The 134,006-nt window shown below is 38.4% G+C and overlaps 4 protein-coding genes and 1 long non-coding RNA gene across 9 annotated transcripts in view; all 5 read right to left on the bottom strand.

Annotated features, from left to right (window-relative positions):
- Positions 1 to 2,229: 2,229 nt before the first annotated feature.
- Positions 2,230 to 12,722, bottom strand: LOC146322962 (acetylcholine receptor subunit alpha). The gene is made up of 9 exons (XM_084725123.1): positions 12,493 to 12,722; positions 10,949 to 11,091; positions 10,815 to 10,859; positions 9,972 to 10,081; positions 9,349 to 9,544; positions 8,225 to 8,462; positions 3,317 to 3,540; positions 2,896 to 3,132; positions 2,230 to 2,802 (listed from the first exon to the last, which is right to left on the bottom strand). The coding sequence occupies exons 1-9, from the start codon at positions 12,533 to 12,535 to the stop codon at positions 2,674 to 2,676; spliced, it is 1,365 nt and encodes a 454-aa protein (XP_084581249.1). The 5' UTR covers positions 12,536 to 12,722; the 3' UTR covers positions 2,230 to 2,673.
- Positions 12,723 to 20,754: 8,032 nt separating this feature from the next.
- chn1 (chimerin 1) lies at positions 20,755 to 70,466 on the bottom strand. The gene is made up of 8 exons (XM_084725122.1): positions 70,315 to 70,466; positions 35,115 to 35,373; positions 32,707 to 32,791; positions 27,323 to 27,496; positions 25,443 to 25,520; positions 23,655 to 23,786; positions 22,245 to 22,350; positions 20,755 to 21,574 (listed from the first exon to the last, which is right to left on the bottom strand). Exons 1-8 carry the CDS (start codon positions 70,374 to 70,376, stop codon positions 21,403 to 21,405), a joined length of 1,068 nt encoding a protein of 355 aa, XP_084581248.1. The 5' UTR covers positions 70,377 to 70,466; the 3' UTR covers positions 20,755 to 21,402.
- Positions 70,467 to 72,227: 1,761 nt separating this feature from the next.
- atf2 (activating transcription factor 2) lies at positions 72,228 to 97,296 on the bottom strand. 4 transcript variants are annotated; one of them, XM_084725119.1, is made up of 13 exons: positions 97,213 to 97,296; positions 96,448 to 96,520; positions 94,645 to 94,741; positions 94,441 to 94,559; positions 94,205 to 94,330; positions 92,559 to 92,737; positions 91,279 to 91,393; positions 89,037 to 89,165; positions 88,729 to 88,821; positions 83,906 to 84,148; positions 82,312 to 82,518; positions 78,141 to 78,246; positions 72,228 to 74,268 (listed from the first exon to the last, which is right to left on the bottom strand). In XM_084725119.1, the coding sequence occupies exons 2-13, from the start codon at positions 96,493 to 96,495 to the stop codon at positions 74,039 to 74,041; spliced, it is 1,692 nt and encodes a 563-aa protein (XP_084581245.1). In that variant the 5' UTR covers positions 96,496 to 96,520; positions 97,213 to 97,296; the 3' UTR covers positions 72,228 to 74,038. The 4 variants fall into 4 exon arrangements, with proteins under 4 accessions (XP_084581245.1, XP_084581242.1, XP_084581243.1 ...); XM_084725116.1 differs by lacking the exon at positions 89,037 to 89,165 and having other exon boundaries at positions 97,213 to 97,295; XM_084725117.1 differs by lacking the exons at positions 89,037 to 89,165; positions 97,213 to 97,296 and adding an exon at positions 97,126 to 97,177.
- A 1,544-nt stretch (positions 97,297 to 98,840) lies between these two features.
- Positions 98,841 to 101,408, bottom strand: atp5mc3a (ATP synthase membrane subunit c locus 3a). 2 transcript variants are annotated; one of them, XM_084725120.1, is made up of 5 exons: positions 101,350 to 101,408; positions 101,051 to 101,148; positions 99,913 to 99,987; positions 99,268 to 99,458; positions 98,841 to 99,150 (listed from the first exon to the last, which is right to left on the bottom strand). In XM_084725120.1, the coding sequence occupies exons 2-5, from the start codon at positions 101,087 to 101,089 to the stop codon at positions 99,036 to 99,038; spliced, it is 420 nt and encodes a 139-aa protein (XP_084581246.1). In that variant the 5' UTR covers positions 101,090 to 101,148; positions 101,350 to 101,408; the 3' UTR covers positions 98,841 to 99,035. The 2 variants fall into 2 exon arrangements, with proteins under 2 accessions (XP_084581246.1, XP_084581247.1); XM_084725121.1 differs by having other exon boundaries at positions 101,261 to 101,368.
- Positions 101,409 to 133,445: 32,037 nt separating this feature from the next.
- LOC146322958 (uncharacterized) overlaps positions 133,446 to 134,006 on the bottom strand; it is a 22,274-nt gene continuing 21,713 nt past the window's right edge. Inside the window, exon 2 of the long non-coding RNA XR_014771279.1 lies at positions 133,446 to 134,006. This exon is cut by the window's right edge and continues 212 nt beyond it. This is a non-coding gene — a long non-coding RNA (uncharacterized LOC146322958).

Raw genomic sequence — 134,006 nt, 5'->3', positions numbered from 1 at the left:
TAAGTAAAGGTATCCCTGAATTCAGTTTACTTAAAGCAGTTTCATTTTCTTTTTCACTGCCGGGTAGACAGTGACTTGAGGAACTGGGAAATTTGCTGTAAAACCCTGATTTGTTTTGGTTGTCTGATGATTTGTTGTCTTGGCTCTTTAGTGAGGAGACTTTTATCTTAGCAAGATTTATAGAAAACACACGATAATTGAGACATAGAGCTTTATATCCAACATAATAAGATATTTCTGTCATGGAAATTGAATCTTGAAATTTTCTTTCTCTTTTTGAATTTGTGGAATTGTTATTATTGATTTGTCATGTGGCCATCCTAGCTGTTATTCTTGTTTAGTGCAGACAGGCTGGGCACCATATGGGGCAGGATACTTAAATAAACAAAATATCAGTCAATCAATAAAAAAATCTAAAGTTATTACGTTATCAAAAAGAGATCACATAGAATAGCCTAAGTGTGTGTGATTTGTGTAGAGATATAGTTAAGAGATACAGTACTTTTAGTTCTTCCACTTTCCCAGAGTCAGAATCTCATTAGGACAGACTTCTTTCAGTGAAGTTGCGTCAAACAGCAACATCAGGCTATGTTTGCTCTTTTGTTGAGTGTCTATGGGAACAAACAACATCATGATCTCATTCACATCCAGGAATTAAGCGAAATAGTGGTAAGGAAGTATTCAGATCCATCACATAGGCAGGCCTAAAAGTAACAATACCACATTAAACATTAGTTATGAAAAAGTATATGAGTATTATCACTAAACTTTACTTATCTAATCTAAAAGTCATTCTGCAGAAAAATGCTCCAGTATCAGTATTTTACTATTACATTGTGTTTTTGGATTTGTATTACTGCTTCATTCATATATGTTGGATTTTTATCTGCTGTAAGGTAGAGCTAATTTTACCTACTCTTTATAATGTTGGTTAGTTGTTTGTTTGTTGCATCACTGTCCTGTGATAACCATTTACCTAAAAAGCCAACTTTTCATGCATTCAAAAACCCTTGTTTTCAGCTTTGTGGCAAAGCATTTCATTGCTAATCCTGTGGTTCTCAAAGTGTGGGGCAATGAGGAGTTGGCTGACCAGGAGAAAAGAGTTTGCTGATGCTATAAAGCTGACCTTCACATCACTAAAATTCGGCTTGGATCCTTTTTTATTTATTGCTTCCCCTATCATTGTTAATGATTGACAAAATGATGGTTGTGCAGTGTGAACTTTTTCAGCTTCTGAAGAAAGTTTGAGAACCACTGAGCTCATGCAAGCAGAAGTTTAAATTGTTTAATTAGCTTAAGAAGTGAGAAAGTTCTCTCAATCCATTCTTAAATTTGTCAGAAACATTCAAAATCACCAAAGTTTGAGATACATGGAAAGAAAGGATATGAGAATATGTAGTGTGGAAGAAGATATTTTGTTTCTTTCTATTTTATTCTTATGTTTGTATGGTTCCTTCTGAATTTCAGTGTCTCTGCTGAGAGTCAGCCTTTTACATTCATTAACTAATGAACCTTTTGTTGTACTGTGAGGAGAGTCCAGTTGTCCCCTGAAATCACACCTTATCTACCCGCAACTGCTCTCCCCTGTTTAGTCTCAGGCTTTACAGTAAAAGCTGAGTCCTTCTTTATCACAAGAACTCGTTGCTATTTTAATTATAGACATTCATTTTGGGTTTCTCACACACACTCCCACTGGTTTAGCACCTAATTCGCATTTGGGTTCAGGAAGCTTGTTTCATAGTGCTGCATAAAATGAAACTACTTTAAGTGCAAGTACCTCAGAAGTGTACTTCAGCACAGTATTTCAGGAAATGAACCTGGTTACCTTCTGCCACTTATCAGTGAAGCGAGAAACAGTGGTTAACACACATTATTTATGGCACAGTTGTAAGTGCTTCAGAAAGTTCTATTGTCCAACAGAGTATAAAAGTATCTTATGGAAAACATCATGCAAAAGTCAAAACATATACTCAGAGTTTATGTGAGACAGTATTGGACCTATTTCTGCTTTTCCACCTTTAGATTGACAGAATATTTTAAAATGTGCAACAGAACTAGTCAGTTTGTCAAAGTCACAGTTATCATAAAGGCAGTACACGTCACCTTTTATTCAGCTGTCCCCTATAAACATGTCAAAATAAAACTGCACAATATACCAAAATGTTTTCTTCTGAATTAATTCAACATTACAGTTGCACGCATATATTCCCTAAAAAATGAAAAACAACAGTCATAAAATAGCCTGAATATACTGTATACAACATGATCTTGTACAGACACAAATAGCACCATTCTGCAAACCATTGCTGTCCTGTAAAAAACACTTATCTCCAAATTTGATATTGAATTTTTTTTTTTGCTGAAACTGAAGGAGGGAGTGCTACTTTATAGGCTGAGACATTTATTTTATTTCTTAAGCCAGACAAATCATTTACAAGCACTGACACAAAGCTGAAAACTGTTTTTCTTAGCTCCTGAAAAGCTGACATTGTGGAGATACGTGTTTTTCATTGGACAGCAACAAAACACTAAAAAGCAAACAAACAGAATAGGCAGTGAATGCTGGATAGATAGATAGTTCCAGTCACAAACAAAAAAAAAAAAGTTTCACATTGAAAAACAAACTGGTCATCTGAGAAGTTAAACCTGTACAACAGGAGGCGCAGGCCTTTTTTAGAGCATGCTCAGCTCAATGAGACGGCCGGCGAACACGCCTAAAGTGCCAATAAGACACACAGCCATGAACACGCACAGCAGAATATGATCCAACACCATGGCCACAAACTTCCACTCCTCAGCAGCCTGGGAAGAGAAGACGAACAACATGTCAAAAACACAAAAGCAAGACTCATTACATAACCATATTAGAGACACTTTGTGTGTTAGAAAGATTACATTGTTGGATTCCTCATCTGATTTCATGGTCTCCGCAATGTACTTGACTCCTTCAATGGCGCTGCGGACGTCAGGATTCTTGACGATGGGTGACTGATAGGTCACAGAGGTCGTCTGGTTGCCAGAGATGTCTGAGATATCAAAATCACCACCGTAGATACTTTTACTCTGCTTTTCCTTTCCTGGGCGTTTCATTGTTGAGAAGAACATGATGTTGGGAATGGTTTCAATAAAAACCTGTCATTAAAAAGACAAAATATATGCAGTTTGACCAGGAGAATGCAACATCAGAGCAGCTGGATTAAATGAAATAGATAGATATTCTGTCTGCTACCACTAGATGGCAATATAATGCAGAGAAAAAAGATTAATGATCGCTTTCCAAAGCTCACCAAGCTTGGAGGGATTCATTGCAACTCACCTTGCGGACCCAGTCTGGCATCGTGTGAGTGCTTGGGGAGCGGTGGTGGGTGTTGATGACAATGACAGTGATGATGATGGAGGCAATGACAAAGACCATGGTGAAGAGCATGTACTTCCCGATGAGAGGCACGGCGCTTGAGGTAGAGGGGATCAGCTCCACGATGACCAGCAGGAACACAGTCAGAGACAGCAGGACAGAGATGCTGAGAGTCATCTTCTCACCTGGGAGACACAACAAACCGTCTTCACTGCTGCTGCTGACATTTGAACTTATTTAAGAGGCACAGCACTATCATGCAGAATCCAGCTGCTGTATCAGAAATATTTGTGATCAATCACCATCTAAACTAGTGTTTTCCAGTCTGGAGCTCAGGACCCGATTCAATTAGATTGTGGTATGATAAATCTAAAGGGTTCTAACATGAGTGAAAAGGAGAAAAAACATTTGACAAAACAGTCTCATTTCAAGGTTCTTTCCGTAGCACATACGATGAAGGTGTTAAAACGGCTACTGAAGGGGGCCTAAAGGTCAGATCCAAGGTCAAAAATGAACTCATAAACTCAGAAAAAAACAAACTGAGTTTTAAGTCCTGCACCTTTTGGAACCATTTAGGTATGCTATGTTTTAGGCTCAACTATGTTGAAAAGAAAACAAAAAATTGAAGACAGTTAAAAGATGTTGCTGGGGGACCTGTAGACGTGACACATAAGTCATATAGTCACATCTAAAATTAGCTAAACTAACACTAAACTAATCTAATCTACATCAATCGTGAGCTATCTATATCCATCATTAGCTACAGTAGCTTGTTAAATCTGATAGCTAATATTAGCAAAATGCTGGCTAACAGCTAGCATAATCTTTTGTGGATTAGCTAGCTATTTGACTAGCTTTTTGCTAACACTAACTAACTTGAGACGTGATTAGTTCTTCTTACAGGTAGAGTTGCCAACCAACAACATCGTCCCACATTAGAAAATAAAAAGCACTGTCCTTTACTGAATCAATACGGGCATTTTCATGCACATCCCACCACACAACCTTTTTTAATGCTTGGAATGACATGGGAAATAATACAACCGAAAGAGTTTCACTAAACACAGCAAAGACTTATTAAATCAGAATTTGCAGAAGATAATGACAGGGTAGTTGTTTGTCACTCAGCCTTATTGCTGCCCGGGTTACGGAGACTCTGATGCACATTTTATAAAAATGTCAACAAACGCCTCCAGCTCCAGTCAGCCTGTAAAAAAGAAAGAGGCTGTCCAAATACAGATCTGAAGGGCAGACGGACCACCAGTGGATCAGTCCTGTCAGTGGGAATGAGTACAAGGGAAATTGTGCAGAGTATTTTCTGTCACCCATGGTGGACTGTCTGACCTGAAGCAACATTCAGCAGGGGACTGTTTGAGTTGCAGGATGCAGAGTGGAGTTATTTTGACAGACCAAACATTTCATCCATGTGTATGATCTAATGTTAATGTTAATCCTTATTATTATTGATGCAACGGTGCTTTACTTTTATTAACTCCTTTCCTTTGCATTAATCTTGAGAAGGGCACATAAGAAGCACAAAAAAAAACAAATTGGTGCATAAAATTTCACTAGGAGGAAGACCCCTAGACTCCCTGGTTGATTTGTGTCACCCAGGCATGGGGCCACTGGCGAGGCGTCCCTTATTTTTCCACAGTGAAGGTGTCAGGTGCCACATCAACATCTTTAAAGCTTGGTTTTCTTTTCAACTAGACAAGCCTATAGCACAAAGCATAACTCAATACAGGAAACGAGAAAGTTGACCGAGGGTCTCCAGAGCAAAAAGAGACAATCGATTATCATCACAAATCATTAAAAAATGAATAGGGCTTCAATTCAGTAGGTTAGAAATTGTAATTATGGAAACCATAATGGGTCACAGCAGGTCAACAATGTTGCATTTTGAGGGGTTACAAGGCAAAATGATTGTGAACCCCTAAATTTACACCACGTTTGTCCCATTATTCACTAAAGAACTGATGTTTCCAATTAAACATATTTGCAGTTAAAGAGGACAAATGAAATTTCACCATTAAATTACAGGTTTTGAGTTAGACTACAATAACAAAACTGTGGACTACTATCCCTGCAAATATTAGACTGCATTGTTTTTAATCAGTTTAAAACTAATGTTTAAAAAATGGCTGAAAGACAGGCAGTCATGTGGTCATCAAGGTATGGTAATGCCTCTGAATGTATGCTGGTGTGTCTGACAGATGTATTTGTGTGCGTTATATGGACTTCATTTTTATATTTTTATACAGTATGTACATTGTATACATGTCCATGGAGACGAGTGGTGCCAGTGGTAGACCTGGTGCAAGCGATTGTCCCTGTTTTGAATAAACCAATAAATTAAATGAAAAGACACACTGAAATAACCCTGAAACCCACATGAAATTTAGAGGTGCAACATTAAACAGCATGTTGGCTCATAACACCCACAACATGCAATCTTATTACATTGCCACAAGGGAGAGCTATTTCTATGAGTCCAATACCTCCCTTCTCTGGCAATCCAATCAGAGTCTCCCTCTAGCAGCCTATTTACACAACAACACAATAACAGCACTGTTCACCCATACGAGCAAATCACATTTAAAGAGTGAGAGGCATCCTTTTGTCTGCCGTTGTTTCTGAAACCAACAATAGCACAAGTAAACAGATTCTGACACCATTTCACTTGTAAAATGCAAGACGTGTTGTTTCTGTTGCTCAGTAAGAGCCGTTATCCCAGAGAGAGCGTCTCTTTGGCACAAGCTTCTTCTCCACACTATCCTGTCAGCAGTCATATCAGAAACGGGGATCAAGTGATGTATTATACATTAAAGCAAAGGCCTGCTTTCAGACATGACAGCACAGAGGGACCCTGGGTAATGAGGCAGGCCTACACACTGGGAACATGGCCAGATGTGCACACAAGCCGTGCAGATCCTGTAGCAGCTGATGTAGGGACACCTCAGACTGACAAGCAGAATTAGAAACAAGGATTTGTCCAACATTAAGTCAGTTATCACGTCATATACATGTTTTCATATCACATCATTAAAACATAGGTAATGAAGAAATTGTGGCAAGTGGATATGAACTCTTTTTTTTTTGACAATTTGCATGTAACAGCTTCAGAGATTCAAATGAATTAAAGGAACAGATCACAGCAAAATCAAAAATAAATATTTTTCCTCTTACTTATAGCACTATTTATCCATCTACAGTGATTTGGTGTGAGTTGCAGAGGTAGAGATATATTGGAGAGAAGTCTACATTCTCATGTACTGAAACTACTTGTAGACAGCACTCTGGCTTGTGGAGCACCAAAAAATAAATTTGAAAATTTCAACAGCAACATCTCTAGAAATCATGACCTGGTTACTCAAGATAATCTACAGACTTTGCTTTGGGTAGTTCCATGTCGAAAGTTCTGCCAAAACTATTGTCTTTTTACTCGAGAAGAGAAGTTCCTACAGTAAACGGTTCACAACAACCGACATTTCAGGAGTGAATCTGCAGTCTTTGCACTGAGCTAAACTAACCTGCTGCTGGCCGTAACTTTATATTTAAAAGAAGAATCTGCAATATTATTTGTATACACCATTCAAAGTTGGCTCAACCAAGGACAGAGAGGAAGCGCTGTTAGGGAAAACAAAGCGGTGACTTGCAGAAATAAAATGTTATTTTAAAGCACAAATGAACTGGCCAACACCAGGTTTTGTATGAATGCAGATCCTCAATCCACTCTGCCTGTGTGTGTGTGTGTGTGCGTGTGTGTGTGTGTGTGTGTGTGTGTGTGTGTGTGTGTGTGTGTGTGTGTATGTGTGTGTGTGTGTAAAACTCTTTCTGCAGCTCACACACAGACAGAGCAGTGAAAAGAGACAGTAATGCAACTGTTGGTCGCAATGTTTTTTGTTTTGTTTTTGTTGTTGTTGTTGTTTTGAGTTCCGACCTCAAAACCTGAGCGCCGTATTGTCTGGGGGCTACACAACACTGCCAATCAAGCTAAAGCCCAGAGGCCTCTGGAACAGAGCAAAATATGAGATAATAAGGATAAACAGGCAGAACAGGGTCTGTGCAGACAAAGACACCACCACACACTTCCAGTGGGTCATAAATGATAATTTAGAGGGATTATGTCTATATGATACATTACTTTTGATCTTTTTTTTTTTAGGAAAATATCGCATATTATGCCTTTAACCAGCGTGGGGCATCCTTGGTGGGGCATAGAGCCTCTGCTGGTGGGGTGTGAATAACCAGGGGAAAAATATAGAGTGAAAGAAAGTTGAATGACTACAATTTATGTAGGGAAAATGAACAAACAAGAGAACAAGAACCAAAGAAAAACAGTTATGTGAGTGGTCATCTAGATCTTGGCAAGAGAGCGAATAAGCATATTTCCCAAAAATGTTCCTGGAACATAATACAAATGGAGCAACTTGTTCCATTTGCATGTTAGTAAAATAGACAATGAGTATCTCTATGTCTCTGTGAACTGGAAAATACAAAAAGGGGCTGTTATAATAAGGTATATGAACTTATTAGCAATGGAGCAAATGGTCTATGCCCACCGGCAAATTATAATGGTCAAAATGAATAGTGGGTCCATATGAAGACATACTATATATTATGAATCAAGGGTGAGATGAGAAAGAGCTTTGGCAGCCAGCACATAGAGTGCATTATTTATTATAACAGTTATTCTATAGTGTTGAAATATGTCTACATAATATATTCTCTGGAACATGTCATATTTGTGAAAAAGACCTGAACTGTGCACTGAGGTTTCTTTTAAGCCATCATGTCACTATACAACTGGCTGATATTTAGTGCTATATCCCAGTGAAAAGAAACAACGTGGCAGCAGTGTCAACATACCAGAGTCTGTAGGCAGATAGAAGACAAGGCCAGTCAGGAAAGAGAAGAGCATGCAGGGGATGATGACGTTGACGATGAAGTACAGCGGGAGCCGCAGCATGAGGAAGTGGTAGGTGATGTCCAGGTAAGGGGTATCCGGGCAGCAAGCGTAGTACACCCAGTGCTTCCAGCCGCGGAAATCCTTCATCACCCACTCTCCACTTTCCATGAAGTGACTGAGATCAGGGCGGTCACTGTCCTAATGAGGAGAAGCATTAAAGAAGGTCATTAAAGGATCTCTCTTTTTCTATTTTTTATTTTTAACAAAACTAGTTTTTATGAACTACACTACACCACCACCCCTCTAACCAAACATTTAACAATATGACAGTGAAAAAGAATGTTTAGAAACTGAGACAATCAGTTTTGCACTGGAAATAGGTACATAAATATATATATTTTTAAAATTCACAGTTCTATAATATTATACACATATATTAATATTGTAATATTAAAATCAATTACATGTGTCAAAATGTGCTTAGATAAGAGTGAAGTACTCTGAATGTTACTGCATTATATTTATATTATAATAACAAGCAATTTCAGGTAGAAAAAATATGTTTCCATAACATTATTTGTGCTTTCCTGAATAAAATATTTAAATTTGGTTGCACCCGTTCTTATTAAAACATTATATCTCTTTTGTTAAATCTGTACAAAAATGTAAGTTTAAAAACAACCAGGCAGTCACTGCTCTTGGCTAAGAAATAGTCTGGCAAAAAAAACCCTCATAAACCATAATATGTTATTTTTATATTCAGTTTCTTAAAAATTTAAAGGTAGAGTAAGTATGATTTGTCAGTTTCTGTTTGTAAACACACCAGAATGATAGCAGATTGCTGATGTGTATGCAGGCACCAACACACACTTCTGGGGGGTCGTAGGTGATGATTGAGAGGGATTATTTTTATGTCTGTGTCTTTTTTTTGGGAGGAAATCCTGCATAGTTTACCTTTACATAAACAAGCTATAATATACTGATTTATGAGCTCTTTAGAGGTGCTGGTAGACAGATTTACAGAGTCAGGCTAGCTATTTCCCAAAAGTTAGAACCATTCCTTTAACAGTCTGAGTGGAATTACAGGGTTGACGACGACCAGGTTTCCATCGTAGGTCCAGGTACCCAGCTTCATACTGCAGTTCTGGAGGTCAAAGGGGAAATGCAGCACAATAATTTCACAGTAGCTCTTGAAGATGGCAGGCGGGTTCCACGTGATCATTCCTGTGTGCTCCAGCAGCACTTTGGTCTCATGAACGATGGCAAAGTCACCGTCAGCACTGTGGGCACAGATAAACACAGGCAGCATCGACGTGGGGGATAATAAGTTAAATATTAACGCAGGGGGACATCAGCGCCCGAGGACAGGTCAGCGCCGCTGTCGCACAGCCCAGCCAACCAGCGCTCAGCTTGGCACAAGTTGTTGTGGCAGCGGAACTGGTTGTCAGGGAAAAACAGCAGTGTGTCAGACGCAGCATATGGTGGGGGAAGGGGGGGACCAGATTTAGCCTGATGAAATCTGAGCTTTCACATGCAGCATACTGGAGTATAGCAAAGTGTGATTCAAAACACTGACTGGCAGGTGTGTTGATTGTTTCTTCAGGTCTGGAGGCTTTAGGTTGCGTAAAGCTTATCGTAATGAAAAAAAAAAGAAGCTCTGAAAGAAAGGAGGACATGACACGGATCAAATATAGCCTGATAACATACTTGTTGTAGAGAACCAGATCAGGCCGCCAAATGTCAGTGGAGGGAACTCTGATCTTTCTGATGCCGCCGTAATCCTCTGGGTTCCACTGCAAGTTCACATCTTTCCATTGCTGGAAAAAAAAAACCCACAAGGACACACAGAACAATAGAAGGTACTTAAGTCACGACAACCATTATTAAATCATGTTATGAAAACAATATGAGCAGAAAACATCATGAAAGCTGTGGCTATACATTTACAAAGTGGAGGCTCAGCTAGCAAAATTTTGTGTCTGAAACATTCTGGGAATCTTTGTATTTGGTTCTGGGAATGTTGAACGAACGTTCATGTTCCCTAGATATTTTTCTACAGTTACTTGAACATTTTCTGTTGACATCTGGTATATTTCAAAATGACTTTTCTGATGTCAAATCAACCTTACTGAAGGATTATTAGAACATACTTGGAAGGCTAGCTGAATGTTCCAGGAAAGTTACTTGAAAGTTTCCCCTTAAAGCACCCTGGAAGTTAAAATTGCTAAGTTGGCTCTACATAAAAACTAATGTTTAGATCCGGTTGTCAGAGCGCTCTGGAGTTGGTTTAATGTTGAGGAAGAGTTCTTGAACGTTCCCTTTTAATGTTCCGTGGATATGAAAAGGAGAGTTCTTCCACTGGTACGATCCGAAATATTTATATATTTTAATTGCATTTCTTGTTGTCAGGACTCGTTTTCTCACCTTTGATACATGTATGATTAGTAGCTTGAAGCATGATGATGTATTTTTAATCATCCCTTTCTTATTCATTTGTGTCCAAAGTCTAACTGTTATGATATCAAAACTAATAAAATGAATGCATCAAACCTGTTTCAGTCGCACGTTGCTGTTGACAATCTGGTTGACCTCATCCTGTGAATGCAGATAAATGTGTTTGGACAGTTGATGACAGTGATTCTCAGTACAGATGGGGTGACATGGTGCGTGACGTGAGACCTCACCACACTGATGAGCTGGATGAGCTGAAGGCCCACAGTCACAACCACCGGGTCCTTGAAGTGATTGACAGGACGAACGACCTTATTGTAGCCCTTGAAGAGGGTTTTAACCAGGCGTGTTTCGTCAGAGGAGGCCCAGGCAGCACCTAAAGTTTAAATAAAGACACCATACAGGACACAAGCTCATTTTGATCAAAGGATTACTTATATTTAAGTCACAAAGTCACATTTCTCTCCTCCTCAAGGTGTCTCCTCTTGAGTCTTCTGGAAAATTATTCATGTTGTGCTGAAGGAGAATATTACTTTAAGAACATCTGATACTGATGTGGGTTCATTTCATATGAGCTGAAAATAGATGTGACAGGTGTTATACTACAGGTGTAAGATTCTGTGTCTTTAAGTTGATTGACATGGTTTGGTTAATGTGTGTGTGTAAGGAAACTTTCCGTGTGTTAAATACATTTAATTCATTTTTTCTAGAGTCTAGTTTAGTTATTATTATTATTTGTTATTATTTCAGCTTATTTTTATTTCAGTTAAAGGTACAATCAATAGGATTTGCCCAAGCTGTTCATAAACGCACCAGAGCCCAGGTCAAATACTGACAATAACATGTCCTGAGTCCAGCAACATAATGATAAAACAAGGAAATACAGGCAGAGGGCAGAGTCTCTTCAAATACAGATACAGACACCACCACACACTTCTAGTGGGTCACAAGTGATGATTTAGAGTCTGGGTCTTCAGTGGGGGGTCTGTGACTCCTAGGGGTCCTCAGAGTTACTGCAGGACGCCACTGAGGGGGGGGTGATTTTATGCCTTTAACTAAAATATTTTTTTCACACTTTGTTAGTTTAGTTTTAGTTAACTGTAACCTTGAATTGTGAGACAATCATGAAGACTTTGCATTCAAGCACGTCATCTCAAACCTGTGAGCTTCTAGTGTAAATATAATGTTTATATGTGTTTTTGTATACCGAGTTGGATTTGGGGCCTACATTTGGTAATACTGCCTTCACACATGTGATGGCACTGCTGTAAGGTCATTAATAGAGATGTTCGTAAGCTCTTTCCGCTACATATCTGTCACGAGCCAGAGCAGGATCCCCTTTCATTTTTCAGTTGACCTTGAGACGAAGGTCATTTGACAGCAACATGTTGTTTGAATGGTTGAATGATTCTCAAGACGTTCGGCTCAGTCAGCTCGGGAATCCTCCTGAACATAATTATGCAGGCGACTTCATGTGGTGGCAGACGGACAAAGGGTTGAAAAGCAAAATGAAAACAGTACACGTGCCCCTGTCAATCAAACTGCCGGTTTGCACAGAAATTTGCTCATTAGTTTTGTTGTTTGAATAGGATCAGCTGACACTGACCTGAGACAAGTTTAATTAAACATAGTCAAAAGAGGCTCCACTACTTGCTTTTTAAACTTTCTCTAACTTCATTATGCTTCAACACTAAAAGTTATTCAAGCAAAGTGATATAAACAGTTATTTCCACAGGTGCCCAACACACATTTGCTTCAGTTTTAAATAAGTTCTTACCTGCTAGAATGACTAGACGAAAAATGAAAAATCCAGTATTCATTCTTGCCAATAAACCCCGGCATCCAAAAACAAGATCCGACTTCAACACGCTGCCCGTTGACCACTTGAGAATTAAAAAGCTTTGACCCACCTAAAACATTCTTTCAGCACTGGCAAATGACTTTACGGTACAACCTCCAAGCTCCCCACTGGCGGTGTAGTTGTTATTGTCCGACAGCGGATGTGAATGACCGGCTGCCAATGCTTGTCATCTGAGAGGGCCACATACTTTGTCATCTGTTGGAAGATCAACATGCCAGAGTAATCCGCCACTGAAATATCCCATCGTGAACTTGGCCACACACAACCCCGAGAGGTGTGAAGGCACGACACATGTTTACTGCTCTAAGTTTTTCTTGTATCAGTGATTAACTATTAATGCTGCCTTCAAACTTATGGATATATATTCATATGTGCATGTAAAGGACAAGCACAGCCCCATGGAAATAAAAAAAAATTGTTCTTATTGAATAAAATATGTGATGGATCGTTTTAGTTGGGTGACATATGAGATATCTGAATCATTTTAAAGCTTTGGATCTCATCTAGGACTGAACAATGCTCTAAATTTGACCTTGGGATCAGTTGTTGACAAAATGACCTGATCTTCTTATGTCAAGTACAAATTGTTTTACTGTTTACATTTTTATCAGCTTATCATCTGTAAAGTACTTAAAATAGACCCTTTTTACCCTTTTTCAAATTCAGACACTCCAGCACCCAAAACTGAAGATAAAATGTGAGGTATAGACACAACATACCACACTTAACCGTACAATAGCGGTTACTCCGCTTACTGTACGAGCGTGAACGGGCCCCTGACCCCTCTTCCTGGATCACGCTCTGGCCTAGAACACAGAAAGATGCATTAAGGTGGGCAAATGGGAATTAAAAGACACATTTACTACTATTACAAACCAGAAATAAAATACATAATGGTAAAACCTCAACAAAACAACAGTCAGCACAGCCACAAAATGTTTTAAATCAGCTTTTATAAACAGGATTCATGTTTTTACCATCACTCACCAGCAGCCCAAGGAGTATGCCGGCAGGTAGAAGAAAATCTGCCCATACAGATGAGGGGCAGTGTGTTTTTTTTAGCATGTGTGTTTGTGAGGAACATGATTGAGTTTACACCTGGTGCTCATTGGGACCTGATCAGGCTCACTTAACGTGGGCTGAATTTTAATGGGACAGTCCACCCTGAAATCAAAAATGCCCGTATTGTCGTTTATCCATCTAGATTGTTTTGGTGTGAGTTGCCAAGTTTTACTTTGGAGACGTCTGCCTTGTCTGCAATATAAGGACTAGGTGGCATTCACCTTGTATCTCTTTCTCTCTTTCGTTCTTACAATCTAACTCCATTATATTTGATAAAGGGACGTCTCTACAGCTGATATCTCCAAAACAGCAGCTCACAACAAAACGATCTAGAGGAAAAACAGCACTACAGCTAAGAAAAATACGTATTTTTGATTTTGTGATGAACTATTCCTTTACGTTGGACCAGTTAACCCCCCCCCCGACCCTACTATATAATTATAGTTTATTCAAAGTGTATGAATTTTCTGAAAATATGCTGCATGAGATGTATGTGTATGCATATATGATTATCTGTGATATATTCATGTATATTTATAAAAGGCTCCCTTGAACATTAATCTTTAAAGCTTGAAATTAGACTTGAGGCAAGTAGGTTAAATTAAGCAGTTATGAAACCGTCTTAGTTTAATACTGATGCCTCTTTATGACCTACATAAGTAAACGAGACCATCAGAGAGAACACTGGCCATTTCTATATAACTGTTCTTAACGGCTGCTGCCAGGTCAGATTCTCCTTGAAATCGGATCAGACGAGCCTGTGTTTACATTTTTAAGGGATCTACAGTGAGTCAGCTGGTGAGTTAGTCAGCTAAAAAGAAGAAAGAGATTTGAGAGATTATTGCATTTTTGATGTTATGTTTTGTGATTATTACGGTGGAAAAAACAACCACATTTGTCATCCAGGGGGGCCCCAAAATCAACAAAATATGAAAGCTTTAATAAGAGTTTAAGTGAAGGTGAATGGTTGGCTAGACATGTACGAGATAACTGTTATATGTATATTTGTACCTGTTTTAGTGTCTTTTTGAGTGACGCTGTGAAATATATGGTCAGTCTGAAACTGTCATAAAAAAGAATTGAGAATTATTTACAACACTTAAGAATTATTTTTAAGAAAAATACATTACATTTTATTTTAACTCCACACCTTTAGCATTTATAAGCAGGACAGACATAAGTAAATGCTTCATGACGTACTTTAATGTGTTACAAGAACATGTTTAAGTGTTTATTAATGGAGAGCATTTGTCAACGATTATAATCTCTTATATGTGAACATTTTATATTACTACAACTGGGTTTTACTATATTCAAATTTTTTTTATTATGGATGCGAATAAATTAAAAAACACTTAAATCTAACACATTATAACATTATATACATTATAATTTGTTTTTACATGGCTTTGTTAAATACTTAGTTATAATTAATTTAATTCTCGATTGCAGGTCTGTTTTTTCCTGTGTAGCAGGCCATTACTGTGTATAACCGACCGTTGCTATGGACACAGTTCTGATCTCAGAAGGAGCATAAAATCATTTCAGATCCATAAAATCATTTTTAAAATGAACATTTTGTGTCAAATTATTGCTTATTAGTGTAAACTGTTTAGTGATGTAGTTTAAATCTGATCAATAAGCAATGTTGGAACTTTATTTAATTTATTTTGAAGAGGCCTACTGTATTTTTGCAATCACCCACCTTAGAATAAAAATATCAGATGATTCAGATGCTCAAACAGCCTTGTGTTTCCTGGAGGCCAGGTGTTACACCCATGTCTCCCTCTTCTGCTCTGCAATAGCCCACCCTGTCGGGCCTGTGATGGGTCACGCAACTCAATTTCCTCACATCCTCAATCCGTTCAATCAGCCAGTCACTCAACCACTCGCCTCATTCATCTCACTTAAGGACAAATGACCATTTTGGCAACGTCTGAATTAAGAGAGATTTGTCTCAACCCACCCCCCTCTCTGGCTCCAATCACTCAGGCCACCTGAATTTACACCATGTGAGCACCGCTTTGCCTTTCTCCCAGTCTGTCATGTAACACCGGACAAGCCAGCATTGTATCTGCTCAGTGGGCCTGTAGTCTTGTCTAGGCGGACACTTTTGGTGCTCTGTCCAGTGGTAATTACAACACTTTGAAGGCTCACACCGTGACTCCAGTCTGCAGAGGACACAAGCTGTGTGTTTATATCTGCTCTGTAAGTGATTAAATGTTCATTGAATCTGAATAATGGAAATATCTACAGGGGGGGGTGGGTGAAAACTGGACAACATACTGCAGATTTATGCCCCGATGAAGATGAAGAGGATTAGAGTTTTCATACAAGAGATTAGGATGCGCATTGAGTGATATATTTTACTGTACGTGATGTTCCAACATAAATATGTCTATCATTGGACAGAAGAAATGTACTGGTGGCACGATCAGCAGAGATATTATATAAAAGGCTGTTCTCTCAGTTTGCTCAACACAATTATCAAATCCGATATGTAAGAGGAAGATGGTTCATTCTACTTAAAGCAGTATGAAGCAGAAAAGGAAGGATAATTGAATGATGTGTGTGTGTGTAAACTTGGAAATTCCCCCTGCAGAGAATGGAAAATATTTTCAGTACCCCTATTTTCTTGGAATTTATTGTGTGAAAGCAAAGGATGGATACATACGTAATTTAATAAGATCATGCTGATTATGATTTATTTTTAAGGACTATTTATATATCTAATCTCTGACAATGTAACTATAGTCTTTTTTAACATGATATTTATTGGTTTTTGGCAATAAATAAGATCAAATATTCATGAAAATAGAGAAGGAGAGAAGGAGAAGGAGAAGGAAAACAAAAAAGCCAAGTCTACATACATTAATATTTATTTATTCAAGTGCAATACAATATATTAAATATAGATATACATAAGAGTTACAGTACTTTTTAGTGGTGCTGCTGGTTTTATTTATCAGTTAACTAGAATCTAATTATTTATTTTTCTGATGTAATCTGGGGTGACTATAGTCAACTATTTTTTGCAATCTGATTATGTAATCCTGACTACATGTAATCCATTACTAAACAACCCTGGCTGAGTATATTGATTACCTAGTAAATAAAACTCAAGGGAAAAAAACACAAAAATAATAACAATATATTACAAATAATAAACTTTGAAATGTTAGAAGTATTTATGTTTAAATTCATGATTTACTCCTCGGTATGGTTTCTAATGTATCTCCTATGTGAAATATGAAATAGTAGTGATTATATCAAATAGTAGGCAACGTTAAGAGGATGAATATTTCCATTTCACATACTTCACATGGATGGGTTATATATTTCTTTACATTTCAACATCTGAAAATGCATTCAGGTCAGCCGTTTGCAGGGAGGAGAGCATTACCATCGAGTCAACAGAGAAAGGTCAGTTATCTCATGGATCACAGCCTTTCAAATATAGTCTCATTACTGCGAATGAGGCACAGCCACCAGACAATACATCCGCAGACATTACTCCAGCACGGCGTTATCTCAGCATCTGACGGAGAGATAGAGAGCTCGATAGCTTTATTGGCGTGGTTTACCTCCTTTCACAGTCAATGCTTAATGTAGGTATGATATATTTAAAATGGCCGATAATGGCAGGGGAGGCTAAACGGTTGGATGAAAATCCAATTTTGCCACACAATCACCAGAGACAAGTCTGAATTCGGCTTACATTAACTCGATGTGATGTGGTCACAAAACCCAAGTGATTAAATGTCAAGCAGTGATTGCTTCTCAGATGTTTTGTGGGGAAATTTGAAGCACCGAAATCTAAACGCGGGGAAGGGCTGAACATGACGCTCCAGACAACATCAACTCCCAAACACTGCACTGGAAAAAAATCATACAGCAATGAAGGGCAATCAAGTTATCTTTTCTCATTACTGCATGGAGTTTTTAACTGGTCATGAAACATCTGTAGGTCATACAGATGCCTCTGTATGACCTACAGTAAGCAAACAAGACCATAAATGAGAAGGTTGTTTATTTATTTACAGTTTATGTCTGCCACTGAGTTGTATTGTCTGTGAAATCAGACGAAACAAGTCTGTGTTTACATTTTCCCGGCCGAAGTCACAGTAGCATGTTAGAAGCAGGAGGAGATTTTTATTGAGAATTTTGTTTTTGATGTTATATTTTGTGGTTATCAAAATCAACACAATATGAACTTTCTCTGAAGTCGCTTTAATGAAAATATGCAAGTTTTAAATTCGAGTTAATTAAACTTAGAATCTAAAACTTATTTTCAGAACACTTTGGACCTTATAAACATCTTCTAACTTAAAATCTTTGACTTAAAATGATGAGTTGAATGACTGTACTGCACAGTTCAATCAACTCAGTTTCTAAAGAAAGATGATCAGCACACGTTTAGCTGTTAATACCTGAAGCTTATTGAACGTGTTTTCTTGAGTACAACTGAATTTATATCAAGTTTGTTTGACCAGAAAAGTTTATTTGTCTTGAATCATTACAAAACCTCTACTTGTCTATTCAAATTTAGTCAATTTAAAATAAAAATAAAACGTTAGAGCCACAGACAGTATATTAAATAGATTGAAATCTTTAATGCAGTCTGAGGTGAGCTGTTTCTCCAACTTGGCACGTCTCCTTAAATTCTGATGACTGTATCATGGTCATTTTATGATTTATTACTGTAAATAAATATTACAGATTTCTCCTTTAAGGCATCTCAGCCTTCTTTTAGTTAAAAGAAATGGTTTATTTTTACAGTGTGTTGTTTCATGAAATCTTATGTCTGTCAACCCTAGAGCTCACACAAACTTATTTAACAGGAAATGTGGAATGAAGACAATATCCAGACAACTCTTACTGGTTCCCTGAGCCTGAACAGTGTGAAGCAGTGATCGTATAATGAGCCACTGATGGCTGTGCATGGCTGGTTCTAAGAAATTGCTTGGAAAGACATAACCTGTGGGTAATTAAACCTAAAATGCATAAATTTAAAGTGACATTGTTTGCACATATACCCAGTAATTAACAGTTTCACGGATACAAGGGTGGTGTTGCCTTAGGTGATGCATGTTTGTTTTTAATCTCACAGCGAATCGGTGTGACTGGTGTGTTGTTAGAGGGGTTTTTTATAAAGTCACGTGACGTGTGGCTTTTAGGCACAACTGTCATTTTGAATATGAAGAACAGAGGACCATCAGTCCAATCTGTCAGGGTCATCCTGCAGCCATAAACAAATACGATGTTCATATTATTTTTTTTAAGCAGAATTAAATATATATTCTGAGGTGTTCATTCTGAGGATACAGATGCTCATTACTTCCTACTGAAGACAAAAAACTTGTAAAAATGGGCCACAAATATTTACTTTTATTTGTGAAAAAGAGCAGAATAATTTCTTAATTTCTGTCGTAGCATAATGTTACTTACAAGAAGAAATACAGCAGCTGTCAGCTGAGGTGGGAAGCAAGTACAAACAGTCTGTTACCATATTTAAGTAGAGTTTTTAGGTATCTGTATTTTCCTAGAGCATTATCTTTTTGGACTTTTTTATGTTTACTCCCTATATTTTAACACTAATACTTCCCTACATTTTCAAAACAGGGTCATTACTTAATTTTTAATTTTTAATCGTTTGTTTTTTTGTCCTTTCATGTTTTTGCATTTTGCATTATGTCCATATTGTCTATGTGTGTATGCAATAATTGGTGAATAAAGGGAAAATAATCTACATTGTTTGTGTTCGTGGTAATGATGGAACATGTCACCCATAACATGAGGGTGTTTTTGGTTGACAATGGAGGCCGATGGCACAGAGTAATTAACTATAGCTTTGGCAGCAGTTGATATTTGTCAGTGAGATAAATTAATTGTTGGTTTTGGTCTTTTCATGAGATTTGTTGACATTTTGATGCGTATAAAAAACTGCCAGCTTTATCCTTTTGGGGCAAAGAACAATTAAATTCACAATATTCCCATGTGACTTCAGAGGCAGCATTACATCTGCATCAGATGTTAGATGTTAACATCTGGGCAGAGCCTACATATATAACTGGTGTTTATGACACATTTGGTCTATAAAACTTTTACACTCAAAAGCTAAAGTAAAGCTGCTATAATAAATAGTTTTATATCAACAGTGGATTAAATGACTATCTGAAATGTGAAAGGATTACTTGTGTTGATAAATCCTTCTATGCGGTTCCTGTCAGTGCTACAGAGCTTTTTAGTATCTTTCAGCTTGTTTTGTTTGTCTGGTTCACACTGCTACTTTGGTTCACTCTCACTGCTCTCATTGTGTTGCTTCCAGACGCAGCAGGAAGCTGTTTACAGGGAAAAAAGCTCTGATATAACCACAACCTCCCCCACAAAAAAACGGCTGACAGACACACTTTGAGACTAGCTGGTGAAAATGGAGCACGGAGCCCAAAAACTCAGCTAAAAGAGAGAATAAAGTCACTGCTGGACTCAGAATTGCCAGGTGCCTGGAGACATTATTTCAAGTGAATGATAAAGTTTCCAATTGTGAACCAGCCGTGAAGTCACCCATTGGTTTGTGGACCACTGTATTGAAGTTTGGCATTATGGGGTTGGCATCTTGGTTTTTTGCAAACAGAGCGAGCACAGTACTAATGAGAACCAGGAAGTGGAGGGTGACCCACTGAGACTTGGACGGTGTTTGATTTTGGCTCATACAGTCAGCAGGAAATAACGGTGGCCTGCCTGCCCATGATCTCATATTACGACTAAAAAGTACATTAAAATAGTTTGATCTGAGTTTTAGGAGGCTCAATTGGAAACTGGAAGGTACTGGAGTATGTACCTGAAAATATTTTAGAGGAGTTATAGACCATGTAATAACAAAATCTTGATTCATATTTGATCAGCACTGTCTAATTTGACAGTTGACTCTGTTGTGCTGGACAGTCTCTCTGAGAATAACTTGGCAATCACTTGTCAAAACTTGAAACTAGCAACTGAGACCATGAATTCATTATAAAACTGCTAACTGAGATGATATATCAAGTGAGAAATAGGCACATTTTGCTGTAAGAGTCCAGAGTTTATTATGGGAATTCATGATGACTCATTAAGCACTTAAGTTCTCAGAGTAAGGTTTAATAAATTAAACTGATCATGCACAAGTTTTGTACAAAAACATGACAATAAAAAAATTAAACTCACAAATAATGCTGTTTATAACAGAATGAAAATGTTAAGGTCAGGCAAATGCACCAGTGTGTACACATGAACAGGAAAGGCTCATTCAACTACTTCAGGTTACATAAAAACGGTCGAGAAGATAAAAAAATACAGCATCATAAAAATTACCCCAGAAAATTCAGTAGCTTATTTTTACATCCAGCTATACAGTGTTTCACAGAAATAAACTGCGCAGCAGGCAGCTGGGAATGTGGACTATAACTACCACAGAACGGACAAAAGCAAAAATCACAGCGCTACACCATCTTAACACATGCTGAGCTACGACTACAAAGCAACAAAGACCTCGCACCATGCATGCTGGTCTGTCAGCTTCTGAAAATGCCCCGACAAAAATGGGGAGACATGGAGTAAAGTTCATCGTCCACGCCCAAAACAGGCGAGGACGGAGGTTAGGTCAGTACTAGTCCATACGCAGGGCATGTTTAAAAAATGTATCAATCAATGTAATACAAACAGTCATTCAAGTCTTTACACAAAAGAATGATTAGATAGCTGTTCTATAAAAGTCCTGATCTGCGTTCAGAAGAGCGCATCTTCATTTTTAATGAGCGCCTCCACCACCTGTCTCTGGTAGCGGATGTCATTGAGTGCTGTGATGGCGTCCAGGTTTGGCGCTCGCATGAGGGTGGGTCCGAAAACGATGGCGAGGTTCTCTGCATTCATCAGGTTGAATTTCTCATTCTGTGTCACCCTGCGAATATACGTTAAAGTTAGAAACACGGAAATAAACAGGGGCTGTATGAGAATTTCTGTGGTGGCAGGATGAAGATTTTTTCTGGTGTTACTAACATTTTCCTTCCCCTTTAGAAACAGAAGAACGGTCTCAAATTAACAATATCTCAGAGTAATGTCACAACATTGACTGGCACAGCTCATTTAGACATCAACAACTTAAAGGGACAGTTCAGATTGTGTTACCTACATTAGATGCCAAACATTTTCTACCAAAAAGCACCACAAACAAATCTGCTTCAATTAATCCAAACCATCCCCTTAAGGTGAGCACAGAATTTGACATGGTCTACTCTAATTTAAACCACAATATGTCAACTTAATAATGATTTTCACATTAGCAAGTGCCAAAATGATGGAATCGACATAAACAAGTGATGCCTCCTGTTTACTTTTTCCTTTATTTGTGTTTTTTGACACATTATATTTGACTATATGTCTGCTGCAGAGTAAAGTGAAGGTGGGAGCTGCAATGTGACAAATCACACGCTCTCTGGAGAGAAAACACTGAATCATTAAGAGCTCACCCCCACACTCGAAAAATAAACTACACTTCCTTGAGGAAAAAAACAAACCATAATCATCTCCCTCTTCTAAAACCCTTCTCTCCGTTAAGTTTAGCTCTTCACCTTTTTAAGTGCGCCATGAGGTACTTCAAAGTTTCTCTGTGTGATGTCGGCAGCAGAGTCAGAGCCTCGCGAAAAGCTTCCAGCTTCTTCTCGGGGTCTTCGAGCTCTGAACAGAGACAGAAAGCAGCGCTGCTGTTAAGAGTGACCAGAATATACTCCCTAACCACAGAGCACACCAGCAGGAATCGATGTAGTTATTTCCTGCGGGGTAATAAAAGCCATTAGTCATTGAGAGGAGGTCTGAGCGGCTTGAAATGGCTAATGAAAATGAATATTGCAAATGTGTTCTTGAATGTGTGGTTGTGTTTTTCAAATCTGGAGTGCAATTGGGCGTGAATTCATATTCAGGACACAGGGTCAGAGTTGAGTTTTGAAAGTCATTCGCTGATTCGGAGAAGTCAGGTGTATGAGCAGTTCAGTTTCACCTGTAACTGAGGAAAATTAACAATGAATGTTTCCCTTTTCCCAATAACAAACACGGTATCTGTTTAATAGAGGTTTAAACTTACAGCAATAATTGGGTATATGTTGTCTGATGTTTCTTAAAGAACATAATGCAGATTATTTTAATGTATTTACGATACTAATGAGTAAAAAGATTCTGATATCGATGTATCAAGGGATATTTCAGTCTCTCAAATGTGCTTATCAAACACTTGTGACAAAGACATGTAATGTAGCCGGGATATTTTACAGTTCAGGAATAAACTTTCATATCAGACATCATATAATATATAACTGATACAGCTGTGATAGACAAATACTGAGCTCATAATATTGGACCGATAATATCAGCAAAGTGGTATATTGTTCTGGCTTACTAAAATAATTAATATATCATATATATAATATATATGATTTTTTTTACATGCAAGAACATGCAGCAAAGTGTAGTCCAAAACAACAACCCCACAAACTACAGCCTCAAGGATGTACACAATATATGTTTTAATATTTATGAGGTAATTGAATTGGATTCCCTCAAATATAGGTGTTTCTGTTTTTTTGTCCACCCTCGTTAGGTCAGTATACTGCAGCTGACGTCTGTCATGTGCCCTCAGCAAAGCATTTTCAATCTGAACGAAAATGACCACGTGACATCAAGCTTAATAGACCTTTTTACCATATTGATATGGAATAGTATAGTAAGACTAATGATACTAATTCAGGTCTCGTTCCATTTAGTGTGGCAGATATTATTCAGTGAGCCAAGATGCACAATAGCAGCACCCTGAGTCTGCTTGACCTGAATGGAATGAAACCTTAATCAGTATCTTTGGTAACACCTGTGTTTACTCTACTATTTCATACCAAATGGCTGCTGTGGATAAGGTTATGGCGGATGTTAAATGCAGCAAAATGCAGCCGAGACAGGTGTGTTTCCGACTAATTTGTCTACTTGTGACTTACTTGCAGCCTCGATGAACCTTGGGTAAGCATCGTACGAGATGACGGGAACAGGCAAATCCCTCAGGTACAGTTTCAGTGCACCCGTAATGATATTGATGTCTTCATAGGCAGAGATGTCTGTCTTCTCGCCATCTGCGAGGAGGTGTGATGGAATAAAGGAGACAAGGAGAAGAAGAGAAGGAGGATTTTTCACACTGCACAACTGGCTGACATCAGCACTTCCACATCACCGTGTGAACTGAAGAATAAAGAGATCGTGTGTGGATCGTGGTCGGGGGTTGGAAAAAAAAAAAAATCTTCTCTCGCTCTGTATTTTGCAAAGTAGCTGCTATCATCCGCCTGGCCTGTTTTATTCTGACTTTCCCTCAGTTATGCATGCTTTCCAGAGAGGCCATGGCCTACTTGTGCAGGCAGACTGAACATCACAGTGCTGTGAGCTGGAATGACACTCTGTCATGGATGATCTCCCACATGCCGATCTAGCTAAGAGTTTAGCCCACTGCTGCAGGGTTTTTCTTAGAGTTAAAATTCACACTGCACTGGGCCAAGACAGGCTCATTCTCACTAAGTCTACTACTGAATCCCAACGCAGCGGAAAAGTTTTTTATTTATTTTTTTTCACAGCTATGTTTAAGGCAGTGAGAGTACATCCATGGTTCGTATCCCCTGAGGTCCCCCCCTCTGTCTGTCCGCTCTGTGAAACCCTGCGTGAGAGGGACATGTCAGGATGAGATCTGCGCTCCCAGATGGACAGTAATCCTTCACAAATGTGTCACTTTCTCATTAAAGGGACAGTTCGGATTATTTGAAGCAGGGTTGTATGAGGCACTCAACAATTGATAGTCAGTGCGTAAGCTGCTGAAGATGCCCGTCAGCACGCCGCCAGTTTGGAGAAGCAGAGAGGAACAGCAGCAGGGAGGCGAAGCAATGAACTGCTGTGAACAAAGTCATGGCTTATAAGCAACCAAATCAGTCACCGTTAACTGATGCCTTCATCGTTTGGCACGTGTGTGCCTACATAAATCTTGTATTGCTCCTTTATTTTATTACATCATTTTTATGTCTTACTCCGCAAAGTTCTATTTTATTTTTACCTTGATGAACTGCAATTTGCTCTGCCTTTATTCTTGCCTGTGCTCTGTTTATATCTGTCCGTGTTTGGCTTTTGCTGTAATTAACATGGCTTTGCATCATGATTAGTGCTATAACTTATTGCTTTATTCTTAATTCTATATTGATTTTAGGTTGCAAACTTTACATCTGACCAGGGACTACAGATGAAAACTATTCTTTTGGCAAATTCTAGCATATTTACAGTGATATTTATTAATATGCACTGTCCCTGAGGAATAAATAAGTGGGCAAATAAGAAACAAAAGGTATTTTAGCCACTTAAATAAAGGAGTTTGGCTGGTTTGGAGAGAGAAATATTTGGCTTACATAATAGTGGTTTCACGCAAGAAGAGGCTGTCAGCAAAATATTTAAAAATAAATGAGAAAAAATAAAATAAATACTTTACGACTGATCCTGTCCACAGCAGTTCGTTGTTTAGCTTCCACACTGGTACTCCTTTCTGCTTCTCCTAATTAAGGGCGTGCTGACCGCCATCTATTATAATACGCTGACTGTCCGCAAGTACCTCAGGCAACCCCACTTCAAATAATCTGAACCATCTCTTTACTCTGAAATGTTGTCTGTGTGTCGCACGTAAACGTGTGAAAGCATGTGCTGTCAATCGTCGTGTCGTGAGCTGACGGAAATCTACGAAACAGTTACCACACGCATACCTTTGTCAAACGCCATCTTGACTTCTTCCACCGAATCACTGAATCCGGATATTCTGTAGAGGCCCTCAGACTTCAGTCCTTGAGGAACAAACATGAAACAAACAACCTCTCAGACATTGTCAGGGCTGTCACGAGTAATGCAGAAAAATTCACCTGCACGTATCGCCCAGGGTAATTTAGGAAAATTCCATTAAACACTCTTAAATATGCATAAGAAACCAAGGATAAAATGTCTACAGTGTCACACAACGGAACAACATGGGCAGATGCAAACAGTTTTCTGCATCACCGGGCAAAATAATAAAGACATAAATCAAACTTAGCTTTAGACATGTATTAGAGGGCAGACAATGAGGTTCCTACATAGTTGAATGATTTAACTGAAATGCAATCAAATAAGGCAGCAGGAAACAGACTAATGTTTTCCTCATTACATGTTTACAATTACCAGCACACTCATCACTCCTCTCAGTCACACCCCGCCCAAAAAACATTAACTCAGTTAGTAATGTAATCAGACTTTTAACACCTCAAACTAAGCAGGATATGTTGGAGATCACTTACTATTAAATTAGGTGAAAGCTGTTTTACAACACGCATCATAAATACAGAAAACAGGATCCATGGACTTCATTTCAAATGGCTTTTCAAAGGATAATTTTGAACTGCTCCTGCATATCAGCTATACATGTTAAAAATAATTTTGTTCAAGTAATTAAATTTTAGATTTTTGCATTCTCTAAATGATGTTTATCTTTAGTGTTTCCTAATGATTGGCTGTACAAGAATAATTACTAAATATCTCAATGAAAGCAAAGACAGGTGGTGAGGGTCTGGACCGAGTAATGAAATGTAATCACTACTGAATAATTAATATTGAAATTTGAATACTACTTAATATTCATCAGTTTGAAACACTTAGGCCTGCTATGAAAATCGTATGCCTGAATGTGGGTTGTATTTCTGTTATTGACATTTCCAGAGGGTCATTTATTCTATTTTGGAAACTTGACAGTAATAAACATTCTTCAGGTTTCTATGACAGAAGATTTAAGTGTCCAATATCCAAATTGCTCAGACATAATTGGTATTTTTTTTTTGTATTTTTTTTATAGTTGAATAAGTTACCAAAACAAAAGTGTTTAAAAAAAGATCAATCAAGGTCCTCAAATTTGATTGGTTAAATTCAGGCACCAAGTTTAAGATGATAAATTAAAACTGGAACATTCAGACCTCCATGGATAATAATCTGAGCCTGAGGAGAGCGGGACAGACATCTGTCCTGTCAGAAAAAGATGTTTAAAAGAAAGACTTTACAACTTTACAATGTAAGGGACCAGGGGGGGAAACAACTCGCTTCAACCATAAATTATATATTTAATAAGGATTCAGCCTATTTACCACACCATCTATGGCTCCAACTCACTATTTGGACTATAGCACTAATCTTTGGGTGAACAATTGCTACAAACTGCCCCTTTAAGTATTCAGCAGCGGCTAAATGTCACAATTAGCTTTTCAGCTGCTTATTTATTTTTATTGTTTATTTTTGTTTTATTGTTTATTTTTACAGGGATACTGCACAATTAAAAGTAATTGCACCAGAGTTAGCTAACAGCTTCTTTACAGCTTCTTCTGTTATCCCTGGGCAAAAAGCAATCACAGACCAGCAAATAACACCACATAAAAAACAGCACAATACATAAAAGTCCAAAGACTTTAACCAAAGCCTGAGGCTGGTTTTAAACACTGAAAAGCTTCCTGAATCTCAGTTGATTTTCAGACAAACCTGCATGTTTCACATTTGCAATTTGGGGGGGGGGTCGTCTTACATTGAGCTTTACATTTAAAATAAACACAAACACACATCCTGAACTGACCTCTTGACTCGATCTCTCGTATGCACATGTCCACCACCATGGGTCGCGCCGTGTTATAAGCGTTCACCAGGGTCGTGAGGTCGCAGCTGTAGATTTTACGGATGTGTTTCAAGTCCGGCTTGCAGTCGTTGGGAACCAGAGACGAGCACTGCTTGTGGACATTCAAACCACAATCTGCAGACAAAGAGACAGACACAAACAGCAGGTTTAGTTCATGAATATCTGCCACTTAAAAAAAAAAAAAAGGGAATTATTTCTTGTATTTCAGTGATTCTGTCTCTGTACTGAGGTTCATTATGTAAATTCACATTCGACATCGGGTTCATTTTGATTTGGTTGGCTGGTTTCATGTGTGTGTTTTGGCTTGCAGAACGGCGTTAATTCCCTTGATCAATATTTGCCCCCTTAATGTCACAACACCACTAGAGAGCTCCTCTCTCCACCACACATAGCACTGGGGTCACCTTGAGCCCTGGATAGAGCCAAAGTCACCTCTACATGCCCATTTATTTAATTAAAAACAAAGGCTGGGTGATGCAGATTGTAAATAATATCTCAACATTTTTAAGCTGTTCAGCCATATATGATCTATATGTCAATAAACACAATCTCTATAAGATAACATACTGTTCACTTTCAAATAGTGCAAATATTTTTAACCAAATACCTCAATATCTGTACTGCAACAACACAACTATTAGTGCTTTCAAAAAAAAAATGTAACATAATGAGTATTTTGATAAATAATCATCAGTAATGTGGAAATAAGGACTAAGTAGGGAAATGCAAATAACCTGGTCAATTCCATCATTTTATGTTGAAGCCTTTCAAACCAGGAAAAAATGCCATATCATGATCTAACGATATCCAAAATCAGAGACCATATCTAGTCTTATATCACAATATCAGTATAATATCGATTTATTGCCCAGCCCTACTAAAAATATCAAAATAAAACAATAATAAACCATTAATCTATGATATAGTTGTATTTTAATGACTATTTCTTTCTGATTTGTTTGAAAACATTTCTTAGTACAGGCAAAATGCTTTTGATAATGATTAAACATGGGGAAATTCTCTTTTTGGTGTTTTTTTCTGTCCTGTATGATGTTTTCAGATGTAGACTGGATCACACTGGGTGTTCAAATGGCACATTAGTCATGATGTCAGTGTAAGTATCCCACATTGCGTTCGGTCTTCAGTCACAGCGGACGGGGGCCTGAGGCACAGCTGTTTGAGGGCAGGATTCACCTTGTCGGGGACAGAGGAGCCCGTGGAGAGCAGATGCAGAGGGAGAGACTGCAGCTCTGCTTTGTAACAGAGATGCATGGAGGGAATTAGAGGAACAGTGGAAACGCTGTGGCCTGGAGGAGGGATAGTCAGCGCTGCTGCTGTGTGCTCTATTCTCTTCCAAATCCAAGCTCACACACAATGGCTGTGGAAGCAGCAATTGAGGCGCTGCGGGCTACACTAGACCTAGTTTCCCAGACTGAAATGGGTCGGCTCTTCAAGCTCTTAGATCTTTTGAGCCGTCTCCAAGTCCTGAAAGGGTTTTTTTTTTTTTTTGACAAATTCTGTATGCTTTTTAATTCCAAAAACATAAAAAAAATAGCATTTTGATCCCTCAGAAGAACTGTTACTTTTTAAAGGGACAATTCACTTTAAAATCAAAATGACATAGTTTTTCTCTTAAATGTGATTTATCCATCTAGATTTTTTTTGGCGTGAGTTTTGGAGATATCAGTCGTCTGCCTTCTCTACAAAGAAAGTAGTTCCTTCATGAAACTGCTCACAACAAGGTCTGTGGATTATCTTGAATAACCAGGTCATAGTTTCTGTAAAGAGACATTACTGTTGAGTTTTTCAAATGTATTTTTTAGTCCTTTGAGAACCACAAGCTGAATGTCATTTAGCTCCATTATATTCAAAACATCTGCTGCATTATTACCTTGTAAACATGCAACAGTAGGCTCACTAGAGCAGCTGATAAAAAAACATTATAAAACTCTGTTACTTGTATTTTTCTAAAGGCATTTTGCCATTATGTGCTCCACAGTGTGAGACCATTTAAAAAGAATATTCACCTACAATCTACAATTATTTTCCGTCCTTTATGAATATTTCTTTACTTTGTGTGATAGCTCTAACATTCAGACTACAGCTACAATAATAAGTTGGTTAATTGATTAGTTGCCAATTAATTGTTTTTTTAAGAAAGTTCAGCTTCTGAATATTTACTTGTTTGTTTACGTCTGTATGACACTAAACTAAATATCTTTGGGCTGTGGACAAAACAAGACATTTGGGAACGTCATCTTAGGCTTTGGGACCAAACAACTTATCAACAGATTAATTGATAATAAAAATAATTGCTAGTTTCAGTCTTAATTCAGGCCCGTTATTGTGAGGTAAATGGTTTCTTTGTAGAGTAAAGAAAGTAGTTCCGATACTGAAGAGACTGTAGAAAGAAAATAGTTCCTATATGGGTGGATTATCTTGAGTAACCGGATCATGATTTCTGTAAAGAGACACTGGTGTTTTTTAATGTATTATTTGGGCGTTTTGAGCACCACAAGCTGCATGCCATTTAGTCCCATTTTATTTGACAGAAGGCAAACATCTCTTATATCTCCAAATTTCAGCACCAAAACAATCTAGATGGATAAATAACACTACATGAGAGAGGAAAATATATATAGTTTAGATTTTGAGGTGAACTGTCCCTTTATCTTTAAATAAGAAAATACCCCCCGAAAGCCAAGAATCTGTGCTTCTGGAGGACCTCACACAATATTTAGATTAATATGGGTCCCTGGAGAAATTCACGCAGCCTGCTTTTATATGCATTGATGCAGAAATGTAATTACCTTAAGAGATGATTCTCTTAAGGATATGAGACAGGCAGTATAATAGAGGAGGCCCTGTCATCAGACGCAGCTCCTGTTGTCCACACTGATGGCCCCTGGGTCCCAGGTGGGGCGGCTGAGGGTGAGGCCCGGGGCCTGAGGGATGCGGGGAGCCAGGAGACAGGGGGTGCTGCTTTACTGCACCGTCAGCTCTGTCTCTGTTGCTATGGAAGGGAGGCTGCAGCTCAGTTATGGCTAAAGGGCTGTGAGAGGAGGTTTAATGGTGGCTGGGTGCTAATTTCTAATCAGCATATTATCACCGTGTCTGCCAGCAGAGTTCCCAGCAAAACTACTCCCTTTCTGACTGGAACTGGAAACAAAAAACCAGCTCTTGTATTTGTTAGATAGTTTGAGTTTTTTTCTACCAAGTATTTAAGTTAAATAGGGGTTGAGCTGCTTGACCCAGCTCTTTGGTTGAAGCCGCTGAATTTTAATGTGTGTGGAAACGGAGCTCCTTCCCCACGCTCCGAGCTCTGCTCCTCATTAAAGAGACATGCCAGCTTTGTTTTCCTTCATGGGCATGATGGGATGAGGCTGGGGGGCGTACTCTGATGAGGAAATGTGGCACAACAAGCACAAGCAGAGGCTGGCTCCCTGGCACGCAGCCAAAACCAGTTCACACATACAAAAAGAAAAGGGGGTGGGAGAACATTTTTTTTGGTATGCAAATCAGAGCATCATGTGAGACTTTGGTGCCCTAGATTCTGGTAGCCGTGGTCGAGTCTGAAGGAATGGCGATATATAGCCTGGCTCCAAACATACGTGCCTTCCTTCAGATTGTCGTCAGCTTTTTAAAATCGAGACATTAATAATTAACATCCGAGCTCCCACAGATTTGTGTGACATACTTTGTTTCATCAATAAAACATCAAAGAATCACATCAGACTGTATTATGGCACTATTCTGGGATGTGAAACGAATTCTAACAACAGCAGCGCTGAAATAGAAATCTAATCTTTGACAAGCAAAGGAGGAAAATAACAAAACCATTTGCCTCGCAATAACAGGTCTGAATTAGGGCTGCAACTAGCGATTACTTATCAATTAATCTGTCAGTCGTTTCCTTGATTATTGATTAGTTGTTTAGTCCATAAAATGTCAGAAAATGGTGAAGAATTCGATCACTCTTTCCCAGAGTCCAAGATGACGTCCTCAAATGTCTTGATTTGGCCTCAACTCAGTGACATTTATGGCTGCAGCTAACAAATATTTTCATTATTGATTAATCTGTTGATTATTTTTTTTGATTAATCAATTAGTTGTTTGGTCTACAAAATGTCAGAAAATGGTGAAAAATGTTGTTCTGTCCAGAAACAAGAAGAAACCAGAAAATATTCATATTTAAGAAGCTGAAATAAGACAATTTAGGAAATTTTATGACAAAAAAAGACTCAAAACTATTACTTGACTATCAAAACAGTTGCTGATTAATTTAATAATTGATTAATAATCGGTTAATCATTGCAGCTCTAATGATATTCAGCTTACTGTTATAGAGAACTGGACAAACTGGAAAATATTCACATTTTAGGAGCTAAAACAAGAGAATTTGGATGTTTTTTCTTAAATATAACTCAAAATGATCAATGGATTGTCAAAATAACTGGTGATAATGTTATAGTTGACAACCAACTGATTAACTGACTAATCACTGTAGCTCTAGTCTGAATGTGTGTATGTTCCAGTTATCACACAAAGTAAAGAAGTATCCATGAAGAGCTGAAAATGATTACCGATTATAGGTGAATGTTTTTTAAAATATGTTGTGGAGCAGGTGATGACAAAATACACACAACAGAGGTTTACACATGTTTTTTTTTTTATCAGCTGCTGTAGTCAGCCCACTGTTGCGTGTTTACTAGGTTATAATGCAGCAAATGTTTATCCATTAAAATCATCGGAGTGGAAACACAGATAGCCTTTGTTACTGTAATAATGTCAACTAGATGTGAAAAACAACCAAGCCCAGTGCTAAAAATAATCTAGTCAGTCAGTCTAGTTTTTAAATGTATTTATTTATTTTTTATAGTATTTGATTTTACTTGCTTTATAAATGTATTTTTATTTACATTATTTCATTATTTTTTTTGTATTTCTTTTTATTTTATTTTATTTTGTTTTTAATATATGATCACAGATTGTGCTGAAATTCATTCTTTTGCTTGCTTGAAGTAATAATCTCATTCATAAACCCAGTGAGGGAAAAAGTGGGTCATTAATAAGGTTTTAACATAGTGTAAAGTATCTGTTACATCATTGCTATAGAAGCCCCATTTCAATCTATTACACAACCCTTAATCCATAAACTACTGTTAGGATTTTAGATTAAAACTCGATAATCCACCTCCAGATGCACTAAAAACCAAGTAACCCATATAGTGTAATGCTCACTTTGTATACCATGAACGTAACGGGAGGATGCTGTGGAGTGATTAAGATGTTTATGTAAGACAGCCTGAGAGAACAAGATGTACCTGCACATTTGACCCCCTGAGCCATCAGTCCCCACATGAAGCTGGCACAGTGTTCGCACCAGTGAGGCCCCCGAAAGGTGTGGACCTACGACAGAGAGGAAGACAGTGACAGACATCAGTGATGAAGTGCAGTCATTTACTCCGCAGACGCCCCATCTCCTTCTTCAGGAGACCTGTGGGTGCTGCCATCCTGAATTTGAAAGCAGAGGAGGAGGATGATCTGTGGGTGGAGGAGGACCGTTGTTCAAACAGACCCTCAAAATGACAGTACTGAGGTGGGTGCAGTGATGGTGGAGGCTTTGCTATCAAGGCACTGCAGCATTTTGACACTTCACCAGAGTGAAGTTGCAAGTTGTCAGGGAATTTTGCCATGGAAACAGTGGCAGGCCACCTTGCTCGTGCAGGGAAGGGAGCCCCCACGCTCCCACCAGGTAACAACAGCACAGCCAATCAGAGAGGCCCCTGGGAGCAGGAGCAAGCCACAACTCTCTCTGGTTTGCTCACATGGAGTCAGGAGCGGATACAGCAGGGAGGCAGTTTAAGTTTCTGGTGGGCAGGTGATCACTGTGTTAAAAAATGTATTACATGGCTCTGTTGAATATTCAATTCTGAACGGTATATTACAGTATTCTATGGCCTATTGATTCTGAATAGCAGACTGTTGCAGGAGGACTTAAATCAATAAAATCATTTTTAATCAACATTTAGTATTGGACTTTTGATTTCTTAGTAGCTAGGTAATGAGCAGGATAATGTACAGTGAGCAGGTCATTGTTGCAGAATAAACCCTGACAGGGTGATGCAGGACCCCTTACATGAACTCACAGTCACTTAAAAGTTTTTTGACAGCCAGCACTGTCTAATGACGTCTTTTCATGTTTACAGAATCACAGGAATACATTTTAACTTGGATATAAGAATTTGTGCTGTTATTGATCTGATCATATGATTATTCTTTCTTTATTAGATCATACATACTGATCATGCCACTTTATAGGCAAGAAAATGTTTAAATGCAGGGGATGAATGCATCTACTTGGACAACTTATTCATGTACAAAATGTTTTATTTATTAGCGGCTATCTAATAACATCAAAGACTAAAGCCAGTTGCCATGTTTAAGCGACGGCTGCAATGCCTAAAAAATGTCAGAAAAGAGTGAATATTATCCCAGTTCAGGTTCAGTTAAGGTGATGTATTTACATGTCTTGTCTGTGATGAAATCTCCATATTTGAGAGGTTGAAAGCAGCATTTTTGTCATTTTTGCATGAAAAATTACTTAAACAATTAATCAGTTCTCAAAATAGTTCAATTCTTTTTACCATTACCTGTCAGACAAGTGAGTGGCTAAATTTACTAGCCCAACATGGCACTTTACTCGCCCCAGGCAAGTGGGCAGTCCTTATTGTTGACAGGGCTGGGTATCGGTACTCAATACCTTTGAGGTATCGATTGAAATAACCCAGTACCAAGTAGTACCACACCTTCTGCAGTCAAATGATACCTACGTTCAATTGTTTTGGTTCCCAGATCTAGAAAAAAACAACTGCTTATATGGTTTTGCTTGCGGCCAATCACCAAAGCATTCTTCATAAAGAAGACCCTTTGAAAAAAGGTATCGAATGAAGTATCAGTATCAGTATCACTTTAAGGGCACTGGCACTGGTATCTTAATTTTTTAAATGACAGCAAGTTATCCAGGCATGACGTAGTGACGGTAAATTTGCAGGAATATATGTAAACATAAGAAGAGAGAACTATATGTCAATTTAAAAATAACAAACTGTAGATTCACTTGATAAATGTGGTGTTTAACTTTCAGAGTGATGAATTTTTAAAGCCTGAAACTTAACAGCTTAATGTTGTTTTATATTTTGAAATACTTAATCATGAATTCACTCCAGTTAGACATTATACTTTAGTAGTTGTGCTTTCAGCAGAGGAACTTTACACTAACATGTTGAAATGCAACATTCAGCAATACACGAGAAAAAAGCAGCAGAAAGAGATCGGTAAGCATCAGCAGTTTGAAAGCCTTGAAGGTAATATTTCACCTGCTGCTCTCCATCCCATTAACCAGCTAACATAGAGGAGACTGAGGCTGAGCCAAACAGGGAAACACTCCTCCACTGTTTCCCCTCTCCATCGGCCTAATCTCTCCATCTGCTGCTCAAACTAACAGCAGTTCTCCACAGACCACCCAACAGATTTTCTTTTGATAAAGGCTCACTGGACAGACCAAAACAGCTCTGTTTTTCATCCCCTCTGCTCCCCCCTCTCCTCCTCCTCCTCCTCCTCACATCATCTCACCACAGCGGAAGCATGAAGCAGCCCTCTGGCCACACATGATGATATTACATTTTGGAGGTGAAACAGCTGAGAAGAGTTCGTTAAAGTTGATTCTCACCTTGAAGTTGTGGACTTTCTCGGATCTGGCTGTCCGGTCGACCTCCTTCAGTGTGGCTCTGCGCACCAGTGAGGTGAGCTGTGAATAGGCAAATAGTTTAAGTGGCTGCCAGAAAGTGGCTGGAGGTTTCTGTGGCCCCATCCTCATCCCCAGAGCCGCCGCCAAAATATCCTCCTGATTGGCCTCTCGCTTGGCCTTTTGCACCAGGGACTTCTCCTCCTTGTGAACCTCGTAGGACTCTCTAGATGGCATTCTGGTGCTGCAGATGAGAGAAGGAACAAACCCAGTGGAAAAAAAAAAAGTCCCAAAAATGAACGTAAACTCTGTGATGCTCAGAGCAAGTCTATATCAAATGATATAACTTGCATTGTCCCAGTTAAATATAGAGACATCACAGTCCAAAAAAAGGGGAGAAAAACAAACTGTGGTCCTTATGAAATCCTCTCACAGCAGTGACAGTAGATCAAGTGGAGCCTCTGTGATAGGAGTGCCAGGTTTTATACAAAAGAGCTGCAGCCCCGGGTGCTCATGTGCTTCTCTGGGAACGTGTATGCAGATGAGCTGAGTGGCTGAGCTAATCCTCTCCTCCCTGTGCAGAGCTGATATTCTCCCTGGAACAGAGACAGCACACTGTTGTGTATGGACGCTGTCGGGGCGGGCAGAGCGAGGGGGAGGAGTAGCGGGGCGGACCCTGTAGTAGAGCACAGCAGATTAAATGGATCCCACCAGCCAATCACAGCATGGATACACGGGCTTTATAGTAGCCACCACCCCGCCCCCACACCAACCATCTCCATCAGATATCCAGGCAGGGGGAGCCTGGGTAGGATGAAATGAGTGTGGGATGATAATGAGCAATGAATGAGTCATGCATCAAGAGTGGGCTGCTGCAGAACTTGCGACAGCAGTGGGCCGTTAGAGAGGAGCTATTTTCAAAATCATGTTGCCACAGAAACTGGTCATGACCACAAAAGGGGAAAAAAACACAAAAGCACAATGCAAACACGCAAAATATGAGATCACTGATGTTAATGCACACTGTAACACAAAGTGATGCTCTGGCTTTCAAACAAATAACAGAAATTTCACATTTAACACTTGGACTAAAAATGAAGATTGCAACAAAACATAGACACAAACTAATGCGCAGCTGTCTTGTATAATAAAAACGTAAGGTATGATAATATCACAGTAACAAAATCAAGAAAAATTACAACTTTACATGGAGGTGTACAGAATTTTTGTTTGAATAAAAAATTTGCTTTTCCTTTTAGGTTAAAGTGTCAATAACAGTTAATGCTTGAATTGCAAAACAAAACCTATACAGCTGTCAGTAGCAGTCCTTTCATAAAATAGAATAAAAATACCAAAATGAAATAATTAAACATGTCATATCACGGTAGTTCACTGCACTGATAACTTGTTTATTTTTGCATACGACATACAAGTGTTTGAATCATTTGAATCCTAATAAAAAACAAAAACAAGTTCAGTTTACTGTCATAGAGGACTAAGGAAAATTTGAAAATATTAACATTAACTGAAATCTGAAAAATTTGACTTTTTTCTTAAAATAAAAGACTCAAAACAATTAATCACTTTTCAAAAGACTTGGAATTAGCTGACAAGAAAACAGCTAATCATTGCAGCTCAAAAAGCAACTTGTGAAAGAACAATCCTGTTTTTCTTCTCATCGTATATAACAACTCAACAATCCATCCACACTCTGATGAAACAGCTTTGAAATTTCCAATTTGACGTATTTCTACATGAAAAACATCACATGTCCGTGCTGTGCCTCGAGAAGACTCACATATTTAGTGTTTTTAATGCCACCGAATGTTATATTTCATGTCTGTTTACGCACACTGAACTGCATTTGGATATGCAATATATTGTATAGGGCTGCAAAGTTTTTTGATATAGGAAAAATATGTGACAAAACAGCATTAAGTGCAGAGATGCCCTGGTCTACAGCTTTTGTTCTCCAGACGTAAGAAAACATGTTTGCTTCATACAGACACCAACAAATGTTACAACATCATGATTTTAATAGTTTTTTTGAATGAAAATGAAAATTCTGATATTTATATTTCTAAAATTATCATTTCCACTAATGTTGAATCATACTGCATCTGTCAAATATGATTTTTCCTAGTATATCATGCAGCCTAATGCTCTGAAGAACAAATAAAGAATGTAAACTAAATGAATCCTAAAATAAATTTTAAAATGTATAAAATGTGATCCAGTTTAATAATTTGTGTCGTAAATCAATATTCACTGTTACATCTGTGTACGTTACGATAAAAAATGCAATAAAGAATTAAACAACATGTCTGGAAGCTGCAGGCTTTGTCTGAACGTGCATTTCCTTGAGGTTTACACTGATGCAAGCGTCGTGTTGTGTGTATGCAAATGAAGCATCGAATATAGCATCAAGAGAGCGTTGTGGGAGAAAGAACCTGCTTCTGTAATTCACACTGCAAGTCAAATGTGATTATGCTCCCACGTCTGAGGGTCTAAGTCAGAAACTGTTAAAGTGCAACACTCTCACCTCCAACAGAGGACAGCTGGAGAGGAAGTGACTGTATGGACTCCCTTTCACAAATCAATGAGGACCGTTATAGCTCTCGCTGCCCCCGCCTCAGCAGACAGAAGTATCAAAATGAGAGTAGGAACAGCGGAGCGGTGCTTTGAAGATCAGTGTACTTATGTAGAATGGCATCCCAAACTGTGGTGTCTGGCGGGGTACGGATCACAACATGAAAGACGTGAAACAGAGGGCTTCCAGTGCAGCTCTCCCCTCTCATGCTCGGGGAAGAGTCTCTGCTCAGGAGGGTACCTGAGAGTGGTTCAGATAAAAGACAGTAAGAGCCTTTTATATGCACCGGTTCATCCTCTCAGACCCTCAGCACTTTAGAGGCTTTTGCAGCGTAATTGCGTTGCCTGCTGTTAAGTGCAGAACGAGTGTCTGACTCCCAGGATGTGGCTTACTTTGAACGCAGCTCTAATTGACACTGATTTATTTGCTTGTTTCCCAAACATGTCCAGAGATGGGACTCCTGAGGACGGATGTATACAGTACAGTATCTTTTACGAGTCTGTGATGTCCATCTGTGTCCAGCCTCGACATGTGAGCTTACTGATGTACATGCACAGTCTTTACTCAAGCAGAAGTACAGTTACTTGTGTAAAAAAGACTCTGGTAAAAGTAAATGTACTTATTCAACTTATTTACTCAAGTACAAGTGAAAAAGTAGAGGCTCTAGTAGCCCTGTGAAGGACATTTCTACCGCTGTGTCTGTGCAAAGCTAACTGCACCTCACGCCATTTTAATATAATTCAAAGATACCCCCTACACTGGCTTTATAATAGTGTGGGAGAGACTGGCAGTTGGGAACGGCTTGAGGAGCAAATTTTGGAAAACCGTAACAAAGGCTTATCTCTACCAACCTTATGGCATATCCTGAGAGTCATTCCCAAAATGGACAGCTCACTGCTATAACTCTTGTGCGCATACTAAAAATGCTACAGAAAAATCAGGCTTTTAATGGAATATCTTTACCATTATGTCCATTATGGAACGATTATTCCGTTACTGCATTTGGTAAAACTAACAGCAACCACCATTCCAGTTACAACAGGAAAAAGAAATGGGCGTACCCATGGGATGAAGCACTTAACAACAGGGGATCAGTAGACATAGTCAACGAAAATCGATGACAAAATTAGTTGCCAACAAATTTAATTGGTTTTCACTGGTTTGTTTGAGGTCGTTGCATGTTTTTAATGTTGTGGAGCTGAATAACACAGTGTTTATCTGGAGCTGATTGAGGTAACGAGTGAGCCATTTTTCCGCTGCTGAGCGCTGCACATGCACAATAGTTCAGTTATTAGACCCTGTTTTGAGAAAACTTAAATAGATTGTGCATTGGATCTTTGCTCTATTCTGTACCTCTTTGGGTTTGGGTTCTTTTGTCCTTTTTTGTCATTTATTATTATTGTGGTAAAATGGTAAATTTTTGCAGCGCTACAAAGCCTCTCACATGCAGCTGTCAGATTCACCAGATGCCTTTTCTCCACCGTCGAGTCTCCTTCTCTGTCTGTTTCATCTTCTTATGTTGTTTTCCTCTTATGTCTGTTGTGCTCATGCGTGCTCTGCACTGGATACACCAAGGAATTGTCTTTTCTGTGTGTTATTAGGTGCAATGTGTCCCATCCATTTAGGTTAAAAATCAGTCTTGATGTTGGTGCAATGATGCAAAAGAAAAATAATCCCCTCAAATGCATTAAAACTAAAGTAACAAGCCTGTTTTAAAAATGTAAAGACTAGAAAACACAGATATTTGTTAAGCTATGATTCAGTCTTATTACACAACATTTTTTTTTCTAATCTGACCCAGAAACCAGCACAGAACTTTCTCATTTGTTGTTTGAACTTTATTTCCTCACTCCCTCCCACCCTCTTTTGAGCCATTAAGCTGGTGAAGAATTGCTGACGATTTCTGCGGGCTAGGAGGGTTGTTACATAAGGAAATGTTCCTCTAATGCACTGCTGACCCAGCGTCGACATATAAAGATCCATTAAGAGGATGGCGGCGTTTGCTCTCATGATCTGATTGTGAACTTTCGCTGCTGTGATGTCTATCCCACTCTCTCACCTAACACTCTTTGTCTGTGATAAATGAATTATAAATAAAGTGTGATGAGCCAAATCTATACTTCATAATTCATAGCCAAAGTAAACGCCAAAATATAGAGATCCTGTTTTGACACTTAAAGGCTTCGAATGAATATAAGTCTGCTGAAGCTCATCTTTGAGCAAAGCTGCAAATCATGAAGTTACATAACGTTATATAACCGGAAACTACAGCAGGATGACGAGAGTGAGAAGCAGTTTGTTATTATAGAGTCTAAGAATATAGAGGACTGATGTCAGAACGAGGCTGTCTGCACACTGAGAGCTCTCAGTAGAACTGCATGTTGCTAAACCTGTGAAATAACACAATGGATTAAAATCTTGTCACGCTTTAGGCCTTCACACTGTAGTGACCAGGGATGGGTATTATTCAGATTTAACTGATACTGATACTTAATGGGTATTGTTTGATTCTTCGCGATTCTTGATTCTGATTCTTTGAGTGTTCTCCTGCATTCTTCACAGCAGAGTTGAAATGCTAATTAAAACAGATTAATGGTACCAGCAGAAACACTGAGCTAAGCTAACATTAGCTAGATAGCTGCAATGATGATGGTCTCTTCTCTGGTATCTAGGCTACTTGACATAACAGCAGAGGAGTATCCCGTCCTTGTAAAGTGTTTTGTAGCCTAGCATTTGCCAGTTGAGGTGATCTTTACCAGACTCACACAGTTAGTGCTATTCACCTGCTAGTGAAGCATCTCAATAGCAGCTGAACAGGTTTACTGAACATAATGCTAGACTCAAGATTTAATAAGACAAATGCATTAGGACACAGGAAGACGTGCATGCATTCAACTCATATGTCTATAGGCGCAGACAAATAGGCAAGTTAATATATAATAGATTTTTGGTTTAATTTGAATTTAGCAAGAGTAAAATCAATGCAGGAATCAATGCAGGAATAAATTTCTTAATGATTCCTTTGGAAATGTAATTTTGGAATCGATTCTTATGATGCCAAACCCTACTGAGACTGCCTACGGATACTGATACTAGTATTCATACTACTCACCGTAATTTGATGCAAAAAAATAAACATAACACAACATGAAAAGATGTGAAAAGATTCAGCAGTTAATAATAACTTTTTCTGCAGAATTAACAAGTAAGATTGTTTCCAGATCATTTAGCTGCATTTTCACCAAACTGAGTAAGGTGAGCGCACACTTTTTGAACATTTTTACCTGTCAGCTGTTTATGTAATGTTACATGAACTATTTGCAAAGGAGCTTATTGATATTTTGCTGACTGAATACTGACAGTAGCATAATTTGTCCAGGAGCTGATTGATATTTATACTTAAGGTTGTCAAAATTAGTGAGATTTCAATACTTTTACAGTACCACGTTTGAAAACAATTAGGGGTGTCGCAATTTCAAAATTAAATCGAAAACCGTTCGAATTGATACCTATCTTTTGGAGTGACTTTACATTAACATTCTGTTGCCATTTAAAATGAAGCAAATAACACCTAAAGTCATGCCTCATTCATTATACAATCATTCAGTTTTGGAGCAGTAGGGAACAATGGGACAATCACAGACACAGAAAAGCCACACGCTTCCAGCCACCACCACCAGAAAATACCACATATGCATAAGATGCAGCTCAAATGGTTGCGTTTTTTTCTGCTGGGCTTGCAAGAAACCTGGAACAAATTACACCATATTTTACCGGGACAAATAGATTACCTGGATGTGGCCAGAGCAGTCTGTGCTTTGACAGTGATGTATGGCAGGCTGCTATCACGGTTTGCTATTCACACACAGCAAGGTCAGAACATACGTGGGACACACTTCCCACAATGCACAGGCACAATGCAGTGTGAGGTTATACTCACAGCTGCATTTTAAACTGTGGATTTAGTCAGTGATGTATATAAATATGTTGCAATGGTTAAATCTGAGCCACCTGTCTGTTTCTAAGAAAAAAAACGTTTAAATAGAGGAATCTTTGCGCAGTGAACCAGTCCTGATAGATGCAGGCGTTGTATAACAGTAACAGCAGAGTGTGAAAATGTCAGAAACACAGAGATGAACACAACAGTGAGTCAGTGCCTCAATGACGTGGAAGCAAATCAGTGATCACATTACTGCTGTCACGCTTCAACAGAGCAACTCAACCTCAACGCAAAACCTTTAAAGTGTGTCCCTTCTCTCTTTACACGTACACTCTTCAAAATAAAGGGGATAACTAGAACCATAAAAGGGTTGTTCCCATAGGAGAACCCTTTTTGGTTCATGGACGCCTTTCGGAGACTCCTACCAAGAACCCAACATAATGGGTTATAACTGGAACCGTCAGTAAACCCCTGATGGCATGTTCTACATGTTAAAGTGTTTCACCTTGAACCCACCCAGGGGAACCCTTTTATATCTCAAGGGTCTTATATAGAAATGCACCCGGGGGTTCTACCAAGAACCAGTTTATATTTCAAGGGTTTTATCTAGAACGCATTTATATGGGAACGGTTTTGCCTATAACCCACTCTGGGGGTTCTGCTGAGAACCTGTTTATATGTCAAGGGTTTTATCTAGAACCCATCCAGGTGATTTCTACTGAGAACACTTATATTCTAAGGGATTTATCTAGAACCCGTTAATATTTTAAGGGTTTTATCTGTAAGCCACCCGGGGGGTTATAACAAGAACCTGTTTATATTTCAAGGATTTTATCTAGAATCCACCCAGGACGTTCTAACAAGAACCTGTTTATACTTCAAGGATTTTATCTAGAATGTGTTTAAACTGGAAGGGTTTTGCCTAGAACCCATCCAGGAGGTTCTGCTGGAAATCCATTTAAATTTCAAGGGTTTTATCTAGATCCAACCCTGGAGGTTCTACCAAAAACATTTTTTATTCCAAGGACTTTACCTAGAACCCATCCAGGGGCTTCCATCAGGAATCCTTTTATATTACGGCTTCAGAAGCAAATGGTTCTGTTAAAGTGTATCTTGTATTCTTTAATATAAAAGTAACTTTTCATACTTTTGTTATGAATTAGTCCCACAGACAAGACTAACCTCACACCCGCAGGCAGTCAAGAACAAATGCTGCCATTAATCCTGCCTTGAGAAACAATTTGGTTACCTCAAAGCCGTCTGCGTTGGGATCACCTACTTTTATAAAGAACGACTGTATTATGTTGAATGACAAATGGTTGTGAAGAATAATTAAAAAGCTTGAGTGGCCCTTTATCTCTGTGTGGCTCTCAGAGAGCAGTTTTCCCCCCAACAGCAGTGTGAATGGCGTGTTTGGAGCTTGATGAATGACTCATTGTGCATCAGATATTTTGGCAACAGGGTGATGATAACAGGATAGGCTGATTTAGTTAATGCCTCCTGTGTTTAATCAGTCTTTGGGTGTTTTAACAGAATAACAGAGGAATGTAGTAGAAGACACCGGGTTCATTTGCTTTTCCAGCAGCAAAGCATTTCACGAATTTCATAAAGGAGTAGTTCGACATTTTAAATAAGAGTAAATCTATCTCAAATTAACGTCTGGTTTCTAAAAATCATATTGACAGGAGAGAGGCAGAGGAGAAAACAGTAAGATCAGTTAGGGTCAGTGTGGGCAGGTCATCATGGCTGCTGCGTTGTATAATTTTCTGAGGGGCATAAGGACAAACTGAGGGGGCACATCAGCCGTGGAGGGCAATGGCAAACATAACCTGCAAACATCCTGGTCATACGGATGGTAGAGATGTCTACAACTTCCAAGCGCTCACATCATAGACCAACTCATGTATAAGTTATGGAGTCATTGTTTGGGTTTCAGGCACTACTGTATACTACCTAGGTCAACTTTATGGTCACATAACAACTGCACAACATACAGTCTGTTCAGTTTCTGCATCTAACCCATCGTAGTAGGAGCAGGGAGCAGTTGCTGTCCAGTGCCTGGGAATCAACTCTCAATTTCTTTATAAATTCTAAGAACAAAGAAGAGAGGATACTGTAGTATACTGGACACTATAATCTACTGCCTTAGATTATACCAGTGATCTGGCCAAATCTGGCCCCCGATAGGGTGCAGGGTGACCCTCTGACCATTTTCTAATTTACAGTGAAAACAAACTGATTCACAGGAAGGAGGGACAGATACGTCTTTGTGATGAGATAAAATGAGGCTGTTAGTGACAGAGGAAGCTGATCTTCGTGCGATGAGCTTTCAGGCTGTGCAAAGTGCAGTAGGATCAGATGTTGAGCTCAGCAGGGAAGACAAATATTAACTGAAATGGAGCAAAAGTTACTCAGAAATGAGGATAATTCTGATCCCATAAATGTGTATTTCACACCAAAAGAAACACGCCGCTCATTCTGTCCCTGCTAGGAGCAGTTTATATTTATGGTTCACGTTTATGAATCATTCAAACATTTCAGTGATTGCATGATGGAAGAGGCTCCTGCTGTTTAATGACGTAAAAACTCTTTCAAATGTTTCCAAAGCATTTACAACTAAAATATGGTTGCAGTTATTAAGTACAGAAAGAAATCTGTTTTATCTTTCAATCCTTTCATCAAGTCGATTTAGTTAAGTCACTTAATTTGGAAATAAAGAGTTTCAAATAAAGATGAGTGGTGGGGCTTTTATTATATATCAGTTTAATCTGACAAATGATGTAAATATTAATATTTGCTTATTAACTGGGCCCCTGGACTGCCATTTCATGAAAGTGGCCCCCATGCACTATTGTAACCTACACCGAGAGGATGATTTTTTTCCTGAGGTATTCTGATAGACAATATCTGCATAACAATTGATAGAACAATATAATATTCTTAGGATGAAAATTATTTTCTTTATCGCTGAATGAATATTGAGTCTCAAAATGCTGAACCATCTCTTAAACACTTGACATTTTTTTCCTGGGCTCAAATTCAGCTTATATCCTCCCCACATGCAGATTTTCCCTAAATATTGCCAATAAATACCAATATCGATAACACAGCCTCTGAGTAACATAAAATAAAGACTTACATGTTATTTATTGCTTCATGTTCTGTTCTAAACAAATCAAAATATCTGCAACTAAGTCTGTAAATGTATTAAGGCTTCATAAAAGCTTGAAAAGCTCCCTGTGTGTGGACCCAGCATGTAATATCTGAGTGCAGAACATCACACGCTGGTTTCATAATCATCATGGATCATGGAAGGAGCAGCCATATCAGCCAGCCCGATGTATTTTTTTTCACTCTTATGTAACTGTACCTTACTCCTCCGCATCCCGGGAGAGAACAAGGCCAGACGTCCCCGCAGCTTCCTGAAGGACAGCGAGGTTTCGTGATCGCCTCTTACACAATCAATTTTGGTCTCAATAACCAGGTCAGAGGTCCATGATGCTCAAAGGAGCATTTACACGTTGTATAAAACCTCCAGATAAGCAGGTTGGTGTGCAGCAGAGATCTTGTCCACATGTACTTTTGCTTTGCTAGTGCTTTATTGAATGTATCTGTTAATTTCCTAAGTCGTTTCCTGGAAATATTCATATCATATTTAGCACTATACATTTAATGTGCATAAAACAGAGACCAAGTAATTCCAATTAATTACAAAGCTAGTGTGACCAGAAGTTTTCAGTTTCAACATATACTAAGAATGAAGCTTCCAATAATGATGAATAATTATTTACTTGGGCGGTTTTTAAAGGAAATTCTTCTTCTAACACAACCAAAATAATAGTCTCAGACTTTGTCTCTAGTTGCTCTACATTTAGGAAACCAAATGTCTTTCTGGGAAACTACCAAGAAACCATCAGACCATTATAAGGAAATAAACCACTGATAAAATAAAGCATTAGCTGAATAAAATGACATTTTAAACAATAATTTTATTTCAGTTTTGCAGTTTGGGAAAGACCCGTTCCTGCATTGACTTGACACTGCCTCCAAACCATGGTCCATAGAGAAACGGCCTTCCAGGTTTGATGTGGAAGAATCTGACTAGCCTGCAGAGAGTCCTGACTTCAACCTCAACCTTGTGATGAATCACAACCATGACTGTGAGGTTAGACCTTATCACCCAACATCAGGGCTCAGCTTCACTAATTCTCTTGTGGGAGCAAATCCCTGCAGAAAGCTTCTAGAAGAGTGGAGGCTGTTGTAACACCATATTACTTCACAGCGGTTTTAGAATGACGTGCGCTGTGTTTGGGTGTCTACATACTTTTGGCCATAAAGTGTATTAATAAACACTTGGTAGTGGAGGATGCAGAGAACAAATTGGTAGCTTTAAATAGCAGTGCAATGGCTCAGCTGCCATGGTGTGTGAATTAGAGTGTGAGTGGGCGAACGAGAGGCAAAATTGTAAAGAACTTTGTACGTTACAACTCCTTTGTGAAAGATTTATGGGAAACTATAGGCATTAGTATATAATCACCTTAAAATAAGAATTGTTGTGTTGTTGTTATCTTAGAATGAGCCGTTTATATCTACTTTCACGGTGGCCGGCATGTTGAACCACCATGTTTCTACAGCAGTCCAGAACCTTCTTCTAACCCCAAACACTGTCTTATCCTAAATCTACCCAAGAAGCTTTTTGTGCTGAAACATAATCAAGTATTTTTTCATTCTAAACCTAACCAAGAAGTTTTTGTTCTTAAACCAAACCAAGAAGTTTTTGTGTCTAAACCTAACAAGGAATTTTTTGTGCCTTAACCTAAAATATGCAGTTTTTGTGCCTTAACCTAACCAAACTGTGAGTGTTTCACAGCGTTAGTCATGTGTTAAAAGAGGCGTTCTGGTCATGTCCTATACAGCTGCTGAAGGGTATCTTGTTCTTCAGTATAAGACGCCGAGGAGGTGTGACAGATTGTCGGTATCTGATGAGTTGGGACAGGAACAGGCTGACAGCACTTTTATCCAGGAGACTGACTGTGTGAAATCAAAATTTAAAGTTTAAATTTAAATTTCATTACATATGTAATTTCTGATATGTGACGTACTTATTTTAACCCAGTGTGATCTTTTCCTAAACCTAACCAAGTAATTTAGCACGTCTAAAGCTCACCATTTTACATTTACCATGTGTTTAACATCATGTGCCTTATGCTGCCTCTTATTATGTCAACTGTGTTCACAGAATCAAAGTTGGCATGCATGGGAGTGCAAATATGTGCTTAATACACATAAAATGAATATAATGTAATTTTTGTGTCATAGTGTCATAAATATATTTTTTATACTAGCTGGTGCGCTAGTTGGTTTCACCTCTTGTTGTTCATGTGTCATTGCACACAGAGCAATTCAACCACATGGCAGGCTGTAAACTTTACAAACTGAGTCTCAAAATCACCAAAAAACCACAAAACTAACTGTGACGGGAAAGAAAAAGAGGGATTGAAACACAAAAAGCCTGACATGCTGTTCAGCAAGTCATCCATGCAGGCACACCCAAGGTGTGTGCAGAGTAGGTGACACTTACCTACATCCCAACAATCACCGACTCTGGTTCGGTCCAAAATAAATCCTTAATTCATGGCACAAAGGAGCACAGAGCGCACAGCACAAGTGATACTGGACAGCAGCTGCAGCCTCGGGAGAGAAGCTCTGCAGGTCCACTGATTTTATAACTGGACTATAGGAAGACACACTTTAATTAACATTTTCACATTACAGATGATGAAGGAGGACATTAAAATGCAAGTCTACTGGTAAAACATAGTCACGTAGGCTCACACTGGAAGCGGTGGTCGAGGACAGCCCTAATGTTTCAGTACAAAAATGTGCTGCTCCTGTATCTTATTTTCCAGTGTTTGCGGACAGGTGGCTCCGAGACACATTCTGGCAGCAGGGCTCGACTTTGTGATCAGTAATCTGCTCGGTGTCTGCTCTGGCTGAAGAGGACATAAACCTGTGGAGCGCTGACCATATTGTATCTCATCATGTTTCACTCGCTGTAGAAGAACAGCATCTGTTTAGAGTGCCAGGTTCCCATGAGAACAATGTTTCTGAGCCGGTGTATTTCTTTTATACACTGCTGGTTATCATACCCACTGAAATTAGATGACTGGTCCCATGAGGAGGCAATGTTAATAGATAGTTTAGAGGTGCTGATGTATGAATAATTTGATTACTGTGCTTTATACACACTACGCAACAGTGAAAACATATTGCATTCTGAGCATCAGTGTGTTATTTGTGATAAAAGAAAAATGAACCTATGTGTAAATAACAACAGGAGGAAAGAATAAAAGACGTCATTGAGAGAGCAGAGTTAGACATAATAATGTAAGTGCATTGTAGCCCGCAGCTCAAATCATCCCTGGAAATATTCTGGGCTCAGCTCATGAAAATGCCTGACAGTTTTAGAAACAGCAGCGTGAACACCTCTGCAGGGAATGACAGAGTAAGTTAAGCACAGAGGCAGACAGTTAAAAATAACCCCCCGTTCTCGTCATATGAATTCACCACATACGCCCTCAAAAATCTTTCGAGTGGGCGCACTAATGACTCACAGCCTGTCTGCCTAAAGGGGGCTAAAATCTGGTAGTTTTGTTCCAAAGCAGCGGCTGTGGTCAGCTTGAAGTCATTACAGTGAATGTCAGCAGTGAAGAGTTATTGTCCAAAGAAACTTCTCCACTCACTTTTGCAGCATATTTCATTTTTCTATGTTTAATGTTTAATACAATAATCATTTTGCCTGACCATGACTATACACACCACCTTTGTGTTGCCCTTTTGACCTCCTCAAGCTTAAACCATCACCATAGCGAATAGAAAAATATGAAAAATTGCTGTTAGATTGCTAATAGAGATTGATGGAATAAATGGGCGAATGAGTTAACTGGTTGAGACTAAAAATTCTCCAAATATCTGACAGTTTTCAGTTTCTTTCTGTTGTCAAACTAAATAAGGATGTAGTAACGAGGGTATATCGCCAGGCTGGCTGGGCAACGATGGTGCTTTAAAGGGATAGTTCAGATTATGTGAGGTGGGTTGTATGATCAATAGTCAGTGTATTAGCTACAGTAGATGTCAGTCAGCACGCTCCCAGTTTGTGGAGGCAGAGAAGAGCTGCGGACTGGGTCAGCAATAAAATATATTTTAGCCACTCAAAAATGGTCCACCTAAAATCGTGCCATCAGCCCTTTGTCACAGGAAACCGTACTTATGTAAGCAAAGTATTGCTCTCCCCAAAGCAACCAGACTCCTTTGGCAAAAAAATGTAATTTTACCTCAGAGAACACGGGAGATGCTTGCTCACCGCTGCCCTGATCAGTTCGTTTGTTTGTGTTATTGTGTGACTTCTGTGTTTTAAAAGGTTAGTTCAGATTCACAAAATAACACAGAATAATACGCATACCTATCAATCAAGGCAGTGGCAGACAGCAACTCCTGTGTTCTATGAGGCAAAATCAGTGTTTTTGCCAAAGGAGTCTGGTGCCTTTGGAGATCGCGATGATAAAAGACAGGGGATTACCAAATCTAATATTAATTCTGAGGGTAACATGAATGTCTGTACAAGATTTCAATCCTTATATTAATAGATGAGGCATTTCAACTTACGAGCCCCCAAACTAATGAGGATAAATCATCTAGGAACTACAAAATGTCTGTCATCATAAAACGTCTTCACTGTGCCATTGACTCTTTTCTGCTGAACACAGAACACTTTCATACTTTCATCCTTTAAAACGCAGACAGCTACGTTGTGTTTCACACACCAGATCAGTCACCTTTCTTCCTCATAATCAGCTGTAAAATGAAGCCTCTATGTGTGATTCTTGTTATCAGTTGTCAGATTCTGGTTTTCACACTTTTCAAATAAGCACAGACTGGAAAAGTTGTGAAACTCTTTTAATTAAAGGATTTTTATAGCAAATACAAAATGTGTGTTTTCACACACGGTGAATGGTGAGTTGTAAAATAAAGAAAATCAGATTTGTCCTGCTACTCAATGTGAGTTCAGCTTTCAATAAATAAAAAAAACGGCACTTGTTGAAGTTTACTGAAGCTTGGATCTTATTTTTGAGTACGGTGTTACTATCACAGAGAGAAACAACTGCCACGACTGCACACTTATTTGAGTTCTGACTTCACACAAAATATATCAGATAGGTCAACAAACACAAGCAGTTAGAGAATCACCCTCCAAGTCAAACTCGTTTCTTACTCCATCAAAAGTCACAGAGTGCGAGTATATACATGTAAAACCATATTCTCTATATCTTCCATTTGCAGTATTGTGGACTCATGGCAGCTGGCAACGGCAAAATGATTGGCAGTGATTGTTGCATAAACAACAAACCAGCAGTTAGGAATGAATGTATATGTATTTCTATCTGTCCAATCCGATGCATTTGGCTTGAGGCAGTTTTCAAATCAGCAGGCCATGAATATCAAATCATTCAAAATTACCCAGAAGAGAGCGACTGGTGGACATCTGGTCCACCGGTGTCTGTGGATGATGCTCTCCCCATGCAGCCTGCTTGTTAGCATATCAAAGACAGAACTGTATTTGTCAGACAGAAAGAGACGGGGAAAACAGGAATAATCATCTGAACTGCAGAATTATAGTTAGTACTGTTTTGTCTGGACACTTTAGTCCTCACAAAAACACCTTCACTTTACATAATATCCTGAATAAGACATTACACAAGTGGTGGGCTAATGAACGTAATCTGCCAAGGTTTTCAAACAGAGTTGCTCTTTGTTTTTAACCGCTGAGGTTGAACTCCCCCCCCCCCACCACCACCATTATCCAACCTCATTTATGAGTCCCTTGCACTGTGAGAATACATAACACAGGGTAGAAGAAAGGGGAAGTTTGCTGCAGAGGTAATTCAGCTGCAAAGAATGCCCTGAACCATTTTCCACGGTCCGAATTTATTTCAAAGCAATGTGAGACTGTCAGTTTCTACGTAATCTCTTCCTGCGCCGTTAAGCAAGGACAATCTCACTCATTGTCGACACGCTGCCTAACTTGCCTCTGGCTGGTTGTCCGTTTTCAGAGAGCTGCATCTTCCTCCAGAGCCCCGTCTCTGTGAGCGTCAGAGATCATTTGCCATCCTTTGCGTGAACAACTTGAGCTCAAACTCATGATGGATCAGTGTTAAAGTTCAATGTAAATAATCAAAGGTCGGACTTTGATCTCAGCTATCTGTAACATCGAAACTCTGTACAATAAGCCCTCAGGCTAATAAATGGATAGCCATATGCCATCATTACATAAGTTCCTAAAATAACTTCATTTGTACCTCAAGAGCACTTCTGTAGTGACCTCATGACAACTTCTTTTCACATGCAAAAACAGTTCACACACAAGGACAAAAACACCATAGTTAACATTTCTGTGTGAACACTTGTTATGCAAACCACAAACAGAAACACTTTATTTTGCGAACTGCCTTATGAATGAGTCAACTCCAGCCATCAACTTCTACAGCAGTGATGTGGAAACCATTTCTCAGTTTGATTATCACAGCCTCCTCTTTCTGAATGCCGTGGCACTACCATAACATTTGGTTTCAATCTGATATCAAGTAATACCAGAGCCAGGATCAATAGCGATGGCCACTGTGCCTCCTCTGTTTGGCCTCACGGCCTTCAAAAAATGATATGCCCTGCAGCCACGGTGGCCTTGATGCCCCGCTCGCAGTGCACAGTCATGTGTGTAGCGCACAGTTGGTCAACATCAAGTGAAACGCTGCACACATGACCATTGTGTGTTAGATTTCAACCCTGGTATGAACAGCTGGAAAACCAGGCTATTTCAGTGTGATGTAGACCCGCAGCAGAGACAAAACACTCTTTCTTCAATCATGAAGCCTGATGTTACTCTACAATTCTGTGGTTCACACTGCAGAGCGCAGTCTCTGTTAACACTGACAAACAGCTAGATCTGTTATATAAACTTGTCTCTTCTTCAGTGTGCTGCTTGATGCACAGTCCTAATCTTAAGAAGGTTAATACTGCAAATGTGATGAAACAAAAAAGGATCCTGTAAGTCATTATAATGACAGACTTTCTCAAAATAATGACTTATTGTCTCAAATTGAGTTAAGTATTGGAAAATAAGGACTTTTCTCAAAAAAATATTCTATAATTAATCATTATTTTAAGATAGCAACTCATTATATATGAGACACTATATAGTATGACATCATTATATAGGTTGGGGAAGAACATTTACAGTACATTTTACTGCTGACATCTGGCCTTTGTGCCCTCAAATAATGACAACACCAAAGTGGCCTTGCCCCTAAAATGACAAAATTCCAGCCAATGTCCCATCAAGAAGCAAATTATGTCATAATCTACTTCTGTTCTACTTCTGAATGTATTACCACCAAATAATTTACCAAACATGAGGCATTCATTTTTACCGTTAATCACTTACTTACTTGCATGTTTAAACAGAAGACAGTTTTTAAATGGTAAATAAAGAAATGTTCTTTAGGTGAATCACATCACGGCAAACATTCACACAACAGCAGTGATGTGCCCATGATGTCATCAATGTAACCTCTTTTTTGGTATCAATGCTATAGGTCACTAGTATTGATCCTAAAAGACTTTGTATCAGTAGTATCAATACTTTGGGAATCAATCTGCCCACCCCTATCAGGGAGGCCTCTTCTCATGATGAACAGAACAGACAACAGTGATTAATTACCAGTCAGCCAGTCAGAAAGAAAAAACTCAGAGATGAACTGAGTATTGATGGATCAAAAACAATGCATGCAAAATAAAAGACACAGCTTTGTCTTTTTTAAAAAAACATTTTACAAACATATATACTGTTCAGGCCATACTCTACCACGTAACAGCCAGGAGAGCTGTGGCGTACAATGCACAGCTGACTGAACAGGTACTATTTACAAAGCTCGGCTGGGGAGTTGGACAGAGCAATTGTGGATAAAGTCGCCCTAATACCCCATTATTGCTTCCCAGACCAGGAGCTGCGGTTTTTGATTTGCCCCACTATAGAAAGGTATTAGGCTTGTTTGGACAGAGACATAAATCTAATAAAGGGTGAAAATATCACCACATGGAGCGATCAATATCTGTCATGGCTTACATGATGTACCAGAGCTGCATGTTTACACACAGACAGTCCAGGCTATGTCAGAACAACAGGAGCAGCTGCTAACAGACATTATATAAATGGTAAAACATTGTTATAAAAACACAATCATAATAAGCCTAACAGTTTGATTTGTTGCTTTTACTACAACAAATCAAACTTTTTATAGTAAAAAGTAATAATTTGACCGTTGAATGATCAAAAATCTTTAAAGGTCCAGTGTGTAAAATTTACAGTGATTACTGCAAGAATACATCTGAAATTTAATGTTATTCATAAGTTTTCATTAGTGTATAATCACCTGAAAATAAGAATTTTTGTGTATTTGCTAACTTGGAATGAGTCAGTAATATCGACAGGGGGTGTGGGTCTTGATACAGGCCTTTTGCATTTTGCACCACCATATAGTTTCTCCACAATTGTTTTAAAGATCATTTTACAGACATTATTTTAAAAACATATTTACCTCAGGTGCTATATTCCCACGTAGAGAGTTTTGTGTTGGTCTGCTCTTATTTGAACATATTTGTCTGTGTCTTTGTCTATTCTGCCTCCACACCAATTCCAATGGAGGCGAATGGGACTTCATTTGTGGTTCTCTGTTCTCTCAAAAATGATAATAAAGTCCACATGAAGTGGAAAGCGGAGAATGAATCTGACTGTACTTTGGTTGCGTATGTAACAATGAAGTTGACCTTTACCTTTACCAAATCGCAGAAGCTGCAATTTTTTTGCTGTATCATGTAGCCCTATACTACCAGCGTGTCTGCAGACAAACATTTTAGACAAAACTTAAATGACCACGAACCACTGGAGCTAAGTAGGAAAATGTTTTATTGTAATTTGGGTGAACTAATCCTTTAATGTTCCAAATACAAATACTCCAAATGCCAAACACATACACAGTCACGGGAGAATTTTCAGTATACACACCACATACAGAGATTTTGTATCTCTGTGCATGTAGACAGGAAAAAGATGCTCCCATCAGTGTAAGGTTATAGAAAAAGAGATCTTTTAGAAATCAATCAGAGACGATATCTGACTTCAAAGCAATTTAAAAATTCCTGAAAGCCTGTCTTAAAGCACAAACAGTAATTAGCCATCACTTCATTTAATGGGCGAATGTTAAAACAGTGATTAGCTTGTCTTTGTTGTCTTGATTAATTCATTTGCTGCAGTGAAAGCAAGCAGCTGCAAGTCTGCTAATCAGTGGCAACAATCACCACGACACGGCGGCAATCTTCACCACTGTCTGGCGTGAGGGAAAGATGTTGAAATGCAAGTTAAAAATCCAAACCATCGATCATGATTCCAGGACAACAACATGTCTGACAAACCGACAGATCTTGGCATTTTTTAATGGGCTTATTATAAATAAAACTGTGATTTAATCTATTTTCCACATGGCAGCAATTGTGTCTTTGTTGCATTCAAATTTTAATCTTGTGCTCTGTGCCAAGAATTGAATTGCGCTTTACATACACTGCATGTCGAACACAGATGGACAGCGGATCAAATATTCAAAACTCGCATCCTAATGAAAACTAAATGTTTACATGAAAGAAGGGAGTGAAAATGGAAGATGAGGAAGGAGTAAAAATAAGGCACAAGATGACTCGTGCTACATCTCATTAACTTTTCTGGATATTTTTCTCAGAATCAAATTTTTCTCCAAAATCACTTCAAACAGTTTCAAAGACATGTCATCTTTTGAAATAAGGATGCATTTGTATCACAGGTTTGAGAACAATCTGAGGAACCTAGACATGCAACTGCAGGGTTTCTGTGACTGTCTACAAGAACATTTTCAATTATTATTTCTAAAATGTGGCTCCTTGAAGGTTATTTTGCATGTAGTGTTATTCGTCAACAGATGTAAATTGTGCATGATCACCAATTAATGTCTGTGGATGACAAGGTCTTCCCCCTCTTTATACTGGATGATCTAATTAACAAAGCTGAGACAATACACACAGTCGTTCTCATCAGTGTGACAATGCTGTGACAGCGGATCAATAAAGGAAATCTCCACACTCCCCGTGTCCAAAATAACACCAACCAGATCCCTACATGATTCATTTAAGATCAGAAATAAATTGTAAATTGTTCTCAGCTTTTCATAAAGCAAGATTTTATTCCTCCACAGAGCTTTTCTCTTAATTTTGACACGTCATTGCAAAACCACAAGTGTAAATAATTTTCCTAGTCTATTCCCTGGTCTCTGAAGGTGAAGGTGTTTTGGTACCAGTCTGTCTGGGATGACTCAGGTAATAGGCCCACTCCTTCATAAATCCATCGACCACTTTGGGTGAACGGCAGGGGGGTAAACGCCAGTCAATGTCCATGAGAATTCCCTTTTAGCTGCCTGTTTTCCAGGAAACACATTACTACTAAGCACTCGACCAGCTGTTTTATGGGAATTTTAACACTGGGAGAATTTAGTGTTTCATCCTATGAACACCATGGGATGGTGACTGTAACACACAAGCTGCAGGAAGTACACTGTCCCTCCGAATGTACTGATATCACATAAGTGATCATCTCAAATCCAGCAGAGCTTATTATTTGTCTGCAAAACTTTTAGCATTGATTTGGGGACAATGACATGGATAGCTAGCTGTTGTTAAACATGCTGTCAAATTATATGTTATATACAGTTTACCGTGTACTGTATGCTCTGTTTCTGACTTTGAATCTCGCAAGCACAACATTAACTTTCAGGCTAATAGCTGAGCCAAACGCTTCTATGAGCAGAGTGGACTAGAACTGATCTTCCGTTGCCAAGTGGTATTTAAGGTTTGTCCTATTTACTGGAGTGCTGACCAACATTTAGACTGAATAAGAACCTTGGCTAACGTATGCCACTGTTCCAGGTATTAGTCAAACCCTCAGGTGTTACCAGGGAAACTGAGTTGTGCCTTGTGAAAAACTTAAGATTTTGAACTGCATGAAAATGTTTATGGTCTTGGGGTTTTTTTTTTCTTCCTTTGGCAAGTGACCATGGTACGGGTGGAATACATTGTTCAGGTAATAAACCATCTGATTATTAATTAATTAATACTTCACTGGGCATTATCCCTCACTTAAAAAAAACATTATTTGAGTGTGTGACTTTTAGTATGAAATGTATGCACTATATATTGCCCTCAAAGATGCCCACAATGAAACAAAGAAAATGGTCCATAGCACGTATGTCATTTAGGCTGCTGAAGCAAAAGAGTGTAACGATCTGCAAAAAATACTAAAAGTTGTTGCAATAACCATAGTTTTAAACTTTGCATTAAAAAATTATACTCTATATCTCTCAATTTCACAGCAAAAAGAAGGGGAAACAGTCCTAGGTGCACAAAAAGAAAAAGACCCTGAACACTGTCTGGTTTTGCTGCAAGACGAATTTCAGGCAGGACAGTAAAGACTGAACTGGACGGAGGTCTTAGAAGTGAGGACTTTTCTTTTTTTTCTTCTGTACTATAATTAATATATGATTATAATTAAAGGCACTATAATTAACTGATACTGAATTGTTTTAAACACGTTGATGTCAGATACTTTTGACAACCTTACCACTAAAACTGATTAAATTCATCCCCGAGCCATCTTTCACTGACTCAGGACGTGTTCTCGTTCTCTTGCTGCTGCTGTTTTTGCTTTGCCTGTTTGTCTTTCTGCTTGTTTATTCCCTAACCTCGTTCTGTTGCCTGACGCTGTTGTCTGTTCTGCCTGAAGCTTATGTGCTACACTGCATGTAATTTATGTAATGCTTGTTGTCACATGTAGTGCTTGTTGTGCTTGTATGTAAGCAGTGAGTGTGTTGAACTGTTTTTGGATGCGTGCTGCCGTCTTTTTAACTTGTGATATTTCTTTTTGTCTATGCCCCTTCTCTGAAGAGGCTTTGCTGGCTGCTGTTGTAAAAGACAATTTGTTTGTTTCTAGTTTAATAAACTTACTGCTAACAATCCCACAATGCAATGTGTTGCACATTAGAGATAAGCAAATAAATGTCCAAAATCTCAATGTACTGTTCATTATAGAGTGGTTCTTCAAGTAACAATTATTTTCATTAATGATCAATTTCTTTCTGTTTTTTTCATGATTAACTAATGGCATGTTTAGCCTGTAAAATGTATTACAATTGTGAAGAATGCTTATAATTTTCCATGAATTAAGTTATATTAGACTTCGGCTTCAGAAAGAACCTTTGGATCAATTAGTTGTTGGTTTCAATCTTTTCATGTTTTGTTGACAATGATTAAAATAACAATAGTAAACATCACCAGACTTTAGTAGGGACATAATGATACCAAAACTCTAGTTACAATAATACCACAATAAAATGTCCACTACACAATATATATTATGATGTTAAACAAATAAAGAAAAGAAAAAGACAAGAGAAATGTCCTTTTGTAAATAATAAATCTGATTTGTGCAGCATTTTTGTTGGTATAAAAGTCTTTTTTTCTTCTACTTAAAGTGCTTCTGCTTTCCTTTTTCATGAAACAAAATAAAAGTATCCGGCCACGACCACAGCATGTGAAAAAAATGAGCACGAACTGTCTTTGACAATGAATGTGTGAGCTTTGATTTATTGTTAACATCCCTAGTGAACAATGGATGCTCATCGTATGACGACTCAGGAAAATATATCTCCTGAAATCACGGCTGTCCCTCGCACAGCTTGCTGTGTTTGGACTCGCAGGTCTGTCAACAGCTGGCACAGCAGAGCTGAGGCGTTTATGCTGTTGTCTCTGTAGGCCTGTCAGACAGACACGGTCCTCGTTTCGCCTCTCTAATACTCTTTATGAGCATGAGAATCATAAGACAGACTTTAATACTGCCAATAAAGCGGTGACCTCACAGTCTCTGGTGTCATCTGATAAACCACAGTAATCCCGCTCCCCTTCATGTGTGATGAGAAGTGCCCTCATTAGCTCGGCGCTGCTCTTAAACATTTGATAGTTAAATCGGGGGGTTAGCGGCCTCTTCTGTAATCCCATTAATTTCATCAAGCTCAGCCCAGACTTAAGTGTTGGGGCTGAGTCTCGCTGAGACAGAACTAATTCTGTCAAATTGTGTGCATCTTGAACATATTTCCAGAGTCCACATAAGGATTTTTGAAATCCACATCAGGGCAAGGCTGTTTTTAAACCCATTTAGCAGATTTATGGAAATCCCATTAAAGGGTGACTGACTTGAGTTAGTGCTGAAGAAATTGGAAGATACAGCTGTTGTGACAAAAATGGACTTGGCTCATTTTTTATGGCTCGTGATGAATATAAAAATGCAGCAGCACAATCAGAGACAGTGGAGGATAGATGCCTGTTCATTTGACTCATTATAGTTATTGATGGAAAGACAAAGATGTATTAACATCGTAAAGTACAATTTAGAGGAAAATAAAACAGCAGAGAGTGTTTTGATTGATTTAATTCAGAGTGACAGTAGAAAATGGGCGCTTTGCATATTGTATTTCTTTGGCTCACGTGTGAAATTCTCACCTATATCCTATAGACAAGGTCATTTCAGCTGCACTATTCAAGCATAACGGTGAGTCAAACCTGAGACAACCGCCTCATACATTTAGAGAAAATGGAGCCAAGCATCATTTAGAAGTCAATGAGTTTCTTTTAGAAATCTGCAGTAAATCAGTAGCTGAAACATGCAAAGCAGAGAGGAAAACAGTATTTAACCTTGAGTTTGTTGGACAGTGTGTTGATGCTTTGATAATGAATGAACAGCAGCAGCAGCAGGGTTATTTGCAGATGTTTTTAAAGCTGCTTACTTTGTTCATCACATTAAATTAGAAACTAAAACCTTCCCCCTCGCTTCATATGATGTCCAGACGATTAGTTGAATGAAATGAATATTGAGCAGGACTTATTTAACAGTGTAGTATGAGGGGTTTGTTAATTTGTCAGTAGAGATTTTGAAAGAATGAAACCTTTGTTGAAAGAAATTCAGTATTCAAGATAAAAATAAACTTAAATGATCACAGGCAAATTGGAGAAATTGGAAATCTAAAGTACAAAGGTTTTGATTAAAATTAATTTGAAATATAGTCAGTTACTGAATGCATAGCAATTTTTGTTAAAAACGGCAACAAAACAAGTAATCTGAATATCTTTTACCTTTGGATTACTTCAACATCAAAATTTGAAAATATTATTCTAAAAATAGATGCAGCCACAAAAATTTGATTTATACAAATATTCTTCTTTGTCTTTAAACATCTCAAAACTTTTTCAACAAGAATAAAAGACATTTTTGCACAGGGTTATATTTTTTCTCCCACCAGGTCCGCCACACAGTGGAGAAACCTGCTCTGTCAGACGCTCTTTTCACGAGATAATGGGCTGAAGAATTTTGAAATAATATCTTACCGTGATTATTTTTGACTGATTTTGCGATTGCAATATGGTATTAGAGGGAATGATCATTCTTAAATCATTATTCTGATTTTCATGGCAAAACATTTTAAAATGATTTTGCTGTTGATTAAACTGAAATTTTAATTTAGGCTAGTCGACTAGTCTAAAGGTAAGAAAATACTCAGAAAACAGTTAAAACTGAGCACAGCTTATTAATTGATAATGTCTGAAAAAATACTGTGTGTATTAAGAGACATTTGGAGCCGACACTCACATTCTTCAATAACCAAACTGCATTCAGATCCTCACAGCTTTAGTGCGGCCAACATTAGCAGCGGCAGCAGCAGTCTCACTTTGCTGATTACTGCATCCAGGCCAGTGAGAGGGGCTGCGTAACGTCTTAGTGGCAATAGTTAACTAGTGTTGTACATTAATAAAATGTTAATGAATAGTTTAAATGACTAGTATATGTGGTATCGACTAGCACACATCACTAATAGCAACCAGAGGCTAGTAGGAAATACTACATTCGATTTGACCATTGTTCGAAACATTTGTGATAACGTAAGAGCACAACTCAACAAAATATAATACATAGCTCTTTTAGACATTTTAATGCAGAAATGTTACATATTATAGCTTTAAACTAACTTAAAGAAATAAATATCCCATAATGTGAAAGGAGGACAATCCTCTGAACTGTTTTTTACTTATTACTGACAACAAAGTGAATAAAAACCTGAAGCTCGAATGTGAGAAATGCGAAATCTATCATGATAACCGCCGACCATAAGAAGTGTTCTCGGAGCCAGCTCAATAAAACTCAGTGTACAATATGGCCCACCATGAAATGATCGACGGCGTAATGAAGGAGCTAATGAGGGGGATCAAGATCGCTGCCGAGCCAATAAATCAACACAACTGTGCCTACAATGATACAGGAGCAATAAGTAACACTGGTCAGTGCGCAGGGAGACGACGGGGGGGAGGGGTGGCGGTGATGGGGGAGGGGGGAGAGGGGGGCGGACATGGGGATCGACACTGCGAGTCAATGTCAAGAACACACTGATGATGTTTTATGGCTCCTGAAAGAGCACAGCTTCATTTTACATGCAGAATATGAAGCGAGGATTTATTCTTGAACATAATCATGAAATAATTCAGAAAAAAATTAAGGATTAATATTAATATGGTAATATTATAATTAATAAGAATTCCTGCTGACACCTCTGTAGATGAAATCAATCGTCGGATCTGCGCCGAAGTGTCCGACGATCAATAAGGCTTTGCGCCGATCAGCAGTTAGTGAAGAAGATTCCCTCGTGTAAGCACGCTGAAGCGAAAGGTCAATCAGCACTTCGGTTAAGAGACACCTCAGGAGGCACCTTCGACAGCACATTTTCAAATCATTTAAAAATAAATTGTCCTCACGCTGAGATCAGAAGACAATTTCATGTCTTTTTGTCGCCAGTGAATCGATGTTTATGAATTATGAAACAGAAACAAACATCTAGACAGTTCTGCCTTCAAACGGTGTCACTGACACAAAGAAAGTGACAAGCCAGTGGAGACGAAAGCAGATTTTGGTGATTCATCTTGAAAAAAAAAAGAAGAGAACGTGTGAAGTTTAAAGGGAGAATTCACCCCAAAATTAAAGATACATTTCAATACATTTTTATTGTCTGTAATGCTGTTTACCCATCTAGATTGTTTTGATGGAATTAGACAGCTTGTGGTGCTCAAAGCACCAAAAAGAAACATCTGAAAATCTCAAAAGCTTTGTTTCTTTACAGATCTCTGACCCAGTTAATCAAGATAAACCACAGATCTTGTTGTGAACAGTTTTATGCAAGAACTACTTTCTTTCTACTGTTGAAAAAAGTAGTTCCTACATGAAACAGCTTACAATAAGGTCTGTGTATTATCTTGAGTAACCAGGTCATGATTTCTGGAAACTCACACCCAAATTATCTAAATGGATAGACAGCACTACACGTCAGAGGAAAAAATATGTCTTTGTACGATTTTTAGGCGAACTGTCCCTTTAATGATGGCTGACTGATGAAAAACTTCTTAGGTGACTATAAGTGCACATTTCTTAACACCACGATCAACCAACCCTGTTTGTGGCCCTCAGCTTTAAGTCCATTTGTTTCTAAATCCTAATTTCCTAAAACAGCTCTGTAGTTTTTAGAAAATGTTACTCAAATGGGAGTAAATTTGTCGGGGACTATTTTCAGCTTGCTGAACATTTAGTAGTAGTGTAGCAGTGGTTTTCTACTTGACAATGAAGGGGATACAAAAACACTGAAGGACCAGGATGTAAGATTTAGCGGCATCTAATGGTGAGCTCGCAGATTGCAAATACTTCACTTTATCGGCCACGAAAACATGTGAAAGACCCTCTCAACAGCCCGTGTTTGGTTTGTCCGTTCTAGGCTACTGCAGAAACATGGCAGTGCAACATGGTGGAGGATCTGTGCCCTCTGTGGATACAAACATTGAACACATGATTCTTATTTTCAGGTTATTATACACTTTTGAATGTCATGTTCCCTTTCTGCCATATTCTGCCGACAGATTACTGTAAATCTTAAACACAGTCTTATTGAAATTGCAGTATGGTGCAATATCCAAACTGCAGAACCTTTATTTTTTTCTTTAAAGGAGAAATGTGTGACGAAACACTGTAATAATGAAGTACTGTATTGTTCTCCAGACGTTGGTACAGAGCCCAACAGATATCACATCATCGTGATTTTTAGGGATTTATTTTCGCTGAAAATGAAAATTATGACATAAAAATGATTATTCTCACTAAATCATACTGCAATTAAAATTTTAGTCAATATGACCACCATATGGTGCAGCCCTAATCCTCAGTTTAACTGCTCAAAACTTATAGTCCTGCATCTTGGTCAACGGTCTGCAAGTGGGCATTACCTCATATTAGGATGTCACGAGCGAAGGAGGTTGAGATCTAATATATATACAGCAGCACAGCAGTGTACGTGGCTCAAAATAAACTACTGCTTATGATCATTAAAATAAAAGAACATGTCTCACTGATGCATTTTTTACAGTTGTCGAATAATGGAGCCCTGTTTCACAGAGGAATAAGATATATCAGACTTTTACTATACAAGTAGGATAATTTCATTGTTGGGTTTGATCTTTCCATGGGGTTTGTTGACAGTAATCTATCATCTAAGCCATAACTGTGTTTACTCACTACAATAACATCCCTCAAACTTGTATTCCTAATAAAAAAAAAAAACACAGTGAAAAGTTCCAAACAGCTCATTAAGAGAGATAACAGAGCAGCAGGCAGACATGGATCCTTCCTCCAGTATCTGATATAAGACACGGCACATAAAGGAAGAACATAACATCTCTGAAATGTCAGCGGGGGTCAGAACATGTTGTGTTCTGGAAGTTGTCAATCATTTTTAAAGTCACTTACCCAGAGGCCACTGGAAGGATGGAAGGGACGGACAAACATGATCCCATTTTAGCTGTAGTAAAAAAAATAAAAAATAAAAAATGCATCTTGATGACAGACAGTAGGTTCATGGTGGCCAGCTGGGACAAAAAGCATCAAAAGCTGTTTTAACAGTATTCCAGCACCATTTGATTTACAGAAGATGTTTTACAAAGGCTGGAAATAACAAATTCTGGGACGTGGGATTTTGAATGCAGAACTAAACGACAAGTAAAGGAATATTTCCATACCGTAATCTTTTATAGAAATATTTAGGCCCTTTACTTCTATCACAGATCTGAGTATGTCTTCCATCACCACCACAGCAAACAGTGAATGTCTGCTTAACAAAATGACTTCCAGCCCTTCTTCCTGTTTTTATCAGAAAGTACAACCTTGTATCATCGCATACACAGATGGGTCAGGTGCCCCCTGGGCTGCAAAAATATCACAGAGAAAGACACAAAAATCACCAGAAAAATGTAAAATGATGACAGAGAAGCTAACCTCTACAAAGAGATATCTACATTTGAATGTAGAATCTGTAGGCAAGGGACAGGATTGTGGGCTGGACGATATGGATCATAAAAAATATCAATATTTTCAGGCTATGCCACTATATATATCTTATATATACCATTTTAAATTCAGTATGTCCTGTGCTACATATCATATTTTACATTTTACTGTGCTTGCTACAGATCCCTGCAAAAATCACACCAAAATTTTAATGTTTTTCAATGAAACTGAGAATAATGATATAACATGATCATTCCCTATTATACTGCAAATCATACTACATTTGCAATATCAGTCAAAATAATTGCAATTAGATTAGAGCTGCAATGATTAATGGATGTTTAAACAACTATTAGATTAATTTCTAATCATTTTGATATATATCTTCATGTTCACATATTCTCTTAAATAACATACCATAAATTCTACATTAGTGCAAACATACAATGATCTTATAAAATATGATGCATTGTTGTAGATTTAACTACCCAACAGTATATTAAGTAGAGCTGGGTGATACAGACTAAATCCAGGAATGACTGTTGAATATTGGTGGTTCCAAAAAATATTAGCTCTATGAGATTTTTGATGAATAATCATCAGTAATGTTGATATAATGACTAAGTGGGTAAAGACAAATAACAGAACAGTGAGAATAGTCTAGTAAATTCAAAGAATTCACATCACTATACTGCAGTACAGAATTCTGTACTTCTTCCATATCATAAGAATATCTAAAACCTAAGATAATATCTAGTTTCATATCATTATATCATTATAATATCAATATATTGCCCAGCCTTAGGTTGCATGTAGGTGTCAGTCTGTGTAGAGAACAGGAGGCAGAATGCATTGGCCAAAATGCAATCTAAGAACCTATAAGCTATTCTTTGGCAACGAGTTAGCTTTTTTAAAAATTCATCTGCATTCATATGCAGACATCTGTTTATAGGGATTAGCCTCCAACTCCATTCTTGCATCTCAAGTTGCTAATCGGGCTGTAAACAATGAACAGTGCAGGGAAGAGGAAGTCTTGGCTTGGATATATCCATTATATCCATTATCCGGATATCTGCTGGCTACACCGGAAGCTCTGAAACACTGGACTTTGCCCACGGAGGCTAAATCGTCTTCAGACGATAGCTGATGGTTTCCAAGATTTAAACAACCACAAAAACATGCAAAAAATTACCACAGAAAAGTTTCAAAATGACCACAAAAAGATACTAAACTACTGGTATGTCCCAAAATAATGCAAAAACCATACAAACAATACAAAACAACAATCTCAGACTGGGTGTCTTCTGTATATACGTTGCATATAAGAGGGGCAGGGGTGCTTTTAGCTGTCTGTGTCTAAGTGCCAATTAAAGAATCTGTCTGATAGCAGTATTGGAAAATGGCTCAGATAATGTAAAATATTCTGCTACTGGAGACTATGTGGGTCTATGTGCTGATCCGATACCACATGATTTATTAGTCCTCAGACAGGACTCTGCTGCTTTCCAACAGTGTCCCATATGTCAATCTTCAGTCATGTTCTATGACATTCATTCACTGTGTTCATGTTTCACAGCAGGTTTAACCTGAGTCAGCAATTATATCACATCCATAAAGGGTCAGGATTATACAGCAGTTTAAAAAAATGCAATTTTTAATGCACTTGTATCCGTTTGGTGCACAGTATCGGCTGAAGCACAAAGTTCAGAAGTAAGAATCAGTATCAGGAAGGAAAGAAATGGTGTCTGAACATTTCACATGACAGCATAGACAGTGGAGAGGACCTCCATAGAATATTGATAAGAAAATAATCAAATCCACATGGCAGAGATTTAAGTACTAGACTAAGACCTGCTCATACAGTAGCAGACCTCCTGCCATGAGTAGACCTTCATGCATGCTAATAACAGCAGAGGCTGGTGGAGGAGACGTCTTGGTGCCTCCAGACGCACCACAGAGAGTCGGTGCCCAGGGGAGGGATTGGAGTCGAGCTCGCTCAGTGCACGTGCACATACCCACTGGGGATTTGCCTCCACCCGTGCAGTGCAGTGTGCGATAGCTGAGCTGATACACCCCTATAATACTATTAAATAGATGCACATCCTTGGTGGCTGAGCCAGATGCCATGCCCAGTCGCCCTCCAATCAAGAGCACAAGCAAACAGCCTCAGTATGACAGTATGTGGAGGTTGCCAACTGAAAATAATGAGTGCTTATCAGTATTTGTAGAGAGAACATATTATATCTCATCAAGAGTTCAATTAAATGCCCTGACCATGTATGAAAGAAATATTTTATTCCTTTAATTTGAATAACAATAGAGGCCATCTTTGCTGCATGGTGCTGCAGGCAGCTTGCATTGTGTCCCATGTTTGGTTTGGGACACAACCAGTATATTTACATAATCTGAATTAAATGTAAATCAAGCTGTTTCATCTCCGTCTCCCTGGATTCAAGGGGTTAAAGCGTGTGCTCAAAAACGGCACCTCTCAGCAGGGGGAAGGAGGCTTCATTGTTGAGAAATCTGGAGTTTCAGGCCCGGAGCATCATCTTTTCAGCAGACCTCGGCATTTTTACAACTTACCCCTGATGCCCCCTGAAGGAAAAGGCTAGCCAGTTTGTATTTATGATACAATTCACGTAAATGAGGCTGTTTGGCCTTAATCCTTGCCTAATTAAGTGCCAGTCTGCTGAGGCAGACTGCTGAGGGCCAAAGCGTAATACCTGTCGAATTATGGGAACAGCTGGAGCAGTCTGCCTGTCAGCAGATCAGCTCCACATTATTATCCCGCTCATTTATCGAGAGGGTAAAACAGAGAGACTCCCAACCACTACGCTGGCCATCTTTATTTCTGTCGCCATTCTTTCCCAATTAGGCTCCGCCGTATGTGACGGCTCCACGTCCACATGTGTGGCTCCTAATTCTGTGAAACATGCAGACTGTTGCTGTGTGTTGGGAGTGGGGGAAAAAGCAAGTTAATTGAATATGTTGGCCTGGGAAATATATAAATATTATATTATACTGTGATGTGAGACTAGACGTTGCCTTCGATTTTGGATATCATTATATTGTGATACAGCACGAGTGTTGTCTTTTCCTGGTTTTAAAGGCAGCATTACAATGAAGTGATGTAATTGTTCTATATTACCTACTCCACATGTTTGGACCTACTCTGTAACAATTATTTTCATTATTGATCAATCAAATTTTCTCCACTAATCAATTGGCTGTTGGCCAATAAAATGGTGAAAAATATAAACCATGTTTCTCAAAGTCCAACATGACGTCCTCAAATGTCTTATCAAAGGTCTTTCTCCACAACTCCAAGTATACAGTTTACTTTTCAGAGAGGAGTAAAGAAACCATAAAATATTCACATTTACTGATTAATCCAGTGGTTACCAAACTGGGGGGCAGGCCTCCCTGGGGGGGGGGGGGGGGTCGAGCCACTACAGGGGGGGCGCAGAGGACCAGGGGAGAAATAAAGAGTGAAACAGTTGAATGAATATAATTTATATAGGGAAAATAAACAAATTGATGCTATTTGCTGACCTTTATTTCATTAAGATTTAACTTTTTAATCTTTTTTTTTAATCAGTTGCTGCTTCAGTTATAGTTAATGATTGATAAGAATTGTGGGGTTCGGGGGCTGAACTTTTTTCGGCACGGCAGAAACAGTTTGGGAACCACTAGATTAATTGCTGCCGGTTTAACCTACTTAGTCATTATATCCATATTACAGATAATTATTTATCAAAGTAAAGATCTCATTGTTTTTGAAAACACTAATAGCCATCCCTAGAATATTGCTGCAATACTGATATTGGTCAAAAATATTGTGATATTTGATTTTGTCCATATCACCCAGCACTAATACAACATACTTTTTTCATCATCTTAGCCACTTCCACCCGTTGGAATACATAATATGTCATCAGTCACAACCTACATGATCACTAATTATAGATATCAGCCAAAATGAAACTTCTCTATTGTGACAGGTTTTTCAGCTGTATTTCCCAGGCCTATGATGATCAGTAAACAATGTGTGGATCATGTTCAGCACAAAGGACGCTGCTGTCTGTCTGAGAGCCAGAAAACGGTGAAACCTCTAAACGCCGTGCATTCATTAATGAAACCCTCATCAAATTAACATTGAAATCATTATGGAGTGAATAATGAATAACGCAGAGCTGTTTGCCAGGGGGAATTTAATTAATCAAACAATCAAAATTAATAGTCTGCGAGTGGAGGTGAGAAAGAACAGAGAAATATCAGTGATGCTCCGTTTCTTCTCTCCCCCTTTGATTTAACTTCAAAGATGCAAAGAGCCCCGCTGCAGCATCATTCGGTTCCAGCTTTGTAAATATGCAGCATAAAGCCAAAAGTGTTGTTATTCGCCAATGCTGTGACCTACATAGTAACATTTACTATTCTCCCCTCTGTGATCAGCAGCTAATCAAGGCTGCCCTAGTTAAACACTGGGAGGCAGCGTCACTGTGTTTCCAGGCAAAACTCAGTCTCATATAAAACATAAGTGAATGAGGGAAAACAGATTATTTTCTAATTATCATGTGAGGATGAAGATTTTATAGAAAGCAGATCGTCTCAGATTTAAATTAATTAAGTTGAATTAGTAAAAATCCACTTGGTGTTTTTTGTTGAGTAAGTCTTCAATTTGAGCATCGTGTGTGTTTATTTGTTTTTGTCAATTAACAAAGAAGCGCTTCATCTCTGTGAGCCCTCTTAACAATAATATGGATGATGTTACATGAAAAGCAGATTCATTGAGTCAGATGCCTGAAGCATTGTTTTGGATGTGATGCCACCTGCTGGACAGTCAGAGCTGGTGCAGGTGGATTCATCAGAGAAGTTCAGTTGTTAGATCGTCCCTTTGTTAAGTCAACAAATAATCCAAATTCTGTCTAAATCACAACATGGCTGCACTTTTTAAAAACACATAAGGTGCAATATTTGTTAAAAGCAAAATGTGTGTCAAAATACCATTTTAAATTCAGTATGTTCTGTCCCATATATCATATTTTGCAGACTTAAGAAAACATCTGTGCTTGCTACAGATCCCTGCAAGAGTCACACCAAATAATTTTAATGTTTTTCAATGAAACTGAGAATAATTATATAAAATTATATTGCAAATCATACTACATTTGCAATATTAGTCAAAATAATTGCAACTAGATTAGAGCTGCAATGATTAATCAATTTTTAAACAACTATTAGATTAATTTCTAACCATTCTGATAACCGAATAATTGTTTTGAGTCACTTCTCAATAAAAATCTCAGAATTCTCTAATTTAAGCTTCTCACATGAATATTTTTCTGGTTTCTTTATTTTGCTAGAAGTGTGTGTGGGACACTTTTCCAACCCAAAATGTCAGTTTTTGATGTTTTGGGAACAAGATGCAACAATAAAGTATCTCTCTGGTGCATTTTCAAACGGCTCACACAAATCCTATTGATTCTGCCCTTTAGAAGTCTTTCATTCTGTTGCTGCACTTTAATTACTGTCAAAGGGAGATTTTGAAACAGCAGAATCACTTGGGATGGATTCACATGGGACTCTAAGTTGAGAATAATGTACAATGGCTGCATGTGCAGCTTAAGTCAACAAGTCGATTTTTAGCAGCGACAACTGGCATTTAATGTGACCCTTCATCATGCATACTGCACTCCTTTGAGTCTTTTAGAAACTTTTGCCAGTTTAGCAGTCTGTGTGTTGCCTCCCTGTTAACTAATGCAGCAGTAAGAGGAGCGTGTTTACATTCTAGCTACATCAGCATCACCTGGGTTACCCAATTTTCAGCTGTGTTTTGTGTACACTGTGCTGAAAGGCAAATGGCAGCTCAATGTTGACTCAGTAAGGCAAGTTTATTTGTATAATGCCTCTCAACAGCAAGGCATTTACATAAGTGCTTTGCATAATGGATAAAAAACCTGTAGCCAAGATGCAAAGGGAAGGTAATATGAAAGGACACAGATATATATGATTTTAAATAGGTATATATAAAATATAAAGTAGAAACTAGAAATGCATATCCTAAAGTTGATGTAATAAAGGCAGGATCAAACCAAAAAGCTGTAAGCTTTAAGCCTTAATCCTTAAAAAGAGAAGAAAGAAAAATCAGAAAAGCAGCCCAGTAGCTATCTTTCACAGCTTTGTGTGCTGTAACAAAAAGCATTATACTTTATCAGTTGATGGTTTATTTTCCATCTTAAATATTCAAGTGATGTCCAAGTGCACCTTGTGTTACTTTTCATTGGCTGGTCCAGATAATTGCATTTGTAGCAACCAACAATCTACCTAGCAACAGTGGTGGAAAGTAACTAAATACATTTACTCAACTGCAATTGTGAAGTACTTTTATTTTAATATTTACATTTTGTGATACATTTCAGAGAGAAATGTTGTACTTTTTACTGACAGCTATATTATTTTGAAACAACAAATAAGATAAGATGCAATATTTTAGATTAAACTGCCCAGCAAACATGAACAGAGTAAATTAAAAGTAAATTTAAATTCAACCCTGATTCCAAACAGTTGGAATGCTGTGTAAAATAGTGTAAATACAACAGAACATGCTCATTTGTTATTTCTAATCCTTTTTGACTAATACTCAATTGATTATTGTGTTTCCATCGGTGCCAACTATTTCTATGTGTACACAATCAGAACAGCAGGATCAATCTGAGCCACAAAAACACAATTACAAAATTTGTGTAACTTACATCTGACGATTCACAGTAACCCACGGATCAAAAATATTCAGACAGAAACAGTCTTGTTACAGTGGTAAAGTACCAGTCGATCAAATCCAGTAACATACTTGGTACAAAACACAGTACTTCCATCAACAAATACCCACAAACTGCACGAACCAGTCAGCAGATGTTTACTCTCTCACTCAATCAAAATATACAACTACTGTGTAAACCTGTATACTCATGCGACATACCGTTAGAGAGCTGAGATTCTTGTGTTTCCACCGATGCCAAACATTTTGAGGTGCAGTCACAACAGCAGTTACAATCAGCGTTGCAAACCAGCAAACAATTACAAAACTGAGGCAACTCACCATTGAAGCTCCATAGTAATCCAGCGGTTGACAGTATTCTGACAGAAATGATCCTGTTCCATCGGTCCAGTCAGTCCAATCCAGCAACATTTTTAGTCCAACACACAATTTTTATCGATTAATACCCGTAAACTGTAATGACGAGCGGAGTTCAGTTGTTATTGCCGCTTATGTGTGGCTGTGTCTTGAGTTTCCCACATGTGACAGAATATCTTTTTTTCAAGATGGCCGCCGCTCTTGATTGAGACCTCACTTGAGCCAATAGCAAATGAGATTTCGAGTTGAAAGGAAGACCCTCCCTCTTTTCTTTCTTTAACTACAAAACCAACCGAAATAGAGTGTGCTGTTTTCCACAAAAAAATAGCAAAATGCTGTTTTTATGTGTAATATGAAACTAGAATAGGGAAATTCTGAAAATTTAGATAGTTTACACCACCAAAGCACTTGTATTAATGCTTTAATATGCACAAAGTAGTTTTAACAATGGAGGACTGAGGGAAAACTGTGTGTTAGCTTTCAAAAAACCATGCATGTACTCCAAATGCTTCAAGAACAGCTTTCAGTTTGCTTTGGCTAGGGCTTGAATAGGCATTTTAGGCAATTTTTTCCTGCTCAACTTCATTGAATTTCATAAATATAGCCTACACTTATTCTGCATTTTAACCCCGCAACGCCTTTCAAATAAGACAGTGGTGACAAAAGACTGTGAACATTGTGGAACACTCAAAAACACCTGTTGGGAACATTCCACAGGTAAATAGGTTGAACAGGTGAGAGCATGACTGGGTTTCACCACTCGGTGAAACATGATTGTTCAAAGAATATTGTAACATGGTTTTGGGAACATTTCATGAAAAAACTTAAACATAGTTTGTTTGCAAATGATTGCATTCTGTTTTTATTTTTTTTTTACACATAATAACTTTTTTGGAATTTGGGTTTTGTGTTAATAATATTTCTGTACTTCTGTTTAAGTAAATATCAGATTTTTCCTGTTTTTCTCACTGGGTACATGCAACATGGAATAAGATGCAGAACAATCTAAAACTTATCTCATTTTTATCCTTGGGGCAATTTAAATCTTTACCAGTATCATTGATGATGATTCATTCACTTCAAATTTGAACTGTTTTCATTTATTCTTAAGGTTTTATTGTGACTTTTATGTTTTTACTTTTTATTGTCACCTTTATCTAAGTTCCATATTGGTGTTCCTTGGTCTATAGGAGCTTCTCTTTTTACTCTTCACCTGAGACCTCTACCTCAGTGTATTTCTGAATTAAAATAAAAGTTGAATGAATGTAGATATAAAAGTTGAATGAATCAGGAATCTGACTTTAAATGTGTTGTTTTTACATTGTGGTAGTATTACCTATGTAAAAGATATGAGTACTTGAACCAATGCCAATGCCAGCATTCTCAATTATAGAGAGGGTGAGGATAAGGCCCCAGATGACTAAATCCAGTCCTGGAAACACCCTTAGGTGAACTCTATAGCAGAAAAAGTTCACTGTGGTCGTTGTAAAATATATGATAAAGTATTGTTGTGGAATGATTATCATGAAATACAGAAACAGTCCCTGCACAGACTATTTCATCAAAGATGTTGTCAACTCCAGATCTTCCACAGGGTGGCAGGATACACCACAAGAAAATATTTTTGTGTAGCAGCTTTTCAGGTCTGCAGCACCTCTGTGTAAATCATTATACAGGGGTTTTATGTGAGAGCTACAATGAGACACTGTCCTGTTGAGCCGGTGCAGCATGTGTTGATGACAGGGTTTGTCAACTACTCGCATTATCATCTTGTTGTTAGAAACACACTGAGCAGCAATTTATTTATTAGACAATTTGAGCATTTCTTTCCATCTTCATCCATGAAATTACACTGGAGAATTAAACTGAAGCAAAGCTGGACTTTAAAGAGATATTAAAAGGTTTATTACAACAACTTATCAATTCAAATTTTATACAGAACTTTCACAAGTTACAAGTACACTTTCAACACAGTATCACACCCCCCTTTTTTTAGCAGTTAAGCTAAATAAGTTAAGTTAAACAAATAACCAAAACTTCCATAAACTTAGAACCACAACTCAAGTTGAAACAACTTGTTTAATGATATTTATCTGACTGAGACATTATCGAATAAACAGTTAAATTCTCGCAGAGAATTATTATCTCATGCAGATAGCACATAACAGTTAAATAAAATTTAAAAATCAAACTTTAAGAAAACAATGTGTTAGCTTCTCGTAAAACTACACAGTAGTAAGCCAGTACAGACTAAGAGAAAAGGCAAATTGACTTCATGGTGTGATTTGCTTTCTACTATTATTTCAATGATGAAATTCTCACAATTCTTACAAGCAGTAGTAGTGTTACTCTAAATATATATGATGTGATTCCAGTTCACATCAGAGAGATAATTTCATTTTACATGACAATGTACCGAGACCTATCCTAATGATTGAGACATTGTTAAGATCAGTTTTCAACTGCTAACAGAGTTAATGTGATCAACAGGGCTCAGCTACTGAATCCAGACTATTCTATAAAAAAAAAACAAAGTACATAACACCTAGAAAGATCACATACAATGTATCATTGATGTTATTTACAATGTTTTCTAAAAATGTCATCTAGAATTGCAATCATGAAAAGAGCATAATGTCTTTAAGTGTTCTGCATCAGACACTGAAGCCATAAACAGTCACTTGTAATGCAAAGACAGTATACAAAGCAAGATATTTTCTTACTCAGAAACTATGTTCATGATGAGACCCTTAATCTGAGAGAAGAGCTATCAACTCAAGCTAATCGGCATTAAAAATGTACAGAAGTCATTTATACAAAAAACATTAATGGCACTGAGTCAACGTCACCATGATTGAGTAATGGAGAAGGTACTGCAATCCTACAATCACTGCTTCAGAAACAATCAGACTACAGATGGAATGTTAATGAGATAACACACATTTCTAATCAGCTCGCCTCCTTAAGACTAGTTTTTCTTTTTCTTTTTTTTTTTTACAAACATTCAAACTGCACAATGCGACTACAGCTGATCTCACAGAAAAGTTGTCAAATTTTAAATCTGTTTCAGCCATTTACATTTGTGTAATGTGACAGTATTCAAATCTACTTCTAAAAAGCTGCCAGTACTTAACATGTGGACTGTCAAAACTCTAAAAAGGTAAACCCGTCATCTCTCAAAATGTGCAAAATGGATAAAGCAAATATATTAAAAAAAAAAAAAAAAGTGAGTGCTTTTTATGTAACTTCATCGTGAAGATAGTGCTTATAAAAGACATGAAAACAAACAAGCAAACTAATTAGAAATGAGCCACAACACACTTTGGTATGGTCTCTAACAATTCACTGATCAACCTTCAGGCTGATCACTTTCAATTAAAAAAATATACAAGATTAATAAATAAGTCACAAATACAAAAACATTTTCAGAACCACGTGTTTTACATCTTACACCTAAAGTGCCTGTTCTTTTGTCTTCATCAATTCCAGAGAAAACATTGCATTTTCAAAAAGCATTGCCTACGGAGGACAAAAATGGACCAAACATAAACAAACCAATCAAGAATAAATTAAAAACAGTGCGGTCCAAACTGAAGCGGAGAGAGAATCCCTTTCCTCTGCGTGTCAGAGAGATTGAAGAGGCAACAACAGCGCTCCAGTGTTGACGCTCGGGCACAGTTTGGGACGATCAACTCCCCGCCTGAGACTGGGCGGCGCCCCTCCGCGGCTGCTGGCTCTCCTCTGTGCTCTGGTTTGATGTGGTGGTGGTGGTGGACGGGGCGGAGGCGGCCGGGGTCGCGGAGGAGGAGGAGGAGGAGCTGACTCCGTTGGAGGTGCTGACGGAGCTGTGCTGGATGGCCTCGTTCTGGGGGCTGCCGGGGACGGACATCTCCTCGCAGCTCTCGTCTTTGTCGGAGACTGTAAAGATGAGAAAACAACCGCTGAAGGAGTTTCTTACACCGCCGTTTTAATTGTCAGCCTTTACCTGATTCAATCCAGAAAGGCTCGGAAAAGCTTTGTCACGTAGGCCTAATCAGATGTAAAACAGCTATTTGCATGTGGTGTATGCAAACTGTTTCATTAATCCCCATAATGCTACTTCTGCACCCCTTCCTTTAATTAAAGCTCCAATGTCAATTTAAACCCACATCATAAGGGTACATTACATTCTGGGGCATGTGGCAGTGTTTCCCACCCCTAACTGCATTCTCATTTGTTTTTTGTTACCTTGCCAACTACTGCAGCGACAGATGATTACAGCACCTGATTTTAATGATGCTCACACTGGAGAGTAGGGAAGACTTGGAGTCGAAATGCCACCAGCTGTTAGGCAGTTGCATTGAATTAATTGGATCCTGATGGAAAAAAAAACACCCTACTCTCATGCTCTGTTTCGTAAAGGAATAAGGAGCACAGCGATAATTAATATTGTTAATGATATGAAGTCACTTGTTATGGCACTTTGTAATTAATGACTGGGTTTCGTATTTGAGAATGTAAAATACAGATTCCATAGCAAGAAGGAGCAATTAAAGCGCAACACAAATGTCTTCACATTAGAGGCTTCATCCGCCTTCTTGACTGGACTTTGACCGCGTGATTTAATGCAAGTGAATGTCAAAGCGCTATAAACTCCCTTGCTGTTTTACTATGCAGAAGGTCAACCTCAGAATAAATCAGCTTGGTGGTTTTGTTCCATGTTCAAGTGAACATTATTACTCCTAACGACATTACGGGGTGGCGAGCTGATATATCATAATACTCGGAGATTCTGGTTCCCTGGGCAGCCAGAGCTTCTTTCTGCTCTCTTGATTTCTGAAGTGGGCTTCGCTGTAAGCAGATGGACAGCTCGGTGTGCCAAGTGAAAGCGTGTCCTGGCTTGTTTGCGGGCTAGTCTGGGTAATTTCCCCCCACCTGCCACGGCTACGCCTGGGCAGGACGATGAAGGGTATTACCAGGTCTGGAGGGCAGCGTAGCCTTACGGGATGTGTAACTCTCAGAAAATGGAGGGCTTGATGAGGACTTTACATGAGTGAAGGGCCACAGATCAGTCACAATTAAATAATGTGCTTTACTAATTAGGCAAGATAGATTATTTCAGTGATTCCCAACCAGGGGTACTCATGCTCCAGGGCGTATTTATTCAGTTGCCAGGGGGTGTGGAGTACCTCAACTAGTTTGTAAAAACAGAAATTATGATTTCAATTAAAAAATATTGAGTACTAGAGCTGTGTATTGTTAAGAATCTGGTGTTATGATATGTATCCACATACAAGGGTTACATATATTGCGATATATTGCTGTACTGTAGCCAGATGCTATTTTTTTTAACAAATTTTAAGAAAACTAAGTATAAAGAACACAACACCATTTGCATAAAATCTGGGTTAAAAGTACTTTTTTATGCAGTTAGAAAATTGAAAATAGCAAACAACACTGTTATTTAGCAGTCGGGGGTTTAAACACAACACAAAATGAACTACTGCCACAAGTCTTTGGATGTATTGGAACACATGTACCAGGAGTTTTTGAAGGGGGTCAGAAATCTTGCATGTTTTGCCTTTAGCCTTTTTCCAAAAAAAATTTTCACTCCTGTATTCACTGTTTCTGTTGCTGTGTCACATGTCGATGATGCAACTGAACAACACACCCGTTGAATGACTGGCTGATTGTGTGTCACTTGTGGCACACTCCATTATCAAGGGATATGTGACAGGCTTTATGGGCCAGAGAGAGAATGGGCCTCATAGATGATCTTAGATGTGTACTTGAACTCAGTCTTAAATGTATGATCTGCCACATTTCTTAAAGACAACAATATATAGACTCATGTGACGTAAACCCTTTCCATCATCACTTATGACCCACTAGAAGTGTGTGGTGGCGGCAGTATCTGCAGACACCCTTCCTGCCAGTATTTTTAAATTGTTTTGCTGTGCTTGGGACATTTCAGCAACCCAAAATATTGATATTTGACGTGTTAATTCATTATTCTTATCAAATTGTTCGTAAAGCTAATGCAAAGTTCACCACAGGCTGGAGCATATGTGTCTCAAACTGCACTGTACCTTTAAAGTATGGTTTTTATAAATAACTACTTATACGTGGTTTTCTGCTTAAATCATACTTAAGATCAAAATTGATCAAGTCCATTTCATAAAAGAGGCCCCTGCCTACTTGAAATAGTGAAAAAAGCTCAAAAGTAGAGGATGAAACTTGAAATGTATACTGTAGCTAGAAGTAATGGATTAAAAGTTTAAATGGCTTAAAGTATTGGATAAATAGTTGAAAAGTTCAGCTTCCACCACCCAAAGTGGCAACAGTCTGAATGACAGTAACAGTATGAAATAAATATTGTAATAATATCCACTTCTCTATAAGCAATACAGTTAACCAATACTGAGTTTACAATCAATTCAAAAGAACACATTTGGAGCATGATGGGTGGTCTTCATGAAGGGACACTTGAGCGTAACGGATAGGGCTGTGGGGAGACATCAGACAAAGAGGGCTGGGAACCAAAGGATTATTTCACTCTGCCATTCTACCAGACATTTATTTCCACTCTCACTTTAGTTGGGTTTCCTTTTTGGCTTGTCTCAGATCTACCCCACCTGTCATCATGAGCCAAACTGATGAACTGGGGTATTTGGATGAGGTTATACTTTCCCAAACAGGCTAAAAAGTGCTCCAAATGTCATTCTTCAGAAAGGTCTAGAAACATCCTCAGCAAACACATGAGAAAGATGACCCAATTCATCTGCAGATCTTGCTAAAAAAAAAAAAAAAAGAAGAAGAAGAAGAAAAAAAAAAACACCAATCCAGACGATACCAAATGAGACCTGGCTCTGACAGCCCACTCTAGCCTGGAAACCATCAGTCCCATAATACACACGACGTGTGTCAGTGGGATGGTTAGCAATAAGGGATGCATAATGAACAGCCAGGCTTGCTGGACACCCCACAACGAGAATGCTCTGCAGTCTTGTCAAGCTTGCTGCTTTAATGGACTCATTTCAGAGGCAATCATTGTCAATACAAGTCAGCGGAGGCGTTTAGAGCACAGTGGAGAAGTGGCTCGCAGCACACTTGTTCTCGTTGCATACTGGCTCATCTGTGAGGGAAGGTGAGTTATGACCAGAAAGTCAGAATGACGGTGCCCCAGTCTGGGGAAACGAAGAAATATTGGTGATATAATTCTAAATGAGACCACGCGATGAACAAGAACTGGCATGGAGACGCCACTGTACAGGCTGACAGCAGGAAATTTAAATGAAGAGGCTGCAAACGGCAGAATCTTCTCATATATTCAAATACCCGTGCATATAATCATTGTATGTGAGCTGAAGACATTAAAAGTTACATTTTAGTTAACATATGTAGGTGTTACAAAAAGAGAGATCATACTTTTTCATCCATCTCTTGACAACCTAAGCATTAGATTTCTGAGCATCCTTCCTGCAGACATTTAGCTTCATTCTTCTCCAGACAAATGTTTGTTTAGGTGTCAAATGAGGAGAAAACACTTTTCTTGTGGATACCACCTGTGGCCTCCTGAAAGGACTCGGACAATGCCACCTGGGAGAATTCGTCTGAAACAACACTGGCCATTAATATCTAAACTTTTCAAAGTTTTTTTTTTTTTTTTTTCAAAAACAAGGGATGTGATATGTCAATAGCTCTTTCTGTTTGGCCTTAAGTAAGACATGTCCTTCTAGTGGTTAGCTGGAGCTCGTTTTAGAAGCGTTTCACTGGAAGCCTCGGGCTGAGAATAATGGAGCATTACTCACTGTGATAGCCAGATTTCTTCTGCATGGCGGTTACAGGGCAATCTTTATGAGCCAGAAGAAGCTGCTTCAGCTGAGCCACTTCGTTTCGCAGCAGGGTGACTTCACTCTTTGGGAGAGAGGACACAACAGCACTCAATAACGTGGTCACCCTGGAGCATACAGTATATCACATTATAACATGAAGACAAACAGATGACATATGGTTCTTATCTGTAAAAATCATTTTCCAAAACTAGACAGAGATCAAGTTTCAATTAACTGAAATAAGAACCTTTCTTCCAAAGCCCAATCAATACTGGATTTTTGGGACCAATGTCGATACCAATGTTAGGGAGTAAAAAATAGACATAAAATGCTGCATATAAAACTAAAACTAAACATAAATAAATAAATAAACAAACAACCTGCACCATGTTCTGTAAAAAAATATCAGACCACACATACATGATAGAGATGCAGACTGATCTAGCTGTGCCAGGGACTTTCTTCATTTAATTAGTGCTCTCTGATGGACAAACTGCACTGCACTGTTTCTTACATTACATTATCTTTAGCATGTCAGTACTGTTCTCATTACTTTCTGGCCCATATTTATATTTAACATTATTTCCTTTTAATTTAGGTTGAATTAACTCATTTTGACCATTGCATGTCAGTCACAATATTTAATTGAAGGTTTTTTTTATGCATGCCTGTGCGTGCCAGACCCTTTGTATTTTGATTTTTAAAAAACTGGATCTTGTCTGACTCAAACAACCAATCAGAGTTAGCTTCTGCGTAACTAGCCAATCACAGCAACTCTTTACAAACAAAGGTCACTCGGGTTGTTGGTGTCTTTCTTACCGCTGACACCGCTTCCTAACATACAGTGAGCAAGCGACTCTAGCAGCTGGAGCGTGAAAAGTTGGCCAGATATAACATGAGCGATGCCGCAGTGCCACCACTCATGATTCCTCCCTCTGCAGACGAGTAATTGATGTGTCTAAATTATTTGTTAGGGGTGTCACAATTTCAATATTAAATTGAAAAATGATCAGAATAAGGCTTCAATTTCAATTATCAAAATCAAAAGCAGGAAGAAGAATTTGTAAAAGACAGTTGTCAGGCCATAAAATCACTTAAAATCATTTACTTACATGTAACTCTAATAGCTCCCCATTTTCCTTCCAAATCTTGCAGTTTTTTTTAAAGGATACTCTTATAAAGAGGATCTGTGGATGCTGTGGATCATATAAGATCTGCTGCTTCTCAAACTTGTAATAAAAAGAAGTCTATCTTTATCCCTGTTGACTGTTTTGTTGAGGGGAAACGTCTAAGACATCAGTGTCGAGCAAGCGTTTTTTCAAACGTGTGACACGTTGCTTGATCTGTTTGCTGACACATGAAGCAGGTTAGAACATCTTTACTGGGAAAAACTGAAACATCCTGATGTTTGCATTGCTTTCACGTTCTGTGTCAAGCCCAGAAAAATGCATGTGCATTTTTGGTGCGTCATTAGGTGGGGGGGGGGGGCTTAGCAAAACAATATGACACAGCAGAGAGGGAGGTGGAGGGTTTTGCGTTGTGTATGTTCAAACTGCCTTCTGTAGCTGTAAGCACATTCTAATATATCTTCAATAAGATTTTTTGGGATATGGGAATATGGAATTTTGAAATAGGGGGGTTTGGAAGCCACTGACTTTAGAAATATTAAAATATAATGATATCCAAAATTTAAGACAATATCTAGTCTCATATCACGGTATCTATAATGCCCAGCCCTACTTCTCTGCATGAATAGCTGTACCTTTTATCCACTGTGGGATTTTAATGCCAATTATTAACAGGATGACAGGGTTTAATTCTCAAGACCTCCTTTGTACAGTAAGCACATGACCGTTACATTACAGCACATGAACCTATATTTTCCTCCAGGAGAAACAGTAAACACAGGAAAAGGTAACAACATAATGAATGAATTCAGAATAAAGTATGATGCACTTTTTCATTTATGTTTTTCTTGCTCAATAATTATGGGCCTTGACTGGATACCGACCAGAACATTTGTCAGAGGTGAGCTGTTCAGATTGTCAGCGCAACTTCGTAGATGCGGCCGAGATTTACACTCTCATGTCGTTACAGCTCCCAGGGGAGCTGAGGATTTCTGCATGTCGTAAAAAGGAGCCACATTACGCTGAAGGTGACTTTAACTGGATTTAGAGCGGCCGGGGGCCCGTGGAACACCCAATGGCAGATTTAAGCTCCTTCTCTTCTCCTTTAAAGGACTATGGGCGGCTTAATCTATTAGTCTAAAAGCAGCCAATTTATTTGATTCCATCTGTTTAGTCTTGCTGCTGCTGGCAGGGCTGAGCTATTGTACGACAGATTTAAACACAGCTGGAAGGAGCGTATGTATCACATGTAGCCAACGCCATATTCACTGTGCTTCCACCATGACTGCTGCCAGTTGCAGCCAATATAAACACCAGTGGCCCTTTAAAATTCCCCCTCCACTCCACCATAGGGAAGCATACACGATAGACTTGTAGTCTAACGTGAGAAATGTCAATATACAGTACAAAAGCAGGGGTGGGCAGTATGGCTCATGTATACTTGTATAACAAATCTTCAAATTTATGATTCAGTTCAATTTTTGATTTTAAGGTCAAGGTTTGGTTTTTCAATTAAAACATTTTTTTTAGCATTAATGACTATGCCATTTTTGGACTACTGAGCCTTGATTTGTAAAGAATCAACAGAAAAATGTCAAAATTCTTCTGCTTCTTGAATGAGAATATTTTCTGGTTTCTTTTTTAATAGAAAAGCAAGTACCTTTGGCTTGTGGACAAAACAAGAGACTTCAGTATGCTGTCTTGAGCTTTGAGTTGACACTGGGCAACATTTTTTACCATTTTATCTGATAATTTATGGACCAAATCATTAGCTTTAGTTAAGACACCTGGTCTCATATCACAACATTGATATAATATCAATATATTACCCAGCTCCATACAAAAGCCATACTTCTTTTACATCTTAGCAATGAAAATGTAAAGTGTTTTCTTGATTTGCAGTGAAAACCATGACAGAAACACTGCCACTGACGTCCTGGCTACAGTGACGTCAAATTGCCTCACACCTGGAATTTCAAAACGACTAAACTGGACTTTTGGGAGTTAAACTTGTTTCTAACTTTGTGAATTAATCGAAATTGAGCAAATGGGCCTTGGGTGATGCTGGGAGCCCTGTGAGCTGCCTGGTCTGACACCTCATTAAAAAGCCAGTTAAGGATGATGTTAAAATAATTGTGCATCATTAGAGGCAGTTTCACTGATCAGCTGGGCCATGTCAGCATGGGGGTTTTAACAAAAACTGCACTGCTGATTAATGCCTTCATATAAAGCGCCCTTTTATTCTCCACCACATGTTGTTCCCTTCTTTGTAGTTAACAGCGATGTGATCTGTTTATAACCCCATCCACACACCTATCCTCCCCACTTCCATCTACATATATTAAAATAAAATCTAAGCAAGTGCATCCATGACAAGTGGTGATAACTTGTTTTTGAACCAAATATTAGCGACATGAACCCATTTCTTTTCACTGCTGTCTGTCCCCTCCTCCACCCTCCACATCTTACTCTGCTTTCATAGGAAAATAAGACAGTGAGCAAATAAACACCACATCTCATTTAATTGTCTGGAACACCGATGTGCTGCACCCCCGGCTCACACTTATCAACAGAGACAGCAGATACATGAACTGTTTCGAACTTGTCAGCATCAGATCCTAATTGCTTCCAGCAAAATGAAGGTTCAAAAAGACACCTTTCCCTCGGAGATTTTTGAGGCCATTCAGTAAACTGCTGAGACAGAAGCGAAGACACGCTTGTGCGCGGCTGACATCTGGAGGATACATCTTTATTGACAGGGACATATCGATGTAAAGGGCTCACACACCGCTGCTGTCACACAGCAGCTCTTCTTAATCGGCTTTAATGACTTCATCACCACAGAAGGGAAAAGTCTGAGTACACATGCTTACACCAACAGCACGCGATGATAAACAGACACAGGCGTGCATACATACACACACAGACTGACACACTGATGCAGAGGAGCACAGAAACAAAGACAGACAAAATAGCTGTTGTTACATGCAGTAGCTCAGGGGGGAAGACGTAAAGAGCACCTGTAGTTGTCCATTCATGGAGCTGAGGTCCTCCGCCTTCTTCTCCAGAGACTGGACCCACACTTTCCTCTTCTGCCTACAGCGAGAGGCTGCAGCTCTGTTACGCTCCAAGAACTTGCGCCGCTTCTCATCGGGGTCTTCACTCGTGGTCCTGCGCCGCCGGCCCCCTGTGCTCGGAGGGTTCTGCGCAGGGGGCACTGGGGAAGCCTGAACAATAATGATAATAATAAAAAGATGAATACAAAACAATATCTAGCAGAACAAAATCACCACATGTGTAATGTACTGCTGTGCAACACTGAATTTTCAACTAAATGCAGCACTAATAAACGGGCGTGGTTATTTGCATAAATTACTGAAGATACAGTCACCAAACTATGTACTTAGTATAGTTGCCTTTTCATCAACTCTAATTGGCTTGGGGCCACTGATAGTATTGTCTTCTCATAGGGAGTCCACCTAAATGTTCAACTACTGCAAGAAAGCACAATAGTTTTAAGATTTCCTTTTTTGTTTCCATTACTAACATATTTTTGTTATACTTAACAAAAAAAATGCAAATACCAGTTTCTATACATTTTTTTATATTTAGTTAACTGTGCATTGGATACAAACTCAGAAACTCTTCTGTCACTTTGAATTGGTCATTAAAGCCTGTGATGAAAATGACTAGCTGAGCATTGCAGGTTTTCTCAGTGCTTTTATCAAATACCGGAGTATGCACTGAAAACTAACTTTGTTTCATAACGAATCATAAATGTCACTTGATAACTTGCTAATCTGCTCCGCAATAGTGTTTGCCGATAGAACCTAGAACATTAGCAAATTCTACAAATCCTTCAGGAATACATATTATATACTTTTAAAAGAATTGTGTTTTTTCCAGTTGTATTCAATTGAAGGGTAGCTTAAAATGATGTAAAACCAATTGGAAAAAAAAAAAACAATTTAAGGACCAATATATAGCAACGGAATGTGCAAGAATAAGAACAGCCGACCAAATAGTGAGTTGTAGCCAGAGACAGTATATTAAATAGGTTGAAATCCTATTTAATACACAATCTATGGTTGAAGCGAGTTGTTTCCCCCCCATCCCCTTTTCCCCAGGGAAACTCTGCAAGCTGTAGAAGCTCCACAGGAACACAGGACACACGCAACATCATAATTTGACAAAAACAAGCAACAAGTTCTACACTTTAAGTTGATCAGTTGTTTATAACTGTCAATTGTCAATGTAAAGTTAAGCTCCTTATCCTTAAAACAAAAGCACACTGCCCTGAAATTACACACTCTGGAGGTGGAGTTAAGGGACTGTCTGACAGACTCCATTAACATATTCAGAAAACAATCAGCATTCATTTTAACTGAGAGAAGAAAGTATTTGGTCAGTACGACACAAGCAGCTCTACTATGCATACTGTCTGCACTCCAGAAACACATTTAAACTAAATGACAAGCCAGTAAATGTATTCTCTGACCTTCATAACACTGTCTGTGGATGTGTCCAGAATAATCCAAACAAGTCTCTTCACTGGAGGAACTATATTTAAACACTCCGTGCAGTGAGGAGACGTTCGGAGTTGGGAGTACTTACAGGTGTCTCTGTGGTGGAGGTGGCTGGCTGCTGAAGGGAATGGGGAGACGGTTCCTCAGTCGTGGGCAGGGGAGGAGCTGGAGCGGGAGTTAGGACCGCAGCTGGGGCTGGAGTTGGGGTTGGGGTCGGGGTTGGAGCAGGAGACGCTGGAGCAGCGGTGTGGGTTACAGCACTGCTCTGGACTTCACTACCGTCTCCATTGGTTACCTGAGGAAGCTGCTGGCTTAACGTGGCTTTCAGTTTCTAGGAAGAGAATTTCACACAAGGAAAAACGGTTATGAAATGTTTATGCAAAAACCCTATAAACTATAAAACTATAATTTTTACTTGTGAATATCTTTCTTTTTAGCAATTAACCTAGTTATATTACACAGCTTTGTTGAATACTGTATTCTGATTGATCACGGTCTGTTGTTGCTTGAACATCAGGCTGCTGCCACGAATAACAGATGAGAGAATCTGAAGGCCTTAACAGAAGCAACTAAAAAACTGCAAATAAGATTAAGAAACCCCAACTGAAAGTATGTAAATGAAAGTTAAACCTTAGAACTACAAATTACTGTGAAATCCAAATCAGGTCATTCAAATCAAACTGTTAGATTTTAATTAGACTCATAACAGTTATTTTTTTATTTACAAGTAGCATGATCAACAGATACAGACCAGTGCGATAGACCTACAAACAATCTGAGCTAAGAAATGTGTGACATAGGGCTGAGCAACACATGCAAGGTAGAGCAGTTAGATTTTATCACTGCTTTGCCTAACTACATATTGATCAACACTGCCTAGTTTGATAGTTTTATCCAAGTTTTGTGAGCCTGGTGCTCCACTGTCAATCATCACATCAAAAACCACCCCTTACTAAAGAAACAGAGGCGATCCAGGACAGGTGGAAATTTGTCTGAATGGGATGCATCTGCCCAAGCAAATGTAACATGAGGTCAAATATTTGTCTGGTTGCCAAGCTAGTTTCTAGAAGAACAAATGAAAATCCACAAGGTGAACTCAATGCACAGGTCTACTCAACCAACATGTGACACATTCAGAAGTCTGTAAGGCCTGTTGTGACTAGTTGAAAAGCACATACATTTGAGATCAATTACTAGTTGCAAATGAGCGAGCGGTGCGTGAGATCATTCTGACCACAAGTGATACTACTGACAGTGATGTTCCAGAAGTGGGAAACCCAAAGAAATTTCAAAAAAATACCTTAACGGCTAATGAAAATGTCAATGTCACAAGGAAGTTGAGGGAAGTGGTCCCTAAAGATGGCTAAAAACTCCAGAGCTAGCATAAGTATTCAGCAGTTAGTGAACAGACTGCAAAATCTGGCTTCAATAAAGTTGCTGAGGTTAGAGGAGTCAGCAAAGAACAAGAGAGAGAGAGGTGTCACTGCTGACATTATTATCAAGGATGGTTACTATGAGGGGTGTTAAAATCCTCCACATCCACAATAAGATTTTTCAATTTAGATATATATTTTTTAGCACTGATGACTCTGCTGTTGTTAAACTATTGAGTTTAGATCAACAGATAATTGGTTTTATGCCCTGACAACTGTTATTTACATTTTAAAATTTTTTACAAAGACAGTGGGACAGACAACATTTTGTAAAAGCAGGGCCATCTAGCAGTTTTCTGTAGCATATTGATCTAGAAAATGAAATTAACCGTAACTGCATTCGGTACAGGCATGCAGACGTTAACTTGCAAGGAGAGCAGGCTGCTGACACTAGCGATGCTAATGTTAGTCACACTGAATGGAAGCTAGCGCTGTGATCTTTCTTGGTCGGAAAAGAAAAACACATTTATTGAGTTGTTGTCGTGTACAATGTACAATGTTCATAATACACAGTGCAAAATTTTGAATACGATTTAGTTATTTTAGAATGTGATTTTAACCGTTTTCTCAGCGTTTTCTTACTTTTAGACTATTTGACTAGTCTAAATTAAAATTTCTGTTTAATTGACAGGGAAATTAGTCACCAGGAAACATCCCTAAAATGTACCCTTTTAGAAGACTGACTGGAACTGCACAAACACAGCCCATTCACAGAAACCATTTCTCCGCAGACTGGTGTCCATGATTCACAGGCCAATTCCTCTCGTATCAAACACTGAGCAAACAAGGTGAAAGTGAATGAGCCTTTCGAAGCAATAACAAAGTGAGAGGGAATACATTTACATGAGAAAACAGAGGACCACATTATTCTAACAACTACCTTTGCCAGACCAATCTATCTACCAAATTAGTTTATCGTGTAATACCCTTCCAGAAGCTCTTCTGGCAGAAACAAGATATTATTCTCTTGGAATGGCCCATAGAAAGAGGGAAAAGCCAGTCAGATTCATATTTCATCTCTGCCATGGAAACCTCATCAGTGTAATAACCCTCCATCTCATGGGTGTTATTCAACCATCTGCTACTATATTACTTATCTTTATTTTGCAACTAATTAACAGCATAATCTTCTAAATTCAGCAAGTTAATTATCATTATTGTGGTCTTTGCAGCATCATCAGTCCTTGTAAAGTGCCGTCTCTGCGCCCCCTGAGAGCCTGGTGGGGGCGGGGAGCGGGCAGGTTGAGCGGGGGTCTGTTTTCTTGACGCGGGCTCATTAGGTGTTTGCTGATGAGCCGAGTGCAGTGGGAGGTGCCGAGAGTAAGAGGGGGGGGATGCAGGTCAGGCAGGATTCTGCTGAACAAAAGGTTCCATGCAGGGTGAGGCCGACTTAATGTGCCTCGCTGAGCGTGTGCCAGGATGCCCCCAGCTGGCTTTCGCTGGTAGCCCCCCTCTGGTTGGCCCCGGTGACGGCGTGCTGAGCACAACGCTGTCTCCGCGTTTGTCATCTCCGTACCCCATGATCCCCAACAACCTCCTCCCCTCCCCCCTCGTCCTCCTCCTCGCCAGTCAGGATCAATCCTTCCCTCCCAACACACACACACACACACACACACACACACACACACACACACACACACACACACACACACACACACACACACACACACACACACACACACACACACACACCTACACCTCCTTGCCACAGTTTATCTGTTAATTTCCACAGGCGGAGCATGCTGTGAACACTTACAGGTTCTGTGATCCGTGCTTCATCACATTGCCACTGATCTCCCACACAACACTTCATATCCCTGCCCTTCAACTATCACTGTTAATACAGGACCACTGCTATGACTGTCCGCTCCACACTGAGAGACACTTAGAATAGTTCTCGTTGTTATTATTCTGAATTAGCAAGGCTGTAACGATTATTTTCATTACCAATGCATCACACGATTATTTTCTAAATTAGCTGATATATCATTTTGTCTATAAAATATAATTTCACAATCTATAAGGGGCATCTTTAGATGTCTTGTTTTGTCCAACCAACAAATGCAAAACACAAAGATATTAATGTCTCTACATACATTTACTAGCATGTATGACAAAGAAACACAGCAAATGCTTACATTCGCTTACTGATATTGTTATCAACCATTTTATTTCTTGTAACGGTTTACATTATACTGTATTTTTGCATGAAAGATCCTATACAAATACTGTTGTTATCATTATTATTATTATTATTATAATTATTATTATTATCATTATTAATGGGTGTCACAACTCTCCAAATGACTTTCAATTTTAAGGTCACAATTCAATTAGATTTTTCAATTTAAACATTTTTTTAAATTTTGCACTGATGGTTATGCCATTGTTAGACTTTCAAGTCTTGCATAAAGATCAACAGGTCATTGGTCAACTGTCATGTGCATTTTCTATATGGTATCAAGTGTAATGTAATGGTCAGTAAGTTATGCTGTGCTGTCTTCTAAATGTTGTTTTTTTCCTTGTTCATACGCTGGATGCCTCAAGTAGGTGGGGGTGGAGTAAAGAAAAAAAACAAACTTGGTGATACATAAAACCAGCACATGTGGGTACTTTGCCCAAAACGTCAGGCTGCGCCCCCTTCTGGGGGATAGAAAACTGGGTATCCCAACAACAACAACAATACAATTTAAAGTGTTTTTGATTTACATTTTTGACAGGTTTGTATTAATTCATGTCAACTTAAACAAACTATTGTTTTATAGATTTGTCTAATAATTATTCTCTGACCTTACCTGAATGTGAGCCTTAACAATATCTTAATTAATTAAGGTTAATCAGTCTGCTGTCATGCTTCTTCCCTTCCATGTGGTTCACAAAGCCAACACAGTGACAAGACACTACTAATATTGAATTATCAGGTATCGTTAGGTTAAATGTTGTCTCTAAACCTGTTAATAACCTGTTAAAAGACAACTGTTGGTTGAAACTAGGCTGAGATTTAGTCAGAGCTGCTCTACTGTAATGTTATGACTGACCTCCAGCAGCCTCACGCTCAAGCTAACATTAGCTCTCCATCAGTAGTAACATTTACTGTTCTCTGGAGGCTCATGAATTTTTCTGCTCTCTTTTTAAAATATTTTCTGACAAAAATATTAAAGAAAAAGACTGAGAAATCAGTGTGTACACAGTGCTGATACAGCTGTTTGGTAACAACTGCATTAGATGGCAAAATCCAGCTGCAAAGTCTATGGATGAAAGAGAGACACTAATTATTAAAGATCTGAATCTATTAACACAGTGTCTGGAATACTTCACACCCTGCTTTTCACTAGCGCCCTCATCTGGTCCAAGAAAGCAACTGCTCGCTGATTGTCAAGCTCACTCATTACTTTGGTTGTTATTATCTCTCTCAGATGGGAAATAACAGACTCAACATGGAAATAACATTTGATGTAAAAGAAGATATAATTAATACCAGCTTTGCTTCTGATTGGACGGGCTGTGGCTGTGGCGAGGGAGGTCCTGGGATCCCGGGGACATTAGGCACTACGGTGACAGGTCTGACAAGCTGACGGCAGAGACACACAGACAGATCAGCACAGAGAAAATTAGTCTTCGGCAGTAAAAAGGCAGGCAGCCCTCCCCCTTTCCCCAACACAAACACACACATGCACAGCCACGGCAGGCTCTGAGTTTCCTCATATCTCAGCCTCATTACGTTGGATGGCCTGTTATTTTGTGGAGGCAGCGCCACATGGAGATGCAGCGCGCGCGCTAATGAACCTCTGCCTGCCTGCGTGAGAGCATATGGACAGGGAAGCTGAAGAGAGGATGGAGAGACACGAGTCGGAAGGCCAGAGCCAGGCCTCCTCTCATAGCCGCTGACAATGAGACAGTGGGAGATGGGGAGAGCTAGAGAGGGGGAGAAGGAAAGACGAGGAGGAGGAGGTGATGGAGTGAAAGGGAGGCCCACTGGTGGCTCATGTTCTCCATCTAGTTTTGCCCTCCTTTACTTGTCAGCGGCTTTCCCGGTCCCTGCAGACTGGGAAGATAGAAGTTTTTTCCCTGCTGTGCCGCTATCAGGAGATAATCATCTGCTGCTCAGTGTTCCACGCAGACAATCAGGACTACACAGTGAACAACAAAACAAGCCTCCACATGGGGGAGTTCAAAAATATACCAGCAAGACCTTCATTTACAACATGCTTCCTATATGAGACACTGTCATGGGTTGCAGTTATAATTGGTTTGCAAAACACATTAGTAGTATCACCCATTTGCTCAGCCAGAAATCAAGAGCGCTGATTCTAATTGTACAAGGACAAATAGCAGTGAAGTATCCTGGACCGGGGCCTGCTGTGCCTCGGCCAAATCCCTTGTCTTTGCCATAGTGACACTCTCTAAAGTCCATTATTTCACTCAACCTCTACAGCTCTGCACCGACTGCCAAATCTGAGGCGCCAAAGCTGTAAATAGTCCCTCTGTCCGAGTAGAGTAAGAAAATATGTGGCATTAATATATCTGAATGTCAGTTTAGAAGGACTTCAGTTTTACTGATGTGAACAACTGTCCACATGACATTTCAAATTCAAGGGATAGTTAACATTATTTGATGTCAGTATAATACCTACACTAGATGCTGGTCGGCAACAAAACATATTTTAGCCACTTTAAAAAGGTCACATAAAAGAAAAAAATCATCATCAGTTGAAGTGTACACTATACGAAGTTGCAGGTCAACCACTGCCTCGATCTCCAGCTTTGTTTGTGTTATTGTGTGACTTCTGTGTTTTAAAAGGATTCATGAAAGTCACACAATAACACAAACAAAAAAAGAAATCAAAGAAGCGGTAGACCAGCAACTCCCGTGTTCTGCAATCTAAAATGACTCATTTTGCCCATGGAGTTTAGATTGTTTGGAGATTAAAATGAAACATGAATCTGACAGTGAACCAGAGTATTTATAAAATGTTGGACTATTCCTTTAAAAGGAGGTGACCTCTGAGCTTCTTCCAGAATTTCCTCTGATATTTGGCTTATATAACGGTAGATTCCAGTCAGAAAAGTCTGTCTCATGGCAATGTGAAGCAGTGAAGATGTTCTAAATATAGTGCACACTTAAAATGAGCTTGTGTCCCTCTCTGCTTCTCCTTACCAGGGGAGGCAGCCATCTACTGTAGGTAATACACTGACTATACAAGTCCACATCAAATAAGCAGAACTATCCCTTTAAAATGTGAGAAACTGTAAACTTGTGCTTAACAAAGCATGCAATAATTTGACCCAGTCCAGTGATTTTGTTATTCTGCACACTAGACTGAAATAGTAACCTGAAATTACTCGGCTTAAGAAAAATAATTGCTTTGGTGGCTGTTCTGGAAATTTGAGGCATGACCGAAAGTTGCAGTGGACCTTGTGGGGAGACTGTTTTGTCAACTGTTGTTTTCAAGGTCAAGAATGACCTCTGAAGCTCAACTTTTAAGCCAACACGAATGAAGAACATTTAAAACCTTTTCTCACTGCTGCACAGTAACTCGCCGGTTCTGTCACAATGAGGGAAAGGTGGCAGAGGAGAAGCAGTTTCAATCATGGTGCTAGGGGTAAGAAGCGGTTGCTGCCCACATGAAAATGCACAGATTTTGCTCTGACACTCTGAGTTCACCGTGCTGAATTGCCTGGTGTTGGCCAATCAAATAGAAGGGGGTGAGCAATGCAGAAATAGCTGGCATTGTGGGTCAGAAAGATGCAAACATGGAGCTGATAATGCAGGTGTCTGAGTATCTGCAGCTGTCAAACACTGCGCTAGACACATTCAATGAAAAAACAATACATTGTACTTGAACATCAAATTGAGGAACCAGTGAGTGAAACCTATTTTCTTGGATTATTTACATGTTTTTCCCAAACTTTGTACACGTGTTCACATACAGAGATTGGCAAGCTAGTATACATTTTGTAGATTTGAGTTCTGTTTTAGCTCCGCCATACTCAAACACACCATGAACATAACCAGCAGAACACTCACAGGGATTGTAGTTGGAATATGTACACTTGAGCTTGTAATAGATGCAGGTATAGCGACTGGCATGGTCTGGCCGTTAGGCAGCTGTAAGAGCACAGGGAAGGTGCCAGACACCGGGCTGAAAGTGGAGAGAAAACAAATCCAGGTGAGGAAAACAACAAAGAACTCTGTGATTAGCATAAAAAAAAAAGAATCTAAAGTCACAAATTAAAGACATGGATGGCTAATAATATACCAACACTATGTCATAATCAGGCAACTACATATGGAACTAAAACAAAGAAAAACTCAAAATACACCTGTTGCAAAACAGGTTCAAGCAATATTATTAGGAGAACACATATTTTGTTGTCACATTAAACCCCATAAGTGACATCAGTCTTGCCCAGATATGGACTTGAGATTTCCAAACATTAATTAAACCTGTTTTGTTGCACTTTTTATAATTGCTTTCAGTGCAGTTATTTTATGACCAAAAAGCTTAACGAAATTATATTTCCTGCAACTTTGACCATTTTTTGATCATTGCTTTGTCAGATATTTCAGTTGGTCTGGATTTAAATAATAATAAAAAAAATCACTTAAAGGACCAATTCGTAGGATTTAGGGGCCTCTTATCTAGAGCCAGCGCTTTGGGCTTCTGTAGATATTCTAAAGAAACGAAAACCCAACAACTGTTATTTTCAGGTGATTATACACTAATGAAAACATACTTAGTAATGTTATAATCCACTTCTGCGATGTTTTGCCTATTAATCTCTGTAAATTTTACACACTGGACCTTTAAGCAGCTGAATCGCTGAGACAGGGGCCCAGAGAGACTCTGCTAAGATGAAATGAAAGATGTAGATGTACAATAAAGCAATAATTGCATCTTAAAGTATCTTTGTCAAACTAACAAGAGGCTCAATATGCTATACAATACTGTATAAAGGCCTAATAAAGGATGGAGGGTTTAAAAGCACTGAACACACACTGTGACTGAGATTATTATGCGATGACCCCTTTCATCATTTCACTTTCTTCACCACTCAGAATTTGAACTGGAGCTATAGGTCCATATTTGAGCAATGCTGATGTTGTTCTTGAAGACTTCTGAGGTCTACAGCAAAAAATAAAAAATCCTGCTGAGTGCAAATAAATCCAAAACAAAACAAGCACATGCCTCATGAAATATGAGCTCACCAAGACAAAACTGCACAAATATGAATAAAAAGACAAACAAAAAAAGGATGACTTAATAAAACTATGATTTTTGAAAATGGACGTTTTGAGTTACTTACACTATAGGCCTATTAGTGGATGGGACTTGGGTAATAACAGAGCTAGATGTTGGTGATGGGAGAGCTTGCTGTATTACAACATTAGCCTCTGAGGTTGCTAGAAGTACATTGGGAACTTGGAGGGATGCAGGATGGACTATAGTGGATGTTGGCAGTGAGGCTGGCTGCAAGGATAAGTCCTGAAAACATCATAGAAGACCTTAGCTTTAATGAACACCAGATTCTTGAGTAAATTACAACGCCTATTCAAAAAAAGCTGGGACATTGAGTAAAATGTAAATATAAACAGAATGCAATAATTTGCAAAAACATTTTGATCACTGTTCAATTGAATTCACAGCAAAGATATTTAACGTTCATACTGATAAACTTTGTTTTTTGTAAATATACACTTATTCTGAATTTGATGCCTGCAACACATTCAAAAAATGTTGGGACAGGGACATGTTTACTACTGTGATATATAACCTTTTCTTTTAAAAACACTCAGTCAGTGTTTGGGAACTGAGAGCACTAATTGTTGACGTTTTGAAAGTTAAATTCTTTCTCGTTTTTACTTGATATATGACTTCAGGTGCTCAACAGCCCTGTGTCTCTGTTGTCTTATTCCGTGCTTCATAATGCATCGCACATTGCATGTTCACTCTTTTACTATGAAGCCACTCTGTTGTAACATGAGCAGAATGTGTCTTTGCATTGTCTTGCTGAAATAAGCAAGGACGTCTCTGAAAAAGACTTCTAGATGGCAGCATATGTTGCTCCAAAACCTGTATGTACCTTCACAGATTTGAGAGTTAGCCATGATGCCATGGTCACTAACGTGCCTCCATACCATCACAGATGCCGCCTTTTGAAGTTAGCACTGGTAACAATCTGGATGATCCTCTTGCTCTTTAGCCCAGAAGACATCCATGAAAAACAATTTGAAACGTGAACTTGTCAGACCACAACACACCTTTCCACTTTGAATGAGTCCATTTCAGATAAGCTCTGTGGCGTTTCTGGATGTTGCCGATATTTGGCTTTTGCTTTGCACTGTATAGAGTCTGAACTTGCATTTGTAGATGCAGTGATAAATTCTGTTTACTGACAACTGACAAGTGTACTCGAGCCCATGTAGTATCCTTCATACAATTACGTGGGTTTTAATGCAGTGCCACCTGCAGGATCAAAGGTCACAATCATTCAAAAAGTATTTGCAAATCATTGCATTCTATTTTCATATACATTTCACACAGTGTCCTAACTTTTGTGGAATTGGGGTTGAACTTCTTATGATAAAAATGATGTCTTAATCTCAGATTGTTCTTCCAATATTACAAATAAAAGAGCTACACAAATGTTCAAAAAATGTATTACTGTAAGTCATCTAATATGTTCCCTGAATTTCACTAGAAAATCATTTTGTGCAGTACTGTTAGTACCTTTTCACATAATGAGACACTAGGAATACTACCTTTAAAAGCAGAGTCAAAGTCAGATTGAAACGAGCAAATAATCTCACTTATTAAATTAATATTCACACCAGTGGATCCAGAGTAAATTATCAGTTACAGAATCAGAAGAACACCTTTCATTCAGTCTTCATGACAGCTTTGTGATCTTATTAGCACATGTACCAGAAATAGCTCATTCAAAGGCATTACCTTGTCATCATTCGTTGTAGATTCGGGATGAGGCAGAGGGCTGTCTCGATGTGCCTCCATAGGTGTGGGTTCCTCAATTTTGTTGCGTATGATTGGCGTTGCAAGAGGTGACAAATCCAATGGTAACTACAAACAATAAATAAATAAGAATAAATCATCTCATTAAAAACATCTCAATAAAACAGACTGGAGGTAGAAATACTAACTTTGTGACAAACAGAAGTTAGAAGACCAACCTTTTTAATGTCATCTTCAGTTGCTTTTTTGAAGTCGTGATCAAACGGACTTGCAAGTTCATTGAAGAGTCCAACCTCTTCACAGTTCTTCAAAAAGCGGGTGGGTGTGGGGGTTTGGTCTGTGGTGGAGGAAAACCTTCAGTACACAAACTGTCAGGTAAAGTACTGATCACATCCAAATATCTCAACTTCAAAAGCGCTTACCAGCAATGATGACGCTGTCATTCCGTGCTGGGCCAAACTTCAGGGTCATCTCATGTTTGTGTTTGTGGACAGCCAAGTGATCCTCATTTGTAAACCTCTACATAAGGAAAAAAAAAAGCATCTGTTTATAGTTTAAGCTTTTAATAAGGCAAAGCAACTAATGTGTCAACAAACATCATGTCTTCTGTGAAACATCTTTTCTGTCATTACTCAGATTAAGACAAAACATTCATACATTAGTCGCTGCACCTTATCAAAATGTTTTCAACATAAACGTGTGTTCCAAACATTTCTAAATTTTCACACACATTTTACACATCACATATTATTCACTTAGGATTTTATTTGCACGTCTAGAGTTGTCATGATACCAGAATTTTAAGGTTTGATATAATAGCAGTATAAAAAATGATAATCAATATGTCTTTCGAAACCACAGCAAAATGAAAAAAAAAACTGCACACGGTGCTGGTTAAGAAAAAGTCACTGAACTGGTTTTGCTGCAGTGTTATGCAGGTCTGTTGTTAAGATTGAAAATAGAGAGGTCTTATACTCAAGGCATTTTTTCTTGACTTTTAGGGACCTGAATTCAGCTTATACGTTTAAGTCAGACTCAAAATATGTATAGCACCTTTTCCAAAAGGAAGATACAAGCACTGTTAAGACGTACTACCTCTGAATCTGGTGCCGTTTTAGGCCAGGAAGTTGAAATACATGACAATATACAACAATAACCCTCCTGAATTTAATTTCTGACAGTGTGGAGAAAACTCTTTTTCAGATCATCATGGAAGGAAACTTGGGCACAAGAAACTGTTTTGAAATTAAGTGAAAAAACATATGAAAGCAGTTGAAGTAAAATGGTAAATCATCCAAATTATTTCTAGATCAAACAAATTATTTCTAGAATTCTTGGTAACACTAACATAAAAACATTATTAATAAATGATAAATTGACACTTAATTAAACTTATTTAATAGTTATTTCACTGTTAACAAACAATGACATTGATCATAATGTTTATTAAGTACTAGTAATGCTATAATTTGTCATTTTATTATTAGTTTGTGTAATATAAAATAATTACGTTTTGTATCATAGATGATAGGAGATGAGAACAATTACATTGTGATTACATTAGTAAACAATTTTATTGTTGCACAAATAACAAAAACATCTCAAATAATGTCAACAAGAAAACATTATCATTTTGTTTTTGTTAACTATTACTAAGGTTTAATAAACTATCAATGTACTGTTTATTAATGATGGTTACTATAAAGTGTTTCCAATTTCTGTCATTATTTCCTCAATTATCTTGGAAGACTGAATGATAGGGTGCTTAAACATCAATATATTGAAAATACTGACTATGGTATTGTCCAGGTTGGATGGCCATACTGGACAATTTCATGTTCCCAAAAACTCCAGGTTTCCTGTATGTCATTTGCTTTTTGGTCATTTGATTACTTGCAAATTTGTTTGGGAAGCTGAACCACTACCGTACAAAACCAAATAGATCTGGCATTGTTACATAAACTTGTAGTCCTATACCTTTATTATTTTATATGGTTTTGTGCCTATATGTTTCAGTTTCTTAAATTAAATTGTGTTTTATCCATTCAGCAACTACCATAAATTAAGTGAAACACATAATATCTGCCAAGTAATACACCAATATAACAGTACTGACTGGCCTATGCACAAAACATAAGTTGCACAATGTGCACTGTAATTGTTGGGAACGTGGAGATCTACATATAGGACAAATTAAAAGAGAGTGACATTTTTTGTTAACTTACCTGTCCACACCCAGGAGCAGTACATTGGAAAGGTTTATCATCACTCATATTAAGGAATTCCTGTTCTGTCACCCTGAAATATAACAGGAAAAGGTACATGCAGGAGTTAAATATAAGAACTAAAGATGTGCATAAATGTCTGTACCATGGTTTAATAATTTGTAAATAAACCCATGGGTCCTCAGGATGTAAAGTAAACATTGTAGCTGTAGCTAAAATTAATACCAGCAAATGTTCAGGTCAGGTTTCGGGTAATGTGCGACTAAAAGCCGGCTGGAGTGTCACAGTAAAAGTGAAAGTCCTAAGAAGGGACAGCTAGGTATTTGGACAAAGCATATCGATGATGGGCGGTTGCTTTGGTTGTTTACACCTCAGTGTCATCATAAAACACGCCAGATGCTCGGTCAATATACTTTGGTCCAAACGCGCGACTGAAGAGGACATTTTTAGCTATCCTCTGCTGACATTTTCATCGCTTTACGTGTAGAAAATATTCCAGTTCACAGTGAAAAGTCATCACACAATAACCTATAACGTTATTACACAGTGCGATTATCTGTTCCAGTCGCTTCCATGCAATAGCCTGAGCCCCGATACCAACCGTCGCCATATTTGGAGCTAAATATCACTGTAAACAGAGGAGATGTCAACGTTTATTTCGCGGCCGTTTCGTTGTACCGGAGCACAAGTCCCTCGCGGCGTCAGAAATAATGTCTTTGACCATCGCTTTGAAACCATACGCTATCAGTTTATGTGGTCACTTACCCCTCAGCCACAACCCTTGATTTCCAAAATCCCACGTCTGTACGAAAGTCTCGCGAGAACGGCTTGTGTTCTTCCGTAAACGTCACACTCAGGCAGAGCTGTTACTTTTTCTATCCTCCAGAATGTTTTGGATCTGTCTCGAAAAACGGGTCAAATTGGTTGTGATGTTTTAATTTACTTGGGGAAAAAAATTAAATGGACAAATATGTTATCCTTTTAATCCAACTGTATTTAATTTTTGGCCACTTCCAATGAAATGGCCCAACAGAAAACCAAATTTCACCTTACTTCTAACTGATATTAGGCTACATTAGAATTATATTACATTTGCCAAACTGAAAAATAAAAAAGACCAAACAATATTTAAAACATGAAATTCTACTGATGCCCGCCCTTAATTTATTTTACTTGTATAATTATACGGAAATACTTTACGTTATTTTTTTAAATTTACCTTTTTATGTCATAAGTGAATTCCCTGGCACTTTGTTTCCTCTTTTTGTTCCTTAAAATTGTTTAAATGGTTCCAAGTTGAGGGGAAAAGTTATACATTTGAACTCCTCCTCGAGTATTTTTTTTAACCAAATGTACAGAGATTTAATCATAAGTCCCCTCCAGACAGGTATTATGACATATATAAATGCTTTGATGTCAATAATAATTTGAGTAGCACTTTATGTATGCACAGTTTGAGTAGTTACCAAGTTTGTGTCTGATCTAATTTCTTTCCCAGAAAAAATTCAAAATTAAGAAATAAATATTTAAATTTTTAAGGTTAAATTACTGAAGTTTCCTACTTCAAATAATCATCTATGGTGGAGTCTTCAAGTTTCCACATCACATAATTTAAGTGCACATATCACGTAGCTGCTGATACATTTTATCTAAAAAAAAAATACTTTGTGCAATCCTGTATTAACTTTTCATGTTACTATCCTTACATTTAATGCTACAGTTACAGTTATGAATAGAATTATGTTTTCTATTTTCAGAAGGCTACTACATAGTTTACCATTTTTCATTTATTAGTTTGTTAATTTCTTTTTGAAAATAATTCAGTCTATGAAAATATAAAGGCCTTCACCAGTTCCCAAAGCCCAAGGTGAGATGTTCAGATTTATTTTGTCTGACATTTGAAACAAGCACATCCTCACTCTGAAGACACTGGAACCAGCAAATGTTGGGCATTTTTGCTTCACACCAACCAATTACTGAAACTGACATTTTTTAACTGTGACTTTACCAGATTCAGCTCTAACTAAATTCGGTCCAACCCAAGCAGCCTACATTACAGAATGGTCCAGTGACTACGAACCCCAAGGACTTTCATTCATGATATTCAAAAAAGTCAAAGTCCCTTTTATAGCTCAATTAAATCTAGATTTATTTGTTGCCATTTACAAAAGCGAGCACTCACTTGCTGGCTAATTACAGTACTATTTAACTGCAGCTGAACCAAAAAAAAAACAGTAAGATGGACCCCAAAAAGGTTGCATGTGATATTCTAAGAAGACAAGGCTGATTCATGGTAAGTCTAAGCAGCTGCTTCACAGAGAAGATGACATTCATAAAAGCTGACCGCTTTCTGTTGTGTTAGCAGGATATTCCAGACATAAAAGTTGCTGCCATTCTTAAATAGTCAAATACATGTATTTTAATCACGTAATTTCTTACATTTGTACAATACATGTTTTTCGTATTTCGACAGTGTCTGAAAGACTTGAAAATGTACATTTCCATGACACCAACACGGAACAATTTTGGTAGCCACAATAAAATATGTAGTCACATCTGTAATGAAAGTGTTGTATGACAGCAGAGTTTTACATAGCAAACAGGATAAGGAAAGCAACCATCAAACAGAACAGTCCCATGGCTTCAGACAGGGCAAATCCCAGGATGGCATATGAGAACAGCTGCTGCTTCAGAGATGGGTTCCTACAAACAAGAACAAACTGTCAACACACCTATGAAGAAAAACAAAGCATGCACCAGAAATCTATTAATTCAAAAGAAATGTCAATATTTTCAGGATGCATTCCTGTAAAAACAAACCTAGCATAGCCAATGATGAGACTGCCGAACACTGTCCCAATTCCAGCTCCGGATCCAGCGACTCCGACTGTGGCAGCGCCAGCTCCGATGAACTTGGCAGCAGTGTCAATGTCCCTGCTGATAGCACTGGTCTGGAAGCCCCTCAGTGTGACCTGGGTGAGAGGGCTCTGTGGCATCACAGCAACACTACTCTGGATCAAGAAAAGAGAGAAAAAAAAGGTAAGCTTTCACCTTTCAAACCAATGCCATGAGATATGACAATGCAGTGGGCTGGCATACAAAATGGTGCAGAAAGAAATAGTATGAGTGATTAAACAATTAGGACTAATTTCCATGATCATTTCTGATCAACTGTCTACTATTTTCCATGATGACCTTTATGATGCCAAGAGTTTGATGTTTTTCTTTATTTCAAAGTCAAAGTTAATTTAACAGTCAGAAGATCTTTTGGTACTGTGAGGTCTTTTAGACCATTGGTCAGACATGTTAGAAATTGTCACACTGGGATCTAAACATTTGTGATGGACATTTGGACCTTTTATAGCATAAATGACATGAAACAATTCTCCAATGTAATTCTAGATGACTAATTATGCAGTAAAATGAGAATTACAGTCCCAGCAGGATGCCTGCACTTCTTCTTACCTCTGTTTTGGTCTCAGGCCTGGACAGCACAGAGGCAGAGATGGGTCTGTAAAGAGCCCGGGAACCAGCACGGACCTGCAGCCAATGGCACAGTACAAATTTAGTTACACAACTCACACATCCATAAAGTCAAAGCATATTGTTGGTAGCTATTCCTAGTGCACACAGGGCACACGAGGAGGTGGGAGGCACCTTGAATATCGTTTTGTCAATCACAGGGTCATTCACTGTAGTGTACACACTCTATGACCTGTGGCATTAAATAGTCTGTGAGTACAGTCTGTCCTGTCAAAGTCATAGTTGGGTTTAGTTAATCTGTGGTGCTGCTGTATCTTAGATGTCTTAATAGCTGTCACTACTGCTCCAATGTATTTTTATGAGTCTCTGTAGCAGTAATTATTGCTTTTAATGTTGTTTTGCCTGTCTTTGTAGCGCTCATTACTGTTCATATGTACTTTGTGTCTTTGAAGCTGTCAGTATTAGAAGTATTACATCTACCCTGAGACTACACAATTATCCAAAGGTGGCTAAACTGGAACATTAACAGAACAGTTCATTAATGTGCACCAATCCTATAACTTTAAACTGCATAAATAAATAACAAAGACAATGTTAATAGTCCTAAACTATAGTTTAAACTGGTTAGCCTGCTAGAGCTACCAAAAACAGAAATGTGACCTTGATGAATAACTGTCGACTCAGACCACATCTATTTGTGGCCAACAATACCCAATTGATCAAAGTGATCATTTGTGTTATAATTGCACAGCCCTGTGTGTGGGCTTTGAAATGAACTCTGCACTAAATTCGTCTAACAGAGGCTAGAAATGACCTTAGCTAACGGCCATTATGGAATATGTCCGCTATGAGTTACAGCAAAGGCACAGTGGCTTTCTTATTGAATTGCTTGTATGAAACTTATTCAGTAACGTTACAGCTACACTGCCATTGTATAAAATGTCAGCCTGTCATTCAGTGCTTTAGCATTAGCTTGCTAGCTTGCTGGCCTAGCTTGCAGATACCCTTGCCAGTCTGCTGCAGTCAAGTTCAACCAGAGGCCCACCGGATTTAATGGTGATATCAAGGAAGCAGGACTCAAATTCACGGCACGGAAACACACAGAAGAAATCAAACTCACCAGAGCCGGCGTGGAGACGAACTTTGCACAGGCGTACATTTTCTACTTTAGGTAGTTTTTAACCGGTTCGGTCAAATCTGGTTGAAGCCCGGGTCTCTCTGAGGAGGGAAGACCGGAGAGAAGTAAGGTCAAACGAGTGTAAAAATGCTCCACAGAGAAAATAAAGGCATTCATCTGCACATTCACATCCATTCTGCATGCTGTCCTCACTTGTGCGCTGCAATGCGAAGTTAAGAGAGAGGATGAAAAGGGATTTGTAAAGGTAACGTTTCTCATTCAAACTGCCATTACACACTTACCGACTGCAGAGGTCGAACCACAGTGGAAGAGTGCGCATGCGCGCTGTGATCTATGTAGAGGCCCGGATGATGACAAGGGAAGGTCATTTCACAAAAACTTTATTTAACACTATCTCAGTAACAAAAGTGTTATTTCTCTAAACACACTGTTTTGTTTTGTTTACACACATGATTGCACTTTCATTGTGTGAATACCACAGAACAGTATTGGTGCCAAGCATAAGGACAAAAAAAAAGAGAGGAGAAAGTGTTTTTTTTTTACATTTTGAGAACAAAGTCAAAATTAGAAATAAAGAAATATTAACTTTCAACTTTATTCTGGACATGACTCTTACCTTTATTCTCTTTATTTTCCTTTATTAACTTAATCTCAACATTTCAACTTTATTCTCAGCATTTCACCTTAATTCTCATAATGTAAAATTTAAAAAGAAATCTTCCTGTTCTTATTTATTTTTCTTATGCCTGGTACTAATACTAAGAGTTCAATTTCATTCTCAACAATTGAACTTTATTTTTGAAAAAAAAATTAAAAATTAAAAAAAAAAATCTTTTTCTCATCTTTTTTTCCTCTAAGGGTAGAATATGCAAGATTATTTATAAATGCACCATTCATAGTTGCCCCCCTCCTCCCCGGCTCAATGAATGAGAGAGGCAGAAAGTGAATGAAGTGAGGAGACCAGTGTTAGCAAAAAACTAAGTAGTATATCAGAGAAGTAAAATGCACAAATAAAACACAGCCACTGCAGCGCACAATGTCAGATTTAGTTTGAACACAAAGTAATTCCTCATCCTATTGCTGTGTCTTTGCAGTCTGCTCTGCCTTTTTGTGTTTATGTGCGTGTCTCTTTCTGCAGCCCTCACAGACAGAGAGCAGAGGAGAGAGATGGAGACAATGATGTGACCGTTGGTCGTCCCAACCTGGCAACCTGTGCGCTGTTGTTGGCTGAGGGCTACACACCACTGCTAAACAAGTTGAAGCAAAGAAATGTCCAGCATTAAGCAAAATATGAGAAAGTAAGAAAGTCATGCTATACATGTACATTATTCCTTTGTGTCACTGACAAAAACCTCATACAATTTAAAACATCTGATTGACCACAGTCACTATAGTTTATTTTAAGTCTTACTAAAGCTCAGCATTCAACAGAATATCCCACATGAAGCTGATTGGCAAACTAAACACTCTGGGCTTGAGCACCACAGTCTGCAACTGCAGAGTGGTGCACAGAAAACAACCTAGCGCTTAACAGCATCAAAACCACGGAGCTGATTGTTGATTTTCAGAAAAAGGTGGCAGAGATGCACACCCGTGTCTTCATCAGTGGAGCTGAGGTGGAGCAGGTGAACAGTTTTAGGTTCCTGGTGATCAAAACCACGGAGAACATGGACATCACACATCTCCACCCTGATAAAGAGGGTTCAGAAGCAGCTGTAGTTCTTATGAAAACTTTAGAGAGCAAAATTCTTGTGCCATGTCCTTGTTAACTTCTATAGACATGCAAATAAAAGCATCCTGACTAGAAACATCACAGGATGGCAAAATTCTACAGCGGGTCATTAAAACAGCCCAGAACATCACTGGTACTTATCTACCAAGCAGCAGTGATATCAGGGAGGCAAGATGCCTGCCCAGAGCCCAAAGGATACTAAAAGACAGTACCCACTGCAGTGACAGCCTGTTCACCCTGCCGTTGTCTGGAAAGAGATACAGAAGTATCCACGAACTGACGAGCAGCTTCTTCCCTTTTGTAGAAACAAATGGCCTCGAGGCTGAGTGCCACAGACAGCGTAAGGAATTGGGAAAGAATTGTCAGATGACACATTGCTGATTTCGGTCTTTTAACGGAATTTGCTGACAGTAACAAAAATATAGAATATTGGCATGCTTATAGTTTATAGCAATGATCATTTCGATTATTGTCGTGCTTTATTGGTGGATGTTTCTAACCAAATGTGGATGAGCAAGATGTCCACTTTGGATCCACAAGGGTGGAAATTCTTGGCTGTAGCATTGCTGAGAGTCAAGCCAGGAAATAGTGGCAGTTTAGATGAGGTTAGCATGATCCTAACTAGTTTACAAAAGACCATGTGCTTCCCTTTCCTGTATGTTTGTGTATAGGGACAGTCAAGAGCACAGTGGCATCTTTTTCAGTGGATGAACATGTACCTGGTAAAAGCAGAAATCCCTGAATCCCTGAATTTCAATGATACCATTTTTTATTTTTTTGTTATTTTGTCTACATTCCATGGCCGCAAGAGAAGCAGGATTTCAGCTAGTGTGTTTCAAAATGAGTTTTTACCTCATAACAAAACGTGCCTGCCGCTGTCCAGTACTATCACCTGTTGTGGTGCGAATTTAACACTCTGTCCAGAGGGACCGATGGCTCGGGGCCCTGTCTGTGCATCTCGCAGGCTGTTGGTGGAGCTGTAGGCTACCAACACCGGGCGGATTTGTAATCGTGATGAATGACTCCACAGCAGCTGGTCTGTGATGGAAAGGTAATGAGCACAGGGAGTCTGCCTTTGCTGCACGCCGGCTTTAAGGGAGGAAGGTCCCAGTGACTCCTCAGGTATGATCTCCTCAGTTTTACAGCGAACATGAAGCCACAGATTGCTGACCTCACCGAGCAGAAACAGTCAGTACGTCATACGTGTTCCAGACACACTGAAAAGGACAGTGAAGGATCCTGATTTTTATCTTGATGATTTATTCTGCTCTCTACTGTTTTCTATTATGTTACATCCCAATCTATTCTGCTCGATTCTATGCTATTCAGTTCTGTTCTACAATATTATATCCTATTTTATTCTGCTCCATTCTATTCTGTTCTGTTCTATCCTATTCTGGACTATTCTTTTCTGTATGGTTCTATTCTATTATGTTGTGTTCTATTGTATATCCTACTGTAGATGGCTCTGCCCTCTTCTTTTTATTATGTTACATTCTATTCTGTTCCATCCTATTCTTTTCTATCCTGTTCTGTTATATTCCATTTTGTTCTATTTAATTCTGTTCTATCATGCTCTGTTCTATCCTATTCTGGTCTGTTGTATTGTTCTACATGGTATTTTGTTCTATCTCGTTCTGTTTTTCATGATCCTATTCTATTGTTCTGTTTTTTATTTTTTGTGTTCTGTTAGCAGAGTTTGTTCTATTCTATTCTAATCTTATCTATCCTCTTCTATTATGATAAGTTCTGCTCTATAATGTAATATCATATTTCATTCTGCTCTATTGTTTTCTATGATGTTACATCCCATCTTCTGTTCTATTCTATTGTATTCTGGTTTATTGTAAATACAATACAATGCAGTATGCATTGTATTGTATTTTGTTCTATCTCATTCTCTTCTTCTTTAACCTATTCTATCATTCGGTTGTGTTTCGTTTTGTTTTATTGAGTTTTGTTAGCAGTTTGTTCCATCTGTGTACTTTGAGTTTCTTCATTTTGCTGTTGTTGTAGCGTGTCAAGAAGTTCCTTTTCAAAGGTTTATTTCACATTATTGCATTTGCTATCACCTGTTAGAAATAACCTATGAAGTATTCTGACTGAACGTTTGTATCATGACACTAGAAAAAAACTCAACATAATCTGGTAAAACTATGTCCAATGTCTGGTAACACTAGTCACATCATAAAGTCACCTATGATGTGACTCTTACTGCATCATTATATGTGAAGTCCAGCTTCAGACTGATATCGGTTTGAACATTACTCGTGGCAAACCAAGAACAAGGTCATTTCCATAAAGGTCCAGCAGAGGGTGCAATAGGGTCTAATGTGATCATAGCCTTTGTTGCCGGGGTCATGGTATCTGCACAAAAGAGATGAGCCTCTGCACAAAATCATTGTTTTAAAATCCACTGGCAGATGAACCAAAGTAGAATATTGTTCTTGATTTACCTGAATAACTATCCCACAAATACAATATTTATGCCACTGTTTTGATTCTGTACCTGGTTTAGTCTAAACCTCTTCATCTATTAATCTGAGTGCAGACAGAGAGAGCTTTGAAAGCAAAACTATCATATGACATTTTTTTTTAGATTCCTCACTGCTGATATTGTATTTCTGTTAATGCAAATGTAAAATGTAAGAATGTATTGTAGGCCCAAGTGTAATGCAACCACTTATAGGTCAGAGCTAACCGTATGATAAAACATGAAGATTTACAATATATTAATTGCAAGACGGCACATATCAAAGTGGCCGTTAACTACCTGAGGTCAATGTCATACTGTCTAATTAACCGGGCAGCGGCTGTGTGGTCCTACATGGCTGTGGAAGGTGGAGAGAGCAGCCGATCTCACGCACCCCCCACCACCCTTTACCCACCTTTTACTTCCTCCCATTCAGAGGCACGCACGCACTCGCTGTCTGAGTTGCATAGAACACTGAGACATTCCATTTGCATGCCCGCCCCATCAAGCTGGATGCACTCAGACTGGTAATAAAAGGCATTGACCCCCTTAACCTTTATGAATTACAATTTGTGCCTGCAGCACGTCCTGTCAGAGGCCTCAGAAAAGCAGGCACCTCAGCCAGGGTGTGTGCGTGTTGTTTTGCAGTTGTTAAGGAGAGGGGAAAAGGTTTTTACAGCTCCTCGTCGGAGCTCCTGACAAGCAGGGAGGAGGCGGTCTGACAGGAGAAGCAGGGTAGGGAGGGACTGCAGCGCTGCTGATGGCTCCATGCTAATCTCCATTTCTGGATGCTGCACGGAACTACTGAGGCTCCTTTCTTTGTCAAGACCAAGGATACACAGCCAGTAGGGCAACAGTTCATCTGCGCTCTACCTCTGATTTCTTACTTTTCTGTACTTATTTCGAATCACTTAGGGCAGTTTCCTCTCTTAAAAGTATCAACTAAAGCCGAAAATGGAAAATCAGATGTCTGACTGGGCTTTCACTGCAAGTTGTCTGTATTAAATCTAATTGAGGGAACAAAAGAACTCAAGAAAAGAAATCCAACTCCAACACTTGTTGACTGTTTTGATGATATAAATGAAAAGAAAATATCATCCACATAATTTTCTTTCACACAGCCATTCTCCAAAAAATTACGTTTGTTTATTTTTGTTAATCAATAATAATTGTTGCTAATTGTTTTCAGAATTACATTATGGTGAGAACCAGTGTTATAGGTGTACAAAGTACAGGACTTTAACAACACAGTTCAGAGTTTGTGTCCAGACTCCTGCAACAAATGGGAAACTGTGATTTTGCTTAGGTTCAGGAAATATAAACACTTTGGTTAGGGTTTGGGAAACATCTTTATTTCAGTAAAATCTATCTAATAAAATAATCTCATGTGTAAACTCACTGTTCACTTTTGAACAATAAATACTGCATAGTGTACTGCCTGTTTTAGTGGAAAAATTAAATAAGCTACACTGTCAGTGAATATTTTACTAGAATGTCAACAATTAATCAATTAATCATATTTTCTGGTTTCTTCACAGTAAACTGTATATCTTATATCTATAACAAGACATTTGAGGACATCATCTTGGGCTTTGAGAACCACTGATCAATATTTTCACTGTTTTCTGACATTTTAAAGACCAAACACCTCGTCCATTGATCAAGTAAATAATCAACAGATTAATTAAGAAATAAAACTAGGACAGTCTGACCCAGTGGCAGGCATTAAGAATAACTATAGAAAACTAGCCAATCTTCTCGCAGATGGTCTTGTTTGCTTATAGAGGTCATATAGAAGCTTCAGTGATATGCTGAGACTGTTTCGTAAAAAAATCCTTGTAGTAGCTTTAATTAACAACATTACCTCATTGTGTTTAAACAAAACATATTAAGTTTCCCTCAAAATATATTTGCTGTTGCAAATTAGTTATTAGTTATATAGACGTAATCTCTAGACAGGGTTGCACAATAACTTAGTATAGAAGAATTATCTGTATATACATCTGCATGACAGACTAATGATCCAACTTTCCACTTATTTTATTTCTGTTAGTTTATTTACGTCTCATTGAGATCACAATTTGAAAATATAAAACATCACAGCAGCGACACACATATTATTACACTAACTTCAGTTTATTTTTCACAGATAAAAAATGTTTTCCCTGTTCAGAAAAGTATAGCAATTAGTTTGAAACAATGTTTTCTGTATCTCCAGTGGCTTCAGTTGCATTTTGCTTCATGAATTCTTAACAAGATTTAAAGTTACCAAAAACAATATTAAATAAAAAAAAAGAAGAAAAATGATTACTTGAAAAAATGTTTTTTTTTATTAAATAATAAATCTGTTTACAGCATTTTTTTTCTCATATGAAATTAGTTTTTTCTTTTAACTTCAAGTGATTCTTGATCATCTTTAATAAAATAAAATAAAAGTAGCGAGGCATGACCTCAGCATGTGTAAAAAATTGGCATGAAATGTCTTGAGCAATGAATGTCTGCATACATACAACTGCAAAACAAAAACAATGCAGCAATCAGTAGCAGTCTTTCCATGAAATAAAATAAAGACAATAAAATAACTATCTACACTACAATAACATCAGGAAAAAGAGAAAAGAAAGGGAAATAAAAACAAAAATAAAGGTAGCTTTACCAAGTCTATCTTCGGGAAAACTGTATTTTTTTTTAAAGTTATCTCTGATTATAAAGGTTAATTCTCTAGTTTCAGAGGTTCATTTAAGTCAAAGATATACTTTAAGGTTTTCTTAAACTCTTACCAAAAGAGTATCAATACTGGACACATAACATGTGTACTGTTTACCTACTTCTTTCCCCACATGTTCTCCCATGACTGGTCCCTACTAGTAGGTAACATTTCCCATAGGCCATAATAAAATACCTAATGCTTACTTTCCAGTATGATCCACACTCTCTTGAAAAACCTGTTGTATGCAACGTGGGACATGTCTTCTGTCCTCTGGTGGTTTATCAGTGCACTGCAGGCAGCACCCACCCTGTGAATGCAAAATCCAACACGGCTTGGCTTTTCACTAAAACAATTCCTTGGCTATCATAATCTGTATGTTTTATCGATCAGTTCAGATTTTATTAACCAAGTTGTTTTTGCCAATAACAAGGCGGAATAAAAAAATCGACGTGGTCCAAATTTTTCCAAAAGCAATGAACAATATTTGCTTTTATTTCTAAAATAAAAACTATTGTGGTCATTGGATTTTTATAAATAAAATAAAAAAAAATGTCTAATAAATGCTGTCCAACAAACACTTCAATTAAAGAAAAAAAAATATTTTTTTTGGCAACTGTTTGATGTGTCAGGCTTTACAGGTTTAAAGTTTCCACATACCGAGTCTTTGCAGTCTTCTGCTGATACATTAATTTAAAATTCTTTTCCCCATTTCTCTTATAGTTTATTTTCTACAATAGTGAACTTTAAACATCATGCAGCAGAAACAGCTGACCTAGATTTTAATTAAACGATCATGAGGAAGCTTTTCTAAATAGCCTGTGAATCTAAAAAATATGATGGTGCCATTTCTCCTGGGTGGCACAGTTAATAATTACAACAGCGATTATCATACACCATGATAGCACTTGCAGTGTTATTCCCTGAGCAAACTGGAGAACAGGTGGAAAATCAGGTGAAAACTGAATCCAGGTCACTCGTTTTTAAAACCTGCGCACAAACCAAGGCTCTGCAAAGACTCAGCTTGTGAAATCTTTGCAGAGAAATGAGATTCTTTAACCCGTGCGGGTCATGCGGAGAACCTGAGAACCCTTTTTCACTGAGAGTGTAGACAGCCTTCAGGCAGCTGCTCCAGTAATCCACAGCAGGAGCAGACGGGCAGATCTCTGATACGGCTGGAAATCATCCCACAGAAATGCACCAGGCGTTCTTTATCTCTGAAAGATTTAAAGGACATTAGCATTCGCAAAATTGATTTTTCAACAAATCCATAATAACGCTGATCTTTGTGCTGCTGGTGAGCAGAGCAGTTGGAAGTGGTCTAAGAAATGCTGAGGCTCGCAGTATCATCAGTCTTTTTCCTGACTTTTTAGCTAAGTCTGTAACACCTCTATATCCACTGTTCAACTCAACAGAGCGATTTTGTGAAATAATTCCTCAACAGCAGCACCATGATGCTAATACTGGCTGTATTTTAAATCAAGTTTCAAACTGACATTGAGTTCTCACAAACACTGGCGTGAACTGAGCTTTATTCCTCCTTCCTTCCTCTGTTTAACATCAGGAAATTCAGGCAGTGACTGTGTGAACAGGAGCGTGGCTGACAGGGGCAGCCGTGCGATGATTGGTTTACGGATCCGTGCCTTTTCTTGTGACTTCAAGGTCACCGAGATTTACAATCAAATGGCTTATGACACTTTAGTAAAAAGCCGCCCAAAGCTGATGACAGGAAACGAAAGCGAGCCGGCCACTTCCGAGGGACGTGCTTGACCTCATACTGTGGTCCATTACTGGGATGGTACTGTTGTCTGTTTTTATTATAACACCTAACAAAGACATGCACGTTAGTTTTAGCAGACAGAAGGTTGTTAAGGACGGCATATGGAGGGTGGATTTGATAGACAGACAGTATATGGTGTAAAGTAGATTAGAAGAACGGTGCGTTTCAAGCTCCAGTCAAACTGCGGTTACAGACTACTACACAAAAGAGCAATTAAATATGATTTAAAGGCCAATCTGTAATGGCAGTGTGCTGCCCCCTGTTGAAATATTATTGCCCTACTACTTACTGCTTTAGATGGTGATTTAGTGCGGTGTTCCTCTGTCTAGGTTGGTTTATTTCGGTCGTAGCTCCAGATTTAAATGCTTTTGATTTACCTGAATTAGGAGGCTGTCAAAGCTTTGTTCTTTTATTAAATAAAATAATGATGGGTTCATAATATTCAACCTCTAAGTTTTTTTTCCCACCAAAATGTCACTCTTTAACTAATGTGAATACGCCCCAAATAAACACAGGGTTCGTTTCAATCATTAACAAAAATTACATTACCAACATAGCTGCAGAATATAATGCTTTTGATTTAAATACACGTACACCTGAATTTGGATGCTGTCAAATCTCTGTTCTTCTGTTAAACAAAATAATGATGGGTCCATAATATTCAACCTCTAAGCTTATTTCCTTCAACATGTCACTCTTTAATGCACATGAATACCCCTCAAATAAACACAGGCTTTGTTTCAATCATTAACAAAATTGCATTACCAGTACTGAGACTTGTTACACATAAGCTGATATTCAAGGCGTGTTTACTTAGCACTCATATGGAACGCTGTTGATTTTTATGGGACGCATATGGCTGCATTTTATTGTGCTCAATTAAATTGCTTTAAACTAGGATTAACTTTTTGGGAGCGGCAATCCATTATATAACGTCTCCTTACTCGGAGCCGCGCGGCTGCTGCAAACGTCTCCTAAGCGCTGCTCACAGATTGGGGTGTCAAATATGAGGCTGTCACAACAATGTTTAGTGAAAGAGCCCTTCCTGCATTTAATGGCCTGACCTACATCCCAGTTCAGAGAGCTAATAAAGGCAGTCTGGTGGAGGTCCTGGAGCTGCACAATGTCACTCACAGATCCCCAACTCAGCAAGATCCGGAATGCTCAATTAGTTGCTTTTATAGGCCCCATTAATATGCATTAACTCTCCTTCCAAGTACGAGTGCAGACAAACAGTCGCTGCTGGCAACATTTCAGCCAGGTAACAGATTTTTCTTAACCCTTTCTGAAACACAATGAAATTTGGCGTCATAAAAACCTAATGTTGGAAGAAAGAGGGAGCAGAACTGAAGCAGAATTAAGTTTAGGTCAAAACACAGTGCTGGGATGTAATTATTAAGTTCTTAGTATATTTGCTGCTTTATACATCTGCTAAACTGCATTTCAGAGGGAAATGTTGAAGACAATTAGTAAATTAGTGGATTGACAGAAAGTTAACTGCTAACTATTTTGCCATTTTCCCACCAAACATGTATGTCATACATTTGTATGTCATACATGACGATAGACTGATGATAGCCTAATAGGCAAACACAGGAACAATCGAATAATCTGCCAACAAATGTGAAATGAATTACTTCACAGAGCACACTGAACGTGACTTTAAAGAAAAGGTTGCAAAGCACAATGTGGCATACATCGTTTTAATTCTTAGCTTATAATGACCAAGAACTCAAGAGCACACGAACATAGCTAACCCTAACTCTGCTGTCTTCACTTGCTATCTTGTGTTGTTTTTGTTTATCTTTGTTAAACCCTCTGGCTTCATTGTGTTTTCAACCTCTGTGGTTTTTAATATATGGAGTGCAGTGTTATATATGCTTATCATCAAATTCATTCATTCGTTCAAGGTTTTACACACAAAACACGTTAATTAAATATTAAATATGTATAATAAAAAATATCCATCCCAGTCTTAGATCATGTCTTTAAATATCTTGTTTTGTCAGTCTGCAACTCAAAGATATTCAGTTTAAAATTATGATAATTGAAGAAAAGTGGGAAATATCCATATTTTAAAGGCTGAAAACAGCATTTTCTGCCATCTTGCATGACAAATTACTTAAAAAATGTACTGATGATCAAAATATTTTAATAGTTTAATTCTTTTTTGCCAATTGCCAAGTAAAAAGTGTATGTGAGTTGCAAGATTTACTCGCCCAATGTGGAATTTCACTTCCCCTGCATGCGTGAACAATCCTATTGTTGAGCAGTGCTCTGAGTACATTTTTCAAATAAAACTTGTGTACTTTTACTTCAGTAACATTTTCAACATGGTGTTGCTGTTTTTACTTGAAGCTACTACAAGGAACCTACATATTTTGTTGATTCTGGAGGCCCCTGTGGACAAAATTGGTAGAGTTTCCACATACATAGCCCCAAAATATAAAATTATCTTATGAAAACTCTCCTCCTGCATCTTTTTAACTGGCTAACATACTACTCAGTGTAATGTTACCTGGGAAAATGTAAACACAGGCTTGTTTCATCAGATTTAATGGAGAATTCAACCCAGCGGCAGGAATTAAAAATAATTACACAGAAATAGCCAATACTATTTCTGACGGTCTCATTTACTTATGTTGGTCATACAGAGTATCAGAAATAAACTGAGACTGTTTCATAACTCATTAAAACTCCTTGTAGTGTTGTTAAGTCAAACGATCTGCATAATTCTGGTCACAATATATGTTTTTCAAAATATAAAATGAATATAAAGACTCATAGAGCTGGTGAAAAAAAAAACAGTATGATTAGAGTTAAATGAAACCATAACATTTACATACAATCACTCAGCCTGCCTCAGCTCCACTCTTCATTCAAGTCAACAGACTATCTCACCGCAGAAACCTACACAATCTGGTACCACTCCTCCCACACAATAAACCGATCTGGCACACAGCAAGCTGAATCAATCATGGCACTTTATTATCCTGTCACTAGTCTGCTTCCTGCAAGTGTGTTTACCCTGTCCATGGCCCTGCGATTGTGGCTGTTCAGTGTACATTAAGACAGACATAATTGAGATTGTGGGCGGCCGAAAGTGCAGGGCTCAACCTGTTGTCGTTAATCTGTCATATTGTCGAGAGTCACAGCAGCGGTGACCTATAGGAGGCTCCACCTTGGAGGCACGGCTGATGGCGCTTTGTTGTTCATGGCAGAGGGCCTCACCTATTTTAACTTTATTGGTTTGCCACCAACGGAGAACCCAAAGAAAGCGTAATCTATTGCCCAACCTCTGACTTCAATTTCTCCGCTCTGCTCCTAATCCATGTTAGGCACTTTATGATTAGGAGTGACTCTCTTAAAACTCATCACCTCCACATTACACGCTGGTGTTCATGATTTGAGTGATTAAGGATCAGACTAGGTTTTTTTATTCTAAAGTGTTATGATGAAAAATAAGTTGAGGAACTCAATGGAGCGAGCAGCCATGCCGAGCATAATGAAAGCTTAATACTGCTCTTTGTAATATACTAAATTATACAGGCAATCAATTTGAATTAATTGGTAACCCTTCAGATAGCAGCAGATTCTTTTTAAATTAGATTACTGATGGCTGTGCTGAAAATTTGCCTTCACTTTGTATAAATTAAAGCTCTGGAAAAGCATTTACAAAATAACAAGATATAAATGAATGCAATCGTACTGTTGGAAAAGGTGCTTTTTACAATCACACAACATATTAGAAATAATAGCTAAATCTTGCCTCAGCGGTCTGTTATTAATTACCTGGCAAATAGGACCTGTCTGTTTTCAGACTGAGTTATAGCGGTGGTGAGAGATCACCAAAGGAAATTAAACCGCAATCAAAGTGCATTTCTATCATCATAATTCTGATTGTCAGGATCACCTTTCCCAAGAGCAGCGCAACAAATCCTACTTTTTATTAAGTGGCTCAATTTGCTGCCGTTCATATTTTATATTTATGTCGTATTACAACAGCGTCATACATGTAGCCTGCATTCTTGTTATTTCTGCTACGCAACATGATTTATGAGACGCGGAAATATGAGAATGCTGCCATGAAACTGAATTTAATTGATAGTTAGAGAAGATGTAGCTGTAATCTGTGGCATCCGATATGTTTACGCCACACTAACACAGAAACAGCAGCAGTAACACCGAGCCTCTGCCAGGTTTTTTTTTATAACATCATGCATGCCTTTTATCCAGCCTTGATTTTGCGCCTCAAACAAGCACAGAGCAACCGCTTAAATCTCAAAGAGGATGTAAGTATCTGGCTCTGCGTCTTCAGAATGTGGCTTCTTTTATAGCGGCGGGTTATATCAGCCCGGAGACCCATAAGTTATGAAATGTCAGGATCCTATGCATTCTAATTGAGTGTGGAACAGTTAATGGCTGTGGAAATTCAGCCACTTGACGTCTTATTCCCCTGTGTGCCGTTTCACAGCCAAGCCCATGAGCCTCAATTAAATGACAAAATGGGCCCATTCTTGAAAATAACAACAATAAAAACACAAGCCTGTATGGCAATAATATCAGGTCTCACCTTGAATCAACAATGGTCACAGCTTGCAAATGGATAAACAGAGACACTGTGATTAGAGCAAAGACGAGGGGGGGCGATGTGAGATATTTCTTAGCAGCTTAACAGGGAAACATACTGTAGTAGGACTGCAACTAACGATTATTTTCATTATCGATTAATCGTTTAGGCCATAAAATTTCATAGAATTGTTTAAATAATGCCTATAACAATGTCCCAAAGCCCAAGTTGACACCTTCAAATTACTGCCTCTTTCTATTCAACACTCCAGACCCCCAAATATTCAGTTGCATATAAAAGAAGAAAAGAAAACTTGCAAATATTAAAAACTGAAAAGTTGTCTGGGTTTAAGAATAAGGACTGCCTTCTTGCCCAGGGTACGTAAAATGCCCAGTCTGGCAAATAAATCCGGCAAATCTGAATTAAACTATTAAACAATTTTGACAATCAATTCATCATTTAAGTTTTCAAGCAAAAAAAGCAGAAACTGTTCTTTTCAGCCTCTCAAATATGGAGATTTCCAGCTCATTAGCATACAGTTTATTATCCTATTAAACTGAAGGTCTTTGGGTTTTAGACAAACAAGACATTTAAAGACATCACCTTGGACTGTGAGAAGCTGGAATGGACATGTTTCACTATTTTCTGACATTTTAAAAATATTGCAGATTAAATATGTCAATTAACTTTAGTCTCTGTTGTTATGTGATAATCTAAAATGAAAGGATTTTTTTTTTTTTCTGATTCGATAACTGATAACTTTTTCTCATGGTTGATACCAATAAGATAACTGATAAATTAACATTTTTGTATATATAAGGGATGATTTAATATTAGTAATTATTTAATATTATAACAGTTCTGACTCTTATTTTCCTTGTGTAAATACATAAAAAAATCACAAATATACTTTGCCTTAGAATTAAAATTGAATGTTTTGACATAATCTGTCAAATCAGATATTATTGGCTATACTGGAATAATATAAATTTCCCATAATTAGCTGATAATTTAGCATGCACCCCTATCAAAAACCTAGGAATTATTGCCATTCTGGCGTCAGAAATAACTTAAGAGAGTAACTGATTACAAAAATAGTTTCTGTCAATCATTTCAGCTCTATACCATTGGGCGATGTCTGTCAAGTTAACGTATGATGATGTCCACAGTAAAACATTTCGATGGACGATGATATCATTTCTAGGTTTAAAATGGTCTTTGCCTCTGCATCACATGTCCTTAACTAAGTTGTATTACGTAAGAAAATAATAATTTACTCTGCCACATGTTAAGAACAACAACAACTCTATGGCAACTCTGAGGGGACACACTATCTCAAATATAGAGGGCTTTTAAATCACAGTGTTACAGTGGTAACATTGGAGGACTCGAAGACTGTCAACTACGAATCCAATAATCCCTGTTAAGAATTTAACCATTTAAAAATGTATTAACCAGTAAGGTACATTTTGTGTTTCATTTTTCTGGAGCTGACATGTTTTCTAACGGTTTGGCGTGGTTTGCCTGGTTAGTCTAGAAATAGAAGTCATTTAACTCCATTTGACACTGTTTTGAGCCATTTGTTGATTAAAGACAGACGGACAAGAGCAGCTGTTTCAAGAGACAGCCTTGTTTTATTATTCTGTTTGTTTTAACCCTTTGTGCTTCTTAAATTAATGTTTCACACAACTAAACTGAGAAAAAGATGCAGACTTTGCATCTTATTAATCATTAATGATTAACTGATTATTGATTGTTAACTTGTTCAGTATCAGTTAAAGGAAATGCACAAAACTTGCACTAGTATCCAAAAAAACTGTGTTAAAATATGTTTTAGAATGAATGAGGAAATGATCTAATTACTTAAACTTCAAGCTGACATCTAGCAGGTAAAACTCGGCCTGTCCACTGCACCCACAGGACTAACTGAAGTTTCTCTCAGACTCAGGCCTACTTTTCTGCCAAACTAGATCATGTCCCAAAATATATCCCCTCCCCCAAAACTTAAAGTTACCTGTGTGTTACTGAGTAAAACTTTTAAAATCCAGAATCAATAACGCCTAAACCTTTTCCCATTTTCAGCAGATGTCTGCAATCTATAAATACACATGGAGCATGTCCTATTAAATCCTGTGATATGGTGAGGGGCTAAATATTGACCCAATCCTGATTGGAGTAGATTTTTTTCACGCCCTTGCTTATTGTTTTTATGACTCTCTGACTTTAACCCCTTTACTGCTTCACTGATTTCATGCAACAAACAATAGCTTTTCAATAATTCAATTTATAGCTCGCCATAAATGGAATACAAAGGACAATGCTGTTGCAAATGAACACGGACGATGCTTTTGGCTCCAGCAGCACCACGTTTGCCAGAGGAAAGAGAATATTTATTTTACGGTTGCCTCACATTCCCATTAAAACGAGGAAGCTACATTTCCAAGCCGCGTGGTATAAATGTAATATACAGAGTTAAAAGAGACAGATGGTGGAGTGAAACTCTCATGTGGCAACACTGTGCGATGGTACCACTGCAACCAGTGCCAATGAAGAGATTCTCCCAACACCATCCAAGGCCAGATTACATCTATTAATACATGTTCATGTGCCTCACATACATGTTCATCCTGATACACATGTGGCCACATCTCGTTCATCATTTATTGTTAATGTTGAGGAGTGATGTGTGGGAATGGATCTAAGACACAAGCTCGGAAATGAATTACCCCCCTATTTATTTATCCAGGCCTTTCTGTCAATCACAGCAATAATCAGAACTAACTCATTCAAATTTTGAGAAAATGAAGGATGCATTCCTTCCAATTTTCAATTTGGAAGTGGCAACTATGGCCATGATGAATGTCTGAATAGTCCATCTTCTTCCTCTCATTTCTCCTAACCTTTCCTGACAGCTTAGATATTGCCTACCTGGTAATTTGCTCTACAATAATTGTTACTGTGAGATTTCCCCCCAGCTTTTAACAAGGATTCTTAACACCCTCTGTAGGTGACAAAATGCAATTACAAACACAAGTGCCCCATCGTGACTGGTCATCAGCAGCTGCCACCTCCATTCCCCAGCCCCAACTGGTTCCATTAATGAAAAAAAAAAACACAAAAGCCATGCAGACAGCTTCAGCGAACATTTGCTGCGAATAAAACTTTAATTAAGAGATATGAAGCTGTTTTATTGATTAACAACATCAGTGATTAAAGTGTACGGCTGACATTTTTTTCCAGGCTTGCTGTTATGTTCCCTCTCAGAGATCATTTATTTGTAGCGCGGCCCTGTTTATTGATAAGTGTGTTTGATGAATGCAGATGCGGCTGTTTGGAGAGCCGGCTCGCTGATGGAGCGATCATATTGTGCGAAACACCAGGCTCAGGCAAGAACAGCTGTTGCGGCTCCATCCACTGGGACGCCATGTTTCACCACCACCCCGAGTGCACATGCAGGCACGCTGCTGTAAAGCAGCAACCAACATATTCACGGCGTCCTAACTAACAACTCTATGAATTTTATGACACATCACCAGAGCTCTCTCATCTCTGTCCAGCACTAAAACCTTAATTATCGGAATAATTGCTATGGCTATATTCATCTCTCTGCTAATCCTTTGGTGATTGCATTTTGTGTTCAATACCAGGCTTATCCTTTAATTAAAAGGATTATTAACCTTTAAAATAGAGCCATGTGGGATTAAACCCTCAAATGTTAGTGTCAAAAGCTTTTTCTTGTACAAAACAAGCTGAGAATGAGGTGCATAATTTCCAATCATAATCAGGAGACCGTGGGCTGGTCAGATGGCTCATATCTGCACATGTTAGCCTTTTTAAGGAGTGGACTTAGAACAGCATAAGCCATCATCCATATCTCCTTCCAATTAAACCCTACAGAATGCTGATGCATTGCATCGGGTGGGCAAACAATCAGTGCAAAGAGATGGATAATGATACAGTCCTGACCAGAGTGCATCTAAACACGGTGAGAACAAGGTGAGAGGGTGAGTGAGTGAGTGGTAAAAAACTAAATATAATACAGACAATCAGATTATTGCCATGGCAAGTCTTCAAGGCCTCATTCTTCTGCAGCAGGTGAGTTCAAGGTTCAAAGTCAGCCTAAGTGGAGCGTGATTGAAGATCAGTGGAGATGTTGAAAACTGAGCAATCATTTTCAGACAATGAGGGGCTGGATTGATGTGACTTGAGGACAAATCAATGATCTAAATCCCAATTTAAAAAAAATGATGATTTGCAAATAGCTTTAACTTGTACTCAGTTGAATACAGTACAAAGACAAGATATTTCATGTTCAACCAGATAAACTTTACTGCTTTTTGCAAATATACACTCTGAATTTGATGCTGGCAACATATCTCAAAATTTGGGACAAGGGCAACAAAAGACTAGTAAAGTTGTAGAATGCTAAAAAAAAAAACACCAGTTGAACATTCGACAGGTAAACAGGTTAACTGGTGACAGTTGATAGTGTCATGATGGGGTATTAAAGAAGGATCCTCAAAAGGCTCTGCTACACACATCCATGGTTGGAGGAGGTTCAATACTTTGTGAAAAACTGCATGGAAAAAACAGTCCAACTGTTTAAGAATATTTTTTGCAACACAAAACTGTAAGGAAATGAGGGATTTCACCATCTACAGTCCATAGTATCTTTGAAAGAATCAGAGAATCTGGAGAAATCTCTGCATGTAAGGGGCAAGGCTGAAAACCAACATTAATGGCCTGTGACTTCTGGACCCTCAGGCAGCAGCACTGCATTAAAAACTCCATTAAAAACCCACATCATTTTATAAAGAATACTACATGGGCTCAGGAACACTTTGGAAAACTGTCGTCCATAAACACAGTTTGCTGTTGCATCTACAAATGCAAGTTAAGTCTCAGCAAAGTGAAACTCATATATCAACAATATCCAGAAATGCTGCTGACTTGTTTTCAGAAATCATGGACATTGCGTCCTCTGGGTTAAAGAGGAAAAGGAACATCCAGATTGTTACCCGTGCTTCAAAAGCCGGTATCTGTGATGGTACAGGGGTGTGTTAGTGCCCAAGGCATCATGGGTACCTGTCACATCTGATAAGGACCCATTCATGCTGAAAAATACAACAGGTTTTGAAGCAACATATGCTGCCATCCAGACAACATCTTTTTCAGAGACTTCCCAGCAAGACAATGCCAAGACACATTCTGCGTGCATTACAACAGTGTGGCTTCACAGTACAAGAGTTCAGGTACTAGACTGATCTGCCTGCAGTTCAGACCTGTCTCCCACTGAAAATGTGCAATACAAAGCGTAAAATACAACATAAGAGACCCCGTACTGTTGAGAACCTAAAGTCAGGTATCCAGCAAGAAGCAAGCTTTTATCCGAGGCAACGTATATCTGAGAGCTAATAAAACACATGCAAGGAGAGAACAACATGAGTTGGTGCAATAAAGCATAGATCATACTTCCTAGCCTTTCATTGGCAGTAGTTGCTGCTTTGTAGGCAATTGCCAGGGTTTTGAATTTGATGTGGCAGCAACTGGAGGCTAGTGGAACAATCTGAACAGCGAGGTGACATGCTGTTTTGGGCTAGCTGAAAACCAGAGGCGCTGTTGTGTTCTGGATCATCTGCAGAGGTTATTTTTGCAGGAATCAAAATTCAGAATGAGTGTATATTTACAGAAAACAACAAAGATAATCACTTTGAACATTAAATATCTTGTCTTTGTGCTGTATTCAGTTGAGCAAAGGTTGAAAACTTTTTGCAAATCATTGGATTCTGTGTTTATTTACATTTTACACGGCGTCCCAACTATTTTGGAATGGAGGTCGTTGCCTCCTCATGTACACCTGTGTGAGAAACTGTAAGCAGAAACACAGGCTCTGATTAGTATGAAAACATGAATATGTATGAAGATGTTAAACTGACACTGTTGGTATCACTGGTGGTGCTGCGGTCGTCCAATGCGGCACTATTTTGTCTGATCAATATCTGCCCTCATCAATAATGTAACAGAACTATTTGGCACCAATGAGGCGAACATGAACCACAAGCGAGAGACCATGATGCTGAACCTCCCCGAAGCTGAGTCAAGCAGTTAGAATCAAGAGCTGTTTGCCCATGCCAGAGCCACGCTGCATTATCCAGAGCAAGTCTTCATTTGAATGTCCTAATTAGTTAATTAGTTGGTGGTTAAGGATGATATGAGCATCTCATCAATCTCTCTATCTCTAAAAATAAACACCCTGGGACGGCAGTGGTGAGTCATTAGAATACTGATGACTGTGGGAAGTGTCTGTGAGGATTAGAGGTCTGCTTCTGACACTCCATATTTCCACAAACCACCCGGCACCATAAAGAAGACTAAAGAGCCATTGCTGTGAGCATTGTATGGATGACAAACCAAGCATGACATAATGAGTTTACAGAAAGTCTGAGGAGCTCAATTAATGTTTTTTCATGCGTGGCGTTTGGGATCCATTTACTTGTTTATCACTGATGGAGGGAAAATGAGAATTAGACATGAAAATAAAAGTTGTTTTCATACTTACAAATGCTTAAAAAGTAGTTTATTTTAAGAAAGTGTGGATTATGACTTCAAATTTTAAAAGGGCTTTTTATTAAACAGATGGCTCGGATTAACTGAAGTGGGGTTATATGAGGTCTTGATAGTCAGCAAATAGGTTGAAGCAGCAGTAGCCCCGCAACTCCTGTATTTTTACAAGGTAAAAATACTGATTTCACCAGTGGAGTCTGGTTGAGCAAGAGAGAGCGTGGTATTTGACTTCTATAACAGTGGTTTCCTGTTAGAAATGATTGTCTGATGGCAAGGTAAAGCTATGACAAAGGCTGCACGTGTAAATGCAGTGGCCGGTAGCTCCTTCAAACTTTTCTGCTTCTCTATTTTTTACTGTTTATTTTGGGGCTTTATTGCTGAAATATACATCATCTATGAAAGAAATACACTCATATGCATTGGAAAATTAAACTCCAGGTCTGGATTAAAGAGCAGTGGACTCTGACAGGATCAGCAATGCAGTTGGCATCTTCCAATCATGCAGCCTGTTCAGCTGAATGCAGGTGGAGGTGAGCGGGGATAAGAGCCATTCACTCTGTGTTTTTACATCGGTGATGCTTCATGCTCAAACAGAGTCAAACATGATGGATGTTTCCCAGATGTTGAACTTTTAATGTAAAGATGTCGACCATATTATCACCAACACTGTATTGTTTCTGTTTACATTCAACCTGATGCAAACTCAAAACTGCACTACAGAATTATTTCCTGCATGTATATGTGTATATGCAAATAACTATATATTTGTTTTATTTTTGTGTTATATTTTTTATTATTATTTCTATGTAGTTTGTTTTGTGTACAGTAGTATGATGGAGCTACAATTCTAATTCCATTGTACAACATTGTGTTGTGCAATGATAATAAATGACCTTGATTCCTTGAAAATATTCTAAATATAGTGTACACATGAAGTGATATTGATTTTTTTTTTAAATCAGGAACTTTTACAGGCAGCTAAAATATCTTTTGTTTTTGATGCTGTCCATAGCCGTACATTGCTAGCTTCTGTGCTGGTAGCCCTGTCTGCTTCTCCAAACTGGAGGTGTTCCAATCCAAACATTTAATAATCTGAACTATCCCTTTAACTCTAATGTCAGACCAACTCTATTGTCATGTCAGACTACCCTTTCTGATGTTGACCTTCAAGGGTTATTGACACCTGTCTACGGAAGGTGGAGCGTGTTCTTTTCCACACATACTGACCGCCATCTCCTGCAGGTAATACACTGACTATCTATAAGTACCTCATACAATCCCACTTCAAATACTCCAAACTATCCCTTTAACGTGGCTGCTCTTGCCCCACCAACCTCATTAGTCGTCGTGTAGACTTTTAGCAATTACTTTAGGCAAAGTAAGAGCAGTGCAGACAGAGACTTTGTTCTTCATTTCTACAGTGGAATACAGAATTGGAGAAAGAGGAGGAGAGAGGGGAGAAGAGGAGGAAAGAATAGGTTAAAAATAGTTAGCATATGGCAGCATATGATTGAGTTTCCAGGGCTCTGAAAATTCACTCTAATTATTCAACGGTATCCCTCTGTCATCCTCCCCTATATGCATTCCTTTGCGTGGAAGTACAAGTGACTCCAACTAATATACATAATTCTGCTACTTAATTGGCACGGATCGGGTGAAAGTGGGCTAGGAAAACTCCTCAGAGACTAATAGGGGCACATATCATTGGCTCCATCAGAACAGTAGTCCCATAGGTGATAGAAGTCAGCAAATATTTCATGAGCTGTACTATCAAAGTACCTCACCTCTGGAGTCCTGTGCACTATCCTGCAAAGAACACTTCCGAAACAGTTCTGCTGTCAGGTGTATTTATAGCAGGCGGGCCGATGACTGATGCTAATGCCATGGAAATTATGCAGTGCACTATTGCTGTCATAACAATATGTTAGACTTAAACAGGAAGGTTAACTAAACTAGTCATTTAAGTTATAAGTGGGCCACTGGCGTTTGTCTGCGTCCACAGTTACGGATTACGCTCAGTGTTGCAGGAACTCCGGTTAGTTTTCAAAGACATGGCCCTAGATTTAGCCTGGTGTTGATTTAAATAATGTGGTGTTACAGGCTAAGATTGATTTAAGGGATAAATGGGGGATTAAGTGAAATTGAGAAAGAGTCAGAGGTAATCTTGTGCCAGAAGGTAGCCAGAGTAGTTGAAGTAGTCCATAACACAGTAACTGATAATGTAGTAATGATAACTGCATCATTAAAGAAAAGGCAGGAAAGATATACAGCTCTGATGGCTGACAGGGATGTAGACCCTTTTTAAAAATACTTATTTAAAGGAGAAATCTGTAATATAGTTTCTGTGACAAATCATAAAATGACCATAATATGTCATCAGAAATTAAGGAAACATGCTTAATTGAAATACTTGCCTCTCTGGCAACATCTGACTTGTCTTCCTTTGAAAGTTTGCAAATGTTGCATATTGCTGCTTTAAGCCCACAAAGCCACTGAAAAACAAAGCTACAACCTCAAAAATTACCACAAAAGTAAAGATTTCAAGATCTGTGTGACATAATTTCAATGATGTCTATGTTCTTTGGTATTCTAAAGTTATTTGTGTCAAAACAAACAATACAATATGATGAACAACAAGCCCAAACCCAGGAAAACTGTCAGATAAACTAAGAAAAGGCTTTAAACATGTAGTTGGATCTGTGATGGCGACAGCAGATATTTTGCAGCAGTCATTAGCACTGATAATTAGCTTTGTATGTTTTCATAACAGACAGGGAATATGAGGATATTTTGCAGGACTGGGTGCATCCTGGGGTGTCAGCGCTGTACTCAAGATGCTCCCAAATTCTAACTATAAACAGATTAAAGAGTGTTTTCAGAATCACAGTCCAGTAGTCCACTGCACAGGTCAGGCTGTATGTTACAACATTACAAGGAGAACTAATAATAATAATAATAATAATAATTACTCTGTCCATCATGGTGGTTGTACAGCAGTCAAGATGGTCAAGTTGTTGAGACAGTTCAAAAGAATTAGCTTAAAGTTTAGTGTAATTTGAGTTTTTGCTGTTTTTTGCTAATTTGTTCTATATGACACTGCAGATTTTTCTCCAGTTCTTTGATCATTTATTAAAGTAAAATTACAACTACTCCTGTAAAAAATGAGTCAAGTGAAAGTTGAAATTACCATGGTTACATGGTTAATCAGTTAGCCAACTAACTACATTTCTACCAGCATGTACAACTTACTCCAGTGTGCTTGTGGAGGTTAGAAGAGGAGTTTTTAGAAGCAGGGCTCTGTGTTTTAGGGGAGGCACGGCATTAATTCATCATGCAACTGTTGGCTTTTTCAGATTTTGGTATAAAAATCGTTGCCAGATGTGGACTGGGATTGTCTGGATGCTGCCTCTTGTTCTGGGTTTTGCTTCATCATTATCACATCATGGTCAAAAGACAGGTGGTGCGTATTTTTCTTCCAGGCAGCAACTTGTAGATGAGACTTTTTTTTTTTTTCTTACTCATGTGCGTTATCATGAGATGTTATGAATCACTGCTGGTAACCAGGGCTCAGAATTAACTATTTTTCGCGGTGTCCCAAAACTCTCCTGAATCCTACTTTAAACCATCCTGAATTGACAATCATTGTCCAAAACTAAAGGTCTTTTTTCATTCTGCATAATAAATGTAGTTTAATAACTTTGTCTGAGTTTAATAACTTTGTTTGAGTGACTCAAATCACTTCATTGACTCACTCTGGTCAACTATGGAAGTTCCGATAGTTGTTCCTTGAATTTAGATCTAAATAAAACATTGAAACATCTTCCTAAGAGCTTGGCCACAATCTATTCTTTAAGTCACTGGTTGAGTTACTGATTCCTGTTTATTTCTAACTGTTTGATCAGAACTGTTTCTGATACGGTGATGGAAATTTACATACACACACTTTTAACATATTTTTAAGTAAAACGATTTTATTTTAAACACCATGACAGTGTGTAAGTGTGCATTTGACGTAGCGTATAGTTTGTGCCAATGACACCTTATATTTTTTGAATCTGAACACTTTACAATATAATGATACATGTATATTTCATGAAGCAAAAACATAATAATTTCATTTGTAATGGCAAGTTTCTCTACTGTCCCAGAATTGTCACAGACACTGTCTTTATGTCCACGTTTTTATCGTCCCTGGGATAACGGGATACGCTTAACTTTGAGCACTACTGACAACAAGTGAAGATGAAGTTTTTGGAAAATTTGCTTACTTATGTGAACAGTCTGACAGACACCAGAATCGTCCGCCATCTTCCAGTATTCAAAAGAGTTCTCTCCCAGTATGTGCTCTCCTGTGGTTAGCATTGTTCATCCTGAAAGATGAGCAGCTTGGCATCTGAAGACATGTCAGTGTTTTAAATGATATGCTCAAGAGATTTCCAGATTTTATAACCTTTTTTAGGTTAATTAAGGTTGTTATGAGACAAAAATAGAAAACATGACTTGTTAATCTGGAGTCTTCATTTGCCAGACTTGTCACATCTAGGAGCGTTAAAACTTCGCAGGCACATTCTGGAGTAATGCGGGTCAGTATCACCCTCCACAGTGTATGTTTAAGTGCTATCAGCACAAGAATGCATGGATGGTTTCATGAACAAACCAATCTCCTAACAGCTCAGTGTATTGCTACTGGATGAAGCCCTTTAACCTTTCTAAAATGAATGCCACAAAAAGCCAAATTATTGGTCCCTTCCTCCTCTGATCGTACATGGTAATCAGTGCTTGCAGCGGCAGCCTTTTGGTTGAAACTAAAACCTTCAGGAACACCACGCTAAATAGTAAAACAGCACCACAATAAAAGGTTCACACTATATCAAAACAAATTGTGGCCACTAAAGGAATCAATTTTTGACATTTCACCTCTATCTATGGAGAGTTCACTGACCCTGGCTTTTAAATTTACAGCTGTGTGCGGCCTCAATCAAAGTGTTTGTCAGAAACACATTTTGTCGAAAGTTTTAGTGTAACACATTGCAGATCATGACATGTATGGATTTAACGGGCCCTTGAGCCACCCATATATATCTTGCGTTGGTCACACAGGATAAATATCTTAGCTCTCGGTGTAATAACATGGGAGGAGATTTGTGGATGAGACCCCCATTTCTAATCTTAGATCTATTAAAGCGCGTCTGAATGAATCATCAAAGCTATTGATGTCACTATGGGCTTGTTAGGCCGATCCTGGAGTCAATAACAATTGCTGATGGGGTTTGTAGGAAGGGTCACAAACAGTAACTTTTTATGAATGATTGTAATATTGCATATATATGTATATATGTGTATGTATACAGTAGTGAGAATCTGAGAAGCTGCTATTTGTATTTACATGTTGCTTCTCAAAGATTAGGAAACATTCGATGTTTTAAATTATGCAGCATAGTGAAACTATGGACAGGATTTCTGCAGGTTTGAACAAGTTGAATTCAAAGCTGCTACAAGAATCCTCATATTTTCTTGATTTTGGAGGCCCCTGTGGACAAAAGTGAGTTTCCACTGTAATAATTTCCTCCAGCTAATTTTTAACTGGCTCTTTAACGTTCTACTCACTGTAACTTTGCCAAGTAAACGCAAACACAGGGTTGTTTCATCTGATTTTACAGAGAATCAGGCCGACAGGCATTAAGGACTATACAGAAATAGACAATCTTCTCGCGGATGGTGTTGTTTGCTTATTTATGTCATTTAGAAGCATCAGTAATAAAATTACTATTACGTAACTTTCATAAGCAGTTAAAAACTCTTTGTAGTAGTTATAAGACTTTTAAATCCATTGTAAGACCATTATATAGAATATATGATATCAGGTGATGGCAGGTGTTTGCTTCTGGCTTTTTGACAGCGGCTTGATGTTTTTCAGACTTCCCATGCACTCTCATACCTTTAGTTTCCTATTTGAGCATTTTCTTGAACAGGGCACAACAGGCTTTAAATTTGTTGTCAATACTAATTCTTCCCAAAAACACATTTAAAGCAAGACTGAAGTTAATGCCACTTTATGAAAGTAATATTAAGTTAATGACAATCAATTTTTAAGACCTGTCAAAATCTTATTTAAGGTGTTTTAGGAAAATTTTGATTTATTAACAGGGTTCAATATTAATGTTGTTTTTTACTCGCCTAACCAGGCACATGGGTCAGAAATCTACTTGCCTGAAATCAATTTTCACTTGCCCATGTACAAATTAGTTTATTCATTAACGATTATCCAATAACAAGAAAGGCTAAACTGTCATGTTTAATTTAGGGCTGCAATGTCTATAAAATGCCAGAAAATAGTGAAAAGCGTTCATCCCAGTTTTTCAAAGTCAACAGTGATGTCTTATTTTGTCAGTCCAAAACATAAAGACATTTAGTTTAACATGATGACAACATTTCCTGCCATGGAAAATTACTTTTAACAATTAATCAAAAATCAAAAGAGTGTATAATTATTCTCTTTTTTTGCCACTGATTAAAAATCAGATGATTGGATTTGAGACTTTTTAAGGACTCACGAAATTACTATATGAAATATGAAATGTTTGAGGCTCAGTTCAGTGTCTTTTTGTGTTTCTGTAGAGTTGAGCACTTCCTAGCACAAGGTTAAGATGGCGTATCAGCTGTCAGGAAAGAGATAAGATACCAGCAAGGAGGAAAACATCAAATATAATCCCAAATCTTTCTGTTTTTTTTACAGGAACAAACACAAAACACAGGCCAGGTTTCTTTTGAGAATCAGAGAGAGGAGAACTACTCAAGCTGAGGATTCCCCCTAAGCAGCAGAGATGACTTTCTCCATCACGGTGAGAGGCTGTTCGGTTAGCCCGGGGAGAGGGATCATGAGTACAATATTGACTTTAAATTACAGCAATAGCTGCTGCTCATGCTGTCTCAGGACCATGCTGCGGATCAAACACAAAGATCAGGCCAGGATTAGGAGAAAGCCACTGACAAGCGCCGAGCCGCCTCTCTGCAGCGGCAGCACGCGTGCTCACACAGCGCCTCCCAAATCTCGCACTAAGCTCTCCCCCGCCTCTCAACATGTAACACACAGACCTTACAGGCAGCTCATTTGGATTTCAAAGCCAAAATTGATTGCAAACAAAATTATCTAAAGACAAAGGGTAAAGGCGCGTGGTGGTGAGTGTAGACTTTGTCAGGACAGATCTATTCTGAGGACTGGGGAATGGCAGCATTTCCTCCCTGATGGTGAAGATTCTCACGTTTTGCTTACAGGATACAGCCGTGCTCGTGCAACGCCTTGTAACTGGGCTTTTATTTTCCTTTTCCTGGCAGTTAAACACAAATAACAGCATGGATGATGGGCTGGGATTCATTGTCTGTGCTCAGGGAGGAGTGCAGGATATGACTGGTGTGATAAATGATCACGCCTTGTGCCTGGCGTGACAAAGGAACTGCGGCACAATCTGCATGTGCTCCATCCTTTTGCCATCATTAGGTGTAATTGGGACTCATGGCGAGGCATGTTCTTTTTCTGCTGTGGAAGTATCGGGGAATGAAGCTGCAACTCCTAATAGGACAAGCTACAGAAGGGAGACACGTCCAGGCCACTGCTACAGCACTTTAAGAGTATGTCCCAGTACCACAGCGCTGGCTGGCCTCAATGAAAAGCTCAACAGATATGTGCTTGTGTCAAATCTCCTGAAAGTCATAGTTCAGATTATTTAACGTGGAGTTGTACGAGGTACTTCTTGATGTCAGAGTATTACCTGCAGTAGATGGAGGTCGACACACCCCCAATTTTGGAGAAGCAGAAAGATGCACCAGCACAGAAGCTTGTAAATGCACTGCTCTGGACAGGGTCAGCAGCTAAAGGTATTTTAGCCACTTAAAAAAGGTCCTCTTAAAAAAAAACAATATCAGTTTAAATGTACACTATAATTAGAATATGTTCACCACTCCACCTTGACGTGGTTTCCCAACGGTTTTCCGATGGGAAAACTGTTGCATAAGCCAAATATTTTTCTCTCCAAACAAACCAAACTCCATAGAGGAAATCAGTCATTTCCACAACGCAGAACAGGAGAATCTAATCTCCGGTTTCCTCGATTTTTTTAGTTTGTTTGTGTTAGTGTGTGACTTCAGTGAATGCAAACTCACCTTTTAAAACACAAAAGTCACACAATAACACAAACCATCTGACAGATTGAGGCACAGGCAGACCAGCGACTCTGGTCTGGTCTGTGAAGTAAAATTTCTGGTTTCACCAATGATGTCTGGTTCAGGGCTGTAGCTAATGATTATTTTCGTTGTCAATTAATATGTTGATTATTTTCTCAATTAATTGATTAGTTGTTTGGTCTATAAAATGTTACAAAATGGTGAAAAATGATCCTCAAATGTCTTGTTTTGCCACCAACCTAAAAATAAATTTAAAAAAAGTTAATTGTCTCAAAGGAGTATAGAAACAAGAAAACATCCACACTTACAGGTAAAAAAAAAAAAAAAAAAAAAAGATTAATTTACAGCCTTTAATTGTGCAATATGCTTGCATGGTTAAAAGTTCAATATAATGTCTTCAAGGTGATAAGTCAAATGAATTAATCGATTAAATATTGTTGCTCTAGTTTGTCTGGTTTGGAGAAACTAATTTTATCTATTTTTTAGACACTTTTTTTTAGGAGATAAAATACATTTGGTTGCTGACCCTGTCCACAGCAGTACATTGCTAGCTTCCACGCTGGTACTCCTCTCTCCTTCTCCAAAGTGGGGGCGTTCCAACCGCCATGACTATCGATAAGTATCTCACACAATCCCACATTAAATAATCCGAACTATCCCTTTAATTCTAATGTCAGACCAACTCTATTGTCATGTCAGACTACCCTTTTTGATGTTGACCTTCAAGGGTGTAGACACACAGAAGCTGTTATTGGCACCTGTCTAAGGAAGGCGGAGTGTGTTCCCTCACTGTAAACACAGCACTTGTGCAAAAAAAAGAAAAAAAACAACAACAACAAAAAACAATAAAACAAAAACATAACACCCAGCCAGGCACTGATTACACCACTGCTCATTAGCTATAATGGGGATGCATGTGGAATTTACAGCATTGTGTAACGAGGTTAAAAACAGACTCATGAATCCTGAAACCTTTTTCCCGCAGCACTATTATTCATCATTAAGACAAGAATATCCAAACAACACAGCTGAGCATATATACAGTAAATCGGAACTAAACTGGCAGAGCAATAATAAATGTGGAGAGGTAAATGAGCGTCAACCAAATACTCCAAAACCCCCACATGCACTCTTTAAACGCAGCAAGTTCCAGCAGCAGCAGAAACACAAAGTCTTTGTTTCATGACCTCCGTCTGTATATCCTTTCCCCTCCTTTGAATCAAAGCCCCCACACCATCTTTAGCATTTAGAATTAATTGCACAGTTATCCTCAAATTAATTCCTAACTGTTTTACAACACACAGAGAGAAAAGGGCAAACCAATTATTATTCTGTTTTCACCTTACAGAGGGGGATATTATGCAAATGATCTTCTCTACATGAGAAGGAAAAGGGGCTTTATTTTCCTCGGCAGATGCTGCCTAGACAGTCTCGCGTTCTGTGGGGGACAGGAAGTGGGGATGCTGCGAAGATCTGATCGCTCCACCTGGCTTCCTACTGACTCCATATCCAAGCAATAATAGAAAACACACTGATTAATTATTTATTTATTTAAAAGAATGATTTTTTTTTCTATATTTCATGCTGGACAACTAAGGTTAAAAGGAATGTTCCAAAGTGCTGTCTGGAAGTATTTTACAACTTCTGCACTTACGAGCTAGAGGTGTTTCTTGATGGAAGACAAAGTCCCTTGGCTATGCAGACCTGCAAAATGTTTTATTTGCTACTTTCCCAGGAAGAGAATACACACTAAGAGCGAGCAGCGAGCCAGACATCAAGATGTGGCTGACAGGATGGCGATGCTGGGTTTCAGAGAGGACAGGGGGCATCTCACCTCCCTCGGCTGCTCCACACTTTCTGACCACAGCGAGTGTTTATTAATCTGAGACCTTGAGACCTCGGAGAAGTTGCTAAATGAAAACTAAAACACGAACACGCAGCATTTCCAAACTTCTTAACAGTCAAGAGCCATAATGCTCTGCGACAAGCTGATTTAAAAGCTTTTTCTTCTTCTTCTTCTTCCAAGGTGGAACAAACAAAAGCTTTAATGAGCTGTAATGATGAGTTAAGGTCAAAGCGCTTATCATCTTTACAAATCAGGAGAAGATGTGCTCATGGAAATAAGCTCCCATGAGTATCCATCATCACCTCAAAAAACTGCACGCAGTGGCACAGCTCCAGGTGCTGGAGCAAATTGGGCTTTCAATGTGGAATGGATCAAACGGCGGCTCAATATTCATTATTCTCTCTGACTGTGATCTGCTGCAGTTCTGTGAGTGGGTGAGGGTAATTGTGTACCTCATTGTGCGCGTGTTTGGACCAAACTTAATCATGATGTCAGGCTGTTAATAAAAGGTTATTAAAGGAACAAAGATCCAGGTTTTACATATGTTAGGCAGGGGAGGTCTCGGGAACTCCTGTCTCTGAGGTAAACATGGGGCCTTCATGACAAATGATGCTCACGCTGAGATCAGATAGTTAACAAGAGATCCCCTTATTAACCAGGTCTGCATAGATAATTGGCACTTGAGCCTCACATTTTGAATCTGGCCTGAGCAGTGTCATTTATCAAGAACCCGAGCATGCTGTCAGGGCTCCATAATAAGCTGCAGTAACTGATGAATCAAGATTAAGCAGATAGATTGAGAATGAAGGAGGAGAAAATGGGCCACAGCCACGTTGCAGGGGGCTTAGCTTGATATTCATAACATTAAAGTGGTGTTATTCCTTACAGCAAGGAGGGATCTATCCTGCATTAGAAGCTATAGTTGTAAAATAGCTCCATGCAGCACGACAGCATCATGATGAAGAGTCTCGATGTAGATTGCAACACTTTGTTCTAATCTGCATATGCTGCGCGTAAGATGTTTGACCCGGAGAGGAGAATTTGTGAATTGTTGGCTTAGTAGGACATTTCGTATGCCGTCTTCAGATATTTTTCTCAGAATTCTTAGGAGCTTTTATGATAATGTGTTGCAGAAAAAAGTGCATACACATCAACATAGTCGATTGATCATTTGGTCAATCTCAAGAAAGTTATTCTGCAAGAAATTTCATTTGCATTGATTCATGCAAAACATTGTATGGTTTTTCAGGTGTGAGGATTTGCTCCTTTTCATTGTAATACATGAAAGTAAACAGAATTTAAAAAAAAAAACTGTTGATGGAAGAAGTAACTTCAATAAGTCACCCTGGACTGCACATGTTTTGTACGGATCCCTCAAATGTGGTTATCAGACACTTTTGAGAAAAATATGTAGTGGTTGAATAATATACAATATAAAAGCAAAAGTCAGTCAGTTGTTTTTTCTTTTGATCCATTTAATTTGACGATACTATGATTATTTTCTGTTTTAATGGTTGTTATTGTTAAACTGACATAGTTTTGTCTTAAGTGCCATATTTATTAATAAAAATATATGTAATGGAGGCAGGATATTTTGCAGTTTAACAAAATATGTTAATAATTACAAATAAAAAATTTAAATACACAAATATAACAAAATATATACTAAACATACAGATTATTAAACTTCAATTAAGAAAAAGTATTAAATTTACCTTTAAAAAAATTATATTGGGGCATATCAGACTGCATGTATGTCGATATTGACACAGGCTGATACAGCCGATAACATTTGTCAGCTCTTCAGTGAAGTGAACATTTTGCAGGTTTTTAACATTTTTTTCAGATAGAATATAACTTCAATGAGTCACCTTGGGCAATTATTCAGGGAAATTACAATTAGCTTTCTTCATTTTTCTGTTATTCTTTAAACAAAACTATTGGTCAAAAAATCAAGAAAACAATTGCTAGATTAATGAGTAATAAACGTATTAATTAGTTGCAGCTGTAAGTCAACATTGCTTTCATTTTACAGGGAATAAATGATTATCAGTTTCACAAAAATCTACAATAAAATTCCTGATGATTAGTATTATCGTTTCAATTTTTAATTGTCTTGATAACCATGTTTGATCACCGCGCTTTGAAAAACTGACAGTAAATACAGTCCAGTATCAAACAAAGTTAACAACTGTCTTCCGAGAGTCATTCACAGCAGCGACGTGGGTTTGTTTTGCACCACTGAAAATCGCAAAGGACATGATGTCACTTCAGATTGTTTTCAAAGTTTCAGAGTAAAAGTTGGTGAAATGATTTCAGTGTGTGTATCAGTACTTTTTGAACATTTCCAGCACATTTTAACAATACCACAATAATAATGATAAACACGATCATTTTGGTCACTATAATCACAACATTAAACTCAGTTTTAGTTCAAAATTTGAGAAAATAATCATCTGATTAATCAATAAAGTATTTTCTTTTTGTTGCAGCCATAAGTCAAGATTGCTTTCATTTGCTAAACATGAATATGACTCATACAAAACAGTGATGGATCTCATTGTTGCCTTAGGCTAAGTAATAACTATTGTTCGCAGTTTGAGCTAATTGTTGTTGTTATACAATATAATTGGCATTAGCTAAAGAATGCAGGAGCACATTACACCCATTACTGCTGTACAACTGTATCAATCACAATAATTATAGCAGATACAACTTCCTCATCAGAGGAACATAATTAGGTGCATTCATTCCAAACTCATTGGTTGGTCAGTGGTTCTGTTTTCATTTCGTAGCATTTTAATGTGATTATATATGTGTATGTGTGTGTGCATGCGTGTTCACCACCCGTCTTTTTTTTATCTCACTGGTATATAAGTGCAGATAATTACAGATGATGGGCCGGTGATCAGCTGCAGGTATGGGAGCCACCTCAGGCCTCGCCCAGCCTTGCACCTCCAGCACTCCCCTGCTCTGTCAGGCATGTTTGGCAGCGTCTCCTTTCCCTAAGTCTCCAGCTGTCCAGTGGGGTGCGCCAAGTCACAGCAGGAGTGCCTGCCTCTCCATCTATGGCCCATCTCTTTCT

The sequence above is a fragment of the Lutjanus erythropterus genome, chromosome 8 (genome assembly GCF_056507025.1).
Source record: "Lutjanus erythropterus isolate fLutEry1 chromosome 8, fLutEry1.hap2, whole genome shotgun sequence".
Lineage (NCBI taxonomy): Eukaryota > Metazoa > Chordata > Actinopteri > Lutjaniformes > Lutjanidae > Lutjanus > Lutjanus erythropterus.
This window is presented reverse-complemented; position numbering and strand designations above follow the sequence as displayed.

What these genes read in the sequence shown, in the direction of transcription:
- atp5mc3a (XM_084725120.1), bottom strand. Translation starts at nt 101,089, where the DNA reads ATGTACGCCTGTGCAAAGTTCGTCTCCACGCCGGCTCTG. An exon ending in TCGTCTCCACGCCGGCTCTG is followed by an intron (nt 99,988 to 101,050) that starts GTGAGTTTGATT and finishes CATTGGCTGCAG; the next exon opens with GTCCGTGCTGGTTCCCGGGC. An exon ending in CTCATCATTGGCTATGCTAG is followed by an intron (nt 99,151 to 99,267) that starts GTTTGTTTTTAC and finishes TCTTGTTTGTAG; the next exon opens with GAACCCATCTCTGAAGCAGC.
- chn1 (XM_084725122.1), bottom strand. Translation starts at nt 70,376, where the DNA reads ATGGAACAGGATCATTTCTGTCAGAATACTGTCAACCGCTGGATTACT. An exon ending in AGAAAGTCCACAACTTCAAG is followed by an intron (nt 32,792 to 35,114) that starts GTGAGAATCAAC and finishes TCTCTGTCGTAG; the next exon opens with GTCCACACCTTTCGGGGGCC. An exon ending in AAGGTTCATCGAGGCTGCAA is followed by an intron (nt 22,351 to 23,654) that starts GTAAGTCACAAG and finishes GTCTCTGTTCAG; the next exon opens with AGCTCGAAGACCCCGAGAAG.
- atf2 (XM_084725119.1), bottom strand. Translation starts at nt 96,495, where the DNA reads ATGAGTGATGATAAACCTTTCCAATGTACTGCTCCTGGGTGTGGACAG. An exon ending in TCTCACGCAGGCAGGCAGAG is followed by an intron (nt 88,822 to 89,036) that starts GTTCATTAGCGC and finishes CTCTGCCGTCAG; the next exon opens with CTTGTCAGACCTGTCACCGT. An exon ending in TCCAATCAGAAGCAAAGCTG is followed by an intron (nt 84,149 to 88,728) that starts GTATTAATTATA and finishes TTCTCTTCCTAG; the next exon opens with AAACTGAAAGCCACGTTAAG.
- LOC146322962 (XM_084725123.1), bottom strand. Translation starts at nt 12,535, where the DNA reads ATGAATACTGGATTTTTCATTTTTCGTCTAGTCATTCTAGCAG. An exon ending in TCGTCTAGTCATTCTAGCAG is followed by an intron (nt 11,092 to 12,492) that starts GTAAGAACTTAT and finishes TTTAAACTTTAG; the next exon opens with GTGCTGCCTGGGCCTCCTCT. An exon ending in GATCTGGTTCTCTACAACAA is followed by an intron (nt 9,545 to 9,971) that starts GTATGTTATCAG and finishes CTGTGCCCACAG; the next exon opens with TGCTGACGGTGACTTTGCCA.